Raw genomic sequence first — 144,179 nt, forward strand, 5'->3', positions numbered from 1 at the left:
TGAAGGTAACAGACGTGAACATTGTTATTTGGAATCTCCTTTAAACACAAAGAAACACGTCTTCTTTTGGTGGGGAGAAATCAACGGTGGAGTGAAAAAAGGAGGAGAGATAATTGATTCTGCTGTTCATAATGTACTTATAAAGAGCCTCCGTGGCTCAGGCGACAGCGCACCGGACTCTCACCGCTGAATTTCGTGATTCAAATCCCGGTCACTCCATGTAATATTTGTGCTGGACAATGCGGGGGCGGGAGAGTTTTCTCCGGGTACTCCTGTTTCCCTCTCATAATTGTAGTCCGGCCACAATCTCCAATATCATTTCATTTCATTTCATTTGTCATTCATTAATCATTGCCCCAGAGGAGTGCGACAGGCCGCAGCAGCCGGCAAAATTCCTACCCTCACCGCTAGTTGGGGTCTTTAATCATCCCATTCCTGACCCGGTCGAATGACTGGAAACAGGCTGTGGATTTTCAATGTACTTATTCTGATCATAAACAGATCATTTTTAATCTTTCCTGGGTTTGTTTTCAAGAGCTATCTTTTCCTTTGGAGGACTTAAAGTTAGATTGCAGTAGATTCTCCTGGCATATAAATAAAAATTTAAATACATTCGATATAAACGATAAGAATGAGATTGACCGTGCAGTTGTTCACCTCTATAGTAAGGTCAATAATGCACGGAAGTATGTCATTCGTATCGCCAGAAATCCCGCGCACTTGCCTACGTGCGACAATGGTGGTGGTCACATTGTCAGCGATGACAATGGTAGCAGATGTAATTTACCGCCAAGTAGCGGTCTTGCATCTTGCTTTGAGATCCATAATAATAATAATAATAATAATAATAATAATAATAATAATAATAATAATAATAATAATAATAATAATAATAATAACATTAATAATAATAATAATATTATTATTATTATTAATAATAATAATAATAATGATGATGTTTTGGACCGTCTTCAAAATGTGCGGACCGCGCATGAATCGTGTCCTGGACGGGTAATGACTACGAATGCAGTCCGGCCGCGGGTTCAGCACCGCCAAGGCACCTAAGACGACACAACGCCGGATCTCCTCAAGGATTTGATCCATATTAAAAATTCTTATAGGAAAATATGGCGTAGATTTAGTGACCCAACTAACAGGGCGGATTACCTGGACCAACCCCGGGAAGTACGAAATCGATTGCTGGAAAGAAAGATTGGAAAATGGGAGAAACTTTGCCATAATCTTTCAGAAAACGAGTCAGATCGCGAATTTCGGCGGATTATATATAAAACATTAAGCTTTCAATTATAAATTTCAGTATAATACCGTAGCGAAGCACGGGTATCTTGCTAGTCATAATAATAACCGTACAGTTTAATTTCTATTATACGAAGAATAGGATCGTAATGTTCAGTTAGATGATCTCTCGTTGTATATCTATCCAAATATATCATGGCTTATGAATCTGCTTTTGTTTACTTATTTCTCCCCTAATGAGACTGATGTCGAATTTATTTATTCTCCTCTGTTCATAATCGGAGTGGTTCCTTGTCTCTTGCAAATCCCCTTTGAGCCAGATATAATGGACATTGTAACTATGCTCTTTTAATAAGTGTCCGTATTGGCTTAGTGTCCTTTCCCCTTTACTTCATGTTCAAAACTGCACTTTAAAATTGTGTAATTCTTGTGTATTCCTTTTGGTATTCAGCAACGGCAGTTTTATCCTTTTGGGGTATTGTAGCATAAAAATAGAGTAAAACTAAGTAGGATTTTAGTGTACTAGTATATTAATTACCTTATCTTCGTATGATCTTCATGTACTATCCTAGATAATATATATTTCCCTCCGTTTTTTCACATAATAATTATATTAGTTTTCCTTTCATTTCATTTTTACGTAAAGAATGACTAAGGAGTGCAAGTGTAGGAACTGTGGGTGTGGCCAGGCATTAAGGAGTATGAGAGAGGAGTTATAGACTTTGAGGGATATTGTTACGGATTTTTCCGTGGTAGGTAGAGGTGAAAGAAAGTGCGGGTGTGAATAGGTCTCCAGCTACGAAAGCAAAATTAATTTAAAATTTAACAAGGTTATATTTTCTTTTCAAAACAAAGAAATAACAAGCATGGCAGGTACAAAGTAGCAAATCAAAAAGGGTAGTTACAATATTTACAGGAATTGGGCTTCGCGCCCTGACTTTACACTGCTTGGGCAATCAGCTCAGTTTTACCCCAAACACAAGTTTCAACCGAGGGGCAGAAAACCCCATTCATGCCTAGGAGCCCTTGCTCCAAATTACACTGAAAAGCCTCCACGAGGCGTACAACATTCAATTTTCAAAAGAGCCACTCGCTCTCAAAATTTAAACCAAACTCCACCTTCAAGTTGTCCTCAACGGACATAAACACAGGGGTAAAATACCCAATCTACTGAGGTCTATTAAATGAAAAGCAGGTTAATTAAATGACCTCTAAAATAACAATTTGAGAGGAGGCGAGCTTGCACTCCTAATACACTTTGATTAAGACCTACTTGGCACTAGGCCGTTAATACAAGGGCTAATCCCATACTACCGAGGTAACTTTAGAAAAGAGCAATTTGTTTTACATTAACGAAGAATAGGTTGAGAAAATAAGTTCACCTCAAGACAATGTGAGTGGGAGCTCGAGAGGGATAGCACTCTATATCCCAATATGCAGCTTAAAAGAGAATAGAAGAAAAGATCGTTACATTTTAGGAAAAGGTTACATGGAGGAACGCTTCGCACCCGCCCCGAGAGTTAAACTGCTGAGCTAGCAAAGAAAGAATTTATTAATCGGCCATTACCTTATTGATGACCGCTGCCGAGGAAAGAGGCGCTTCCCGCCTCCTGCTATGTACTTTATACACTGAAAGATGGAACAGAAGTGGCCCCGGAGACCCTAAAATCAGCAGTTTATATCCTCTCGCGGAAGGTTCTAGGCGTTAGGGGAATGAAAACAACCTCCCACAAACTTTTTATTGGCTCGGGTACAGAAACATATCCAAGTTGGGGGAAGATACATCGGATTGGTCGGAAATAACTCAAAGAAATTCAGGATTGGTTAAATGAAAAACAAGGGGAAAGAGAGGGGTATACAGCCAACTTAAACAATAACTGAAAAAAGAATTAGCAAAGACAAACATTTGAAATAAAAATTTCTCCAACAAAATAGTTCTTTGACTCCGCACTAGGTTGCACTATTGTTGATCTTCAGTAGTGTCCTCTAGAAGAGAAAGTTCACACTTCTTACTTCAAGTGAAACAAAACCACATCAAAAATGACACAGTTCAAAAACTCAAAATTTTCCACGTGGTGACATCTTCTGAGAAAGTAGAGAATTAATAGCGTAGATAAAGTTCAGACTTCCTCCAGCAGAGGAGTTTCAACTGGCGCACATTTTAAATTAGCGGAGTGGAGGTGTACCGCCCGGTACAGACCTCCCCCCCCAAAAGTTTCTCCCGGGGTGACACATGAAATTGTTTGAAAACAAGGTCCAAGTTTTGATGCAGATATGGAGATTAATTGCCAAAAAAAATTTATAAGGTTTTCTTAACTTGGTTTGATTTAGTTTCAAAATTTTGTTGTTGCAGATGAAGAATAGTTTTTAAGTTTGCAGAAGTAGAATTCTGAGGATAAACTTTTAATACTTAAAAGTGATGAAAAATTTTGCAATGTCCACAAAATATTGCTGTTGAATTCCCAAGTGTAGTCATTGCTTATCGTAACTGTCCATGTAGTTGATGTTGATGAAGTTGGATGGCCAGACCGGCCGTTGCAGCTTGCGTCCAAAGGAGGCCGCTCGGACCCCTCAAGTACCCTGAGATACCGCTCGCCCGCACTATGAGGGGAGCAGAGGTGTTGAAACACGCCGCGCCCGCGGTGAACATATACAGGCTGCGGGCAAGTAGCTGGTCGTGCGCCGCACATCAGCCTTGGCCGGGAGGAGAGCTCCGGCTCGCCGTGCACATGTCGTCCTTGCTGGGGCCGAGGGGGCCCGTCCTCGAACCCAGCCGCGGCACAGCGCCGCGCGGCTGCGGGGGCACTGAAACATTAAAGCTAGGCGGCAGAATTGTGTTGGACCATCATGTTTCTTTGGAGGGCACAGGCATGTAGAGAGATTGAGGGGCCAACGGCCTGCAGATATCCATGGCATTTCATCTAAGCCAGCCACTGTGTGTAGTGGAGCAGGAGACGGGAGCGTGGTAATGGCCGTGGCAAGGACAGGATGGCAGTTTAACAAATCGGGGGAGGTTTACAAGAAATGCTTAAATATAGAGAAATATAATAGAAGGAGCAGAAAGCCTTAAGAGTGGAACTCACAAAAAAAATATAACCTTCATATTCCTATCAAATTATATGAAGCAAGTTGAAACAAAATTTACACCGGTTTCACCTGGGACAGGTGAACCCTAAATATCCTCTCGGTGGCTGGATTGCTTACTAACAATGTAACCGGAGTAAGAAAATCGAGAATGATGCATGGCCCATGAAATCTGGGGGCAAGCTTGCCCGCGGGAACAAAATTCTTGACCATCACCTGGTCACCTACCTTCAAAGTGGTGGGTCTCCGTCCACGATCATACTTTTCCCTAACCTTTTCATGAGATACCTTAAGATTGGCTTTAGCCTTCTTCCAAAGATCTTTAATATTATCCGGATCTATTGTCTCGGGTAGAATGTCACTCAGAGACCAAAGGTTAGAGAGCGGCGTGTTGGGCACAAACTTGAACATCAAGGAAGCTGGAGTGAACTTATGAGATTCATGAACCGCCGAATTCAAAGCAAAAGCTAACCAATGCAGGGACGTGTCCCACCTGGAATGATCTTCATGATGATAGGCAATAAGTGCGGACCTGAGATTACGATTAACCCGTTCAGCCAGAGATGGTTGAGGGTAATAAGCAGAAGTAGTTACATGAGAGATGGATAAGTCAAAACAGAATTTACGAAATAAATTAGATGTAAAAGCCTTAGCATTATCAGATACAATATATTGGCACGGACCAAAAGAAGCAAAAATAGAATTTAAGCAAGTAATGGTAGACTGAGCGGTAGCCAGCTTAGTCGGAAATAACCAGGAAAATCTGGTAAAACCATCTACACATACAAAGATGAATTTGTTGGCATTTCCCTTCGACTGGGGGAAGGGTCCTACATAATCAATATACAGGCGTTCCATGGGGCGCGATGCTTGATGCGAAGACAAAAGGCCTACTTTGGTGGACATGGTGGGTTTACTGAGCAAACAAGATTTACAAGCCTTTACTAGTTCACGGATTTCACCGTCCATACCTTTCCAGATGAACATTTCACGAATCTTTTCACGAGTTTTAAAGATACCAAGATGCCCTCCTAATGGGGTCTCATGATAATACTTGAAGATCATAGGTACAAGAACCGCTGGAACAACAACCTTCATCATCTTATCATGCCTCGAGGGGCAACATAGAACACCATTCCTCAGAACATAAGGGACAACATGTTCCCCAGAAGAAAGGGTTTCCATTATCGGAGCCAGCGTCGGATCTTCACGTTGGTATTTCTCGATATCCCTAAAGAGCATGGAGGCATCTGTTAGGATGGCATTAACCTTAGATAGTATGGACTCGGAAGGTGATGAACTGTCGACCGGTTCGTGGGTCTCGACGTCGTTAGAAAACATACGGCTGAGTCCATCAGCAACAACATTTTCGGTACCTCTGATATGTCTAACATCAAACTGGAAGGCAGAAATACGGATGGCCCAACGGGCTATACGACCAGTACGACGCGGCCTACCTAAGACCCAGCTTAGGGCTTGATTATCTGTCTCCAGGTCGAATTTAACATGTTCCAGATAGAGATGGAACTTCTCTAAGGCGAATAAGACTGCCAAACCTTCGAGCTCATAGATGGAATACTTGGCTTCTTGAGCCGACAATGTCCTAGACGCATAGGCGATGGGGCGCCTCCCTAGTTCAGTCTCTTGAAGAAGGACTGCAGCTACCGCTGACGACGACGCGTCGGTTTGGACGATGAATTTCTTTGAGAAATCAGGCATAGCAAGTACAGGGGCATTACAAAGTGCTAATTTAAGGTCTTCAAAAGCGGCTTGTTGAGAAGGTCCCCACTCGAATTTGATGCCTTTCCTACGAAGAAGGTTTAAGGGCGCCGCTCTATTAGCGAAGTTAGGAATAAACTTCCTGAAGAAATTCACCATACCAATGAACCTGGCGATACCTTTAATGTCTTTGGGAGGTTTGAAATCACGGATGGCCTGTGTTCTAGAATGATCGACTGCTACACCATCAGGTGACACAATATGCCCTAGGAAAGACATAGAGGGTTAAGCAAAGGCAACCTTGGACAACTTAACAGTTAACCCAGCCTTACGAAGGCGATCGAGAACCTCTCGCAGATGATCTAGATGTTCTTCAAAAGTCTCTGAAAATACGACGACATCATCCAAGTAGTGATATAAGTACTCAAATTTGATGTCGGAGAAGACCCTATCTAGTAGCCTAGTGAGTACAGCTGCTCCGGTGGGGAGCCCGAAAGGCACGCGGTTGTATTCGTATAAATTCCAGTCCGTGGCAAACGCTGTAAGATGTTTAGACTCTTCGGCAAGGGGAATTTGATTATAGGCCTGATTCAAGTCCAAGATAGTAAAGAACTTGGCCTTACGAAACCATGAAAAACAAGAATGAAGGTCGGGAAGGGGCACAGATTGTAACACCACCTTCTGATTGAGAGCCCTGTAATCAATGACAGGCCTGAAGCCTCCTTGGGGTTTCGGGACTAAAAAAATAGGCGAAGAATACGCTGACTTAGAGGGCCTAATAATACCGTCCTTCAACATCTGATCGATGATTTCTTTTAGAGCCTTCATTTTAGGTGGAGATAGCCTATAAGGTGGAAAACGGACAGGAATCGAATCCGTGACCTCAATTTTGTATTCAATAAGGTCAGTAACACCAAGAGTATCAGAGAACACCTCGGGAAACGACTGACACAATTTGCGAATACTATCAGCCTGCTCCTCAGGTAGATGTCTAAGGTCTAACAACATCTCATCCTGGGTAGGCGAAATAGAAGAACATGATGCAGAATTACACTTTAATAGAGGGATATTACAATTAGAGGCAAATTTGAAAGTGCAAGACCTACTCTGAAGATCGAGCACAAGACCAGTGTGAGAAATAAAATCCGCTCCCAATATAATGGGGCAGGACAAATGCTTGGCCACAAACAATTTAACTTTCCATGTGAATTGAAAAATACGAATTTTGACATATAAGGAACCGAGAATTTCTAATGGAGAGGAATTAGCCGCAACGTATTGGATCGCCGACAAACAATAGTTAGGAAGCTTGCAAACAGATTTCAATTTTGAATACCAATCAGCCGAAATAATAGAACAAACACTACCTGAATCTAAGAGAGCTGTTATAGGCTCGTTATTTAACTCAATTTTGAGAAAGGGGACCGGTGCGGGGGAATCCGCCGCAATCCTAAGACACTCTTTGGGACCTTCAAAAGATGAATTTGAAAATTGCTCGTTCCCTGAAGTTACAACCTGTTTACCCGGGGCTGAGTCTCGGGAAGATGGATTAGTCGACTCAGCCGAAGCCACTAGTCACTTTTTGTTATTGGCATAGGTGGAATTTGCACCAGAAGTTGAGCAGGAGGGGGTGCTGTTCGAATTGGGACAATTCTTGGCGATATGTGAGAAAGCCCCACATTTAAAACAGCCTTGTGATGACCCGGCTCCATTCCTTCTCCCACTTGACTTGATCAGTGGACACTTGTTGCGCAGATGGTCAGGCGACCCGCAAGCATAACATTTACGGGGATTGACTGGTCGGCGAGGTGGAGGCCGAGTATTACTAAAGGAAGGCGGGGGTTCTTTCGCGACACGCAAAGAATCGGCGTATCTAACTCCTTCCGCTGAGACGGCCAATGCTTCAAGTTCAGAGAAGGTTTGCGGGCACGCCGCGAAACACAAATATGACCTGTAGGGTGGTGAAATCCCTTCCACAATAGCTTGTACAATCTGATCCTCAGGGAAATGAAGAGCAAACACCCTAGTATAAAACTTAATGTCCTGAATGAAATCAGCCAAGTTTTCATCCAAGCGTTGTACACGGTAATAGTACTTCTGAATAAGGGAGGACCTGGCCCTAGCCGGGATGAAGTTAGCTAGCAAATGGGCATGGAAATCCTCAATAGATGATTGCTCGGCAATGGCTCTTACGATTTTATCTGAGAGAATACCAATAGCATACGGATAGATAATTTGCAAAATTTGACATGGAGAAAGAGAAAACACAAGGGCATGATCCTGAAATTCAACTAGAAATCTTAAAAAAGAAATTACATCACTGGTGGTATTAACGGAAAACTTAGAGATACCTCTGAGCAACATTGCCAATGGATGAGGCAAGCTGCTAAACCCGGGTGACATAGTAGGTAAAGGTTTCAATGGCAAAGAAGTTAATTCAGAACGGATGTTACTCAATGATGCACGACGTTCAGATTCGTTGTCCAATGGGGCAGGGATAGTTTGAGCAGCAACGGTTATCCTATTCACTTCTCCCTTGGGAGGCGCTTCCTCACTACCTGCATTCACTGTGGTGGGTAGATCGCTTCTGGGAGGAACCTCCCCTGTTAACAATTGAGTGACCTTGCTAGATAATTCAGACATATTTTCAAGCAGCGTACTAGCTTCCTTCTTCTGAACGTCATTCAACTTTAGAGACAACAGATCGTTAACCCTATTCGAAAAATGATATAGCCTAGCTTGCACACGCTTAATTTGATTAGGAGAAGGATCATTTTCATCAAAAAAACTAACTACAGAAGCTAGCCCAGTAATATTCTCCGTGATCGTGGAAAGAGAGTCGTCAATTTCTTTCTCTCCCAAATTGGGGATGGAAATAGGCAAATCTAGGGACTCTCTAAGCTTGTTTGTGTCTACTGCAACCGTGCCTCCAGATTGTACATTTCTAATAGTCAATTCATAGATCAACTCCTCCTTGCGCAAATAGTTAAGATGGAGAACATCGCGAGGGCCGGGCATGGTGACAGAACAATTTTGAAAAACTCAAAAATTCCAGCAACTGGGAAAATAGTTAGAGTTCGGAACAAACAATATTTAGCCGTCAAAAGGGGCTAAATTGAGACCCATTCAACCACGCTCTGCTACCACTTGTTACGGATTTTTCCGTGGTAGGTAGAGGTGAAAGAAGGTGCGGGTGTGAATAGGTCTCCAGCTACGAAAGCAAAATTAATTTAAAATTTAACAAGGTTATATTTTCTTTCCAAACAAAGAAATAACAAGCATGGCAGGTACAAAGTAGCAAATTAAAAAGGGTAGTTACAATATTTACAGGAATTGGGCTTCGCGCCCTGACTTTACACTGCTTGGGCAATCAGCTCAGTTTTACCCCAAACACAAGTTTCAACCGAGGGGCAGAAAACCCCATTCATGCCTAGGAGCCCTTGCTCCAAATTACACTGAAAAGCCTCCACGAGGCGTACAACATTCAATTTTCAAAAGAGCCACTCGCTCTCAAAATTTAAACCAAACTCCACCTTCAAGTTGTCCTCAACGAACATAAACACAGGGGTAAAATACCCAATCTACTGAGGTCTATTAAATGAAAAGCAGGTTAATTAAATGACCTCTAAAATAACAATTTGAGAGGAGGCGAGCTTGCACTCCTAATACACTTTGATTAAGACCTACTTGGCACTAGGCCGTTAATACAAGGGCTAATCCCATACTACCGAGGTAACTTTAGAAAAGAGCAATTTGTTTTACATTAACGAAGAATAGGTTGAGAAAATAAGTTCACCTCAAGACAATGTGAGTGGGAGCTCGAGAGGGATAGCACTCTATATCCCAATATGCAGCTTAAAAGAGAATAGAAGAAAAGATCGTTACATTTTAGGAAAAGGTTACATGGAGGAACGCTTCGCACCCGCCCCGAGAGTTAAACTGCTGAGCTAGCAAAGAAAGAATTTATTAATCGGCCATTACCTTATTGATGACCGCTGCCGAGGAAAGAGGCGCTTCCCGCCTCCTGCTATGTACTTTATACACTGAAAGATGGAACAGAAGTGGCCCCGAAGACCCTAAAATCAGCAGTTTATATCCTCTCGCGGAAGGTTCTAGGCGTTAGGGGAATGAAAACAACCTCCCACAAACTTTTTATTGGCTCGGGTACAGAAACATATCCAAGTTGGGGGAAGATACATCGGATTGGTCGGAAATAACTCAAAGAAATTCAGGATTGGTTAAATGCAAAACAAGGGGAAAGAGAGGGGTATACAGCCAACTTAAACAATAACTGAAAAAAAAAATTAGCAAAGACAAACATTTGAAATAAAAATTTCTCCAACAAAATAGTTCTTTGACTCCGCACTAGGTTGCACTATTGTTGATCTTCAGTAGTGTCCTCTAGAAGAGAAAGTTCACACTTCTTACTTCAAGTGAAACAAAACCACATCAAAAATGACACAGTTCAAAAACTCAAAATTTTCCACGTGGTGACATCTTCTGAGAAAGTAGAGAATTAATAGCGTAGATAAAGTTCAGACTTCCTCCAGCAGAGGAGTTTCAACTGGCGCATATTTTAAATTAGCGGAGTGGAGGTGTACCGCCCGGTACAGATATAATTATGATTCTCTCAGAAGACATGAAGGAAGTGTAAAAGGTGGATGAGAAGGAAAGGAGAAATTGCTGAATACAGGTGGTCTCATGTTCTACGGGGAAGGAGATTGCAGGCTAAGGACTCTATTCAGGATCTGAATTCAGGACGGGTGTGTATGAGAAATCCGTGCGAGTCATTGTAGGTAAAACAACAGGATAAGGGTACAGGGATCTGGGAGTCAAGTAGGGATGAAATAAAAAGGTTAGTGTTGAACTGTAGAAGTACTGAAAGGAAAGGAATAAAATTAAATAATTTAATAGATATTTACTTACCAGATATTGTAATAGGAGTTGAATCATGGCTGAGAAATGGTATAATGGGTGCAGAAATTTTATCACAGAACTGGAGTGTTTATCATAGAGATAGGATAGTATGACCGTCCAATGGCAAGTGAGTCAGCTGTTGAGCCATTGAAGGTCATGTTAAAGAAATGATTAACAGGAATTACTCGGAAATACGTCCAGCTGGGTCAAATACTTGGAATAACTCGCCCATTCAGACAGAAAATTGGATGGATATAAGATGAGGAATGAAATTCCTAGGCTCAAAACCCCGTGGTCACCGCACGCTTACAGTTACGAAATATTATCTTATATGTGAGCAGAGATTAGCAGAATGAGTTTACATTCTCAACAGTATTAAGAAGTAAGTCGACTATATGATATTCAGGTCCAGCGATGTCATGGAGGAGGCCATGAATTGATGCCATATGTTAGACGATCAAGACGGCGCTGAAGAGGTTAGGTCGATTATATACGTCATAAATACAATGGTGAAGTGTTCCTTTGTACATCTTTCCAGTCAGATGGGATGACGTTATCTTGGAATTCACATTCGAACTGTCAAGAACAGATGGAAGAGAGGTTACAAGTCAGTGAGTTGAGCCTAACGTATGGAATGCAAACCGATATTATTAGCATAACAATTTTAATGAACTTTTGTTTTATGAATAATGGGGTGTCATAAAAAAACGGAGATTGAAGGTTGAACTGATAGTAATTAGCACGTCTTTAAAGGGAACGTCTACGTTCGTTCGCAGAACCTAAGAGAAATATCAGAGAACGTGATATATAAAATAATATTACTGTGTCGAATAGCGATCTGAGATTTTAATACTGAACAAGGAAAGTTTCGGAAATAACTGTGAGATATTGTAAAATGCCTGTGTCATTGTGTTAATTTTGTTTTTCAAAGTTTCAGGTCCATGGACTCGAAAAATTTATGAAGATTTTTCCAATAATGTAATGATGGAAATGAATATGAAAGCTTAAATATTCCGATATCCTAACATGCCCGGGAGATAATACCGAAGTGAGGACCAAAACTATGACCAATGAAGCAAAGGACTGAGAGCGGTATCACATAATCTTCACTGATAAGTACCAAGATTTCATTTTCTTTACCCTATTTTCTTGTAGTTGCATAGCTGTAGAGTAGAATGTACTTTTCTTTCATAATGAAGTGACGTAAATTTAAACAACTTGAGTGACCTAATGCGACTATCATTTAGTGCCCGGTTCCTTGTGATAACGGTTATGTCCGAGGTTGTAATATTAAGATCATCTATTATACGCAAGATTTAGCTTGTAAATACCTGTCTTACCGCGAGTTACTCGGAATTTTTCTTCACGTTTACGGTGAATGGAGGAATGCGGTGTCTTCATTAGTGAACCATACATGTATTGCACGAATACTTCGTGAGATGACTTTATTTTAATATTTATTTGTAGAAGGTCTTTTGCATGATAATACAATACGTGCTTATTGCGTAGTGGCGAATGTTTCGTGAAATTAGTGTTGCGTTGATTGCGATACATTGGTGATGATAAAAGAGATTGTTCGGGAATGCTTGTGAATTCTCTTGAGTAAGTAAAGTGTGAATATGTATGATGTGCTTGAATATGGTGAATAATAAGGACAGGGTCGTCCATAATGTGTTTTATGATGAATTAATATTGTTATGGTAAGTGTTTCGTTGAAAAATAGATAATGGGAGTGTGATAAATAATTATTTGAGATTTAGAGATGGATTTAAGCGCTCGTCATACAATTAAGAACCCAGAATAGGTAAGCAATTGTGTCGTTGTTATTTTTGGTGGTGTAAGATGTCCGAAGGTCGAGAGTAGGGATTGTTATATGATCATCGAAACACTGTTTCGCGACGGGATACGATGCATATACCATTTAATTTGAGGAAATGGTCACTAATTAGACGTCTTCAACATTTAATGTGTGAAGTAGAAGGTCGTATTTATTGAGTTATTGTCACCTGGTAGTAGATTGTAGTTGCTTATAGTATGTTTCCCGTAGATAGTGTGCCTTCAAGATTTTTCTTTCAGGAGGGTAGTGCCGGTGGAAGCAGTTACTGTTAATCATTCTTTAGGATCATTGATGATTTTGTAGCGGCTAGATATTGTGGTTTATTTAGGTGGCTGATACGGATTCCTGGGACATGCTGTTGTTGACTGAGTTATGTTGTTATGAGATTCAATTATTATGTGGGTTTTCTACACTGTTCTTGCACTTTATGGATACTTATATTGAAACTGGCCACCATTAGAGAACTCAAGTTGGTTAGCAATTAGGCAATTTCTGAGATAATGGATAAAATGTAGGGTATTTTAAGATCAAAGCAAGTGTAGTATTTTGAACATTTTTTGAATGAAATTTTATTCGATCCTATTATTTATTGCGGGCGGACAATTAATGATAAATAATGATGATTTGCCTTCAGCAAGTTTTGTATTCGTTTCCATCAAGTTTGTATTTTTAATCAAGATTTAAATAATGATGGTTTATAAGTATTTAGCCAACAGAGATTTTCGTTCGTCTATCTAGCTATTATCCAATCATCATGCAATGTATTTTTATTGTATTTAGGTTTGATTTCATTAAATTGGAAAAAGGTCCTTCCAAGAAACTAACATTCGTTTTTCTTATTTAAATGAGATATATTTAGCCTTGCGTAGTTTTTTTTGCAAGGGGCTTTACGTCGCACCGAGACAGATAGGTCTTATGGCGACGATGGGATAGGCCTAGGAGTTGGAAGGAAGCGGCCGTGGCCTTAATTAAGGTACAGCCCCAGCATTTGCCTGGTGTGAAAATGGGAAACCACGGAAAACCATCTTCAGGGCTGCCGACAGTGGGATTCGAACCCACTCTCTCCCGGATGCAAGCTCACAGCCGCGCGCCTCTACGCGCACGGCCAACTTGCCCGGTCTTGCGTAGTTTATTGAATACTATTATTACTATGATCATGAACGTCTTGCGTCAAATGCTAGTCAAACTGCATAAACAGTAGTTGAATGTCCATGCCCTGGGTGGAGAATTATGCGTCACGACTGACTTTAGCCGAGGCTTATCACAAAAACCTACGAACATTCTATAACCCCGGGCAATGGACGGGTGTAATGTGAATGGTATGAAAGGGAGTATTATTTCTGGTAAAAGATGAATTAGAAATCTACGAACAAGTTAAAGATGACAAACATGAAATTCTAGGTGTAAGGCTCACTTCTAAAGATAATATGCAACTTTGACGTATACAGATCAAGAAAGGGTAGCACTGACGCCGATTCAGAACTATTTGATAAACCATGTGGGAAGCGACATGGAAAGGAATGTGATTCTAGCGGGAGACCTCAATTTACCGAATGCCAACTGGAAAGGTAATGCAAACGGCAGGAAGCATGACCAACAAATGGCAAATAAGTGTATATGGGACAGGACAGCAGATTCAGGAAGTGATGGAAGTAACTAGAGGGAAGAATAAATGTACTGACGTGGGGCTGAAAAAACCAGATGAGCTCCATAGAGAAACCGCAGTAATAGATGGTATTAGTGATCATGAAGCTGCTTTTGTCGTAGTTGAAAATAAATGTGATAGAAAGGAAGGTCATAAATGTAGGACTATTAGGCAGTACCAAATGGCTGATTAAGCGGGCATGAGGGAGTTTTTGATAAGTAACTTTGATCGGTGGAAAACGGTAATTAAATATGTAAACGGACTCTGGGGTGCGTTTATAGCAATTGTTGAGGAATGTGAAAACATGTTTGCACCTTTAAGGGTGGTAAAGAATGGTAAAAACCCACCTTATTATAATACAGGAACAAAGAGACTAAGAAGGAGTTGCAGATTGAAAGAAATAGAGTTAGAAATGTCTGTGGAAGTAAGGAGAAATTGAAAGAACTTTCAAGGGAACTGAATCTAGCAAAGAAGTCAGCTAACAATAACGTGATGGTGAGTAAAATTGGCAGTCACACAAATTTTAGTGATAAATGGAAATGTATGTATAGGTACTTTAATCCAGCAACAGTTTCCATGAAAAACACTGCAGGAATCATTATTAATGAACAAGGAGGGGGGGGTGTATGTTAGGATTTTCAAAAGGCAGAAGTATTCATTCAGCAGTACCGTATGTAAAGATTGTTGGTTACAGGGATAATGTCCAGATAGAGAAGGTGGCTAATGCTGAAGGAGTATTAAAACCTACATATAATAAACATGATATTTACAATAAGATACAAAGGTTGAAAACCAGAAAAGAAGTTGGAATTGATAAAATTTCTGTGGATATACCGAAGACAATATAGAACCATATCTGAAGTATTTATTTGATTATTGCTTACATGGAGGAGCTATACCAAATGAATGGAGAGATGATAAAGTATCCCATGTGTATAAAGGAAAGGGTGATAGACATATACCTGCAAATTACAGGCCAGTAACTTTGACATGCGTAGCGTGTAAGCATTGGGAAGGCATTCCTTGTGATCATATTAGACATGTGTGCATAATTAATAACTGGTTCGATAGAAGGCAGTTCGAGTTTAGGGAAGGTTAATTCACGGAAACTCAACTTATAGGATTCTACCAAGATATAGCAGATATTTTGGATTCAGGTCAAATGGACTGTATCGCGATTTACCTGTCTAAACCATTTGATAGGATGGATCATGGGAGACTACTGGCAAAAATGAGTGCAATTGGACTAGACAAAAGAGCGACTGAATGGGTGGCTATATGTCTAGAAAATAGATCGCAGACAATTAGGGTAGGTTAAGCTTTATCTGACCCTGTAATACTTAAGAACGGAATTTTTCAAGGCAGTATTTTTGGACTTTTATGTTTTCTTATATATATATATATAAATCACATGTGTAAATAAGTGAAATGAGAGATAAGGCTTTTAGCAGATGATGTTATTCTGTATAGAGTTATAAATAAGTTACAAGGTTGTGAGTAACTGAAAAATGACCCCGATAATGTTGTGATGTGGATGGCAGGCAATGGTATTGTCCCCGTCATATTTGGTCATTATTAGATCATTTACTAGAGGTCTACATTGAAAATTTTATTGTTTTCCAGGAGTTGGATTCATCATTTGGGAGAGCTATGCTAGTGCACCCGAGTGGTTTTTTGTCAACCCAGAGGGACAAAGTACTGATCCGTCTTCGATTGTGCAGGCCTTGATCACGTGACAGACAGGTTTCCGAGGCGAGAAGTGCGCCTGTGCTCAGCGAGCAGCGAGGTGACAAGCTTCCAGAACAGTCAGAACCAATTACGAGAGATCTTGAACCAATGATCGTCTTCAGAAACGGCACGCTCCCCGAGCAAAAGCTATAAAACCTCGTGTTTGCATTAAATCTCTATCTGCTTTCTGCTGCTGCTCTGCATTTTACTCTGCTCTGCGGATTATTCTGCACTGTGGCACGGGACCACGTGGAATTAAATTCAGTCGTGTAGATGGAAGGCTACTCTGATAACTTCCTACAGCGATTTACGATAAATCTCACGAAGTGTACTGCGAAATTAATGGATCTAAGTTAAGTTAATTTCTCCACGAGAATATTTAACATCCGACTGGTTTGTGCAAATGTTAATACTTATTGTCTCAGTTGCGTTACTGGCACGTGGCGAAGACTCAACCCATCAGATCGCCGTGGTGAGCCTCAAGATGGATTCTTCTTTCACAAGATTCAGCGAAATTTCATCGTGGGACGTCTATTGCTGTGTCTCCACGACTTACTAAACATGTAAGGCATTTCTGGCTGGGAAAAGGTGACCGTAGGGAAAATCCCGGAATAACGGACTTCACCCTGGAATCGAACTGTAGCTAACAATTCTCATCTACGTAAATCTAGATGATCATTCTTCTCTAGATCACAGTTCTATTAGTTTTTGCAGTAGTTTGAGTTATTTAAATTTTCATTCTTAAAGTGTCATGGTAGTTGAGTTACATGTGTGTGACTGGAATTTGAGATCTATTAGACTAGTTGTTGTAGTAGTTCTTTGAATGAATTCTCAAATGCAGGACTTAGATATGATAAAATCAACTGACCACGCGATAAATTTCTCTTGCTTACATGTGCTACTTGAATTTTCGTGATATGGAGTTGTACTTAATTTTGTGAAATAGTATCGAATTGAGTGTCATCTAATTTCATGATATTTTAGAAGGACTGATAGTCCTAATAATCGCTACAATAATAATAAATTAAATTAGAAGACCGGGTTAAAAGTGTAATTAATGGTCGTAAGCTATAAATTGACTTAGATTATTCTCACATGATTTTTGAAGTGTTCTGTTCATACTTGCGCCTGGAATATTGGTGATCCTGCGGGATATTATTTGAGTAATATGTTGCTTGTGTCTTTGGGAACACAGTGTGAATTATAATTAAGGTGGATCACGTGCTGAATATATTCATGAGTAGGGAATAATTATAAATGTGCTTAATGCTCACGAACGCTAGACTTGCGATTTGTAACCCATGTGATGGTGATGATTATTGAATTCTATTAGAATCTTCCAGTAAATCTCTGAATTTTAGATGGACCTCCGTTCTTATTTAAAGATAATTTCAATCAAAGTGATTACACTAATTCGATCACTAACCACTGATCGACCGGACCTGAGTTCATCTGCCGAATTTGATTGACGCGACCATGTAAAATAATTGATTAATTCATTGAGGCAGGATTCGTTGTAAATATTGTGTACATAAAATATGTGTTACCCTTGTGTGAATGTGAAGTGTGGCTGTGATGAGGTTAAAAATATTTTCGTGTTTCAAGTATTCATTGTGTTTTAATCTGGCCGTGTGTTCATCGTCACGACACAGAATATCTCAACGTTGATTTGCCGCCTTGATAATTCGCTAACTGAAATGTAAGGAACAATTTGCTGATAATAACGTCAAGTAGGACTAGATTACGATTTAATTTTTGGTTAATAATGATTTAGACGAAATATCGTCCAGTTCATTTTTGGAAGAGTATGTATAGGTACTTTAAGGCAGAAACAGGTTCCAGGAAGGACATTCCAGCAATCATTTATGAATAAGGGGAGTGTGTATGCGAGGATCTTCAAAAGGCAGAAATATTCAGCCAGCAGTATGTAAAGTTTTTTGGTTACAAGGGTAATGACCAGATAGATAAGGTGATTAATACTAAAGAAGTATTAAAATTTACCTATGACAGCGATGACATTTACAGTAAGATACAAAAGTTGAAAACTAGAAAAGCAGCTGGAATTGATACGGTTTCGTCGGATATACTAAAGACAGTGGGTTGGGATATAGTACCATATCTGAAGTACTTGTTGGATTATTGTTTGCATGAAGGAGCTTTACCAAATGAATGGAGAGTTGCTATAGTAAACCCTTTATCTAAAGTAAAGGGTGATAGACATAAAGCTGAAAATTACAGGACAGTCAGTTTGACATGCAATGTATGTAATCTTTAGGAAAACATTCTTCCTGATTATACTAGACATGTTTGCAAAATTAATAACTGTTTTGACAGAAGGCAGTTTGGCTTTAGGAAAGGTTATTCCACTGAAGTCCAACTTGTAGAATTCCAGCAAGATATAGCAGATATCGTGGATTCAGGAGGTCAATTGGACTGTATCGCTATTGACCTGTCTAAGGCATTTGATTGGGTAGATCATGGGAGACTACTGGCAAAAATGAGTGAAATTGGGCTTGACAAAAGAGTGACTGAATGGGTTGCTCTCTTTCTAGAAAATAAACCTCAGAGAATTAGATTAGGTGAAGCTTTATCTGTCCCTGTCAAAATTAAGAGGGGAATTCCTCAAGGCAGTATTATTGGACCTTTATGTTTTCTTATATATATCAATGATACGTGTAAAGAAGTAGCATCGGAGATAAGGCTTTTCGCAGGTGATGTTATTCTGTACAGAGTAATAAATGTTACAAGATTGTGAGCAACTGCCAAATGACCTCGATAATTTTGTGAGATGGACAGTAGGCAATGGTACGATGATAAACGGGGTTAAAAGTCAGGTTGTGAGTTTCACAAATAGGAAAAGTCCTCTCAGTTTTAATTACTGCGTTGAGTGGGTGAACGTGTCCTTTGGGGATCATTGTAAATACCTAGGTATTAATATAAGGAAAGATCTTCATTGGGGTAATCACATAAATGGGATTGTAAATAAAGGGTACAGATCTCTGCACATGGTTATGAGAGTATTTAGGGGTTGTAGTAAGGATGTGAAGGAGAGGGCATATTTGTATCTGGTGAGAACCCAACTAGAGTATGGTTCAAGTGTATGGGACCTTTACCAGGATTACTTGATTCAGGAACTGGAAAAAATCCGAAGAAAAGCAGCTCGATTGGTTCTAGGCGATTTCCGACAAAAGAGTAGCGTTACAAGAATGTTGCAAAGTTTGAGTTGGGAAGACTTGGGAGAAAGGAGACGAGCTGCTCGACTAAGTGGTATGTTTCGAGCTGTCAGTGGAGAGATGGCGTGGGAGGACATCAGAAGACGAATACGTTTGGATGGTGTCTTTAAAAGTAGGAAAGATCACAATATGAAGATAAAGTTGTAATTCAAGGAATTCAAGGGGACGAATTGGGGCAAATATTCGTTTATAGGAAGGGGAGTTAGGGATTGGAATAACTTACCAAGGGGGGATGCTCAATAAATTTCCAATTTCTTTGGAATAATTTAAGAAAAGTCTAGGAAACAACAGATAGGGAATCTGCCACCTGGGCGACTGCCCTAAATGCAAATCAGTAGTGACTGATTGATTTATTTATAAGTCTTCATTTGTTCACATGTGGTTATAATAAAAATTTTCAATGCACTTATAATTAATTTTCCGAAGATTTTCTAATTTCTAAACTTAAAAGTACTGTGCAGTAAAGGCTAAATGTCTACAAACGACATAATAAATTTGAGCTAAGGAGATAACGAGTAAACATGATAACTATTAATTAATTAATTTGACAAGTGTGTCATGGTCAGGGTGAGAGTTATCTGATGGAATATAACAGTTTGTGAGTACGATCCGATGATAATTGAAGTAAATACTACATAGAAAATTTATTGAAAATATTATTAATAATAATTAATTACGACTTAGGAGTTGGATCAGATTTAATAGTAGAATTTCTACATGTCTTTAGCGAGTGTTACTCACCTTAACCAAAGTAATTGATTATTACCAAACAGTTACCACGTGTAGAAGTTCTGATGAATCAAAAGGAAGACTTTAGTTTAATTTTTGTTTATTACTGGAAAGTAGACGACTGCCGGCTGATTTCCTTTTTAAATATATTTGTAAATTTTAGTAGGCTCAAGCTATGCTTTCATTCACAACCTTCAAAGGCAGTAAAGCTCTAATCCTTCTCATGATTTATTTTCAGAGCCTCACCGTTGTGTCTGGAAGGATGAAGATTAATTTTATTTTCAAACTTTAATCCTGGAGGACAAGACAACATGAAGGAAATAATGTATTCAACACCAGCAAGGATATTTTGTTTGTTTGACGAATGCTTATGTTAATAAATGTCAGAATGTTGTTGTAATTTTTTTTGCTTGGTCGTCATCCCCATTCGCTAAAATGCCTCTAAAAAAGAAAGCCATGAACGAACGGTACCCCTTGGGATCTCTCGCTCACTGGCTGGGCTTAGCTTGGCAATAATGGGGCCAGTATGATAATAAACGGGGATGAAGGTCGGATTATGATTTCACAACAAGGAAAAGTCCTCTCATTTTTAATTAGTGTGTTGATGGGGTGAGAGGTTCCTCATGGGGATGACTTTAGAGTACCGCACATAGGTGTTAAAATAACTAAAGTTCTTCATAGGGGTAATCACAAAATAAGATTGTAAATAAAGGGTACAGATCTATGCACATGGTTATGAGGGTATTTAGGGGTTGCAGTAAGGATGTAATGGAGAGGGCATGTTACTCTCTGGTAAGACCCCAACTAGAGTATGGTTCTAGTAAATGGGAAACTCACCAGGATTACTTGATTCAAGAACTGGATAAAATCCATAGGAAAGCAGCTCGATTTGTTCTGGGTGGTTTCCGACAAACGAGTAGCATTACAAATTTAGGGCTGGGAAGACTTGGGAGAAAGGAGACGAGCTGCTCGACTAAGCGGTATGTTCCGAGCTTTCAACGAAGAGATGGCGTGGACTGACATTTGTAGACGAATACATTTTGGTGGTGTTTTTAAAAGTGGGAAAGATCACAATTTGAAGATAAATTTTGACTTCAAGGGGACAAATTGGAGCAAATATTCTTTTATAGGAAGGGGAGTTAGGGACTGAAATAACTTATTAAGCGAGATGTACAATAAATATCCAGTTTCTTTGAAATCATTTCAGAAACGGCTAGGAAAACAACATAAAGGGTATCTGCCATCTGGGCGAGTGTCATAAATGCGGATCATTACTGACTGATTGATTGAATGTCTCTTGCCTATTACAAAGCCCTACTGTTCAATTGGCGGAGTCACTTGCCCATTGCCTTCATTATACTTACAGTATAATTTTTTCTAATATGACTAACACCCTCCTTTCCATGTGATTCGGTCTTGTCCGTTTTGTAGTTAACTGCCGTGAAAAATCACACTGGCGAGAAGAGATAGCACACTGTACCCCTGTGCATTGTGATCCTACATGTTTTATTATCTGACAGTCATCTAGGCCCGACCTTCAGTGGCTGGACGGAGGCTATATTTATGCGGAGTCCAGTTACGATCAAGAAGAATTGCCCATATACTTTGGAGTTGTCAGTTTCTAGACCCTCTTCGAAAACTCTGCTTCGATCTTCACCAACTCGGTAAAAGGATTACCTTACTTTGGATTCCGGGTCATTCAAATATCACAGGTAATGAACAGGCGGATGACTTGGTTCAGGCGGCAACTCAAGGTCAGGGTGTTGCGTTTCATTTGGCGTTACCCTTCATGAAGTACTGGAGCGGTTACCGAGTGATCATTTTATACTGGACGTCATATTACTAATATTATCCGTTTGCGGCTTAATCATATGTGCACGCCCGATCAATTATTTTGTATGAAGTTGGTCGAGTCTAACCTCTGCAAATGTCGTACTTCGGTTGCTACCATTGTTTCAGTGTCCGTTGCTCGAAGTTAGTAGGCGAAAATGGCTACAGCTGTTTTTTCCGGAAACAGATCTTGTTACCCGCCCAATTGTGATGTTGGATACTCGATCCAACGCCCACTACGGTAGTTGCTTTATCGAATTTCCTTTCTGACACCAACACTTTCCTGTAATTTATGTCCCTTTGTGTTGACCAGGTAATGTATGTGTGTGTGTGTGTGTGTGTGTGTGTGTGTGTGTGTATGTATGTGTAGAAAGTCACCAAGTATCGATCGCTCTGGTGTGAAGCTTTGTACCTTGTGTCCTTGTGTTACTCCAGTGTTTTTAGATTTGTAGTTGAACCTCCCTTTTACATTTCATCATTTGTGTTTTATTCACTGCATGCTCGATCTGCATCCGATGGCTGCTTATACTGCCTGCTCTTTACAATATTTTAACATGGCACTAAATGAAATGCTCCGTTTACAAATACCCCCAGCAGGTGGCAGCACCAACCGGAATGAAATAGGGTAGGGTGGTCCTGTACTGCTGCGTGCCTTTCTGCAAATCAAAGAAAGGGAAACCGGAATGCCGTGAAAATACCTTCAAGTACATAATTGCGTCGAAAGAAGTTGAGTATTATATCCAGGGAGGGAAGCAGCAGGGGAAGTAAATGTATTCCTTCTGACTATTCCGTGGTTTGCAGTCCACATTTCGTAAGTGACGATTTCAAAGTGATCAGCAAAAAGCGAAAATTAAAAACAGGATCTGTACCCAGACTTTTCCCTGATTATCCGGCTTATGAACAACCGCAAATTTCAGCGAAGAGGAAGAGAAGGGATTCAAGCACAGATACGTCTAACAAGAGCTCTTCAAACATCATTGCAGAAAATGGTAAGCGTTATAATATGGTTTGAAGTATTAGATACCGGTACTAAGTAATATAATTTGTGGGGACAATTGTATTGTTAATTTAAAGTTACAACATAGAATAATATGCTGTCATAGATTCCATTACGAAACGTTTGTTAGCAGTATAAAATCGTGTCAATATATATATATATATATATATATTATTATTATTATTATTATTATTATTATTATTATTATTATTATTATTATTATTATTATTATTATTATTATTCATTACGCAAGTAGGGAGCCCGCCTGGTGGCCATGATCGTTAAGGCGCTGAAGTCTAAAAACGGTCTAACACCGAGGTTAGCCGGTTCGAGTCCCGTTGGTCGAAAAAATTTTCACCATCAGAATGTTGGCCGGCAGGGTAGGGGAGGTGGTGGTATACAATTTCTAATCACTAGATTGCGTGCCAAAAGCCTGGATTAAATTCCAAACCTCTCCGCAGTACTCATATGGAGTGAGGGCATATGACGCTGTTGATGGTGATTCGTCCGTCGGATGGGGACGTTAAGCCTTGAGCAGACCCCTTGGTGCTATTCGACAGGAGTAGGCTATGTGCCGGCACCGGGTTTCACCCTCTCCCTACTATCATATATCACGTCATTCATTTCATCTCTCATTAACTCCTCTGATGAGGTTGACGTCAGGAAGGGCATCCGGTCATAAAAAAAACGCCACGACAAATTCATCTCACCACATACCCGACCCCGTAGGGAAACGGGACAAGGGTTGGACAAACATTACGCAAGTAGGGCCTCTTTAGTTGATTCGGTTTCACAGTTATATCTAAACTAATGTCAAGTTCACTTTCCATTCCACTATCCGTTTACGGATACAGAGGTAGGCTTAAATACTAGTAACAACGAACCGTGTGGCGTTGATTGTCAAGTTGATACGTTGGATGACAGCAGCATGAAAAATCTAAAGAGAACAAATAAAAGGCTTCGTGTTGCGCTATTCAGAATGAAGAAGAAAATAGTAGATCTGGAAGAAAAAATTACACCGTTCAAGTAATCAGTTTGAATTGTAATACTCAACTCAAACCACTGAACATAATAAAGAAATTGTTAATGGCGAGGGTGTAGAAAAGACCATTTATCTTCAAGATCAAGTGAATAACTTTCAGAAACTGCGCCCAGTACGGTCTGAAAAAAACTATACGGCATTCTATTTGTTGGCGGATTGCTCTCCTTATTAATGTAGGGAACTACCATACAGACAAAGTTTCCAGGTTTTCTTGTTCGTCGAAATCTCTTTCTCGAAAAGTCCTGGAGCTATAACCCTCTAGAGCATCAGAATTTAAATTTTGCTCGTATGCTTATCTAGATGTATTCACGCAATAACTGGGTAAGTCTGGTTCTGCCATCTAGCAGCAGACTGTTTGTAAGTCCTGTTACACGTTTGAATGTGGAATATGCAGGCAGTATAAGCAACCATCGGATGCAGATCGAGCAGGCAGTGGTTTTATTATATGATCTGTCATTGGGTACATCGCTCCCACGCGAAGCCCATCAAATTATCAAGACAAGACAAGACAAGTTTCTAGGCCCAACCTGTTCTATTGGCTGATAGAAATCAAATTTGTTCTCCAAGCGTTTGTTTTAAATGATACGGGGTTTTAGTTTACTACTGATAAACTACACAATATATCTGGTTTAGTTTCGAAGTGACAGGTGTGTTGTTTTATGAGATACGGCACGTATTAGTCAGAAGTACCGTACAACTTATTCCGTTAATTGTGTCACTTCTCTAAGATATTCTTCATTGAGAAATTGTGATTTCTATCATTTTACGCTATTTTTACAAGCTGTAACATATTGTCGGTAATGTTCAAATCTGAAGTGTAGTAGTAGCCTATATTAATTAACTTACTGTCGTGTGATCGTGAACTAACCTAGACAATATACCTTTCCTTTCATTTTTATTTTGCACAGAATAAGTTATCTTACTTTCCTTTTCTTTTCATTATTAAGTAAAAATTGGCTAAGCAGTGCGGGTGTAGAAACTGTGGGTGTGGCCAGGCGTTAAGGGTTATGAGGGAGGAGTTGGAGAGCTTGAGGGAGATAATTAGGATTCTCTCACACGACAGGAAGGAAAGTAGGCCTCCTAACAATGTACAGGTTACAGTAGGTGTACTAGAGGAATGGGAAGGAAATGAGGGGAATTGTGGAAGACAGGTGGTATAATGTTTTAAGGGGAAGGAGATTGCACGCTAAGGGCTCCATTGAGGATCAAAATTCAGGACAGGTGTCGGTGAGAAATTGGTACGAGTCACTGCAGGTAGAACAACCGAGGGAAAATGAGGAACAGGGAAGGAGTGATGGATAGAAAAAGAGAGGTGGAACAGGGTCACGGGATGGAGAAAAGGGAGGAGGAAGTAGCTTCTGCAGCTGTCAAGAAAGATAGGACAGACCAGGAGGGGAGGGGATCAGATGAAGTGGGTAGGGTTAAGGCTCTGGTCATGGGAGATTTTGTCGTTAGACATGTCGGGAAAGTGTGTGGAGGAAAGGGTACCAGGGTGGAGGGTTGTCCAGAAATTAGGTTAAAGCAGATGTTGAGGAAAGTACAAGAGAAGAAGGAGGGAAAGGAGAAGGTGGTAGTATTTCACGTTGGTACTAACAACGTAAGACAAGCAGGTATAAGTACCAACATAGTTGGGGATGTGTGGGATCTGGTAAATGCAGCACGGGTAAAGTTTGTGGAAGCACAGATTGTTATCAGTGCAATCCTGTCTAGGAGGGATACTGACTGGAAGGTGATAGGGGATTAAAATGAGACTACGGAGAGGGTATGTGGGAAACTGGGAGTGAAATTTCTAGATTGTAATGAGTGGGTAGGGGATAGGGATCTGCGCTCAGATGGCCTTCACTTAAACCACAGTGGTATGTATAAGTTAGAAAATTTATTTAGAAGGGTTGTAGGGAGATAATTCAGGGAAACAGGGTGGCCTAGGGAGTGGTGTTAAGGCAACAGGGAACTGGAAATCAAGTAGGGATGACATAAAACTGTTAGTGCTCAACTATAGAAGTATTGTAAAGAAAGTAATAGAATTAAGTAATTTAATAGATATATACTTACCAGATATTGTAATAGGAGTTGAATCATGGCTGAGAAATAATGGTAATGGATGCAGAAATTTTCTCACGGGACTGGAGGGCGTATCGTAGAGATAGGATAGGAATGGTGGGATGGGGAGTATTCATTCTTGTGAAAGAAGAATTTGTAAGCTACGAAAAAGTTAAAGATGACAAACACAAAATTCTAGGGGTAAGGCTCATCTCTAAAGATAATATGTAACTTGATATTTTTGGAGTGTACATACCAGGAAAGGGTAGCGCAGATGCTGATTCAGAATTATTTGATAAGATAATCAGCTATCTGGGAAACGATAAGGAAAGGAACATAATTGTAGCGGGTGATATCAATTTACCAAATGTCAATTAATGCGAACAACAGGAAGCATGACCAACAAATGGCAAGTAAGTTAATATGGGAAGGGCACCTGATTCAGAAAGTGATGGAACCAACTAGAGGGAGGAATATTCTGGATGTGGTGCTGGTAATACAAGATGAGCTCTATAGAGAAGCCGAAGTAATAGATGGTACTAGTGATAACGAAGCGGTTTTCACGGTAATTAAAAATAAATGTGAAAGAAGGGAAGAGATTGAAATTAAGACTGTTAGGCAGTACCATGTGGCTGATAAAACAGGCATGAGAGAGTTTTTAATAAGTAACAATGATCGGTGGAAAACAGTAAATAAAAATGTAAACAGACCCTGGGATGGGTTTAAGGCAATTGTTAAGGAATGTGAAAATAGGTTTGCACCTTTAAAGGTGGTAAGGAATGTTAAAGATCCACTGGACTAAGAAGGAGGTGCAGGTTGGAAGGAAATAGTTTGAAATGGCTGTAGAAGTAAGGAGAAATTGAAGAAACTTACTAGGAAATTGGATGTAGCAAAGAAGTCAGCAAAGGATAACATGATGGCAAGCATAATTGGTGGCCATACTAATTGTAGTGGAAAATGGAAGAGTATGTATAGGTATTTTAAGGCCATTCCAGGAATCATTAATGAACAAGGGGAGTGTGTATGCAAGGATCTTCAAAAGGCAGAAATATTCAGCCAGCAGTATGTAAAGATTGTGGCAAGAGTAATATCCTGATAGATAAAGTGACTAATACTGAAGAAGTATTAAAATTTACGTATGACAGTAATGACATTTACACTAAGATACAAAAGTTGAGAACTAGAAAAGCAGCTGGAATTGATATGGTTTCGGGGGATATACTAAAGACAATGGGTTGGGATATAGTACCATATCTGAAGTACTTCTTTTATTATTGTTTGCATGAAGGAACTTTACCAAATGAATGGAGAGTTGCTGTAGTAGCCCCTGTATATAAAGGAAAGGGTGATAGACATAAAGCTGAAAATTACAGGCCAGTCAGTTTGACATGCATTGTATGTAAGCTTTGGGAAAGCATTCTTTCTGATTATACTAGACATGTTTGCAAAATTAATAACTGGTTTGATAGAAGGCGGTTTGGGTTTAGGGAAGGTTATTCCACTGAAGCCCAACTTGTAGGATTCCAGCAAGATATAGCAGATATCCGGGATTCAGGAGGTCAATTTAACTGTACCACAATTGACCTGTCTAAGGCATTTGATTGGGTAGATCATGGGAGACTACTGGCAAAAATGAGTGAAATTGGACTTGACAAAAGAGTGACTGAATGGGTTGCTGTGTTTCTAGTAAATAGAACTCAGAAAATTAGGATAGGTGAAGCTTTATCTGTCCCTGTAAAAATTAAGAGGGGAATTCCTCAAGGAAGTGTTATTGGGCCTCTATGTTTTCTTATATATATCAGTGATATGTGTAAAGAAGTGGTATCAGAGATACAGCTTTTCGCAGGTGATGTTATTCTGTACAGAGTAATAAATAAGTTACAAGATTGTGAGCAACTGCCAAATGAGCTCGATAATTTTGTGAGATGGACAGTAGGCAATGCTATGATGGTAAACGGGGTTAAAAGTCAGGTTGTGAGTTTCACAAATAGGAAAAGTCCTCTCAGTTTTAAATACTGCATTGATGGGGTGAAAGTTCCGTTTGGGGATCATTATAAATACCTAGGTATTAATATAGGAAAAGATCTTCATTGTGGTAATCACATAAATGGAATTATAAATAAAGGGTACAGATCTCTGCACATGGTTATGAGAGTATTTAGGGGTTATAGTAAGGATGTAAAGGAAAGAGCATATTTGTCTCTGATGAGACCCCAGCTGGAATATTGTTCCAGTGTATGGGACCCTTACCAGGATTACTTGATTCAGGAACTGGAAAAAATGCAAAGAAAAGCAGCTCGATTTGTTCTGGGTGATTTCCGACAAAAGAGTAGCGTTACAAAAATGTTGCAAAGTTTTGGCTGGGAAGACTTGGGAGAAAGGAGATGAGCCGCTCGACTAAGTTGTATGTTCCGAGCTGTCAGTGGAGATATGGCGTGGGAGGACATCAGTAGATGAGTAAATTTGGATGGTGTCTTTAAAAGTAGGAAAGATCACAGTATGAAGTTAAAGTTGGAATTCAAGGGGGCAAATTGGGGCAAACATTCGTTTATAGGAAGGGGAGTTAGGGGGGTGAAGGCTGTTAGAACAGTAGATAAGGAATCTTTCCAGTATTCGGGAGATAGTAGGTTCGAATCCCACTGTCGGCAGCCCTGAAAATGGTTTTCCGTGGTTTCCCATTTTCACACCAGGCAAATGCTGGGGCTATACCTTAATTAAGGCCACGGACGCTTCCTTCCCACTCCTAGCCCTTCCCTGTCCCATCGTCGCCGTAAGACCTATCTGTGTCGGTGTGACGTAAAGCAACTAGCAAAAAAAAAAAAAAAAGGAATCTGCCCCCTGGGCGACTACCCTAAATGCAGATCAGTAGTGATTGATTGAGTGAACAATCATTAACTTTTACCAAACTTATAGTTCTCAATTGAGAACTGTTAGAAATAAACACTAATCTTCCTCAGTTTCAGATTTCTACATGTTTGGAGCTGCCTCTATGTTTTACTTTCAAAAAAATATTATATATACTTAAGCATTAATAATTTATACCTATGTAACTAGTTTTTTGAAAACTCCTAGCCTTGCATTACAATTGCCATAATGTATTTTCCTCATGTGTTGTAGCAGTTTATAATATGTTTCTCAGTTTATCAGAATCAGATATCTGACTTTTTGGAATGGATACATTTTCTGAAATGCAATGCACCTGCAGAATTAAGAATGGTGATTTTAGAATGAAATTATCACATTTAGCATATAATTGCAATTATTGTGTTGATGTGTTATTTAGCTCTCTGTGGGATCTAAAGTTGACGCTCTGAATGTTGAGTTTTTCTTTACACGGTAGGCTGCGAAAGTTTGTAATAAGGCTCGGAGTTTTTCGAGTTGTTCTGTTTAGGTTATTTGTAAGATTATTTGAATGTGTAGAATTCTTGGCATACCAGTGTTGTTATGTATCATATCATTCATTACCCCACAACAGCTATATCCTATTTATTCCCCACGTTCTATCTTAACAGTAGCCTGCCTCTCTTTTGTAAGATATTTCCTGATATTTATCACTGTGTTAAATAACCTCTTCAGGACCGAGCCAGTTGGCTGCGTAGTTAGGGGTGAGCTGGAGTGAGTATGCATTATTCGAATACCACCACCGGCAGTCATGAAGATTGTTTACAGTGGTTTCCCATTTTCTCATTAGCCAAATGCTGGGTCAAGTGAAACCAATAATATATTAACAGAATAACCATTGTTGGCCAGAACGAGTACACTTGGCATACTTAGGAAATGTCCCTTATGTTGAAATATATAAAATACATTTGATCATAATTTCCTGAATAGAGAAATCTGTTCCCTGGCAATCAACGCAATTGACCACAGGAACTAAGCTCATGTTACATGTGTGAGAAATGGTAGTGTTCATTGTCAGTGCAGTTTATACTTGTACAGTAAAATGTCATTGACTGACAAACACTGCTACTGACTGAAATGAACTAGCGGAGGCACCACTTGAAGCATTGAACACTGACGAGTTTCGTACCACGAGGGGAACAATAAAAACGGCTGAACATTTAAAGCAATTGTCTCACATGGAACTCCCTTCAAGGGGCTCTCTGGTAAACACCCCTCAGTTTTGTCATTAGACATGAAATACACAGACAAATAAAGAAAGGTTGGTAGCATTGTTCAATGAAATGAGCTGATAGCAGTGTTGTATAATTTTTTCTCCTTTTCAGCAGATTGTTTTTCTTCATTTCCCATTTCCAGTCTTATGGGTTGATTTGTGAATGAATGACCTCCTCAGTTTTCCATCTCTCCACCACTCCCCACCTTCCTCCAGTATTTCTTCTAATTTTACTCCAAATCTAATCATTCACTACTGATCTGCATTTAGGGCAGTCACCCAGGTGGCAGATTCCCTATCTGTTGTTTTCCTAGCCTTTTCTTAAATGATCGCAAGGAAATTGGAAAATTATTGAACATTTTCCTTGGTAAGTTATTCCAATCCCTAACTCCCCTTCCTATAAACAAATATTTACCCCAATTTGTCCTCTTGAATTCCAACTTCATCTTCATATTGTAATCTTTCCCACTTTTAATGACACCACTCAAACTTATTCGTCTACTGATGTCCTCCCACGCTATCTCTCATCTGACAGCTTGGAACATACCACTTAGTCGAGCAGCTCATCTCCTTTCTCCCAAGTCTTTCCAGCCCAAACTTTGCAAAATTTTTGTAACGCTACTCTTTTGTCGGAAATCACCCAGAAAAAATTGAGCTGCTTTTCTTTGGATTTTTTCGAGTTCTTGAATCAAGTAATCGTGGTGAGGGTCCTGTACACTGGAACCATACTCTAGTTGGGGTCTTACCAGGGTCTTATATGCCCTCTCCTTTACATCCTTACTACAAGCTCTAAATACCCTTATAACCATGTGCAGAGATCTGTACCCTTTATTAACAATCATATTTATGTGATTACCCCAATGAAGGTCTTTTCTTATATTAACACCTAAGTATTTACAATGATCCCCAAAAGGAACTTTCACCCCATCAACGCAGTAATTAATACTCAGAGGACTTTTCCTATTTGTGAAACTCACAACCTGACTTTTAACCCCGTTTATCATCATACCATTGCGTACTGTCCATCTCACAACATTATCAAGGTCACCCTGCAGCCGCTCACAATCGTGTAACTTATTTGTTACTCCTCTCTTCTCTGTATTCTCCTTCGCAGTATCCATCCACCTCTTTCTGGGCATTCCCTGTTGTCTTTCTTGTATTATTTTCTCTCTAAATACTCTCTTTGGAACTCTCTCCTGTCCCTTTCTCATTATGTGTCCATTCCATTTCATCTTACTGGTAGCTACCTTGTCTTGCAGTTTAGGAATTCTACTTCTCTCTCTGAATGTTATGTTCCTGCTTTTATCCCTTAATGTCTTCCCAATTATTCCTGTAAGGCATTTCACCTTGAATGATTGGATTCTGCTTTCATCATATTTCGTTGTTGTCCATGTGGAACACATTGGGTACAGTGTTTTCTTGCATTTCTTTGGGATGTTCCAGTTCCACACTATACCTCTCACACATTGGTAAAACTTGTTCAGTTCTTTTTCCAATTCCTCTGTTTATTTCCCCATCATCACCAGGCTGAGTGACTGACGGTTGAGGCGCTCACCTTCTGTCCCCAACTTAGCAGGTTTGAGCATGGTTCAGCCTCGGGTATTTGAAGGTGAAATTTGCATCAGCCTCACATAGCTAGATTTATTGACACATAGAAGAACTCCTGCGGGACTAAATTCCGGCACATTTGCGACTCCAAAATCCGTGAAAAGCTAGCTAGTGTGATGCAAAGTAAATATTATTAATTTTTTTTTTAATTTTTTCATCTTCTGCAAATATACTGCACAAATACTTGAATCGATCCACAACTTCTATTGGTCTTCCATTTACTTCAATATTCTCTCTTCCTTCTCTGTTACCTCTCATCACCACTACTGCCGTACACTTGTCCACAATTATTTTATTCCATATTCGTCTATCTCGTGATTCAATACAGTAACTTGTTCTTGTACTTCAAAATTACAGTGTTATCTGCAAAGAGTAAGACCTGTGTCTCTTTGCTTCTCGTTTCTTATTCCATAGTCTTGTGGATTTCAACCATGACTGTAATGAAGAGTAGAGGGGACAATACACATCCATGTTGAAGTCCTGTTTCTACATTGGACCAGTTTGTTCATCCCATCATAGTTTTAATAATGCTGCTCATTTTTCATATATGGCTTTGATAATTTATTCTGCTCTTACTGCCTTCATTCTTTAATCAATGCATCCAATTACCATGGTACATTGTCATATGCCTTCTCAATATCTATATATATCATCAGTAAATCCTTCTTATCAATCAATCAAACAATACTGATCTGCATTTAGGGCAGTCGCCCAGGTGGCAGATTCCCTATCTGTTGTTTTCCTAGCTTTTTCCTAAATGATTTCAAAGAAATCGGAAAATTATTGAACATTTCCCTTGGTAAGTTATTCCAATCCCTAACTCCCCTTCCTATAAATGAATATTTCCTCCAGTTTGTCCTCTTGAATTCCAACTTTATCTTCATATTGTGATCTTTCCTACTTTTATAAAAACCACTCAAACTTATTCGCCTACTAATGTCATTCCACACCATCTCTCCGCTGACAGCTCGGAACATACCCTTTATTGAAATAATAACATTAAGTTATTTATTAGACCACCTAATCAATACAAAATCGTCTTGGATGATTTACATAAATTTGTTAACCAATAGTGGTACATGTTTCGCCTTCTCTGAAGGCATCATCAGCCATAGTCTTAACCTTAAATTAAAAATGAGCGTCTAAATAACATCAAATAATGAAATGGTTTTAAAATCTTGAAGAGATTTGAAGTAAAATAACATTAAAAATAACAATGATGGTTTAAAAATACAATGTGATGATATATAATAGTGGAAGTATTAACAAAATTAACATTAGAAGGCTGCTAAAATAAGTGCAATGGATAAAACAACAGATTGTTATACAACAAGTAGTAAGATTGCATAAAAATAAACTTGATAGTCTGGCGGTTATAATTAGACGATGGCGAAAAGTCGTATATAATCAAAGTAAAGAAGAGAGAATAAAAGTCAAAGTTAGTCGAGAGATCCGAAGTTAATCATGATCTTGAAGATAAAAGACGAAAGTCAGAGGCATATGGTGAAGTTGTAGAACACGTTGAGGATATGAAGTTGAAAAACAGTTTCAAATAGGATCTCTATGGACCATCTCAAAATTTGAAGTAATGCTCAAATGTTGTAAATTGTGAGTTTGTAGATTTCTAGTTGAAAAAGCATATAATAGTGGAATCTGTAAAAGGAAGCTAGAAACGTAGAGTTAATTGTGTGAAAAGATATTTGAAAATATTGAAGTAGAATCGTGTGCATTTACCATTTGACGGTGACAAAGATAGCTTGTAACGTTATGAGTTAAAAGTATTTGCAACAGTAGACTTCTTGCTACGTGTGTTATAGCTGAAGGTTTGTGCTGGAGGGGGGATCTGCGTTGACGTAACTATTAGAGGGGGCTGCTATTGTTGGGAGGGAAGGAAGAGAGTGTATTACTGTGCGTGTTGTGTCGGTGTACGGCTATTGGAGGGAGCGATGTTACGGTGGGTGTGGCTATGGGTTTATTGGTTGTATTTGAATTAGAGGTACTAGCGGCGGGGGGAAGGGAGGGTGGTATATTAGCTGTAGGGGAGGTGGGAACGCTAATTGATGTGAGGTTGAAGATTTTTAAGAATATGTTGGTGAGGGTAGTTGATTCTCGTAATAAAATAAGAATCTGTTCATACAAGGGGCTTTTTTTATCAATAGTGTCATTTAGGTTATTATCTTTATTAAAATGTTGGTCGAGGAAAATAAATAAGTTTTCATATTCTGTCATGAGTTTACTTGTATCGACTCTTTAGGATATGGAGGTCTTGTTCTATTGTGGTGAATTTATTCCCTGTGTCCCTCATGTGGTTGGCCATTGCGGAGAATTTGTTGTGTCTTTGGGCATTGTAATGCTCGGCGTATCTGGTGGAGAAGCTGCGGCCAGTTTGGCCAATATAAGAAAACTTACATGTAGAGCATTTCAATCTGTATATTCCTGATCCAGAGTAACTATTGTCTGTGATGTTAATAGACTTGTGATTGAAGAATAAATTACGATTAGTGTTTTTTTGTTGTGTAGGCTATTTTTATTTCGTGCTTCATCAATGAATTGGTTATCGGATAAATGCTATGGTTAGTGAACGTGAATTTAACGTATTTTTGGTTTGACGGGTTTCAATGGAGTTAACTTTGTAGCTAGTTTCAGTTCGGTTTTATTAATGATTTTATCAATCATACTCGTGTTAAATCCATTGAATTTAGCTATTTCCTTAATGAATAGTAATTCTTTCTGTAAATTAATAGAGGACATAGGGATCTTTAATGCTCTATATATTAAACTGTGATAAGTGGCTTTTGTATGCGAGTTGGGATGTAAAGAATCATTTTTATGGTGGTTGGAGATAAGGTGGGTTTTCTATATATATATGGAAGTCGAATTTGTTCAATGCTCGTGTGATTTTGATGTCTAAGAAGTTCAAAGATTTATTGAACTCATCTTCTTTAGTGAATTTAATATTATTATCTAAGTTGTTGAGAAATGATAGTATGTTATTGCTGTTGTTGATTTGTTTGCCAATGGTAGCTATGGTATCATCAACATAGCGATGCAAAAGGCAGAGTCCGTTGATGTTATTAATAATCTTACTATGTTCGAGATTATCTAAGTATATATCGGCTAGTATTCCAGATAACGGGTCTCCCATCGCTAGACCTTCTTGTTTGTAAATTTTCTTATTGAAGGTAAAATAGTTGTTGTCTAAAACGAAATTAAGTCATTTTAACCATTCATCAATTTCGATTTTACTCAATGTACTATGTTTCAACAGATTGTTTTTTATGATGTTAATATTAAGGCCACGGCCGCTTCCTTCCAACTCCTAGGCCTTTCCTATCCCATCGTCGCCATAAGACCTTTCTGTGTCGGTGCGACGTAAAGCCCATAGCAAAAAAAATGATGTTAATAGTATTGTTGATAGGGATATTAGTATACATGTTGGTGATGTCAAAAGAACATAAAACGTGGTTTGGTTGTAGACTGAACTTATTTAGGGAATTACAAAGTTCGATCGAGTTCTGTATGGGGTTGAAGTTGTGAAATTTGAAGTGTTTTTTCAGGAATTTGTGTAGGAATTGAGAGGTTTTATAGGTAGGACTATTAATACTATTAATTATAGGCCGAATGGGGACATCCTTTTTATGAATTTTGGGCAGTGATCTGACTGTAGGTAATTTTGGGTTCATTACAGTTAATTTCTGATAATCTTGATCATTTAAAATGAAGTTAGAATTTTTAAGAAGGTTCTTTAAGTTACGCTGTAGTTTGTTTGTTGGATCTTTGTTAATTAAGGTATAGGTATTGTCTGAAAAAAGTTTCAGTTTTATTGATGTAATCTTGTTTGTTCATTATTACTATGGTGTTGCCCTTATCTGCTTTTGTAATTACTACGTTGTTGTTATGGATTTTGGATTTCAGGTTTAGAATTTGTTTCGAGACGTTGCGGTTATTATTAGATGTTATCTCATTAATCAAAGTTGGGAGTTTCATTTTTACTTCATAACGTACGTCATTCTGTTTATCAATTGGGATTTGTTTATCGATATTAGTTTTGGTTTCAGCGATGGTAGTGATGATGTCTTCTGCTTTTTGTGATTAGGCCAATTATGTTTGATGCCTTTATCTAATAGATTTAATTCTTGGTTAGAGAAGGTTGCATTAGATAGGTTGATTGTAGTGGGAATGTTAGTCAAATGGGAAGGGGACACTTTGTTGTTTGTATTTTGGTCAGGAGTTTTACATTTGTTTTCTTGAAGACAAAGTAATTTATGGTTTAGGGTTTTCTGTTTCTTGTCTAATACGTAAGATAGTTTAAGGTCAGTGTACCTTAAAAATGAGCTCCATTCAAGAGGGGGTAATTTCTGAGAGATGGTCAAATGAGTCCTATATAATTGTAAATTTAGTAGAGATTTCTTCTTCTATAATAGTTTAATTTCGTTTTTCAACCATATGTTGTTTACTTTCTTCTGAGTGGCATTAGATTTTGAATAGGGATGACTTTTTCTTTGTAAAGATTTGAGAAATTTAGGTACCAACTCTAATTTCAAGCAATCTTTAAGAAACTTGATATCTCTAGAAATTTTGCCTATTTTAATTTTTAGGCTCAAGTACTTGTTAGGTCTTACTATTGCCCGGTTGGCATTGACATTACATGTAATAAATATAATTTTTGGTCCGTATTGATGATATTTGATTGAAATAATAACATTAAGTTATTTATTAGACCACCTAATAAATACAAAATCGTCTTGGATGATTTACATAAATTTGTTAACTAATAGTGGTACATGTTTCGCCTTCTCTGAAGGCATCATCAGCCATAGTCTTAACCTTAAATTAAAAATAAGCATCTAAATAACATGTAATAATGAAATGAATTTTAAAATCTTGAAGAGATTTGAAGTAAAATAACATTAAAAATAACAATGATGGTTTAAAAATACAATGTGATGAGATATAATAGTGGAAGTATTAACAAGTATGTTATTATTTCAATCAAATATCATCAATACGGACCAAAAATGATACTTATTACATTTAACATACCCTTTAGTAGAGCAGCTCTTCTTCTTTCTCCCAATTCTTCCCAGCCCAATCTTTGCAATATTTATGTAACGCTACTCTTTAGTGAGAAATCACCCAGAACAAATCGAGCTGCTTTTCTTTAGATTTTTTCCAGTCCTTGAATCAGGTAATCCTGGTGAGGGTCCGATACACTGGAGCCATACTCTAGTTGGGGTCTTACCAAAGACTTATATGCTCTCTCCTTTACATCCTTACTACAACCCCTAAACACCCTCATAACAATGTGCAGAGATCTGTACCCTTTATTTACAATCCCATTTATGTGATTACCCCAATGAAGATCTTTCCTTATATTAACACCTAGATACTTACAATGATCCCCAAAAGGAACTTTCACCCCATCAACGCAGTAATTAATATTCAGAGGACTTTTCCTATTTGTGAAACTCACTACCTGACTTTTAACCACGTTTATCAACAACCATTGCCTGCTGTCCATCTCACAACATTATCAAGGTCACATTGCAGTTGCTCACAATCTTGTAACTTATTTATTACTCTATAGAGAATAACATCATCCGCAAAAAGCCTTACCTCTGATTCCACTTATATTTAGAAGATTGGAAAACTTAAGGATTATGTTTACTTTGAGTGTGGAGATGACACTGTATGGAAGTGAAACATGGATAATAACTGGTACTGAGGAAAACAGAGTTGAAGCCTTTGAAATGTGGTGCTATCAGAAGTTGATCAAGATCAGATGGGTAGAACATGTTTCGAACACAGAGATTGTTAATCAGCTTCATGAGAGGAGAACGGTTTGTGAGAATTCGATTCTAAGAAGGAAAAGTTCGATAGAACAAATCTCAAGGCACTGCGATTTTGTTCAGTTAGTTTTGAAGGGGGGCGCAGAGAATAAGAGTGGTAAGAAGATGCCTGGGTGATCAGAGTGAGAAGGAAATAGCATAGTCACTGAATTTTCAAGACATTTTGTGTAGTCCGTTCACACTCAATTTACCTTGAATTTTAAAATTGAAAAGTCATCTTGCTGTGGTTTCATTTCTATATAAATCTGGACGTCATATAGCTACGATATCAGCTGTTGTGTAAAATTGGAGGTCCTTGGCTATGATCGTAGTATAAGTCATAGAGAACTTGTGGCTCTATAGGTATGATCACAATATGAAGAGTCTTGTAAAATTTGAAGTCTTTTTGCTGTGATCATGGTAATGTCAATCATGTAAAATTACAAGTTTATTGTGTAGTCTGTTGACAAGTAACCTAGATAATAATGACAGCAAAACTATATTTCTCCGGTCTGTTTTTCAGTGTACGGTCATTGGAAGTAATCAACAAACCCAGTACCTTCTACTACTCACTTGCAGTGTGAAATGGACCTGGAAATAAAAATCAAAGAGGAACCAGCCTGGCTTGAAGGAACAGGAAATGCTTCACTTGTAAGTCTCATTCCAGATTACTATATAGAGATCAGAATTTAACCCTTAGTATCTGAATAAGTTTGGCAGGGGAAAATTTACTATATACCTAACCAATATTAACACCAGCAGTCACCACGTGCAGCATGGGCATGTCTCTGTTTTGTTTCTTTATCTGGAAATATGTGACAGTGCACTACTCACAAGGCTGCCAACTCTTTTGAACCACAAACACTATTGATGTACATATTTGGGTCTGGCTTGTGACAAAATCATTGTTCATTTGTAAGCGAAAGGGTTCTGCTGGCATAAGCCCCCAGATTACGGCCACAAAGTGGCCAGTTGGCCTCTAGCATTTACTAGGGAGACAGCAGTGCATTGTATGTTTGATGGTGGTAAATATCTGAATTAATTTTCTGTGCTTGATAGTGAAAGAGCCTTTGTCAGGTCCAGATGGTGATGAAGTCATGATGGGCAGTGTCCCAAGATCAAGGCTTCAGTGCCTTACATGTGCTAAGTACCCATCGATTGACTGTCAATTGTTTATTCATTACCTTTGTTTGCTATTGATACAGCTTTCAAAAGGTTGTGTGGTTATGTTTGTATTCTGCATGATTTGCTAATGGTATCATTGTGCAATTGACATAAATTCCTTTCATGTCAGATAGTTGCAATGCAACTAGCTGCTGAAATGATGGAGAATGGTCGGTGCTATATTTAATGAGGTTAGGACTGGTAGGACCCTGGCTATCATAGTGAACATATTTTTCCTCCAAAAGGAATTCAATTTTCATCATTTCAACTTCTTTGCAATGTTACTAATGTTGGGTGAGCACATAGAAGATTACTGTCACAGTATAGCATGTCTAAAGCAAACATCAAATTGAAGGTGGAGATGCAGTCAAAGATTCTGGATAAGAAATGAGATATTTTAATCAACCTTTATTGCTCTGTCTGTTGCTACTTGAAACACAGTCCATTCTGATCTTCTGAGTGTGTGGCTTTCAGTTCACTGCCCTTTCGTTTGATACCTCAGAGGGTAAAGTGATGACATGCTAATTTCATGTTGGCAATTGTGACTCAGGTTCACTCTAGAGGTATTTGAAGAAGCTGAATTATCCCAGCACATGTCTGTAGTTATACTGAATTCCTGCACTTTATTCTGCCACCTCTTGTACAAATATCAAAATTATGTTACAGAAATGTGTGCCAACTTCGGAAACAATCTTTTTCTTCATATATATGCAGAGTTATTCTAAATGATACATTGAATTTTAAAAGACCTTTCATATAAAAAGAAATGAAGCTCTCCAAATGTTTATTGCATCTACCTTTCATCTCATGCCACACATCTATTTAGGGTATTACATTTTGTAATCTGTCTCTGTTGATGACCATCAGAGCAGCAGTGATGCAATCCTTGAGGTCACTCATTATTTAAGGAAATTGTGGGTAGTTGCTGACTTCCGAACATTGATGTTGTTCCATTTTCCCTGTCAGTCTTTCTTGTTCTCTGCCCAATGTCCTGATCAATCAATTAGTCAGTCAGTCAATGACCTGTGGTCCACACTTAGGGCAATCACCCAGCTTGCAGATTTCCTATTTGTTGATTACCGAGCCTTTTCTTAATCAATCTCAGATAATTCAGAAATGACTGAACATTTTGCTTGCTGAATTACTCTGTTTCCCAAATCCTCTTTTTATAAACCAATATTCGATGCAGTTTGTCCTTGAATTCCAAATTCACCTTCGTATTGTGAACACTACTTAAAGTTATTCGTCTATGAATGTCGCTCCACGCCATCTCTCCACTGACGGCTTTGAACATACTAAAAAATAAATCAAGACAGGATGCGAGCCTGTCAAACTGTGTGGAAAATGTGCATTAAATGTCAAATAACTTCAGCACAATATAGATTTTGCTCCTTCACAAACTGAATCTATATCTGGGGTGAACTGCTGCTTTTCCCCACAGTACCTGCTTTGTCTTGAATGTTTTATCAGCTTTTTTTAAATCTCTATTTTTTAGTTTGGTTAAGTGAAAAACTGAGCTAGATGGCCATGCGGTTTGGGTCGCATTCCTATGAGCTTGCATTCAGGAGATAGTGGGTTTGAATCCCACTGTCAGAAGCCCTGCAGATATTTTCCCATGGTTTCCCATTTTCACATCACTTAAATGATATACAATGGTTTTACATATTTGTAAATATAGTAAATGTGCTGTGCTCTGTGTCCAAACATTACTAGTACTCCTGAGATGTCCATATGTTACAGATGTGATCCCTAATAGTTAGTGTTAGTGTGAGTGTTAAGGTTGGATTGGATTAGTCTGTCATTTTTATTGTCAATATCAATGTTACTTTGCCAGTTCTTTGGTTTTGGGTTTGCACGACTTCTGTTTTTACCCCTCAATTATAAGAGATGATGGTAGGCTGTGTTTCTTAAAACCTATAATCACCATCACTACCACCACACCACCTTTAGCACCACATCTTTAAAGATAAAGAAAATTCTCGTTCCTTAATTAAAGTAGGAAAATTTAAATCAGAAAACTTCCGTCAATGTTTTCCATCAATGTTTTTGAGACTGGATAGTACAGTCTGCTAAACAGAACTTCAATGCCGGTGTTATTATTCTGGGTTACCCTCATGTCTACAGTCTGCAAGGACAGGTTCACCTATGACGGATGAGAGATAAAATAGCTCAAAATGTGGAATTTAAGTTCTCCCAAAAAAAGTATCTTTTTCAGACCTTGAATTCAAGGCAGAATTGTGATAAGCTTATTTTAATCCTTCAATGCAGGTCAATGTCTGTGTTGTATATATACCCATGTATAAAGGCTCTTGAGTGATTTCTGAGAAAATTGTCTATAATCTGCCCCTCTTAATGGGCTCTGTGTCTTTGACGACTGAGGCAAATTTAAGTTCTCCTTTCTGTGCTCTTTGTCATTATTCTGCTCTCCTTTTCATGAATCGCTTTCTTCTTCCTTTCCTTAGTTTGGCTGCTGTTCATTCTGTTCTATATTGAATGCATTAAGTAAGTATCTTCTAGACTTATATACTTTAATTCACTTTTAATAGTAAATTAATTTATATTAGAATGTAAGCTTTTAATCACAGTCCCTTTAGTTTTGACCAGATTTTACGAGTCCAAGTGAGAAAGTTGTAGGTCTCCTAGTAGATCATGGAAGAGCCTCTGAAATGGCAGATGTTCATGCCAACACTCCTGGCTCAGCACTGAGGGTGTTCTCATCCCCATAATTCTTCACTGAACACTGAAGTTGTGAAACATATCATTTGTAGTTGCTTTGAGTGTGGCCCACATCACATATTTCCCTGGAATATGACTGATAAGTCTGCTTCTATGTTTTTTAAAATTCTTATACTTGTAATCATTGAATGATATTGGTTGAAATGGGACTGATCTCAGCAAAACCAGAGGAGAGAATGTGCTTCAGATATTTCAAGTTATTTTAATCTGCCTGTAAACAAACTCTATTCTGAGAATGTAGTATTTATATTTTTCACTATATATCAAAAGATATGGAACAGTTTTAACAATTTTAAGTGGTTCAAGCTACCTCTAATATTATTTTGATATCATTGGATATATAAAAACAGTTCATACAATTTAGTGTTTATGTCTGTGGCTGCTTTCTTTCAAAATTCTGTGCGAGCTGGTTCCAATTCCATCTCTGGTAGGATGCAATATATCATCTGTTATGCCTAGAAAAGTTTTCTCAGTATATATTTGTATAACATTCTTGTCCTTTCCTTGACATTAGTTGTGAGCAAGGGTAGTAACACCATGGTTTTGAGAATCGTCTGCTGGTCTACCTTCTGTAAGCATTAGTAACATTTTGAAGGTATCTCTAAAACTGGCAGGTAATGAGTTACCATGCTCATTTCTTGCTGACTATATCTGTAGAAGTGTGTTTACATCCATACTTAATATATCTTCTTTTCCACAGGAAAATATTGAACATGTAGGCCTATTGGAAATGATAACCCTGAAAAATGAAGCCAAATCGGAGATAACTGAGCCAGGGCCAACACAGGACAACTCATTTGAGGTAATGTGCATACTGTGGTAAGCCTTTGTCAAGTAATGAAAATGGTTAGAAAGTTGACCAACAGATATCACTGGTTGACCCTTCATTTCAATTTGTATGACTGATAATACTATGGAAAATATACTTTTTTGTTGGAACTGATTACTTACCTAATTTTCATATTTTCTTCAAGTTGTTGCAAGATCTAGTCTTAGGTATCACGTAGCTGATTGGATGGTTCCAAAGACCTGTAATGCATACCTTCTGGAACTGGTATTATTGCTACTAATACTTTTGACTAACACAAATTTGCTATAAGTTACATTCTTTTATTACTGTTGAGCAAATGATGCTGTAATGGATATTCTACTAGTTGTTTCCAAATGAACACCTTTGTAATCTTATTGATTATATTGTAGCATGTTGGCAGGGTAAATGAGTAAATAAATGAGTACAGAACCTGGTAGCGTCCTATTTCTAAGATTTATTAACTAAGCACTACAATTACAGATTTACACACACACAGACGATAGCCGAGCCAGAACATACGCAAGTACACTCACACGGTTCATGCTCTCTCTCTTAGTTTCTCATGTCCCATCTACAATGACACACACACAGAGTCATCGATTATTTACAGTACACTCACTCAGCCACACTCGTTAGCGCTGTCACGGTCCACAGCCTACACGTCAGTCTCATAGGTCGGGATAGTATCCGCTGTTTGCTCAATCCGTCGAACCCCGTTTGCAGTCTATACACGTTGTCACACAGTGTTCCCTTCTTCGCCGCTCCAGAACACCGAAGGTTCTTCTCCAGCAGCCAGCCACAAGGGACTCAAACACACGATGTCAGGGGAACAGGAACGAGTCCTCGGCTCCAAGAGGCAGAAAATCCATCAGGCTGCCCTCTCCCAGGCCATCACTGACAGTGCTCCAGCGAACTCAATCTCGCTCTTACTCACTCTTACTCACTAAATCCATCTAACTCTTACTAACTGACTGCGGGCAAGTAACTGCTCTTATATACCTGCGCCGGCCCTTCTGGAATAGTCCGGATGTTCGATGGATGCAGGAACCTCGCGAAATAGAAGACTCCAGATTAATCTTCCAGTCATTTCCATAGTCCTCTGTTGCGGGACAGTGGGCAGAGGCGAGAGCAGCTGGCCTAGCACTAAAGTGCTGCACGTGATTGGTGCGGCTGAAGTAAGGGGGTGGGCCGAATACGGTGACGAGGCGGGCCCGTAGCAAGTTAGCATGGCGGACACTATAACCATTACATTGCCCCCTCCTTAAGGCTGCTCGTCCCGAGCTGCTCCACGATATGCTGCAATACAGTTTGTTCATTTGGCCACCACCTTCCCATGGGGAATCTGCTGGGTCCGGTTGACGGTGTACTCGTTCTGGTTGATAATGATCAGCAAGTCTTCGTGTGGCAGCCGGATCTTCGGTGGTTTTCTTTTTGTCCACACCTGCGTCTACTTTCAGGGCTTGAGCGCCTTCGTAGTCCTCTGGTGCGATGCCCAGGACTCGTTTGCTCGCCCCAGATTTAGCCCTGCCGAATTTCCTTTTCTTCCGGGGTGCGGAATTTGATGTTCTTACAGGCACGCAGCTTTGTGTCGCAACAAGTATCCTGGTCAGGTGGCATCCTCGTTCGTTGGTTATGGGTTCGTCTTCCATTGCTGCTCCGTCTCCTAGTACAGGTCCCTCCAGCCGTGGCGTTGCAGTCGCTGCCTCTGTCTCATGGGCCATCATCAGAGCCTCTTCGCAGTTCTGTTTCCTGCCGGTCGTCTTCCTGGACGGATCTCAGCGCCACGTGGTTTATCACAGCCGTCAGCCGCCTCGAGCTTGGTGTCACCTCGGGATAACTCTTCTAAAATCATGTCTCCTGGTCGCTCGATCTTGGCATCGAAATTCCCCCGGCATTATATTGGTGCGCTGACTCCTCTCCTGTGGCTGGACTCGGTAGGTGGCTCTCGGTTGCTGGACACCGCAGCGCACGTCCAGTACTCCCACAACCTCCTCGTAGGTTTTACATGGCTGGGGGCTGCATTTCGTCTGTACCCGTAGTCCGGTGATTGGATATTCGGCACTTTTCTTGGACGTCGATCCGGTCTCGAATTGGGTCCGGCATGTTCTCTTGGAAGTAATCCCGTCATCCCGTAGGGTTTCCAACTCCACGATGGTGGAGCCGCCGTCGCTGCTAGCAGGATTCATTCGCGTCTCCACAGCCGTCGTTTCCGCACACAGGGCACTTACTTCCACCGCTGGGCCTCGAACTCCAGACTCCACAACTGCGGGCATCTCTTGGGACCACTTCTTGTTGAGTTTGTTGTCGACCCGCACATCGTCATTGTTGATCTCTTTTTCGAGAGAGCGCACTTCATTTTCCGACTTTAAGTGCTCACACTTCCGTTCATTTAAATCTGTTTTTCAGCTGGTCCGGTTTTGACCTCCGCTCAGATCTCAGTTCACTGATGAGTTCGCCATAACCAGATAAAATTTTAGTTTCTAGTTCACTAAATTTGCTTAGAAAAATCTGAAGCTATTCGGAATTCATTTCACTCGAAGAAATTTCTGCCACCTACAAAATAAGCTGCCAGGTCCTCGATTCTGACACCAGTTTTTATGTAAGAGTTTATCCACTAGTTTATCACACTTGTCCATCCAACTTCTGACGCCAGTTGTAATGTGTTGGCGGAGTTAATAAATGAATAAATCAGTACAACACCTAGTAGCGTCCTATTTCTAAGCTTTATTAATTAAGCTTTACAATTAGAGATTTACACGCACACAGATGATAGCCGAGCCAGAACATACGCAAGTACACTCACACGGTTCGTGCTCTCTCTCTTAGTTTCTCATGTCCCATCTACAATGACACACACACAGTCATCGATTGTTTACACTACACTCACTCAGCCACTCAGTCACACTCATTAGCGCTGTCACGGTCCACAGCCTACACGTCAGTCTTGCAGGTTGGGATAGTATCCGCTGTTCGCTCAATCCGTCGAACCCCGTTCGCAGTCTACACACGTCGTCACACAGTGTTCCCTTCTTCGCCGCTCCAGAACACCGAAGGTTCTTCTCCAGCAGCCAGCCACAAGGGACTCACACACACACAATGTCAGTAGAACAGGAACGAGTCCTCGGCTCCAACAGGCAGAAAATCCATCAGGCTGCACTCTCCCAGGCCATCACTGACTGCGCTCCAGCAAACTCAATCTCGCTCTTACTCACTAACTCCATCTAACTCTCACTAACTGACTGCTGGCAAGTAACTGCTCTTATATACCTGTGCCGGCCCTTCTGAAATAGTCCGGATGTTCGATGGATCCAAGAACCTCGCGAAATAGAAGACTCCAGATTAATCATCCAGTCATTTCTGTGGTCCTCTGCTGTGGGATCACAGGCAGAGGCGAGAGCGGCTGGCCTAGCACTAAAGTGCTGCACGTGATTGGCGTGGCTGAAGGAAGGGGGTGGGCCGAATACGGTGATGAGGCGGGCCCGTAGCAAGTTGGCATGGCAGACACTATAACCATTACAATATTAATTATTGATTTGTAGATACAAGTTGTAGTTGATGTGCTTGCTAATGTGAGTGTTCAGTTATATACTACACACATTGTAGCCATCTTGTGGCAAGTGAAAAACATTCTTCTTCTTCCTAATGTGGCCTGTGGTGTTACTAGTTTATTTTGACTTTTAATATTATTTAAGCTCGCAATTAATAAATATTCAAACGTGAAGACCTTCTGTTTCATACTTGGTAAGGGACAGTGTTTGTTACTGTATGTTCAACGTTACTCACCTCAACAATCACTACATAAATGAATCTGCCGCTACCAGGATGTATATTTGATCACTGGCATAAGTTGTCCTCTTTCAGTATGACTCTGGGGTATTTAACTGTCCATTTATTGAGATATTCATTTGACCATCTGTTCCAGGAGTTCTGGGTTAGCTACTGAATATATAGTCACCTGGGTGATGGGGAAGGAAGTGTAATCATGATTCGGGAGTGTAATAATTGGCTCTCCTTTAAGGAGGTGGTTTGTAGTTGGCTAAGAATTTTCAGAAGGGTTATTATTTAACTTTGTTGAGAGGATGTATGTGTTGCAAGAGTGGTCACTTCATTGTAGGTTGAGCAATACGTACCCATCACACTTGTGAGATGATATTTCAGACCCTTGACAGCTGTTTCCCAGATTCCACGAAAGTGTGATTCTGCGGCAGGGATGGAATACCATGTCAGTCCTATGCCTGCAGTTGCAGAGAACTATTGTTTTTTCTGAGGGGTGCCTTGCTGAAATGCCTTGATTTCTTTAGCTCCTTCAATGGAATTCTTACCATTATCGTTGTAAATGTTCAGGGGTTGATTTCTATGGGAGTCGACGAAGAGAAGCCAGAAATGTAGTTGTGTTCAGGTAAGGTATCATGTCTATGTAGACAGCCTCAGTAGCTAGGCAATGTGGTCTTGCTTGACCTCATACCATATTTTATGTGAATTGGCCCACCAGAGTCTATTCCAGTGTTAAGGAGTGTGTGTGTCGGCGTTACATGCACCCTTGGTGAATTTCACATTAATTGTTCAGAAGTATCAGCATTCAACTTGCAACTCTTGTGACGTGCATGAATGTGGCTTCTTTACCATCCCTCTTGCTGATGAGATGCAAAATTTTGTCTCAGAGTTGTGTTTAAAAGTTGAGTGTCAGGATGGCGTAGTCGAAGGTGTTCTGCCATGAACGTTAACTTATATTAGCTCGTTAGATGATGGTATGGATGCAGATAGATGTGGTGTTTTGACTCCACAAGAATTTGGGCATTGTTCAGTCCTCTGCTGACACAAAGATTGCCTTTTTGATCTGTGATTGAGTTTATAGTCTTAATGTAAGTTGATAACTTTCTACACAACATTAATGCAAAATTTTAGTTCGGAGTTCAACATCCGTATGAACAGTGGATTTATATTTCACTCCATGGTTTGTTTACAACAGTGTGAGATAAGTCGCAAGCAATAAGCAACTATTCTTTGTACTTTATTTAATCTTGTAACTTTTGTTATGAATAGATCATTGTGCATGGCTCTAAGAAGCATTAGTGGCATTCTTTATTCTGGAAGGTCAATTTAAACATTGTTTTGTTTTCGGCCAACCCAAGGCATCTTGATTCAAGCATTTAGGATCATGGCGGCAGAGTGTTTTGTTGAAGTTTATGTTCATTCTTAGTTGGCTGTACACTAAGTCAGCGGGTTTGTCCTTGGACGGCATATAGTGCCACTCATTTCATGGTGTACTAAGAATCGAACATCAGGACAGCAAAACAAGTGAGGGCACAACACGGCAAGCATCAGTGTCAATTGCCAGCACAACAAAAAGACAGTTTGGCAGTTATCACAGTGCGAACATCACACCATCTTCTGAGGGATGCTACAAAGCACAAGACAGGTCTTGAAGCGACGGCATATCTGGGCAGGTACCAAGGTCAAATGACTGCAGCAGAGGAGTGGATCTTCCAGTACAAGAAATAGAACGATTATCAGAAATAACAACATATGCCGTAGTTTTAAGACCAAAATTGAATGTAATAATAAGAACGGTGGGTTGATGAATAAAATATATGAAAATAGAAATAAAATTTCTAGAATTCAAAATAAATAGCATGTGGAAAGATTTTAATTTAAGAGGAATACATCTTGAATACCATCCATCTTGAAATGGCATACCGAAGACATAATTCAGATACCAGTCACAATAAGAGAAATTTAGATGTTTTGTAGACCGCAGAAATGACAATACATCTTTACAGTTTTTCTACCTTCCGAGCTTGGAATTAAATGTTGTAGAATGATGAGTAGTCTTCAGAAAGAAAGGAAGTTGAGTGAATACGTAAGGGTATCCACAAGTCAATAAAAATATAAAACATGCACAAGGGGAGAATCGAGGAAAAAGATATTAAAATGCAAATAGTCAAAATTAAAGGTAAACAAGATGAAAATAAGAGTTGCTGCAATGAAATTTAAAATAACAAATGCATACTTAATTTTAACCAAAAAGCAGAAAATTGAAGACTTTGAATCCAAAGAAATCAAGGAATATCATAACCACGAGCAAGTTCATCACATTAACACATTCGCAGCCGATGACGACACTTATGCGTCATGACTCCACTTTCACTCAGTGCCGAATACGACACACGTGCGTCACACTCCGCGCCAAATATTAAAGCTCATATTTCCGCCAATATGTATGTAAACAAACAGACCTCTTATCTGTGCATTGTTATGGTGTTATTAAACATATATGCTGTCCGGGTATCACCTCTGTAGCCATTACAAGTCGGCATACGTTTCTGCGATGTCAAGAGAGAACGGTGAAGTTTCAGAACCTTCTCTCCGGAAGAAACTGCATCTTAGTGGGATAAACAGGCGATTTTCAAATAATGATGACAGTCTGGATGCTCTTCTGAACGCTAGTGACAGTGACAGCATTGATAGTGACGACAGTGATGACAGTGTGAAAAGTGACTGTAGCCACCTGAGTGGGAATCTTTATCAGGGATGTGTGTGTCGAGTGTCTACTCCCAATTCTCCCATTACAGAAGATGAGGAAGACGTAAGTAAAAGCTCATCTCCAAATCTCCCGCCAAATAACATAGGCAATATTTCATGGGTCATATCTTGGAGTTCAGATTCGTCCTCAATGAAACAACTAAACTTTATTGGTCGACCGGGAATGAAGGTTCCACTGCCAAGTGACGCGAAACCCATTGATTATTTTCGTTTTCTTGCAGATGACAACTTGCTGAATAACATTGTAACTGAATGTAACGCATTTGCAGAAGAGTTGTTTTTGCGAGGAAATGTCACTGAAATGTAGCACACTGTTTTGACTAGTTACATTGTACAGCTTATGTGGTAGGCCTAATGTAAGTATACATTGTTCACACAGCATTAATAAGATTCTTCTGCACAGTAACTTTGTGTGAAATGTTCAAAAACTTATTTTTTTGTTTTATAGAAGTTCTACATTTGAACAAAACATTAGTTTCCTCGTTTCACTTCATTACCAGTCATGGCGCACATGCTGCGTCAAACGGCACCGAAGGCGAAAAACTCATCGGTAGTGCCGCTAATGCAGCGTGTGCGTCATGGCTCGTATGCACATAAATAATATTGAAAGAATTAAAATAATAATCTAAAATTCATATGGACACAGGAATGAAGTCCTTTAAGCAAAAAAAGTACTACGGAACAAAACTCACTTCGGTATCCACTTTGGAACAGATTACAATTCTCCAAGTGTTACATCTGCCGACAAGTAGTTGGAACTAGGTGGTCAATCTCATGAATAGATCAGTCAGTTTCAGAAAAATGTATTAAGATTTGAATACCGGTATTACAATCCTGAGAAGTTTAAATGAACAGTATCCAGTTTTTCAAAATAAGTTTTATTCTGCCACATAAGAACAGTCACATGCCAGTATGACAGCATGTCGTGTCATTTATGGAATACTTGGTCTTAAAAAGAAATTTCACATAATTAACACGTTCAGTACCTGCTTCTGAGCGGGACACTTGAATGCCTGGAGCAGCCATTTTCATGCCCGGCCCTCTTGTCGTGCATCATTTAATAAAATTTACAATTACTCCTAAACTATGAGTGTTAGAAAAATGATACTTCGTGCTTATCTCTAGTAAATATTTAGGGTGTGATATCTGGTGTCACAGGTTTCAAAATACATCTAATTTTATACAGCCTATCTGTATTTTTGGCGTAATGATTATTGTCACTGAAGTGAAGAAATGAAAGAATACGAAGGAAGCGTATTCGGAACATTGTTTTAGAAAATATCGCAGTATGAAAAACAGGGTCTTTGGTCCAGTATATTTTAATATCAGGATTTTGGACTAATCCCACGATTGCATGATCGATTTCTTTGTGAAAGGCCGGGGCGCCGCACTTATCACTTGACTCGCGTATAGAATGGTCTGCTCACACACACATACCGATAAAATTCTTCATTCATGAAAATACTCACGTAACTCAAAATATCCTGCTTATTTTCTATTTGAACATTTATAACTGAATTCTCTGTAAATAGTGGAACAGGTGGACAATAACTAGGATGATATGTATCAGGCACTTCACCGTCCTCTATAGGCCTATCGGATTCGGGAATCGGAATTTCCTCGTAACTCTCACTTTTACTATCTGAGTCTATTTGAGGAATAAGTTCATCACCAGAATAATCATTGTGAACAATATGTAATAATTTATCTTCCGTAAAAAACTTTGTTTTATAAGCCATTCTACTCCACTCGGTAAGAACGACACGCACTGCATTGAAATCTCAAGTACCGGTACCGACTTGACGCACGAGGAAGTGCTGAGATATTCCCGCTAAAACAGCTAAGATAACATGAGCCCACTCAACGCCAGGGTTATCTCAAAGAGGTAAACCAACTTCCTGCTACAAACAGTAACGCTGACTAAGGTGTAAGACTGCATAGATGACGAATATAAACAGCATTGCTTCGCGCGGAACATTAAACGTCTTACGCCGTCCGTGGCCCGCAGCATAGGAGCAAGCTTAAATGTCTTACGCCGTCCACGGTCCGCAATGAGTTAAGTTGGAGATGCCTTCAGTGGATACGTTGTATTTAACACTAGCTAATTATTTCTGGCACATTATATTCACATCTTGAAGTTTTGTTTTTTTTTTGCTAGCGGCTTTACGTCGCACCGACACAGATAGGTCTTATGGCGACGATGGGATAGGAAAGACCTAGGAGTTGGAAGGAAGCGGCCATGGCCTTAATTAAGGTACAGCCCCAACATTTGCCTGGTGTGAAAATGGGAAACCACGGAAAACCATCTTCAGGGCTGCCGATAGTGGGATTCGAACCTACTATCTCCCGGATGCAAGCTCACATCTTGAAGTAGGGTAATGGCACTATATATCAAACACCCTTTGAATATGGAACACATCACTCATCTTGTTGCAAAATAAGGATATTGATAATTTTACATAACATCTGAGATTTCTAATTTCACCCCTCCACACTTAGCTTTATGTAAATCAATAGCTTGAAGTCGTTACCATGTTGGCAAAGTATAGATAAGAAGCGTGGAGAAGTTTCAGAACTTTGGTGTTGGTGGGATTTTGATGAGATCATGTTATTGTTACTAAGGTGCTGCTTCCCTGTGATTATCTGTTTTTGCCAGTAGAATAGTGTCTTCAGACTGTATCATTTAAGTCGTAGTTTGTATTAACATACATAAATTTTCATTCATTTCTTTTGTTGTGAGTTTTCACCCATCTTGACGTTTCTTTCTAAAATACTGATGTATATTTGACTTCAGTTTTATAATATCGAAAGTGCGTTCGATAAGTGAGGTTCATTCAATACATAAACTACACTTAATATTGAACGCCACAGGAAATTAATGCACCCTTTAATATTTTAATTTGTAGCACTGTTTTCTTTAGTACTAAAGTCCACATTTCAGTGCTCATGACTGCTTAGCCATCTATCTGTAACTTGAGAGGGCCTGAATTTGAACCCTCATTGGGTATAATTAGATTTCTTTTACAATGTCTTCTGCCTGTTTGATGCGACACATTGTTCTAATAAATTTTTTAACAATCCTGCCGCTTTCCAAGGGGTTCTTACTGTCAGCAAATGAAGTGGTGGCGGCAAGAGGGGATGTGCCACGCATTTGCCCCCACTTTTTTGAAAAAAATAAATTTTTATTGCATTTTAGCCATTTAAAACCACAAAGCAGAAAATGATCATTTTTTTGCAGTTTTTTCTTATTTTCCTTAACTAGTGTTCAGAGCTTGGGAAGTGGTCAAAATTAAGAAGCCCAACAAAGGGATGTCTCAAAAGCCAAAGTGTATACCTGTTGAAGGAATGAAACGGTGTCAGTATTCCTTAACTGCCTTGACTGAAGCTGTTCAGCAGGTTAAGTCCGGTACGATGTCCCAAAGGCAAGCATCTAAAACTTACAGGTCCCTTTAACAGTCTTAAATAACAAACTATCTGGATGTCAAAAGATTCAGACTGCCATTGGCCAGAAGCCATTCATGAGTCCACGAGAAGAAGAGTGAGCCAAAACTACCACCCACCACTAGGTTTTAAGTTAAAAAATAAGGTCAAGAGGCATTTGGTAATCATATTAGAGCGGTTCAAAGATACGCTCGGATCCAATGTAGGCGATCGCAGAAGGCATCTTGTTGGCAACTGGACTTGCAGGGTTTAAAACAGTGGTGATAGAGAGCAGCACACAAACAGTTGATGAATTGCGTGCGGATTCAACTAACTGCAATGTTTATATCCAATGACGTGCCATAAAATATACAATGAGAAAATGACTGGCCAGAGTTGTATTGAAATTTAAATCCAATCACTAATTAAGAGTTTAAGTTAACAAAAATATGGCAAATTTAAATGGAATGGAAACAAAGTTTAAGGAACGTAACAGTAATGTCCTTTAATTATAATGTCACAATTTCATACTCAGAACCTTTAATATCCTCTTGATTAGGGTTCTGCAAATCCCTGACATTCAAGGGAGAGCTTTTAACCACTGCTACATTGCATTTTACACATTGTAGCGTTGTCATCTCTCGGGTTTCATTGCTAAATGATCTGGCATATACACTTTTACCACAGGTTTTCATAGTGGGTCAGTTGGACCTACAAGTCCTAATGAATTGAAGATGGATATGTTTCTTGATAGAATAATGTTTTTGTCAAAGCAGTTGTGTGATATTCATGTTCTTTTCTCACATTATGGTACGTATTTCATTAAATTAATTCTGAAGTTGTGCCCAGATCATTCCTAATGTTTTTAATACATCATTATTGTCATCTCTGACTTAATTTGGTTGCATCTGCCTGTGGTGAGCTGGAATTGAATTCAACTACACTGGGCAGGTATTGCTCCACTTCCATAAGTTGAAGCCTCTGCATTTGAGAAGGTTTAGTAGTTCTTCGCACATTTTGATTGCTTCCTGTAATTCACCCATGTAGGAAATACAGTTGTCTACATAGAAGTCTTGAATTTGTGATGTTTGCTGCAGAAGGGAAGCCCGTACCTCCTTCTTCGTTGAATTTCATTGTGCATCTTATGCCGAGGAATGCTATTCTGTAGGTTACGGTTGGGAGATCATATGTTTTGATTGGCTGTTACAGTCATCTTGCCAGATTATACATTGTATCTAGTAATGGTTATAGCTGCCATGGTGGTAATACACGTGGTATGTGAAACGATGATTGAACTCATATTTTGGATTTCACCAAGGCAAATGACTTGGTTTCATTGATAACATGTTCTTCAAAAAGTGCATCAGATACCTCTTCACCTATACCGGTGTTGACCTTATCCCTGTTCAACACCGTGGTCTGAGACTAGTAAGGGATGTGACCATGTGCCATCTCAACATAAGCTAGTCATGGCGGATTTAAGGACCTCTAAGTTTCACGCAGTGGAGCGATGAATGCCCCCTTAGAAGATCAAGTGTTGGAAGCTTGAAGACCAGAAGGAGACCCTAGCAGAGAGCATAATTTTTCCTCCTATTGACCCGAATGCGATTGACAATACGTGGACCACATTCTGCAGATCCTTCACTGCAACTGTCACAGCAAACTTGGCTACAACTAAACCTAGTTCCTACTGTATTGACAAGCAAACGTTCTTAAGGATGATTTCAGTCCAAGATGAAAAGACAAAGGCATACATAAATTGGGCTTAACAAAATATCCAGAAAACATGTAGATAAGAAGGCTGTCACACTCACTGTAATGACCTGTGTACAGGATGTATCAAATATACCCACCGAAATTCAGGATGCTCTTCATGTCATGATAAGGACAATGGAGCAATCGGATTGGGGGAGATGACATAGTTATTTCCGGGCATGCTGTTCAATCTGACGAACTTGCTGTATTTTCTATGCCATAGTGCGAGCGGCTCTGTGTCTTAGGTGGGGAGGAAGTGGTGAGTGGGAGACAGTGGTAATGCTCGGGCAGTTTGTTCTGTTGCCCCATAGAAAGAGCAGATGTACAGGCAGCTTTCCATGTCGTCTTTGACAAACCACACATCTTGAACAGAATCCAAAAGTCACTACTATGCCATTGTGAACTATGCATCAAAGTAGGAGGGAGGATATTATACTGTAATCAAACCATTGGGGGTATTATTTCCTTCGTTAAGTATTTCATGCCTTTTACAATGTTTTGAGTGAAGGAGTTTGCAATCATGGCACGGCAGCAGTGCACCTTGTAGCGAACATTACTGTGACCTGGGCTGAGTGGCTGGCCTTCTGACCCCAACTGGGCAGGTTCAATCCTGGCTCAGTCCGCTGGTATATGAAGGTGCTCAAATACGACAGCCTCATGTCAGTAGATTTACTGGTACGTAAAAGAACTCTTGCGGGATTAAATTCTGGCACCTCGGCATCTCAAAAACCGTAAAAGTTGTTAGTGGTACATAAAGCAAATAACATTATTATTTTACATTGCTGTGACCAACAAACGATAGAAGAAATGATCTGATGCCGTCCATAACTGAGAAGTGTGCCTCAATTACAGTGTATTCTTGTAATGTAAATGCAGTTATGGCTGTTGAATAAATGAACTCTGCATATTGAGTATAAGAGACAAAGACACTCTTGTGTTGAGTCGAGCAAGGAGACTTGTGCGCCCATGAATCATTATCTCTGTTTCCATCATATACTCCACCACCTCTCACTGCCCTTCTCTTACCTGAAGCACGGAGCTTGTGTTCTGGCTCAGCAAATACGGCAAGTTCGTCAGATTGAATCACGCGCAGATAAGCAACAATGCTACCTCATTTTCTCCAAAAGAAACAGTTCTTTACCAACCTGATTGCAACATTGTTCTTAACATAATACCATCAACACCCCTGAGTTGTGTTAAACGCTGTGCATCACTGAACTGAAGGGAAGAAGCTATCTTGCGGCTGTCCTTGGAGACAGGTGACCAGTGACTACAGGACAAACAGGACATCCTGAATCGTTGGCAGCAACACTTGTAGACATTTCCCGCATTGAGTTCCCACATCATCCTATTCCAGAAGTTAATCCAACATAAGGTCTCCTATCCCATGCATCACACCAGAGGAAATCCCCAGCACCATCAGGATTATGAAGAAACATAGTTGATTGTTGGCTTTGTTCCCAGTCATTGGGCTAGTAACATGTTTGCACCTATCTTTAAGCAATAATGCGTTCCAGCAGAATGTATGAATTACTGTCCAGTTTACCCTCAAAGACACAGAGGGAGACTTTTGAGAGAATCCTTGATTGTTGATGTCATCAAATTGTCAGCATTAGTACCAAATAGTGCTGCTTCGTCAAGGGTGCTGGAAAACTCATGCAATTGTTGCTGCCAGAATTCTAATTGAAAAGCTTCAAGAGGATCAACAACAATGTATATTGCCTTCCTTGATCTTTAAATTGTTTTTGATCGTGTTCCGCACTGTGTGATCTGGTGTGGACATGCGACCATGGTGTGCCAGAAGTGCTTATCATTTGGATCAAATTGCTATAAATGACTGCCACAGATTGTGTATGTAGAGCTGTCAGAATCTTGGAGAACTTCTCAGTGAAGGTTGGTGTACACCAAGGCTCTCCTCTGTCCCCATTGCTCTTTGCCTTCAACATGGACACCACCACATTGGACCTGCTAAGGTGTTTTCCTTGGACTCTCTTCACATCACTCTTCACTTGCTGACAGCAGCATCAGGCTGAAAGTTGGACTAGCAGTTTCTCACAATATGATCCCAGTATGAACAAAAAGAAGACTGGATAACTGGACTCATCCTAACCATCTTACAACTCCAAGTTTATTCCGGTATCTACGATCTCGCCTGCAGACTGATGGTGGATAGTTGTTGAAGTGCGAATTAGGATCAAAGCAGCGTGAATGAGATGACAGGCATACTCTGTGACTGAAGGATGCCAATATACTGCATGGTAGTATGTTCCGTTGCTGTGTACAGTGTTGAATTTCGACAGACTGACAGAGAAGTATGGAGCATCATACTCATTCGATGGGTATCACACTTTTGCATCATGTGAAAGAAAAGACACCGTTCACAAGCAAATGGGTATTGCACCCATCACTGGGAAGGTCATGTCCTTCTGCAGTACCAGACACAGATGACAGTTTCACCCATTTCCACATGGGCCTACAATAAAGAAGACGTTGACAATAAGATGTATGTTCAGTCCTCAGTCTGAAGGCTGGTTGGGTCATTGATAGCACCACCATTACCTTGCTGATGATGATGCTTGTTATTTAAAGGGGCCTAACATCTAAAGTCATTGGCCCTTACCATTAGCTGTCATAGGCACCATTGAAGAGGCATACTGGGGAAATGAGGAGTGAGGTCGCTTCCCGTTGCTTTCCTCACCGAGCCAGAAGTTGCTATTACATATCAGTCTACCAAACCCTCCAAAATGCATGGAACAATGGACCCTATGAGCAACATTTTCACACCATTTACAGCAGGGACTGGCACTACTAGCGTCTCTCATACCATAGCCAGGTCAGCACATACCAGACGATATAATGTATTGTAAACACATGGTCTCGCCGCAGAGCCATGATACAGAACTTTAAAATTAGAAATGCTGGTGTGTTTGATACTATTTCTGGGGATATACTAATGTCAATATATATGCTGTAGTGCTTAATTGATTACTGTTTGTATGATGCAACTGTACTAAGCAAATTAGAGTTGTTATGTAAATAAAAGGTGATAAACATGACGCCAATAATTACAGTATTCATCTTGACTGTTGTTGCATGCATGTTCTTGGAAAGCATTTTTTATGATTATAATATACACATTTACAAAATTACTACAAAGGTCGATCAAATATAAAGGGTATTTTTGCTCCTGAACATCAACAGTTGGTAGGACTGTCCGTGCGCTTCTGGTGTGCTTAGGCGGGACCGTTAGGAGTGGGGAGAGCATGCAGTTAGATATTTCTCACTGTTTCGTCAGTAACGCTCACGATGTTGGAGCAACAGTTGCACCCCTCCACTGCGCACCGCATATTTATAACATTTCTTGCCCGCCATAATATGTTTAAGGCAGGCTGAGAATGTGTGGAAAATCGGCAACACGATCGCTGTCCTTGGACCAGCATTACATACGAAAATATTTGTGCAGTTGATTTGCTGATTGTATTTTTTGCATGAGCGATGCATAATCAATTTTGCTTTCTGCTGAGGGCTGTTGAACAAGGCAAGGGTTGTATGTCGCCGCAAAAACGAGACCAACGGATTCGACAGGTTATCCTCTACGACAGTGCGGGGCCCCTTTCCGCAGCTCTGTCCCCAAGCTACAGGAAGTGCACTGGACTACACTTAATCATCCCCATAGCCCGGACTTAAGACCCTGCGATTTCCATTTGTTCAGACCGCTTAAAAAATCTCTAGGAGGGCAGCGATTAGAAGATGACCAGCGTGTGGAAGCCTTTGTGCCTAACTTCCTGGTGACACAACCCTGTTCTTTTCACAATGAAGGCATCAGAAAGCTGCCCATACACTGGGACAAAAGCATTTCCAATGCAAGAAACCATGTGGAAAAATAAATTGTATTTGCATTATATTTTTCTAGAAATGAACTTAAATAAAAAATAATATCCCGTTTATATTTGATCCCCCCTCTTAACTTGTTCGACAGAAGATAGTTTAGTTTTAGAGGCTGTTATTCTGCTGTAGTTCAACTTATAGGATTCGAGCAAGGTATGTCAGATATTTTAGATTCAGGAGGTGTAATGACCTCTAATCACCTAAGGCTTTTGATGGGGCAGATCATGGGAGAATACTGACATAAATAAGTGCAATTCAGCTGGGTAAAGTAGTCACTAAGGTGCTGGCTATATTTCTACAAAATAGCACGAAGGGCATTAGATTAGGTGAAGTTTTATTTGATCCGGTAATGATTATGTGAGGTTATTTAGGGGTTGTAAAGGAGAGGGCATTTATATCTCCAGCAAGGGCACAATTAGAGTATTGGGTCATCACCAGGATTACTTGATTAGAGAACAGGAAATAGTCCTCAGAAACCAGCTCAGTATTCCTTGAGGGTGATTTCTGACAAAAGAGATGTGTGACAGAGATGTTGCAAAGTTTGGACAGGGAAGACTTGGAGAAAGGAGACAGGCTGCATGACTAAGTGGTATGTCATGTGTTATCATTGAAGATATCACTTGGAATAACGTTAGTAGATGAATAAATTTAAGTCAGTATTCTTTAAAAGTAGGAAAGATTACAACATGAAGAAAAATTCAAGTGGACAAATATTGGCAAATGTTCATTTATAGGCAGGGGAGATAGCAATTGAAATAATTTACTAAGCTAGTTGTTTCATAAATTTCCAAATTCTTTTTCTATGTAAACAATTTATAAACATTCTGCCACCTGTGTGGCAGTCCTAAATGTTGATCAGTGTTGATTGATGGATTTTGTGGTTGATTTAATTATCTATTTAATAATGTATAATTAATGCATTTATTTATGTATAATTAATGTATTTATATATGTGCAATTAATTAAATTTATTTATTTCTGCTTGTTGGTCTTAAAGTGATGTACAGGAAGGGACGACGGATATTTGTGTAGTTATGATTTAAGCATTGTCCACTTGTTGGAAAAGTGGTATGAATAATGTGGGGTTATTTGATATTACAGTGAGGTGGCTTGGGAAAGAATGTGTATAGGAACATAAAAAGGAACAAAGAAGTGACAAGTCAAGTTATGTATAGACATATGGGAACAGAGGAATGTGAATGTAAGAGGATAAAGAAGAAAGCTAGCCACTGTGTGAATAGCGATCAACAGAAAGAGAAAAGGGAGCAAGGAATGGTATTTGTAAGGATTTGGAGACAGTCTTTGTCCTTTCATGTTTCTCCTTTTCTATTGCTACGTCGTTTAGTGCTGTCCTATTGTGTGTTATTTTTCATTTCTCTTATTACATGTCTATTCCTTTCCATTCTTATATTTTTACATTGGGAGGTAAATTACTTATTCTGTTAATGTGCCAATATGAAAATTATTTTCTCATCTGTTACTTGGTTATATTTTTCTCCTTACTTCTTTATTCTACTTTTCTTATTTCTTACTTACAGCATTCTGAAGACATTAAGAAAGAAGTATTCATCGAACAACACACTGTTGGCCAGCTCGTGCCGTACATCAAAGAAGAAACAAAGTACGTACACTACAAACCCTGTACAAAAAAGGAAAATGATGTACCTATTCACTGTTGTGTTCAGTTATGGATAATTTATCTCCAAAAACTGGCCATTTTTATCAGTTTAATCCTTTCTTGGCAAAGTTACGTTTATACTGTAATATATTAAAAATCTCTTGGTTAAATTATCTAAAATATTCCAGAATTTCAAGATCATATAAATTGTCCTTGATGTAGTTTTACTGAATATATGTCTTGAAGGTGCTAGCATAAGGGCCGAGGAAAAGGAACCTACCCAGAGGGGAAGCGACTTGGACAGAGGTTAGGGTGATTTCCATCCATAAATTCATCCGTCATTTATTCAAATGTAACAAAATATTTACAATATCATAATTGAAGCACCCTTCCAAAAATAAACCAGTAAACTTCTATTGGCCTTGTACATTCATCAGAGAACAGAAGATCTATAACCAACAGGTAATATAAAAGAAATACAAGTATTACCAGAATATAACATTCAAAAAATACATATTACAAAATTGAAACGGCCTTCATCTGGCCCATAGGCCCCTGGGCTACGAACCCGGCACATCCACACAGTACAGCATGCACAGAAGCTCAACACTTACCCAATTACACACCCATTTGCTGCAACAAGCATTAATCTTTCACTCAATACACACTCGCAACTTACGCTCCGATGTTTGCAGCCCAGCAGCCTCGGGTTCAAAAGGAACCCCTAGGAAATGCTCAGATCGAGCAACAAATAATTAACGAGAGCCAAACGCTGGATACAACTAGCCACACCAAGACAACACTTGAAAAGGGAAAGGGAACAACCAATGTAGAAACATGCACCCATTCAAGCTAACGGCTCGCAGCTCAAAGTAAACTCAGGGTATACTATACAACAAGAAAAATTCAGAACATTTTTCATACAATTCAGCTTTACGTGAGATCACGAAGAGTAAAGTTTACCCAAAAAAGCCGCAGTATATAAAAATGTTCACCTAAATCCATCGCAAACGTCAAAAATTCATTGCAATATGCAATCATATTTACGCAGTCATCACCTGAATCGCCTTATCAACTAAGATAAGAAAGTAAATAATAACTGTCACTAACAATAAACACTCACATAATTATATAAAAGAAATAAAAATCCAGATTGATTTAATTAGATAAATGCCCTAAGAAATGAGAATTAAGCTTGAAAATGGGCTACACCTATCACCGCATGACATAAAATAATTCAAGGATTGAAAGTTAAAGTCGGCGCTGGCTTAATCAAGAAAAAGAAATAAAGATATAGAATTAATTCACTTGTATCGTTTCTGAAATGAGATCAGTAATCAATGACACTGTTCATAATCATCCTTGGGACATCCTAGGTATCACGGGAGTTTGCTCCACAAATGCAATTATTGAATTGTTTAAAAAAAAATTCTAAATTTCATTTTACATTTCCAACACTGTAAAAACAAATAAAATCTGAACTCGATCAATTTTGATTAGTTTTAAGAAATTATCCAGTAACGATTCGCGTGCTAAGGCTTTACATCCCTATTGCCTGCTATAATCCGGCTCCTACTATGTCATCTTTCTATACTCAAACCTTTAATTAAATTCAACTTCAACCATTCATTGTTTTAAAATAATTACTTTTCCTATTCTACCCACATAATTCCCGATTCATATATCTTTGTCTCAATATGTTTTAATACATTGTATTAAGATCATAATTAACTGTGCAAGTTATCTAATTCGTTTCTGTAGTGTGAATATCTGAATTTTATACCTTGCAACTTCGCTATTGCATGTGTATAATATGTTACTCATCTCGCATTTTGTACGTCTCGAGAACATGTCACAGAACTCGCATATCTCCAAAATAACAGCTGTCTAAACATTAGATCACCATCTAGATCTCAGCTAAATATCAATATTCAGCATCCATACCTTACATCTGGACAATCCCGCGGCGTCTTTCCTCCTATTTAATCACACCGTTCTGTAAACTCAATACTGTAGCTTACACATATGACACTTAACCACTTCCAATATATACCTTGTAATTATCATAAAACGTAATCTAATTCTTCACGACATTTCATATCTCTTCGTCTGACGATGCAATATTATTCTCTCAACTATTCAATATTAACTTTTATTTAACATAATCTTATACTCAAATTATGCAACTTACTGATATATAACTTCCTTAAAAATGTCACCATGTGTTCCGTATACTCAATCCCTTTCAATTGAACCATAAGGCATAACCTTAAATCAATTACTTTTTCCTACAAATAGTAATGTCGTTCTATCAAGGAGTACTTAGTTTCCTTCATTCTTTTCTGACGCGTGATCCATCTGTGACGTAATCTATAAACATATTCTTCACAAGATTAATCGATATCCATCAACTTATGTTAGCTCTTAGCAAACAGCTGTTATATCTAGCCATTACCAAACATGTTCTCGATTACTTCGCTGAATTAATTGTTCAAATACGGTAATATACACATTATTCAACAATACCATAATATAGCATCATAATCTTAATCTTCACACACTTCACTGTGTTGTCACTTGCACACTTAAATATTATCATTTCTAACTTGAAAAGAATTCCACAGCATATGCCAAAAGACTATATAAATTGAGAATTACGACATTAATTGTAAGGACTTAGCTCGTTACTCCGATGTCAGTTGTTCTCCCTTGACCGTCACATGGTTAGTCTTGTGATCTGGACCCGGGGATAGGCTGGACTCCTCCCATTCAGCACTGGTCCTGGTGGGCAATATCCATCTCTCATCTGGCACAGGTCATCCGGCTGCATGACACCTCTCTCCAGGTCGGTCCATCTTAGGCATCTAGCAGATCATCGTCTTCATCATAAGTCTGCCAATAGAGTAGAATATTCCCGACGAGTACATGGTAATTTTTTTAAATGCGAATTTGAAATATATTTCTATAATGACTCTTTTATATCCTTCTTCCGTGTTATATTTGGTTAACTCTTTAAAATTGCGTATCATATATATCTCTTTATCTTTTTCGGAGAAAATCTTCAAGACAGTCTGGATATTCTCCAGATTGTTTCCTTCACGGCTATTGCGTCAATAGAATAATCCTTTCTCAATTCTTCCCTTTCTTATCTGATTCACGCAATTCTTCCTTGCGATAATGTTGGACTTGTTCTTCAGGTTTTCCAATAAGCGTATTTTATTTGAATTTCGCTTATCTGTATGTAATTTAACTATTTACGATCTTCCTTGAATAATTAACTTGTTTCCTTCTTAAATTATTTTGTCCTCGATGTAAATATCCGTCGAAAAATAGTAAAATTTCGTCCTGTTTGTAGTGCGCTCGCAATTGACGTCTTGTCTCTGGAAGTTCATGTTTTTGAGTGGTTTTTTAATAATCCATTCTGTTCTATTTTTTTTCTCTAAAACAATCTACTTCATCTTTAGCTGTTCTGCACTGCCTTCAGTATATATTTGCTCCCAGTTATACATGGCCTTCTGATATATGACTTCAATGTATATTCTTTTTGACTTGAGTGGGCCATACCTTCCTCTGGCGCCATTTTTATGAACGTTTAGAAAATGCGATGGGCACAAACAGCAAATCACATATCAATAACTCAAATCATAGCGCAGGTGCACTTCAAGTGTCTGTAAGTGTCTTTTGAATCTGAGACAGTAATTCGAAGTTTGTCGTTATACATTGCTTTTTAAATAAATGAAAAACATATGTAAGATCCTCCCCACCTGAGACCGGGCCAAGCCAATACAACTCACTTCACACGGTCCATTGGAGATACAATATACACATGTGCATGGCATTGAATAGAGAGCTAACACTTCACACAGTAGCTGTCGATATAACATATAGCTTGGCTTGTAGGAGTGATTTGACGAGGTCAGTCACCCAACCGGTTTTCCAGCACGTGACACACACACAATGCCAGGTATTCCGACTGCTGGTACGAGTTCATAGAAAGATAAAAAGAGCGGGTAGCACACTCTGCACAGAGGAGACTAAATTCTCCAACAGCTGGACAGCAGACTAGATCACAGTGGTGACAAGCAGATCTCAGAACAGCACACAGCATATCCTCGATGACGCAGCGGGTAACAGGTATAGAATAATGATGCCCCAACATCACTTAGCACAGCACCAGGCACCAAAGATGGAGGCTGCAAACATCTCCTAGTGGATCAACTGGCCATCTTGAACCATTACGATGGGATTTCAGGATTCTCGAAAATCTTGTTAACACCACGATTACTCCCAGAGGAATTCCTGCAACATAAATCAAACACAGCAGAAAGGCAGCTCCAAAATGAGGTAAAACGATTGAGGAACAAGGAGTACTTCTCAAACACAGTAAACTAGCCAAAGACTGTACATTACACACACAGTACTGTACCCTTTTCATGGTGTCAGTACATCAGTAGATCATAATAGTCCCAAAACATGACGTTAAAATGGAACACCTTGGATGAGGCCTTCGACCGAGCCCGGCGCCAAGGACCCCTCCTCCCCTACTAGCGTAACAAGACACTAGCTGAGTCGATAGAGACATACGGGTCGCAGTCTTTCCTCACTGAGCAGTAATCTAATAATTTACAGTAGGGGAATCTTTATAATGAGAGGAATGCTCTCAAACAAAGCAATGAGAAGAATGAGTGATTCTTTTTTCATAAGGGCAATTAGTAGTATAATTGGATGGTTCGGCGGCCACCACCTCCTCCGGCTCTCGGGAGGGCCCTCCGCCTCCCGCGGGAAATTTGAATTTTGGCGGGAAATTAGAATTTTGGCTCGAGATTTGAATTTGTAAACAAAGCCACGTGCTTTTTGACAGCTGTCATCGACAACAACGCATCGCTAACCTCACTGCTGCCATCTTGACGGGCCTAAACCTCAATGGTACCAACTGAACCTAACTAGCGCGAGGTAAACAAATCCACGTGTTCTTTGACAGCCACGTGCTTTTTGACAGACAACAACACATCGCTAACCTCACTGCTGCCATCATGACGGGCCTAAACCTCAGTGGTACCAACTTAACCTAACTAGCGTGAGGTAAACAAAGCCACGTGCTTTTTGACAGCCACGTGCTTTTTGACAGACAACGCATCGCTAACCTCACTGCTGCCATCTTGACGGACCTAAACCATAGTGGTACCAACTTAACCTCACAAGCGCGAGATAAACAAATCCACGTGCTTTTTGACAGTCACGTTCCTTTTTGACAGCTGTCATCCGCCATCTTTAAACAACAGAGCACCGTGCTGCCCTCTTTATCGCAGTAGCTGCAAATTCGTCACCTGTCATCGGCAGTGCTGCCATCTTGGCGGGCCTAAACCTTAGTGCTTCCAACTTAACCTCACTAGCCCGAGATAAACAAATCCACGTTCAGCTGTCATCCGCCATCTTTAATCCATAGAGCACCTTGCTGCCCTCTTTAGCTACTTACCTTTGAAATGTGGTGGCGGGTAATTTTTACGTCACAGCTGTCATCCGCCATCTTGCATCGCAAATCTCAGTGCTGCACTCTTTAGCTAGATACCTTTGAAATGTAGTGGCGGCAATTTGAAAAATACTTTATGCTCTTGTTTGGAAACAAACCTATGCGTTTTTTTGACAGCTATCATCCGCCATCTTTAATCCAGAGAGCACTGTGCTGCCCTCTTTAGCTACTTACCTTTGAAATGTGGTAGTGGTAAATTCTACGAGCTCTTGTTTGGAAACAAACCGATGTGCTTTTCTGACAGCTGTCAACCGCCATCTTTAATCTAGAGAGCACCGTGCTGCCCTCTTTGTGCCGGTGGCAAATTCCACGTGCTCTTGTTTGGAAACAAACTCACGTGCTTTTTGACAGCTGTCATCCGCCATCTTGCATCACAAACCACAGTGCTGTACTCTTTAGTTAGATACCTTTGACATGTGGTGGCGGCAATTTGAAAAAATCTATGTGCTCTTGTTTGGAAACAAAGCCACGTGCTTTCTTGACAGCTGTCATCTGCCATCTTTAATCAATAGAGCACTGCGCTGCTATCATGCGGGTAATTTCATCAGCTGTCATCCGCCATCTTTAATCCACAGAGCACCGTGCTGCTCTCTGTAGTAGCGGGCAATTTGAAATGTTCTGTTAGCTGTCATCTGCCATCTTTAATCAAGAGAGCACCGTGCTGCCATCTTTAATCAAGAGAGCACCGTGCTGCCATCTTTAGCTACCTTTGAAATGTGGTGGCGGCAAATTGAAAAATTCCACGTGCTCTTATTTAGTAAACAAACTCACGCACTTTTTGTCAGCTGTCATCCGCCATCTTACATTGCAAACCTCAGTGCTACACTCTTTAGGTACATACCTTTGAAATATGGTGGCGGATAATTTAAAAAGAAAAATTCTACAGTAGCCATCTCTCGACACTAATTGCATAAGATGGTGGTTATACATGGCTCCTTAAAGGTGCTTATGCAAGATGGTCGCTATACATAGGTTCTTATGAGACTCCCTTGGGATGCTTGCGCAAGATGGCGGTTATACAAGGCTCCTTATGAGACACCCTAGGGATGCTTGCGCAAGATAGCGGCTGCTCTTATGGGACGGCTTAAGGGCCCTTGCACAAGATGGCTTGAGACGTCCTAAGGATGCTTGCGCAAGATGGCGGACACAAGATGGCGGCTATACACAACTCCTTATGCGACGCTTTAGGGTGCTTGCGCAAGATGGCTGCCGCTCTTATGAAGAGAGCTAGCTTAGAGGCTAACGTGTCGTGCTAGTTCGATTCATTAAATTTGGGGCTTAAATCCAAAATGTTAAATATCTCGAAAACGGTGCACTGTAGAGCTAAACGGACAAAATTTTTCTGTCTAATACCCAGGTTCGCAGTATGAGGAACAAGAAAAACATAGTCTAATGATGGGATCAACGGTTCGGTTCCTACTTAGGCCCTTTGGCATTCGCTCTGTTTTAGCTTGTATTGAAGCGAGTCTTCGTAACATGATCAGGTCTAGCTATGGTAGAGAGTATAACGTACCGTGCTGATTCGATTCATTAAATTTGGGGCTTAAATGCAAAATGTTAAATATCTCGAAAACGGTGCATCGTAGAGCAAAACGGACAGCATTTTTCCGCCTAATACCCAGGTTCGCAGTATCAGGAACAAGAAAAATATAGTCCAATGATGAGATCGACGGTTCGATTCCTACTTAGGCCCTTTGGCATTGGCAGCTATCTAATTCTACAAGATGGTGGCTATACATAGCTTCTTACGAGACAGCTTAAGAGCGCTTGCACAAGATGGCTGCTGCTCTTATGAGACTCCTTAGGGGTGCTTGCGCAAGGTAGCAGTGACAAGACGTGACTATACACAGCTCCTTATGATACGGCCTAGAGGTGCTCACACAAGATGGTGGCTGCTCTGATGAAGAGAGCTAGCTTTGCATCGTGCAGGTATCTTTACAGCACTAAACCTCATACCTTTGAAATGTGGTGGCGAGTAATTTGAAAAATTCGACGTGCTTTTTCTTAACAGCAGCTATCTTTAAACAATAGCGGCTATACATAAGCTGTTAAGGCCTCCTCTTATGTCAAGGCATAGCTCTAACGAACAAGTTTAAACCTGCATCGGGATAGCTAGAGTAAGCACGTGCTGCAGTGATGACGTCATTAAGCATGTTTAGACTTGCAAATCACAAAAGAAATGTAACAAGACTAGAATCGAACACTGCACTCTATGCCGTGAACTTTATCATGTGATCGGAACATTGATTGAAGTGTTTAGAACACTAAATAAGTAATCAAGACTAAAATAGAACACTGTACTCGATACAACATTTGTTTAGAACATGTCAGTGGATACCTTTGTTCTAAGAAGATTCGATTACCGCACATTCCTTGTAGGGCTAATAGGCTAAAGGGCTAATGGGCAAAAGGGCTAAAGGTCTAAAGGGCTAAAGGAGCAACAACCTCATCGATCGCTATCAGCAAGAACGCTTGTACTTTGTTAAGTGTAGAAAATTAATCCTTATTTGTAAATGGTTTCATGTTCAGAATAAGGAATGGAACCTAGGGGTTACGTCTTACCTAATAAAATCCCCGAGGAGCGATGAGTTACGTTTTTCGAATTAGTGTTTGGAAAACTGAACTTTTCAAGATGATAGCAGAGAGTTTAGCAATGTTCTGTTGTTGGATTATAAATTCCGCGCTACAACATGCATAAGGTGGCAGCCTTGAGGTTTACCGCCGTAAAGATGACAAGAGTGAGGTTAGCAATGTTCCGGTCTTGGATTTTAAATTCCGCACTATAACATGCATAAGGTGGCAGCCTTGAGGTTTACCGCCGTCAAGATGGCAGCAGTGAGGTTAGCGACGCTCTATTGTGCTTCAAAGTGAGGTTAGGGTCCGTCAAGACGACAGCTGTCAAAAAAGCACGTGGCTTTGTTTACTAAACAAGAGCACATGGCTGTGACATCACGGTCACGCGGTATGCTGCGTCAGCATGCAAAGTTCATTGTCTACACCTACTTAGTTAACATTCCGCTATGTTCACAAGATTTTTTACACATAACTATTCTTTACGCTTTAAGTTCATGTACATAGGTTATGTTAAGATAGCAGTAGATACAAGCGATGGTCACGTCCTCTAGTAGAAGATGCATGCATTATCAAAAGGTAGTGTGTACAAGCTTTTAAACCTTACTATTCTTACCGCTGCCATGTTCACAAGATTTTTAAACATCGCTATTCTTTGTACTTTAAGTTCATGCACATAGGCAATGCTAAGATAGCAGCACAAACACATGCGAACTTTGTACATTCTAGTGGAATAAGTTTAGTACTGCGTGCATCATGGATACATGATGTGTACACACATTTAAACATGGCTATACTTAATGCTGCTGCTTTGTTCATAAGATTTTTATACATTACTATTCTTTATGCATCGAGTTCGTGCACACACAAGCGATAGTCGTACGCTCTGGCAGGAGAAGTTTAGTACGATATTCGATACATACATTATCGATAGGTGATGTGTACACGCTTTAGAACATAGCTCTTCTTTATGCTTTAAGTTCGTACACATTGGTCAGGGATAAACAAAAGCAATTGCTATATGCTCTAGCGGAAGAAGCCTAGTACGATAGTCGATGCATGTAAAATCGATAGGTTATGCTAAGATAGCAGCAGACTTACACGATTTTAACACAATCTAGTGGAATATGTTTTGGATGATAGTCGTTTCGTGCAAAATCATTAGGTAATGTGTACACGCTTTGAAACAAGGCTATTCTTTGTATTTTAAGTTCATGCGTACAGGTTATGCTAAGATAGCAGCACAATCTAGCGGAAGAAGTTTAGTACGAGATTCGATGCATGCAAAATCAATAGGTGATGTGTACACGCTTTAAAACATGGTTATTCTTCGTACTTTAAAGTTCATGCGTATAGGATTAGGCTAAGATAGCAGCACAATCTAGCGGAAGAAGATTAGTACGAGAGTCGATGAATGCAAAATCGATAGGTGATGTGTACACGCTTTGAAACATAGCTATTCTTTGTACTTTAAGTTCATGCGTACAGGTTATGCTAAAATAACAGCACAATCTAGCCCAAACAAGAGCACGTGGCAGTGACGTCACGGTCACGTAGTATGCTGCTTCAGCATGCAAAGTTCAATGTCTACACCTACGTAGTTAACATTCCGCTATGTTCACAAGATTTTTTACACATAACTATTCTTTATGCTTTAAGTTCATGTAGATAGGTTATGTTAAGATAGCAGTAGATACAAGCGATGATCACATGCTCTAGTAGAAGCTGCATGCATTATCAAAAGGTAGTGTGTACACACTTTTAAACCTTACTATTCTTACTAGATTTTTAAACATCGCTATTCTTTGCACTTTAAGTTCATGCACATAGGCTATGCTAAGATAGCAGCACAAACACATGCGAACTTTGTACATTCTAGTGAAATAAGTTTAGTACTGCGTGCATCATGGATAAATAATGTGTACACACATTTAAACATGGCTATACTTAATGCTGCTGCTTTGTTCACAAGATTTTTATATATTGCTATTCTTTATGCATCAAGTTCGTGCACACACAAGCGATAGTCGTACGCTCTGGCGGGAGAAGTTTAGTACGATATTCGATACATACATTATCGATAGGTGATGTGTACACGCTTTAGAACATAGCTCTTCTTTATGCTTTAAGTTCGTACACATGGGTTAGGGATACACAAAAGCGATTGCTATATGCTCTAGCGGAAGAAGCCTAGTACGATAGTCGATGCATGTAAAATCGATAGGTTATGCTAAGATAGCAGCACACTTACACGATTTTAGCACAGTCTAGTGGAAAAAGTTTAGTATGATAGTCGTTTCGTGCAAAATTATTAGGTAATGTGTACACGCTTTGAAACAAGGCCATTCTTTGTACTTTATGTTCATGCATACAGGTTATGCTAAGATAGCAGCACAATCTACCTGAAGAAGTTGAGTACGAGAGTCGATGCATGCATCATTGATAGTTGATGTGTACACGCTTTGAAACATAGCTATTTTTTGTACTTTAAGTTCATGCGTACAGGTTAAGCTAAGATAGCAGCACAACCTAGCGCAAGAAGTTAAGTACGATATTTGATGCATGCAAAATCGATAGGTGATATGTACACGCTTTGAAACATGACTATTCTTTGTACTTTAAGTTCATGCGTACAGGTTAGGCTAAGATAGCAGCACAATCTAGCGTAAGAAGTTTAGTACGAGAGTCGATGCATGCAAAATCGATAGGTGATGTGTACACGCTTTGAAACATGGCTATTCATTGTACTTTAATTTTATGGGTATAGGTTATGCTAAGATAACAGCACAATCTACCTGAAGAAGTTTAGTACGAGAGTCGATGCATGCAAAATCGATAGTTGATGTGTACCCGCTTTGAAACATGACTATTCATTGTACTTTAAGTTCATGGGTACAGGTTATGCTAAGATAGCAGCACAATCTAGCGGAAGAAGTTTAGTACGATATTTGTTGCATGCAAAATCGATAGGTGATGTGTACACGCTTTGAAAGATGGCTATTCTTTATACTTTAAGGTCATGCGTATAGGTTATGCTAAGATAGCAGCACAATCTAGCGGAAGAAGTTTAGTACGAGAGTTGTTGCATGCAAAATTGATAGGTGTTGTGTACACGCTTTGAAACATGGCTATTCTTTGTACTTTAAGTTCATGTGTATAAGTTATGCTAAGATACCAGCACAATCTAGCGGAAGAAGTTCAGTACGAGATTCGATGAATTCAAAATCAATAAGTAATGTGTACACGCTTTGAAACATGGCTATTCTTTGTACTTTAAGTTCATGTGTATAAGTTATGCTAAGATAGCAGCACAACCTAGCGCAAGAAGTTTAGTACGATATTTGTTGCATGCAAAGTGGATAGGTAATGTGTACATGCTTTGAAACATGGCTATTCTTTGTATTTTATGGGTATAGGTTATGCTAAGATAGCAGCACGATCTAGCGGAAGAAGTTTAGTACGAGGGTTGATGCGTGTAAAATCGATAGGTGATGTGTACACGCTTTGAAACATGGCAATTCATACTGCTGCTCTGTTCCCAAGACTTTTAAGCATAGCTAATCCTAATGCTGCTCTTAACGACGTCGAGCTAAGGATTGATTACGTGAAAGTGACGTCAAAGCCACGTGCTCGTGTTTAGTAAACAAAGCCACGTGCTTTTTTGACAGCTGTCGTCTTGACGGACCCTAACCTCACATTGAAGGACAATAGAACGTCGCTAACCTCACTGCTGCCATCTTGACGGCGGTAAACCTCAAGGCTGCCACCTTATGCATGTTATAGTGCAGAATTTATAATCCAACAACAGAACATTGCTAAACTCTCTGCTATCTTGAAAAGTTCAGTTTTCCATACACTAGTTCGAAAAACGTAACTCATCGCTCCTCGGGGATTTTATTAGGTAAGACGTAACCCCTAGGTTCCATTCCTTGTTCTGAACATGGAACCATTTACAAATAAAGATTAATTTTCTACACTTAACAAAGTACAAGCGTTCTTGCTGATAGCGATCGATGAGGTTGTTGCTCCTTTAGCCCTTTAGCCCTTTAGCCCATTAGCCCTTTTGCCCATTAGCCCTTTAGCCTATTAGCCCTACAAGGAATGTGCGGTAATCGAATCTTCTTAGAACAAAGGTATCCCCTGACATGTTCTAAACACATGTTGTATGGAGTACAGTGTTCTATTTTAGTCTTGATTACTTATTTAGCGTTCTAAACACTTCAATCAATGTTCCGATCACATGATAAAGTTCACGGCTTAGAGTGCAGTGTTCGATTCGAGTCTTGTTACGTTTCTTTTGTGATTTGCAAGTCTAAACATGCTTAATGACGTCATCACTGCAGCACGTGCTTACTCTAGCTATCCCGATGCAGGTTTAAACTTGTTCGTTAGAGCTATGCCTTGACATAAGAGGAGGCCTTAACAGCTTATGTATAGCCGCTATTGTTTAAAGATAGCTGCTGTTAAGAAAAAGCACGTCGAATTTTTCAAATTACTCGCCACCACATTTCAAAGGTATGAGGTTTAGTGCTGTAAAGATACCTGCACGATGCAAAGCTAGCTTTCTTCATCAGAGCAGCCACCATCTTGTGTGAGCACCTCTAGGCCGTATCATAAGGAGCAGTATATAGTCACCGTCTTGTCGCTGCTACCTTGCGCAAGCACCCCTGGGGCGTCTAATACGAGCAGCAGCCATCTTGTGCAAGCGCTCTTAAGCTGTCTCATAAGAAGCTATGTATAGCCGCCATCTTGTAGAATTAGATAGCTCCCAATGCCAAAGGGCCTAAGTAGGAATCGAAACGTCGATCTCATCATTGGACTATGTTTTTCTTGTTCCTGATACTGCAAACCTAGGTATCAGGTTTTGCTCTACGATGCACCGTTTTCGAGATATTTAACATTTTGCATTTAAGCCCCAAATTTAATGAATCGAATCAGCACGGTACGTTATACTCTCTACCATAGCTAGACCTGATCATGTTACGAAGACTCGCTTCAATACAAGCTAAAGCAGAGCGAATGCCAAAGGGCCTAAGTAGGAACCGAACCGTTGATCCCATCATTAGACTATGTTTTTCTTGTTCCTCATACTGCGAACCTGGGTATTGGACAGAAAGAATTTGTCCGTTTTGCTGTACGGTGCACCATTTTCGAGATATTTAACATTTTGCATTTAAGCCCCAAATTTAATGAATCGAACTAGCACGACACGTTAGCCTCTAAGCTAGCTTTCTTCATAAGAGCGGCAGCCATCTTGCGCAAGCACCTAAAGCGTCGCATAAGGAGTTGTGTATAGCCGCCATCTTGTGTCCGCCATCGTGCGCAAGCATCCTTAGGACGTCTCAAGCCATCTTGTGCACGGGCCCTTAAGCCGTCCCATAATAGCAGCCGCTATCTTGCGCAAGCATCCCTAGGGTGTCTCATAAGGAGCCTTGTATAACCGCCATCTTGCGCAAGCATCCCAAGGTCGTCTCATAAGAACCTATGTATAGCGACCAGCTTGCATAAGCACCTTTAAGGAGTCATGTATAGCCACCATCTTATGCAATTAGCGTCGAGAGATGGCTGCTGTAGAATTTTTCGTTTTAATTATCCGCCACCATATTTCAAAGGTATGTACCTAAAGAGTGTAGCACTGAGGTTTGCGATGTAAGATGGCGGATGACAGCTGACAAAAAGCGCGTGAGTTTGTTTACTAAACAAGAGCACGTGGAATTTTTCAATTTGCCGCCACCACATTTCAAAGGTATCTAGCTAAAGATGGCAGCATGGTGCTCTCTTGATTAAAGATGGCGGATGACAGCTAACAGACCTTTTCAAATTGCCCGCTACTACAGAGAGCAGCACGGTGCTCTGTGGATTAAAGATGGTGGATGACAGCTGATGAAATTACCCGCATGATAGCAGCACAGTGCTCTATTGATTAAAGATGGCGGATGACAGCTGTCAAAAAAGCACGTGGCTTTGTTTCCAAACAAGAGCACATAGAATTTTTCAAATTGCCGCCACCACTTTTCAAAGGTATCTAGCTAAAGAGTACAGCACTGTGGTTTGTGATGCAAGATGGCGGATGACAGCTGTCAAAAAACACGTGAGTTTGTTTCCAAACAAGAGCACGTGGAATTTGCCACCGGCACAAAGAGGGCAGCACGGAGCTCTCTGGATTAAAGATGGCGGTTGACAGCTGTCAGAAAAGCACATCGGTTTGTTTCCAAACAAGAGCTCGTGGAATTTACCACCACCACATTTCAAAGGTAAGTAGCTAAAGAGGGCAGCACGGTGCTCTCTGGATTAAAGATGGCGGATGATAGCTGTCAAAAAAAGCGCATAGGTTTATTTCCAAACAAGAGCATAAAGAATTTTTCAAATTGCCGCTACTACATTTCAAAGGTATCTAGCTAAAGAGTGCAGCACTGAGGTTTGCGATGCAAGATGACGGATGACAGCTGTGACGTACCACATTTCAAAGGTAAGTAGCTAAAGAGGGCAGCACGGTGCTCTCTGGATTAAAGATGGCGGATGATAGCTTTCAAAAAAGCGCATAGGTTTGTTTCCAAACAAGAGCATAAGAATTTTTCAAATTGCCGCTACTACATTTCAAAGGTATCTAGCTAAAGAGTGCAGCACTGAGGTTTGCGATGCAAGATGGCGGATGACAGCTGTGACGTAAAAATTTCCCGCCACCACATTTCAAAGGTAAGTAGCTAAAGATGGCAGCACGGTGCTCTATGGATTAAAGATGGCGGATGACAACTGCACGTGAATTTGTTTATCTCGCGCTAGTAAGGTTAAGTTGGAAGCACTAAGGTTTAGGCCCACCAAGATGGCAGCACTGCCGATGACAGGTGACGAATTTGCAGCTACTGCGATAAAGAGGGCAGCACGGTGCTCTGTAGTTTAAAGATGGCGGATGACAGGTGTCAAAAAAGCACGTGGCTGTCAAAAAGCACGTGGATTTGTTTATCTCGCGCTTGTGAGGTTAAGTTGGTACCACTAAGGTTTAGGTCCGTCAAGATGGCAGCAGTGAGGTTAGCGATGCGTTGTTGTCTGTCAAAAAGCACGTGGCTATCAAAAAGCACGTGGCTTTGTTTACCTCGCGCTAGTTATTTTAAGTTGGTACCACTGAGGTTTAGGCCCGTCATGATGGCAGCAGTGAGGTTAGCGATGCGTTGTTGTCTGTCAAAAAGCACGTGGCTGTCAAAAAACACGTGGATTTGTTTACCTCGCGCTAGTTAGGTTAAGTTGGTACCACTGAGGTTTAGGCCCGTCAAGATGGCAGCAGTGAGGTTAGCGATGCGTTATTGTCGATGACAGCTGTCAAAAAGCACGTGGCTTTGTTTACAAATTCAAATCTCGCGCCAAAATTCAAATTTCCCGCGGGAGACGGAGGGGCCTCCCTAGAGCCGGAGGAGGTGGTGGCCGCCGAACCATCCAATTATACTACTGCAATTTAATTGCTAATAAAGCACCTATTTAAATCTTTGCACAGATATGCCACCGCATCGACACACAAATAACAAACACTAATATTTCTTGATGTTAGGAAGTCTATATAGTCTTATTTCTATAACCGCATCTGCTCAGAGGTATACAAAAACTTGAGATGGCGTCCCTTCTCGGACCAATTAATTACCTAAATACTTATCACTTCACATGCACCCTATATACACAAATCATTTGGCGGAGGCATATCGTGTGTGTCTTGTATAACTCAAGATATTAATTTACATGACCAAATGACAAGCAGCATCATTACGCTGTCAAGTTAAGTGAGGTTTTAGTCAAGTTATTTATGAGTACACTCTGAAGTACGGGAAAGTCGCCTCGTCCTATTCGTTAAAAAAACTATACAACTGTCTCAAAAGTAAATAAATATGTGCATGATGCAAATTCCATTGGGATGTTACTTTACACTACTGTACAATTGGCATCCAACGACGTTGTTTCCCTGTAACGATGCATATTAATGAACTGAGGGCCTTTAGATTACGTGATAAATCTCCTGAAAGTAATGACAAATAAATAGACACTTCACATTCATATGACAGTAGATGGACACTGTGGTCTGTCCACAGTAAGTAGCAATGTGTATGACTTTCACTGCAACTGATTAGCAGCGATCCATGTTCATCAGACAGTGTAGGTGTGAACATCTCAGCTGAAAACCCTGAGCGGTAAGACTCATGCAAAGAGTGGGTGGAATTCGCTCATCTAAGATATCTGCAGGTCTACCCCCAACGTTGATATTCTACAAGTTATTACAAGTAAAGCTGTCTTGGAGACAGAATACGAACTTAAACAAGCCCTTTAAAGCCCAACAGCTGTAGTTTTTCTCTCTCTCTCTCTCTATCTCCTTCGGCCCATGAATGGCCTTCCAATTCGACGACCTGTCAGCCAAAAATATAAACACTCCCTCCAAGTTAACGGGACCTTCCCGGTCAGTCTTGCGATCAATACTTCTGCCGACCATTCACTTTCATTTGTTCTTCACTGTGTCACTGATATCATTAATGCGAATCAGCTCTAATCTAGCCCTCTTTATATTCATCACACGGAATTACTCATCGTGGTACTATTGAACTTGTTGGGCAATATTCTCACTTCGTTCAAACATAGGCTCATCACAGCCTTCTACACAAAGTTCGGCCATACATGCAAATTACAAAGAAGCAGTTCTATTGACTGGGGACAAATATACATCGACACTCGTGATTTTAGTGTAACTCATTTATAGTCACACCCACTGTCACACCTTCTTCTTGATGCTTATATATATATCCTTAATTTACATAGGTGGGTATCTGTCTGATGTGGAGCAGAAATAGAAAATTCAGAATGTTTCTGAAGACTCATACAGAATATAGCTGATTTTAAACTGGAGTGAATTTTTACATGGATTTCAAATTCCCTTACTCAATTACACTGCTCCACATTTTCTTTAACTAAGGGGTCTTAATTATAACGTGCAATTATATCCCGTGCAAATGGATTAAAAGACGGCCATACAGCCGTGAAGAAATCTATATACTCCTTCTAGGTAACTATTTCATCCCTCTGAAATTGCAAATCCTAATCTACTGTCTGCATCATTTTCATGCAGTTTACATATTTACATTGAATTGAAATTGCAACTCTCTAATACTTCAAAATGGTACTTAACACTTGTCTGGTACAGTCCAACATCTCTCCTCTGGCAGGCACGGGACATCACGGCAGCGCCAACATCAGCATAGAGTTCGTAGCTCGATCGTAGATAGTTTGCTCTCATGATGACTTGGGTCACGTTCGTACTGAGACGGTCTCGAAGTCTACGATGCGTCGAATAGATGACCACCTGTGCACCTGGATATGCTCCTAAGGATGACGACGCGCTGGTACATAAAACACAAATAAGGGGATTTTACTTAGTATAACTGTATTAATTTGTGACACGTTATACTGCTATACGATCAGATCAAACTCATGGGCTCGAGTTCTCTGATCAAACAATGGTAATGTCCCTGTAGCCCATTGCTCTCCCCCATTCATCTCTCGAATCCACTATCAGCAATTAGGCCCCACGTGATATACGACCTGAATTTCACTTCACTGGTTACTTGGCAATGTCATGAGATGTATGGTTTCAACTCATTCTATTTCACACTAGTTTCTATGGGATACAGAACTAACTATTGAATTGGGGTTTTATTAGCTGGTACTGCCCTTTCGAATTCACTATCAGTGAGCCGCTTGTAGGTCTCTCACTTTACCATTTAGTGTCATACAGCTAGCAAAGCTTCTCCACGATTTTTCCGAGTAGAGCCTGCAGCGTCTTTCAGTTTAATGAAGCTCGCTTCAATTGTGGTGATTGGTGGCACTGTAATTTCTGCAACAACGTCTGCGTCCTTCTTAAGTGTCCACCGTTTCATTATTTTTGGTCCATTTCTGGCATAATTTTGGACTCTTGGTGACTTTATCCGTAGCTTACAGATGACTAGTCGATATTGCATTGGAATGGTTTGGTGAGGAACAACTCTTGTATCTAGTACTTCCCTGAGATATCATCATCTCATAAGGAGGTATTCAGTGTGTTTTTGCATGGGAGTGTATTCGGTTTGATTTAACGCCAAATTTCTTAAGACACAACAAAGTCATTCCTCCACCATCCCATCCTTCTAGATCCTCTCTCATTTCTCCACACTATTTTACTTTATTTTATCACTATGTCTTTTACTGTTGTAATTTGGCTAGGCTGATGATGGTCCACCGTGGACCGAAACAAGTACCTATTAATATCATTGTAATGTTTTTGTAAAAACATCAAATGATTTTTTACTATTGAGAAGGTGGAATATTAAAATTTTTGTATTTACTTTAAGCATAGTCTCAACTCAATACAGAACATAACAATGAAGTTTATTACTTTGAATGGAGCCATTATAGTCGGTGACCAGATGAGTATCACGCTTTTTGAACCATGTGTTTGCGATGATAATTTCTGCATAATCGGGAATTCATTTTCCATCCTCGTTCTTCTGCCCATACCCACGTGCGCCATGGGCTGTATGGTCTTCTTTCCTCCGTCCTACGTGTCCATTCAGATCTCTGCCAGTGATAAGATAGTGAACGGTCTTCTCGTCAAGCAATGCCCAAATTGTACCTTCGGTTTGTGGAGCGTTGGCACAGAAAAATTGTATTTTCTTTCTATCCGCAACATGGACGATTTTCATCAGGAGATCATTGTACCGTTGTGCATCGGAGACCGAAATGTAATTTATTTCTGATATAGTAATGCCAGTATCATTAGTTGTTTTTTGTATTCCGTTGTGCATAATTTTGTTACCACACCCAATGTCGCATGACATTTCTTCACTCCATCTTGTTTCTTGCACCGCACAGATGTCTATATCCCTTCTCTAAAGTGCTGTGGCTAATCCGCCACTTAAGCCAGACGCCGTTCAGTGATATGATACAGAATGTGATGAACCGATTGTTGAACCCTCGCCGCCCGAGCGACGGTAACCATTGCATCCTTTTCGCTTTGACTGGCCCTGCCAACAAGTGTTCCTTCCAGGGGACGCTCAAACCTTGGTTTCAATTCCACGAGACATATTTCCATAAAGATATGGCGGTGTAATTTTACGGCCGAATCATCACGGAGCCTGTCACCAAGCAAGTAGCTAGGCCGCTCCTGACATGGAGAAAAGACGCCTATTGCAGCCGCTCCTCTGGAGAATGAACGCTACGTTCCTTGCCGCATTAACTCCTGAAAAGGTAGAGTACCTCTCTTTGTATATAAATGGCATATCTTCCGGATTAAAACACTGTAAATACCACTTATACGCTGATGACCCGAAAACCTACACTCAGAAACACGTCACCTGAATGAAGACTTGATGACCATAGATATATGGGCCAGAAATCACAGATTCAAATTAAACCCATCAAAATCCCAGGCAATAATTATTGGTTGCCCTAAATTACTTTGCAAGCACAATCGAACAGCGTTACCACAGTTGTCCATAAGTGGTACTCCCATACAGTGTAGCCAAAATGTAAGAAATCTTGGTATAATATTTGACGAACATCTGTCCTGGTCTGCCCAAACTATATCTGTGTGTAGGAAAATATACGGAACGCTACGCTGTCTCAGTAAATTCAAATGCACTTTCCCTTTTAAATTAAAGAAAATTCTTGTTGAATCACTCGCATTACCTCATTTTGATTATTGCGACATAGTTTACAACAACCTAGGAGTAGACTGGGGATGGAAATTACAGTGCGCTCAGAATGCCTGTGTAAGATTTATCTGTGGACTTCATTACGCTGACCATGTCACACCGTCTTACACGCGCCTCAGGTGGCTTCCCCTGCAAGAACGACGCACACTTCATACTCTTTGCTTCTTGCATACTATTCTTAAAAGTTCTCAACCAGCCTATCCCCGTGATCGAATGAAGCTCCTCTCCACAGACCATAACAAAAATACCCGATCCTGCAGCACCATGTGTTTATCCCTTCCTGTACACAGAACAGCAATCTACACAAAATCATTCACCATTACCGCAGCCCGACAATGGAATCTCTTGCCAGTGGACATCAGAAGCATGTCCAGCAGCTTAGCTTTTAAACATGCCTGTGTCGAAATACTAGGTAAACATGCATGAATCATCAAATTATGACCTGAAAACACCTACTCCTACCGCCTCTTCATCATCATTTCCCTCTTCCTTTCACAGATATTCTTCTTCCTCTTCTTCTACTTCTTCCTAATCCTTCTCTTCACCTCTCAACTGAAGGCGATATTTCGGTGCACTGTAGAAATGTATATATTTTCTAAACTTTTTCTTAAGTAGTTGTTATAGTACTCATTATTCATAATGATATTCTTAGTACTCATTATTCATAATTATACTCTTAGTACTCATTATTCATAATTATATTCTGCACTTTACGTATGATTTATATTATATAGATGATATGATCTTTTTTTAAAGTGTGGTTACTTTTGTTAATGCTATTACTATTACTATTGTCCATATTATCATATTATTGTCATCAGTAGTTATTATTAAGTGTTCTAGGTTAAGACTGGTTAAGTTTAAGAAAGGGAGTACATCCCTAACTTTGCCAGGATAAAGAAAACATATTACTATCACTATTACTATTACTAACTGTGCCGTACCGAAGGTTTCCATCTCCGCCAAAGTTGCCACTAAGGAATTTGTGTGTGTATGGTCCGCAAGAGCTATTATATTTCGCTCAAGTCCGCCTGCAGGCCGGTGAGGAATGCGTGTCCGTCACCTGGGACGCGCCGTGTGTTGCGGCAGCGTAATTGGTTCGTGCTGAATATTCATCAATACAACATGAAATACTATTTTACTGACAAACTAATTGAGGACCTGATAAATCACTTGTCACAAAAAACATAATTAGTAAAGAAGAATTGCCGCAGAGAACTGCACCTTTTCCTTGGTGTGATATGCCGCAAAACGTGTGGCATACGAACCTGAGGTTATCTGAGAAATTCTCTCTGCACCAAGACAGGTTGTGCACAAAACTCATGAGGAAGTAGATCCATCCAGTGTAGGTAAACATGTGCTTGGCATTGCTGTATCATTTGATAGAACATTTCACTAGCATGGCCACACATCTCTCTATGGCATTGGCATAGTGATTGACATTCTGAGTGGATTAGTTATAGATTACCATGTGTTATCTAAATATAGTCACATGTATGTTGTAACTGGTCATGAACTGGGTGATGATTCTCCAGAACATAATATATGGCTGGAAGGTCATAAACCATGTGGGGAATGCTCCAGGAATGATCTGTAGCAATGGAAGTATTTGCAGCTGATATTTTATGCAAAAGATCAGTGGAAGAACGTGGCATGCGCTACACAACTGTGCTTTCTGATGGGGATGCCAAAACATTTCTCCACGTTTGAAATGAAGCAGAATATGGACCAGATGTACAATTGAAGAAGGAGTGCATTGACCATGTTGCAAAAAGGATGGGGACTGGTTTGAGGAATTTGGTGAAAGACTAGGAAGTAAAAGGAACCACCTTTGGTGGAAGGGAGGCTGAAAATTTGAAAGAAGCAATTATTGTGAATCTCACAAATAATTACGGGCAGGCAAAATGCGCAAATATTCCCTCAGAGATAATATGAAATCTTGCAATATATGCCACACTATACCATTACTCCTCCTTACTCCTGCACAGATAAAGATTCTAAGCATAAGAAATGCCCCCAAGGACCTGAATCATGGTGCTTTACAACAAGAGTATCTCAAGTGGACAAACCCCTCTAAGCCACAAAAATATGTCAGTTCGGTTCACAACTGCAATGTTGCTGAAAATTGTGCCTGTATACCAAAGGATGGCATCAACAGAACTTCTGTCTAGATGTTTTAGAGGGGCTACTCAGAATCGCAATGAAAGTCTTCATGCATGTATATGGAAATAGCGCCCAAAAGAGACCTTTATGTCCTCAAAAAGACTTGGAATAGCTGTTTCTAATGCACTTGCAGAATGCAACATGGGATGTAGTGCAGCTCAAGAAATGAAAATGCTGTAATGAATTATAAACTTTCACCAGTATCCTCCAGACTTGCCACGCAAAGAGATGAAAGAAGAAAATTTGACAGTCAGCGACCAGTCACCCAACAAAAGAAAACCGCAGGAAATAACTGAAAATCATCAAGTTACACAGGGAGGAAGCCAAGAAGAAGCAGGATGGTACGGATTATAGTGCTGGTGAATTTTAAGAGATTTGGAAAGGCCATTGTGAAAATTCTCGATGGTTTTAGAACTAAAATATAATTCACTCAAAACACCATTTTTTTGTAACCTGCAGTGTTCCATGTGGGTCAAATCTAAACCTATATTTACCAAAGTTGGTATGTAGCTTCTATGTGACCTAGCAAAGAAATACTAGGATGGATTTTGCATTCTTCTTCAATATACTCATTTTATGAGACGAAATGTACAGAAAATTAGTGGAAAATTACATGAAATAAAATTTAAAAATTGAAACAGGAGTTAATTGAACAACATAGGGTGAATCAAAAATTCCATCCTTGAGTTTTTTATGTTATAAGGAAGAAGTTTTCAAACACTCAGGTAAGAATCCATCCCACAGGGAACTTTTTTGAAACTTGCCTGTTTCGCGAGTGTCATAAACATCATATCTCATAAATTAATAAGGATATTAAGCTGAAATTAAGATATGTTCTTTCCATAATAGTCCTACATATTCCGTAACAATTTCATTGTGCTTGCTCAAATATTGTGGAAAATTAAAGAAATGTGTCCCAGGTTCCCTTAAACGGATTCCACCTTTAACCAAGTAATTGTACTTCCGTCTCTTCAAACCACTGTGCAGTGGGGACATTGATGCTGCACTAACGATGTTACCGTTTTACTAACATACATACCAATTATTTCAGAATTTTCGTAAAATGTACCGATTCTGATTGTGTACGGATGAACAAGGTTATTGTACGGATTTTGAATATCGGCGCTTGTTTTCGCTTTCTGCAGTCAAATCGGAATTATTTGTCTTTCGATAGTAGCCAGTAATACGAGATGTATTGTTTGAAATTCGATCGGTAAATGTATCGATAATCACATTATCTATTATCACCGTGCTTTTGTCAGCTGTTCAAATTCAACTGCTACTTCATTCCCTGAAATGTTCCCAAACAAGTGGCAGGCTGTGATTTTGAAGAAAAGAAATCAGTGAGATGTAGCAGGCTATGAATAACTTTAGTAACTGCGTCGAGCTTAGTAGGAGCTGAAAGGCTGTGTCTGTGGGATGGTGTGAGTAACGTTAGCGGTAGTTCTGAAACTCGTGGACTTGTGTAAGCGATTTAGTATTTGTAGTGGTGTTCGTAATGATTTCAACTAAGGAAAGTTATTATCAATCTTTTAGGGGGGCATATTCTGCTGAATTTTCTTGTTTTGTACGATAATGGAAAGGCGAAACATTCGCTTTCTGTGCTCGCGTGATATAAATGTGCCTTAAGGAGGAAGCACAGAATTATTAAATCACGTCTCCAGTACAAAATTTAAGGTTGGCAGTCAGAAAATTAATTCGTTTTCTCTCTTCTGGAGCCGACCTTGATAGAGTAAGGGCGAAATGCTTGTTCACTTCAGTTTTAGTTGAACATAATATCCAGTAAGCTGCTGCTGATCATGCTGGTGCTCTGTTTAGGAAATGTTTTTAGGTTCAGAAATTGCAAACAAATATGGCTGTGATTGTACGAAAACCACACACTTTTCGAAAGAAATTACTGCGGAGTAAAGAAGTGAACTCGGTGGTTACATGCAGCGTGATGCATTTTCCTTAGCTACAGATAAGAGCAATAATAGTAATGCTAAGCTATACCCTATTTTCATCACCTGTTTTGTGGCAAAGCAGGAAGAGGTAGTTAGATCACTGTTGTCTGTCCCAGCCTGTGGTAGGTGATTCAGGGGGATGTAGTATTGGTATTTTGGTAATTTCACAGTTAGAGTGTTACAAAATACCTGTTCAAAATTGTGCAGTTTTAAGAGAAACACAGTCAACTGTCTTCGTACTACGTTGCTCATGCCATCTGATTAACATGGCTGCTGGGGGAGGTGCAAGCCTGTTAAAGCTGATGATCTATTAGTCGACATCTTCTATTATTTAGGAAAGAGTTGTAAGAGGAAAGAACGCCTTAATAAATTCCAAGAGCTTCACAGCAAGGAACCGAATATTATACTGAAATATATTTGCACAAGATGGCTATCGTTAGGAAGGTGTCTGCTGGGGCTGTTAGATCAGTGAGTTTTTTTAAAGGTGAGGTGCTTGTTAATGCTCAGTGTGCACGAACTACTAGCTTAACTTCAACATTATTCAAAATCGTCGAGTAATTTTTTATGGTTCTGTCATCAGGCTTAAATAATTCATACTGTGCCTTCCTGTATGCTTTCATTCCTTTGTTTGAGAATCTCAATTCTACTCTTCAGATTGCTTCCCCTCACATTCATAAAATACTAGAACTAATGACGAACCAGTTAAAGCAGCTGCTTTCCAGATTTGTTAAACTTAAAGTTAGCAAAAGTTCCCTTTTATTACAAGTTCCTTACCATTCTCTTGGGAATCAGGGAGGCAGTGATGAGCTAGTTATTGGCGTTGAGAGAATGAACTTGGTGACGAAACTTAATGATAGAGATAAATCAACATTCTTTTCAACTGCCAGGGTTACTTCTGCACAGCGTGTGAGTGTATGAAAATTTATTAATATGTTCCCTCTCGATGTTGAAGTACTGAAATATGCAAAGGTTGCAGATGTTTCAAAAATTGAAGATGCCCAGTTTTCTTCCGTACAATTCTTTATGGAAAGATTTCTATCATTGCTGCCGAGGAAGGACACTAATTCTGTTGAGGATTCATTTGTAGCTCTTCAGATTGATGACAGTTGCTGTTGAGAGTGAGAATCTGACAGATGGCACCAAATGGGCTTGCTATTGAATATTCATTGAGCTGATGGTGTTCCTAGGTATGATAGGATATCCACGCTAATGCATTCTGTTCTGAGTACTGCACAGCAGTGCTCAGCGTGAACGTGTGTTCATCTTGGTAAAAAAAAATTAAAATCAATTTAGGTCATCAATGTCAAATGAAAATCTGGATATTGTTTCTGTTTTGAAAACCAGAAGTATTGGTCCATGTTACTCGAGTAGTTTTCCTGCAGAATTTCTGAAGAAAGCAAAGAAAGCACCTCATCTCCATCTGTCCTCACCAACTTCTGATGGAATCTGTGAACTTGAGAGAGAATTTTGTAAATAGGAGTATATGTTTAATTTAATTTTGACGGTGACATTCATATTGTGACCCGCAAGTTTAATGCGCAGAAAAACACTGTTTGTTCTGTTCCCAGTGTTAAGTGAAAACACATGAGCTTTCATCAAGATGTAACTTTATTAATTTAATTTCAGGGGTGATCATAACATGTACTTGACTTGTATTAGTATTGCTTGTTATCTCCCCCTTTGCCGTCCTTTTCACTATGTCTCAATACTTTGCGACGCATGCGCGTGTTGTTAAAATGTTTCCTCTATAGGATCTTCCCGATTTCTCTTTTTGAAAGTTGGCAAGTATGCACTGAAAATAATCACTTAGTCCTTGGAGTTTTGAAATAAAAAGGGACCTCTTTCCTTCCTTTGCATAGCAGCAGTATCCACTGCGGTGCATTTCAATGCCCTGTTGCTTCGAATTGTGGTTTAAGCTTTCATTTCCATGCCCTTTTTAGCTTTAGTTTCAAAGAAACACTTGTCAGAATATTCAAGGATGTGATAGCTTGCATTGGGGTTCAAATATTCTGGGATATCAAAACATTTTAATAAAACTCTACAACTTAAGCCATATTCTTCGTTGTCATTGTAACGTCTCGGGCAGCATTATCTTGAGGTGAAATGAAAGCGTCAAAATTTAGGGAAAGAGCCGTCATTTGCTTGTTATCTTTCAGCTTCTCCAGTATTTCATCAAGATGAGTGGTTTCCACGATGCGTATGGCCTCTATTAAAGAAAGCAATTAAGGCATAGACTGATGTAATACATCGTAGTGTTTATGAACTTCTTTGTATAATCCTACTTTCCTATATTTGATGCGGCTCTCTTTGATTGCACATGAAAGCTATGTAATTAGATATGACCAGATTGTGACATAATAGAATGCTACACTGGTGTGATAACAATGTACAGGCACAAAACGTATTGTTACATTGATGAATACCGGTAACGTACGTCGAAAGGAAATTTCCTTTCCGTAGGAATCTATATGGCATCATATCTTGTAAATCTCATTACCAACTTACAAGGTAAACTGTACACACACATTCACGCTAATCGTAATAATTTTAATCAAAATAACATAGAACAATTTCCAAGTTTCTTTCATTCACGAGTGCATACATTACCTTGTCCTGGCTTACAGCATGACATTCAACAACAACAGAGGAAAGGTTATTCTCTATTCCGCCGCACATTCTGCTCTTTGTGCTTTTTCGCTTAGCGATCGTCACTTGTCTCCTATTCCAGGTGAGGGAAATATTACTACTCCCTGACTCGTAATATTGCCCCTCCTTAAGACTGTTCCGTTCCGGATCAGTTCGCAACCAGCCTTCGATTACCCGTTAGTCATGGAATTTGCTCCTTAGTATGGGGCTAACCGATTGAAATGCACCATCTTTGGCATTCCTCAAGGAAGTCTACGAAAACGATATACACAGTCTTTAACACCTCGTACGGTCCATCCAATGAACATTGGAGTTTAGGTGGCAGACCTTGCCGCCTCTGGATTAAAGAGCCACACGAGATCCTTGGCTTCGAATCTACCTTCTTCAGCCCGTGCGTCGTAAGCATGTTTCATTCGGCCACTAGCAGCTTCTGTGTTTCTTCGATCGAGGGCGTGAATCTGATCAATTTTTTTCTCCAACGCTCGCATAGTCATCCCCAACCATCTGGTAATCGCAGCTCCTCCCCGAAGAGAACGCAAGCCGGAGTCTATCCTGTCGTTTCATGGACCGACGACCGATATGCCATTAAAAATAATGGGAAGGGTTCATCCCAGTCAGGTTGGTTGTCGGCTACAACTTTACAAAAGTGTTTTCAAATAGTCCTGTTCATCCCTTCAGCTTTGTTGGCAAATCTTGGCACGAAATATCGGTATTTGGAGCATAATCCTAAGAAACTCGGGAGTTCACGTGTATCTCTGGTGACAGGCCATTCTTTTACTGTACGTAATTTCTCTGGATCTACGTTTACACCGTCTTTGGAAACGATATCTCCGAAACAACTGACCTTTTTCCGGAAGAGCTGGCATTTCTTTGGTTTCAGCTTCAGGTTGCTCCGTGCAGTCGCTTAAAGACTTCCTCCAGGTTCGATCGAAAGCCTTACCTATTGCTATGACTCATCCAAGTAAAGAAGGCAGGTTCCCTACGACAGACCTCGTAGTACTATGTCCATCAGTCTTCCAAACGTCGCTGGTGCATTGCACAGTCCAAACCGTGAAGTGTCAAAGTCCCGTACCAATTGAGAACGCTGACTTCTCTCTATCTTCGGCATCCACTTCTACTTGCCAATATCCACTTTTCAAATCCAGAGTGGAGAACACCTGAGTTCTAGAAAATGTGTCTAGAATGTCATCTATCCTGGATAATGTAACTGTCATGGTGTTCAACTGTCGCTAGTAAACATAAAATCTGGTCGATCCGTCCTTTCTCTTCACTAAAACCACGGGTGACGTCCAGGAACTACTAGACGGTTTAGTAACAACCTTATAATACATGTCACAAACAATTCTCTCAGCCTCCTCTCTTCTTGATAGTGGCGAGCGTCGTGGGCGCTACCTATTCGGTTGTATATTTCTGGTGTTAATATTTCATGGTACTCGTCCTGCCGTACGGGCAATTCTCGATTGCGAATACTTGATATTTGAACATATCTTCGACTTTGTCCTTTTGATCCTGCGTCAGCTTAGTATGTCCGAGGTCTCAGTTAATCTTGAAAGGTGGGTGACATCCTGGGTATCCTTCGCAATCTCCCTACGAATAATGGATTGGAGCGGATTACAACAGGCCACCTGAGTGCCTCTCTTCAATGATACTGGGAAATCACTTAGGTGCATCATTGTGATAGGAGTAGGCTCCTTACCATTCACAACACCTCTTCCTTCCAATACTCCTGGGCAGACTCCCTTTTCGGCAACGGGCTCGACAATTTCCGTCACTTCTCTGTCTATGTTATCAATTTTACCCACGATCACATTGCTTCTGGGATGAACTACCTCGCTTGCCCTTCAAACAATTCGAATGGTAGGACTGCTTCATCCGCGATGAATGTTTTTTTCGTTTGCGAATTTCAAGCATCGTCGTTTCAGATCCAAAATGAGCTCATATTTAGTCATTGCATCCATCCCAAGAATAACATCCTTGCTTCTCGGGACGATGTTTAAATATTTCTCGACGTACGTGTTCACTGAGTCTTCGGTTGTGGTTTTCAATAAAACTATCGTAGGTTTCAGGTTCTCTTTTACGGTGTCCATCGTTCAACGTTGGTTTGGGTGCGGTGTCCAGAAGCGAAGTACGAGCAAAACCATTCACTTATCCATCTAACCAATTCACGAATGAAATAACATATGCCACCTTTCTTGGGGCAGCAGGGCTGATACGCGGTGCTCGCCCCCTAGCACCGGCCCATTTTAGTTTTCTTTATGGCAGCGGCTTCCAACATGTACAAGCTCAACACAACTCCAACAGCAAATCTCCTGCCTTCGAGATTGTCCATACTCATTGGACTGGGTTTTCAAAACAATCCTCTCTACCTTTCCGTCTAGAGGCTGCTCTTCATCCAGCCGTCTAAGTTGCTGTAGATTTGAGGTTTGTGTACCAGCTTCGAATTAAAATTCACGAGCCAAGGCATCATCTAACGTACTTGGGTGCGCGGGACGGAGAGCTCGTTGCAATTCTGGGTCGGATATATGCTTCACAAGAGACTCTACATAATTATAGCTGTTCCATGAAATCGTTTGTAGCTGAAGGAAAAGCCGCAAGCAAGACGCGCGACGCCTGCCTCAAATTCTTGTAGTGTCTCGCAACGTTCTTGGTGTCTGCTGCGAAGTTGACTGGTAAATTTGTTGAAGGCCTTTATCGTCGTACCTCATCTGTAATCGGGCCACCAGAGAAGTGAAATTAGTTTGCTCACTGTCTGCAATCACTTGCTCTGACGTACAGCATGACATTCAAGCAATAACAGACAGAAGATTATTCTCATCTCCACCGCACATTGTGTCTCTTCGTACTTTCTGCGTAATGATCGTCACTTCTGTCCTGGTCCAGCTGAGGGTGTTATAGGACGATTGTGTCACAGTAAATAACTTACTATTTATAAAGTATTAGCCACTGTTGAGCAGATCCTGCTGACGGCCGCCAAGGAATATTCTCAACTTTATTAGTATCTACAACACTGGGATTTTCTCAAACGACGACAAGGGATTTGGCAGAAATTAATTACACACCTGGCACGAACCGACGGGTGGTGGAACAATGTCAAAACTCCTAAGCATATGCCGTCCCTTATGTAGGAGGGTAGTTTTTTCAGATATCAGTGGATATATGGTTGCCGGTTATTAGAGCTGGTACTTTTCCTTTCAGCTAGACCACTTCTTGTCGTTCATTCTTTAAGTGTGGTAGCCCATGAGCTCGTACAAAACTAAATTGTCAGAAAATTATTGTGCGTGATTTTGTGACGTTGGGCGTTCGAGAGATAGGATGCAACACTTCCTCATAACAAGCAAGAGCTTTTGAAATTCCCTACTACACTCTGAATTTGATTGAGATGATGTTCACTCTCAGAAATATGACGGTCGTTAGTAACGAGCACTCTGCATGAGATATCAGTGAGGGATATGTTCAGTAGCAGTTCCCCTTTGTGAAACCTGTTCTGTGGTTAACTTTTGAACTATTGGTCGGATGGTTTTAATTTGTCAATGTAGATCGAGCCCAGAGGTGAGCTACGGAGATCACCCTCATCCGGATGGCGAAGGACATCTCGAGAGACACGATGAGGATCGTCCGTTCATCTGCGATCACTGCGGAATGCTATTTAATAGCGGAAGCAGCCTCTCTGTCCACGCCCTGATCCACATGGACCAGGCACACGTTTTGCGGAATTTGCCAGAAATGCTTTACGAAGAAGAGCAAGTTGATAGAGCACATGCGGGTGCACGTGGGTGAGAAGAGATTTCAGTGTTCAGTATGCCAGAAGAAATTGAAATGTGCTTCGAGTTTGAACATCCATATGATGACGCACAATGGTCATAAGCAGTTCTCATGCCATATATGTACGAAAGCCTTTATAGTGAAATCCAATATGACCAATCACATGCAATCCATACAGGCGAGAAGTCATATACTTGCGATCTCTGTAGGAAAACCTTTAGATATAAGGGTGGTCTAACCAAACACATGCGGACGCATACAGACGTGAGGTTAAGCACTGGCGAGAAGCCATACTCGTGCAATTTTTGTGGCAAGGCTTTAAGCTCCAAATGCGGTGTAACTATACACCTACGGACGCATACAGGTGAAAAGCCGTTCTGCTGCCATTTGTGTGGCAAAGCCTTTGGCGATGTATCCCGTCTAACGAGGCACAAACGTACGCATACAGAGGTGAAACCTTACTGCTGTGATATATGTGGCAAGGCGTCCAGTTGTAAATCTGGTCTGACGAAACACCTGCGAACGCACGGAAGCTCTAGCTCGTACTGATGCATTATCTGTGGCAAGGCTTATAATCATAAAGACAGTTTAACACAGCACTTGGGATTGCATACAGGGAATGCTAAAGTTTTTGCGCAGTCTGTTGCAAGTCTTTCACCTGGAACGCACACCGGTGAAATTTATTCTGACGCATACGGGCTAGAAGGTAAACGAGTTGTGTGTAATGCAATAAGATTTGAAGTCGTGGAACAGAGAAATACCCATGTGGATTCACGCTGGCTATAATGCTTACTCCTGTATAACTTGTGGCAGGTCGTTCGATCGCAACACTATGCTCTCCATCATATTAATAATATTCATTAATATAATAACAGTAATAATCCAACCATACCTCTGGCTGCGGAATTCATCACATAAAAACTGATAGTAACGTACCAAGAATTCGCAAATATTTTTTAATTATCCAACCTACCTTCATGGTGAATACACACGTACACAGGAAAATAACAGTTATATATCTAAGAATAGTCTCAATTTCAGATAAAAATCTAAGATTTAGCTACATATTTCACTTGGATAACATTCCATGTATACGAGCTGAATATGACATTTTATGAGCTTTAAGTGGCTTGTATCTAAATTGGACAGAACAAATGTATTGTAATTTAAAATATGTTAGAATTTCAAATTTAAATTTTAGTTGAATTTATGTTGGATTCCATTACATTTCACCTAATAGCAATGACATTTATGAAGTACCGAGTTAAATTCTTCGCTTGTGATATTGATTCCGCCCTTAGTATGGACATCAGAGAGTCAACTTGCCAAGGGATAGAAATTTTAACGTCGACGCCAATTTAACGCTTCGGAAGTCGCTCTCCTTTTTATGGTAATAATGTTCACATTTGCTTCATCGTGCTTTTATTATAAACAAGGACACTTTATGGATATTGTACGCTCTTTATTTTGTGTTGCTGGTAAAGTGGCTGGCAGCTGCCCGGGAGGTAAACTACCTGGGGGTGTAAATCGGCTGGTACTTTGCCTTGCGTGCAACCACCTCCGCGCAAGCCCTGGGTAGCTACCAGGAGCTGGACACCGATATACGGAGTTGGCTAGACTGATTTTCAACGACTTCTCGCTTTCGAGTGCGGTGCTATCTATCGTCAGATGTATGAAGCTCATTTCGATTCTCTTATTTTCCTGTGCTTGCATCTGTTGATTATCATCTAAAAGCCTAATAAGGGGCTCTTAAGTGTTATGGACAACGATTTATGTCAAGCTTTCGTGATTTTAATCTATGAGCTAAAAATCAATACCTAATTGGGATTAAAATCTCGAGATAACATTTTCTTTCGCCAGTTATAACCTGTCATGTAAGGCAGCGTTTTTGTAAAGTATTCTCGTAGTAGATTGGTAAAGTGACTCGCTCCGTGATTGAAGGTACGCAGGTTTCCATCGACTTTCTAATTTACATTAAACAATTAGTTTCGTTCCCTGTCGTTGTTCTTAACTCTTTTTCACGCGCTTCTATGTCCATATATATACCCAAATCTTCCTTACGGACTTATTGCCTTTAAACATTTTATCTGCAGGCTTCTGTGAATTGATTACGTATCTCCACGATGCTCCATTAGCAACTAGCTCTGTGACCTCGTTTAGTTCCACATGCTTCCATTTATTTATAATGCATTTCATTCTAATGTTTAACTTTATGAAGATAAAGTTGGAGGGTACCGTACTGTTAAAGAACTAATCGGGGTAAATATCCATCATAGGAAGAGGAATTCTGGAATGGAATAGTTTCCAATTTCTTCGAAATCATTTACAAGAAGACTATGTAAACAACTGATACGGAATCTGCTACCTGGGCTACCTGCTAATCGTAACATCACTTTCTATAAGTAGCACACATATAAAGCATTTTCCTAGTAGACATGATATTGTGATTAAAACATTTCAATGAAATATATTATTAACAAAAGAACGTATGTAAAGAGGCATGCAGATTAATACAACGCTAATAATGAAAATAAAAAAGATTCGTCATAAAGAAGACTCGAACCTGCAAACTCATATTACGATCTACGTGCATTAGCCATTACGCTACGAGAGAGCTCGAAGTGTTTGGGATACATATACTAAGTTATACTTAGTGTCTGAAAACTGAAAAAGTAGAAAATTAAATCTCATTTGGAATTATTTCCAAATAGGTTTTGATTGTATATCCTTTTAGAGTTTCTTTGTGAAAGCTTGACGTATAAAATGTGTTCCCTACGCTATCAATGCGAGAGGCTGGTGTGACCGTTGCAACTCAAAGGAAGCATTAATGTTCAAAATCCTGCAATACAATATCGATCACTGTTACAGTATAATGGTTTTTTTCAGTATGCTAAGCTAATTTGAGTTGTATGTCACCAGAAATACAGCTAATAATGTTCAGCTCTCAAAACTTGCCCGGCAGGTAAAGTCTTATCGGGCCCTCGAAGTGGCCGATAAATTACGCGCCGGGTAACGACGATTTATGATGCCGATAGCGCTACCTGGGAGTGGTCGAACGGAAACGTCCTTTTACGCGGAGGGCAAATTACGCGCTACTTTACCAGTAGGTGGTAGAACCGGCCCTAAGCTGGGTGTAGTTTCCATCACTTCCTAAAGCAATCAGAGAAAAGGTGTCATCGTCTGCGAGGGACGTCATACTAATGTTACTGTCTGTTTTCAAAGTGTAATTATTACCTCTTCAACAGGTATAGCACGATATCTCGCAGCTGGTTTACAAGACCCGGCCAGTCTCCGCCGCCAACTCTGCGGCTGCGATCATGCTACAATGTCAGGTTTTGGGATGATAGTGAAGAAGGCAAGTTTTTAACGTGAGGCGATATATAATAAAGAATGTGGATTTGTTATCCAGCACGAGCTCTTCAGGGATACGAAATCAAGTAAAATGGAATTTGGAATTTGTTCGCACATATTTGATTTGAAGACAAGTGTGCCAGGCTATTGGTGTGTTTATTGGTGGGGAAGTAAAAATGCATTAGTGGTTAGGAGGAGGGACTTCGAGAAAATGCGGAATAGTAAGAAACATAAGAAACACATCTTCACATAAATAAGATGAAAACACAAGCTTTTACGTAACACTCAGCTTGAAGAACACCCCTTCCAAAATATATCATGTCAAGCGATACCCATTCTGCAGGGTATAGAGAAGAGGGCGGTATTCTTCTCAAAACTACCTTAAAACACTTTTTAAATCGAGAAATGTTAATTGAAAATCTATATTTGATAAAGAATTATAAAATAAAAACTGGGCCTTCTTAATAATATGTTAAAAAATCAGGTATTACAGGAAATATTAGAATAGGAAGTGAAGTGTTAAAGAAAGAGAAAGGGAAGAAACGGACTTACCTCTTGCAACAGGTATATCACGATAGCTCGCACCTGGTTTACCAGACCCGGCCACTCTCCGCCACCAACTCTGCGGCTGAGGTTATATTACAATGTCAGGTTGTTTCGGGATGATACTGAAGAAGGCACGATTTTAACATGGGGCGATATATAGTAAATAATGTGGATTTGATACCCAGCACGAACTCTCCAGGGATACGAAATTAAGTAAAATTTAATTTGGAATTTGTTGGCACATATTTGATTTGAATACAGGTGTACTGGTCTACTGGTGAGGTTACTGGTGGGGAAGTAAGAATACATTAGTAGTTGGGAGGAGGGGCGGGAAGAAAATGCGGAATTATAACAAACACAGCTTCACGTATATAAAATAAAGACACAAGCAATTACAGAACACTTAGCTTGAAGAACGCCACTTCCAAAATATCTCATGTGAAGCGATACCCATTCCGCAATGAATGCAGAGGGAGGTGTTCTTCTCAATACTACATAAAAACCATTTTTAAACTGAGAAATGCATGTAATGGAAGATCTATATTTAAGGCAGGATTATAAAATAAAATAAAAAAGTGGGCCTTATAATTAATATGTTAATAAATCAGTTATTGCAGGAAATATTAGGTTAGGCAGTGAAGTCTTAAAGAAACTAGATGGATATTGACATTTGAGTAGTTAAATAACTGATGGTAGAAGTAAGGAGAACATAATATGCTGAAGGAAGTTCCGCATATCGAACATTTATATAGGAATCAGAAAGATGTTTTGAAGTCTTTCGGCTGGGAGTGAAACATCGCCAATAACGATAAGAGAGAATGTCGTCTTAATGAAGGGTGCGGAAGGTGAGATCGATAGATCGAATCACGACAGAAAATTGGATTTGCGAGATGAGATCGATTTAGCTAAATTTGACAAAACAAAGAGATAAACTGGTAGGTCACATCCTAAGACCCAGGACTTGTCCATTTAGGTTTTGAGAGAAGGGTATGTGGTAGGGACGTTAGGGATAGAGCAAGATATGTATGCGCCAAGCGGATTGGAGCATATGTAGGATGCAGTAATTACGTAGAAATGAAAAGGTTAACACAGGATAGGGTGGTATGGACAGCTGCATCAAACCAGCCTGTGGACTGACGATTCAAGTAACAACACGTTAATATGAAACGTACATCTGCCTTAAATTGCATGATTAGAACTTCTATCACAATTTAAAATGTGATACCCTGCTTATCGTTAAAGCCAAACTTGCTGATGAAAGTACATCGTCCAAACTCCGGACACCCTTAAGTGAAATCAGCGTACATACTTGACACTTGTAAACTGTGAGGGTGCACGACCATCACAGTCAAAGCAACAACAACAAGAGACAAGGAGGCCATGACTATGACGTAAGGTTCACAACCGACTAAGCTTTTCTTCGAATTCATTAACTTAACCTTTGAATGATTAACCCCAATTAAAATAATAATAGTAACAATGTTCTTAATAAATAGAATCCTGAGCAATTCACTCGACGAAAATAAGGGAAAAGGCACCCGATGAACAATGTAGAGTATGGGGATATGGAAACGTGAGCCCGAGGTTACGGACTGCCTCCTAGTCCCAGCTGCACTACGGGAAACCCAACAGGCAGGTGATACTACACGGAAATATAGAATTAAATTAATACTTCATTGACTCAGATACTTTAGGGTCATGCTACAAACACTTAGTGCAGTACATTTAAGCGTGTAGTACTCCCTCACTAAAACCCTTTTCAGGTTTGCGTCACCCCACTCGATTTTCCTTTCTTTTGAGACCTTCGCCTCGGTGCAGAGTGACCCGGGTTTGATTCCGGACTGGGTTGGGGATTTTAATTGCGTCTGATTAATTCTTCTGTCTCGGGGACTGGGTATTTACCCCAACACTTTCGTCCTGACATTCACTCAACACACTAAACTATCACAGAAACACGTAGTAATGATTATATCCCTCCATATAGGTTTGACGTCAGGAAGGGCATCCGGCCGTGAAACAGCGCCAAATACACTTGCGCTACACAGTTCGCACCCACGGCCTTAAAGACGTGGGAATAGCGGTAGAAGTAGAATACGAAGAATTCCCTTGCATATAAACTATACAACGAACAATGTACACATAACTCACCGAGTAAACTGGCTACACGGTTCGGGCAGCCCTCAACTACCCACTCTCTATTCTTCACGACACACTCAGACCCGTTCTTCGCTCTGAACATGTAAGATAAAGGAACCGATTGTCCTCCACTTAAATTTGGTCGCAAGGGCGCATTAGAAATACAAACATAAGTAACGCGAGCAATTAAGCAACTAATTAAAGAAAGAAACAGGCTACGTAAACTATCTCAGTTCTAACATGGTAGTACTACTCTCGATATAATTTAAAGTGATTGTCAACTTTAGGGAATTGTCAATATCGTAACAGGCTTCACCTGCAAACAAGGGGCATTCCTTGGCAGTTTCCGGCCAATGGTAGCCCATTTACAAAATACTACTCAATTTATCGCATTCTGTTTAGACCAGTGAGTGAATTAACAGTGCGATCGAAAATGTTTACCACGCTAAGTCAGAGAGGTTCCAAGTTAGTAGTTTTAGATGGTTTTAAGGTCACAAAGAACAGAAAACACAATGCGGTCAGAAACGGCCCTGCACTAAAAGAACTGGTTCTGTGCATTTTTTAACGGATGATGATTCCGAAGTTTTGTTTAAAACCGTTGTTGAGCATAATCATGGGCAGTGTTCGAACATACATAGAGGAACATCACGAATAACACCCGCGAAAGAAAACAGGACAGCGCCTGAATCTATTGCCAGCAGTGTATCCCGGGATGACATCGAACCTCAATCATGCAAACAAGTCGTCTTCTTCCACCTCTACCGAAATGCATAAGCAACGTACACGAGTTCTGAAAGTAAGGAAATGTTTTTGTTGAAATTAAGACATGAAAATGTTGTTTTCTGCCAAGTGGGAATTTAGAATGTCTTCTATATATTGATAACATCGTCATGCATGATACATTTTCGTACTCAACAAAGTGTATTCACCATCCACAGCGTAGATAACGGGAACTATATACTGCTTGTTTTCTGTTTGTTGCCTGACAAGAAAGAGGAAACGTATAACTGTCTCTTCGAACTTCTGATTCAAAAATGTCAAGATCAAGTTATATCTGAGTCATAAGCGCGTCAGAGTTGATTCTGAAATAGCCCTACAGAAGGCAGTCCGATGTGCTACGCCTTTATTTGAGGTGCTAGGCTGTAGGTTCCATCGTTTGCAAGCTTGGTGTAGAAAAATTCAGCAACTTGGATTGAGTTAGGAGTGCGTAAGTAAGATATTTGTTATTGGAAAATGGTTGCACTGGAATTTTGGTCTTCCTATTTTGAACGCTGACGTGGTAGAAGACAAATTCGTAAAACATACAACATACAATCTCTAGGTATTGAAAGGTTTTCCGATTATCTGATGGATAATTACACCGAACATAGCTCCCCATTCCCTCCAAAGCTACGGGCCTCAACGTCAATGCCTCCTGAATGAGAGGAAATCCATGTGAGTCCTTTCTTACAAAATTTGGAAGAAATTTTACTCATACATACTCAAATATCTACAACCTTGTTGATGCACTAAAGAATATTCAAGTCAATACGTATATTGACATACAAAGTTCAATAAACCCGCAAAAATTCATTAACGGACGCTACAAGAAAGGATGAGTTGTTGAAGACACTACAAGGTCTGTGCCCTTCAGGAGAAATATCTAGATTGCACTTCTTAGCGGTATAAGAAAGACTTATGGTCAATATAGTATAAACTAGGAGAAATAAATTTTCCAGCTAAGAATAAAAAGTAAATACAAAATTAAGAACAAGGATATGATTATTTATTTATTTATTTATTTATTTATCGTATGATGTGCACAGAAGTATACAATATATACACAATATATACAAGCAGAAGCCTATAGTTCCAAATCAAGTCCATTGATCCATTTCAAGGCCTCCTCAGTTGCGTTATGAATGTCCTCCAAAGGACCTTGAAATGCTCTCCGTGGACACTCGGCAATTACGTGGTGGATGGTCTGTGAGGTAGCTCCACAATCACACCCAGAAGACTTCTGTCAGCCCCATTTATAAAGCGTATAGCCGCATCTTCCTTGATTGACTCTTATCCTGTTTAGAGTCCTCCATTGACGTCTGGGTAGATGGAATCCAGGAGGTTGAACATGAGGTAGAGTCACAAGATGTTGGTTGGGAACAGAAGACTGCTGCCATTGGTGTAACCAGGCGTTCGTGATGGAGAACCCAGATTCTTCCAGTGTAAGTGCAGTGCGCCAGGGTGGAGATCTAGACTTAAGTCGAGGAGGGGCAGGTTGAGTAATATCCTGGTGAACGGGGAGGTTGGAGTCCTGGCTGGTCTTCTTCCACAGTTTTAGAAGAGCTTCAGACCTTCTTAAGCAAGGCGGAGGAATATTACTGAGTGTAGGCCATCTGTATATTAGCCGTACTGTCATGTGGTGTTTGGTTGGTTTATACAGGGCGCCAGAAAATCTTCTCCGCAGCACCCACCTACTGCTGCGGGAGGTGGCATCAGCAGTTAAGTTGGCAGCACGGCATCAAAATAAAACAAACAACTTTGTACTCACCACAACAATTCATAACAGATGCTGGAAGTGTTGTCCTTCAACCCGTCTACACATATTGTCGAAGACTTTCGCTAAAGTTGTAACATCCAAAAAATAATAAAAAATATATAAATAACAAAATAAGTGTAAATAACAAGACAGTGGGCGCCACCTGTAAAACAATTACAGGAATATATAACTATGTAGAGCAATGAGTAACTCCCTCTCCCAAGGCGCCGGTCATCAGGCTGACGAAGCTCCAGACTTACTTTATAACCTTACCTGTTTACCCCTGAAATTAGATGTAGGTAGCATGCCAGGTTCAACCTCACTCCACTGATAAAAAGATTTACTGCAAGTTTGATACTAGAACTTTACTCCCAAAATAATAAACAAAATATAAAGAATACCACAATAATCATCACTTAAAGAGACCCCCTCCTGATTGCCGTCCACAAAGGCAACGTACAAACAACTACGACCAACATTAATCATTGCTTCACGAGACCTACTCGTTTGTCGTTTACAAAGGCATATATACACACCACTAACAACAACCAAATCATTACTTCACGAGACCTACTCGTTTGTCGTTTACAAAGGCAAATATACACACTACTAACAACAACCAAATCATTACTTGACGAGACCTACTCGTTTGTCATTTACAAAGGCAAATATACACACTACAAACCATCAATAAAATTATTGATACTATATATACATTTCTTAACATACCTCCAGGTAAGAGTCGCACTGCACTCTACTTTTGCAGATCATAAATCCTATTCTGGTAGAGAAAAGTACGACGACTTTCTCTACGTACGGATGCTGTTGACCCTGACCACGATGTCACTCAATTCTTCATAAAACTTGCCAACTTCATCTTCATCTGCACCCTCACATGATGAATACACTGAAACAATTCCCGTCCTAATTCCTGCAACTGACAAATCTTCGCACATCATTCGCTCATTTACGTGCCTAATGGAAACTATGTTGCGTGCAATGGTATTCCTGATAAACAGCCCTACCCCAGACCCTGCCCTTCCCTTTCTAACACTCTTCAAGTACACTTTATAATCTCCTATCTCTTCCTCGTTATCTCCTCTCACCCGAATATCACTTACTCCTAGCACATCGAGATGCATCCCCTTAGCTCACTCAGCCAGTTCTACTTTCTTTCTTCCATAAGCCCCTTTAATACTGATAGCTCCCCATCGAATTCCATTTTGTTCGCCAAGTTGTTTCGAAGGAGTCCCTTGCCTGTCACATGGGAGTGGGACTCCGTTACTGCCATAGGTTCGAGGCTTGCTTAAAATGTTCTGAGCTCGGTAAGTTCATGAAGCAGGATGCTACCCTACTTACACATAGTCCAAGTGGGGATCTCTCCTCTGACGCGTTATGGACCACATCATTCGCTCAGGACCACATACTAGGCCACTCAGCCGTTACCCATGGTTCACGAACTAGGACGTGACTACAGTAACCCACACCATGAACCATTGTATTTTTCTCAATCCAAAATAATTCTTAGTATACCAGACTTTATTTTTGAATTCTTTATAAAAATTTCCTTTAGGTAACAAATCTTTATTTTTATGATCTATATCAGTCTTTCTATGAATATTATCATATATATAATTTTCATTGAATATGATAATTTTTTGATTCTTCAGTTAATTTATTTTCAGATAAAAAAGGTTTAATTTTATCATCTACATCTTGCGTTTTACAAAAATTCGTTATTGAATTTGGTATTCCTCACATTCTCTATTAATTTAGATATCAAATGTTTTATTTTATTGTGACGTGGCAAACTATAGAAGTATAAATAAGACAGTGTCAGTAAGAATATAGTACAGAGTAACTTAAGGGGTGAGAGAAAATATGAAAACCATAACAGAACGTAACCAAGTACCAAGGTCCGTTTTGGTAAAGATTCACACACACTGAACACTGAGCCGCATACATACATTGACGTCGACGAGGATCAGAAGAGGGAACTACACGTGGACCGCGATCAGGAAGGGCGAATAACACTGCCCTGAACTGAAAACGTTATTCACCTAAATCAATACAAGTGTAAACTAACACTAGTTTGAGTCAAAACCCAAATAGATGATAAATGAAAATTTATTGAAACGCAAGGTTAATTAAAGGATTAATTGGAAAAAAGAATAAATAAGATCATAATTGGATAATACATACGTATATGGGTCAGCCTGAATGACAATCATGGTATCCTGAACTCATCATTACACACATGCACAGGAGCATAATTATGCAAGGGATCTTAGCATTTTTACACTTGGTGACTTCGCTTACAACATTTGCGAAGAGAATAGTTTTAGGCTAGGCCTTTACCCAATTGCTTCCATTTGTCGAGGGTCAATACTTAATTTCAAGTCGGGAGTGCTTTATCAATTTCACTCTTTCCTTTCTTTTCTTTTATTATTCCCTTATTTACACACATGCACAGGAGCATAATTATGCAAGGGATCTTAGCATTTTTACACTTGGTGACTTCGCTTACAACATTTGCGAAGAGAATAGTTTTAGGCTAGGCCTTTACCCAATTGCTTCCATTTGTCGAGGGTCAATACTTAATTTCAAGTCGGGAGTGCTTTATTAATTTCACTCCTTTCCTTTCTTTTCTTTTATTATTCCCTTATTTCCAAACAATACCTCGATCTCCTTTTTATAGGTTCCCGCATACCAAGGAGCACACAAAAAGGGTCATTCGACCAAAGAAAAGCCGGTTAAGGAAAATAAAACCACGACGGCAAAGAGAAAAATACAATGGGGCAAAGAACGGAAGATAAATCAATTAGATTAATACGAACTAGCGCGCGGCCGCGAAGGAATTAAATCAACATGGCGACGTCGAAAACGACCAGGACGCGCACTAAACAAGGAACAGACATCGCACCCGAAGGAAAAGGGGCGATAATGAACAGATAAACACAAATTCGATATACTGATACTTCATCTTAACACACAGCTCATTCGTTCAACCATACGAACAAATCGCCTTAAAGGTGAACTGGTGTGAATAGACAAATGTGGGCAACTCGTAGAATGCAATATAACCAAACATCAATAAGGTCAAACGTCAATAGTGGTTTAATAGCTTTACCCACCGCAAATGTCAGCGGCACATGTCATGGCCGCGCGTAGATCAGCCATAAACATCGCTGTGTACGGCCAGAATAAATCTTCCGGTCGACACACAGACCATAGTTCCAAACGAGGGCAAAGACGTTACATTGAGAAGTTCAATATAATAGACAGAGACTCAGATATAGATGCACCACAATCATATCAACAACTCGCTCACACACACACACACACGCCTTTCTCTCCCCGCGTATTAAGACGGGTTTCGGTCGGCCATAATAAAAAAGAAAAGGGAAAAAGGATGATCGTACGCAAGAGATACAAATTCAAAATGGTACATTGCCGTCAATATCAATCTTCAGAACACGTTAATCGTGCAGTGATTTAGCACGGTTTTAAATCTATTATACATACATTTGAAAAGTAATAACATCGCTCCTGTGTGTGAGGGCTCCGTATTATTAAAAGTCCCCATCATCGGAACAGAATAAATACCAAGGAGAAGATAGTTAAAAGACCAAGTCGAGAAAAGATCATCAATGCTCTCGACAGAGGGGGCTGCCCTCTATCGATAAAAGTTGGAAACACATAAGATATAGGAACAGTTTGATACCTATTCAGTGAAACATTGGTATGACATTTTATAAACCATGTTGCGCCAACATGTTTCAACACTTACACAGACAATCTAAAAACCTCTACAGTGTCATAACACACTAAGGCAAAATAAGAAAAGGAAAATATAAAAACATGCAAGAACGAACTATGACAATGACAACTTGCCTCAAAGTGGGGTAAATCTTGTGAACATAGCAGCACATAGCATAACGATGTTTAAAAATCTCGAATATAGCAGCAGTAATAGTAGCGATGTTTGAAAGCGTGTACATATTACCTATCGATGAATGCGTGCATGCATGGATTTTGAATTTCGCGTGCGGACGTAGCATACCACGTGACCGTGATGTCACGACCACGTGCTCTTGTTTGTAAACAAAGCTACGTGCATTTTTAGACAGCTGCAACCTCATCAGTTTTCCGCGTATAAGAATAATACAAATGTTAAGCAGTTTAGGTTGTAACTACTCATAGCAGGACTATAACAAACCCATATGTCTGGTAGATCATTCAATGGATATACATAACACGAATCGCCTGTCCAAATGTAGGACGGTTGCGCATGAAAATTCTTATCTCATGCAAGCCCTTAGGACAATAAATCAGCTGGGTCACTCGACATTTTTCACCACCCTTCCACTGCAATTCGTAGTTCTTCTCAAGGATGGAACATGATAATTTGTAAATTATGTGAATAATCTGTATAAAACATGTGAAGATTTATATCTGCTTGTATATATATGTATATTTGTATGTATATTATTTAATGTATTTTTTATTTAATTTAATTATTTAATTGTATGTGTTATTTAATTTTATATTACATCATCTGTAATTTGGACATCCTGTAGGTGATAAATAAATATACTCTATTCTATTCTAAATAGTCATTGATCATGAACAATAGAAGTTACACATCGTCGCGAGTATAAAGTTAGAAGAGATAAACTACCAATAGACATTAATTTGCTACATCTAACAAAGTAGAAGCGTCCTTGCACATTACAATCGATGAGCGTGTTGCTGCTGTCAAAAATGTACCAACTTCAGCTAACTCCTTCTGGGAGGAGGAGTTCGCGGTAAGGTAGAGGAGGAGCAGCCCTTTTACCCTTTAGCCGTTTAGCCCACTAGCCCTTTACCTACTTAGCCCTAGGTGGAGGAGGAGGGCGTAGTAAGAAGAGGAGGAGCCTTTTAGCTAATTAGCCCTTTTGCCCTATAGGTTATTAGCCCTTTAGCCTATTAGCCCTTTTGCCCTATAGGTTATTAGCCCTTTAGCTTATTAGCCCTCTAGACTTTTATCCGTAGGAGGAGGAGTCCTTTCATCCTTTTTCCCTTCTGATAAAACGTGAACATTGGGTTCCTTTCCCTATTATGTGTGTGGCACAATTATTCTTCGGTTCAGCATTTTGCAATCATCTTGCATAGTAGCCCTGTCCTGCACAAGCTACATGCTTGTAACCCATGCCAACAGATTGAAACAATATGTTTCCGAACCGACATGTCATATTACATGTTTATGCGTTAACGTGTTCGACTGCTAAGGTGTACTATAGTACTCCCGATTATGCCCCTACCGGGCGAGTTGGCCGTGCGCGTAGAGGCGCGCGGCTGTGAGCTTGCATCTGGGAGACAGTAGGTTCGAATCCCACTATCGGCAGCCCTGAAAATGGTTTCCGTGATTTCCCATTTTCACACCAGGCAAATGCTAGGCCTGTACCTTAATTAAGGCCACGGCCGCTTCCTTCCAACTCTTAGGCCTTCCCTATCCCCTCGTCGCCATAAGAAATATCTGTGTCGGCGCGACGTAAAGCCCCTAGCCAAAAAAAAATTATGCTCCTAATTCCAAAACCCTATGTTTTCATGGGAAAACGCTATAGCCATAGATTATTGTATATTTTTTCCTCCAGGGAGACAGAATGCACACGACTTATAATTATTTTTCTAGTAGAGGAAGGAAAAAATAGTTGAAAAAATATTTAATAAATGGCAAGTTTGCACAGGTTGAAAACGAGTGAGTCGAGAAGAATAGCCAAAGAGCGGCAATTAAAAGGATATACTGTAAAATTCATAAAATAAAAGTGTGTGGGGTAATAAGCTTACTTTTTACAACATACCATATAAGTTCTGGGAAAAGGAGGTTGGCGTTCGGTTTCCCCGTTAAATTTAAGGTTATATGACTCTACTCTGGAAATGAAACGTTAAATTAATTTGATAAAACAAAATATATTCCTGAAATAATTTAAAGAAAAATAGTGAGGACTGCTGCGACTAAAACAGATGATAATATAAAATGATGACATTGCAACTGAAAGAAACTCGGCATTAAATTTGAATTCTTCTTGACAGGACACTTAACAGTTATACACGAAATTTATCCCTCACTGGTTCACTTGACTGTACCTTCAACACTTTGAGTGTAATTACGACGTATTCCTTTGATCTGGTGTTTACTGCAGGTGTTTCAAGTCTAATTTGGTAAACTATCCTTTTTGTTTCGCTGACGAGTAAGTATCTATCTGACTGCTTGCTCTCCATCCAGACGACTTCTTGGTAAGCCCGTTCTATATGACTTCATGGCAAGTGTATCCTTCTATGACTTCATGGTAAGCCTTTCCGTCCGTATCCTCAAGTAAGTGACCGACCAACTGTGGCCTCACTCTCTCAATGACTAATGACCGACTGAGGCCTCTCCTTCTCGTTGACTGAAGCTATAAGACGCTGGTCCTAGTATTTATAACCATTGGTTAACACACCTACGGAATCTCCAGAAATAACTATGATCTACTCCCACCTCGCGACGAATGTTACACACTATGGCGAAATCGCCCGCGGCACCCTGGGTTTCACAAACAAAGTGAGCTCACCGCTAAATACGCACGATGACGTAGCAATGACTCGGCAGTAACTCCAGCAGTATTTCGCAATATTACAATGTCACAAGTTATTGCACACATCTGATATACAGCAACTCTTACTGCACATGTTTTACTGTTAATCAACACACGCGTATATATACATACATTTAACTACAATCACGCAAGCGACAAGCACTTCAGAATTGAATTGAACAATAATAATAATTGCAATAATAGTAATCTTACAGATAAAATAATAATAATACGGTCATCATAATTATAATAATAAATAATAATAATCATATTAAAAGTACAGATATCATCTTGTAACGGGATATTAACCGTTACAATACCAACCTGCATTAATAAATCTCATCTATTCTAGTTTTCCTTTCCATTTCGCTAACGAAATATTTGGTGAACCGTAAGAAGAATATGAATTTTGCGAGACTTGTACGACTTGGAGTAAACTTGACTACCGTTGTTATTTTTGTTCTCCAGATGTGAAAAATCCACATGATAACTTTGCACAATATTTTAGTTGACTTATTTCACGCAAAGAGGATTCCGAGCCTCGAGAGTATAAATAAAATTGAAGAGGTGTTGGAGGTCTTCAATATCTTGCTCGTAATCGCTATCATATTGCACTTGCTTTCTTCTGACATCTGAACTCGGCAGTGAATGATTGATGGCTGACCTAGAAATGTTATCTTGCAGTGTCCCGGAGTTGGCCTTGCGCGCTCCACATGTTGTATTTCAAAAACAATTAGGCTCATTATCTGGCAAGAAACTTAGCTGCAATGTGTGGGCGAGCAAACTGGGAACGCTTTGATGTATAAAATGCAGAAAACCGTACGACCGTACCAGCCAACCATCCCGTCCTAGCGTTCCGTTCCGAGTTCGGTGCTGCCTCTATCTCTTGGCCACTAAAAGAACTACATCCGCTGCACTTGTAGCGTAGATGTATTTTTCTCGCTCAGCGCTGACCCCGAGGTTATTCGGTGCCACGAGCAAGCAATTAGTGATTGAGAACCGCGCTGCAGCCGTGAGCGTGTTATTATTAATTTCTCGCAGAAGCCGGCAAATACATAATTGCTTATATCTCAGCCAAATATGAACCGATTTTAAAAATTCTAAATTATTGGAACTTAATTTATCAGCCGCTACTAAACACACTCTATGAGATGATCTTCTGATTTGTCTTTTCCCTCTGTAGATCATATTCAAACTAGTAAGGCAGTGCAGTTTATTTTAATTTTCAAGAAATACCTTCGAATACCGGTCGGGGAGAATACCTTTGTGTTTATAGTCTAAAGTCACTACTAGTTTGGATCCGTAGACTGTTTCGAGAATTTCTGTAGAGGAAATGCTGTAAGGTATGTTCTTCTTCAAATCAACTAATTTTGTAAACGTTGTAGAACTATTCCACACATTCAAACTATTTAACTCGTCTTTAACTTGTTCAATGAGTTCGACTTGCTGTTCCATTTATTTAGACAAAAATTGTATATTCAATTTAGACTATAGTGACCCCACGGAAGCGTATCTATTTTATTTTCTAGAATTTTCCTCTTGTTGTCATATGGACTCAGGGCAATCTTATTTACTTCGACGGTATAAATTTCATGTTTCTCGGTTCTAAATAAATTCATTGTCCGATATTCTTCTACGTTATTGAATAAACCATTTTTGTAATCTTCTAATGCAATACTTTTCTTAACTACGCATTTCTTTATTCCCTTAGATTTATTTTCTTTCCCAGATACTTTGAAGGCATACATCTTTGATCTCAAACCAACAATTTTCTCAGTGATTCATTGAGAACAAAGTACATATTATTTTATTCAATAAATAAGAGTTAAAATGGAGACAGAATTAGTATAAAAATTGAAGAAATAAACGCCATCGAGATGAAACCATAAACTACTTAAAATCAAAAATAGTGATGTATAAATTTGAAGTGTTCGGCCGAACGAAAAGAAAAAAGAAATAACAGGTTTACTATATATTGAAACAACCCCAGGAAGCTGATGAACTTAGTAACCTATTTTACAATCCACCTGAAACCATTTCTTTGCTCAACTTATTCTCTTCCATAGTTTCAACCAATTTAATTTTCTCTCATTATTATTATTATACTTGAACAGTACCAGCAACCATCACAGAGATTCCACCAGAATTCATTTTGTATCTCACAGCCGGAAAACACAATTAATCATACAACCAACGGGAGGGCAGAATTAAACCAACCCCAACCAAATTAAGGAGAACAAGTTAATACACCACCGAGATGTAGGGACCACCAAACCCATATAATTAAGATCCAACGCAAAGACCGTGAGCAACCCCATAATAATAATCATCAACCCAGCCGCTTGCCATGGTAACGTCAACACGCTATGCGTCCATAGCAACCACAGATATCAAAACAAGTACAACAATGGTACATAGACAGGGGGAAGAAACCCCAAAAACATAATAAAAATGAACACTACAAGATAAAATTAATTACCCGGAATTAGAATGTGGCAGAAAAACATTTCACTGAAATTCAGGTGAAACGTATTGTGCTCTATAATTTATAAACAGAGCAGTTACCTTTCCAGTTACGCATACCGAAAACGTTAGATAAGTATAAACCAATTTGCGTTTTCAAAACAAGAAGAAATGCGAAATCATAATACTTATTTGGAAGTAACCTTCTTAAAATGCACTACCCTCACTTTTCAGAAACAGTTAGGCGATATTATCAAGATACAATAAAGGAATCCGATTTAATGAATACCCTAACTAAAATTAAAAGCATGCGAAAATGAACACATACCCGAAGTTTTGTACATCGTGATACATAGAATCCAGAGGCCAAAAGAAGAGACTTACATGTTGGTTCAAGCTGCAAAAGTACGAGTACTCATATAGAAGCACTAGTAGTGAAGGAAAGAGGACGTTCTATTTGAAAAGGTTAAGAAGATTTCCGTGGGCAAGCCCTCACACAAATTCCAACTATCCAGGTTCCATATCGTATATGGGAACCAAATCCCGGAGCGGAGCAAACACACGCCCTTCCTTCATCTTACACACGCCACAACTCATGGCGTCGCACACCAATAATCAGCATAGCCCCACCGAGCGGAAAGAGAAAGTCAGAGACTCGCTCTCAAGGAGACACTACAACTTAGGGCACTGTGTTCATATCCCCATTCGGGACTGTGGCAATTCAAATCTCCCACTACAAAGTTCACGCTCTGATTTCTAAAGTTCACTGATTATTTGAAGGAGAAGCTGGAGTCTGGAGTCTTGTAGATCGATGTAACTGTACAGTTGGAAAGTTCAATTGTTACGATTTCAATCTCATTCTCTATTGTAAATGCCGATGACAGAATCAAGGTTTCAGGTTTTGTAAATATGGTACTTCCATATTTGCTATGTGGCATATCAGCAATAAGTCGCATGCCATGGATTCTTGGTCGCCCCTGGTTAATATCGTTGTGGGATTCTTGGATGCACGCAACGTCAAAGTTTTGCTCACTACAAACTCGTCTCAGCAACTCATCTTTACAAGATGGCATGCCTTCAGTGTTAAAAGACATGCTTGTAATTTTGGGTCCTGAAAACAACTTAGTTTTATATTTCTTGCTGTCCCGTTACAAGCTAGGTGGTCACCTGAATGGTGTCAGAGAATCAGGCGTCTAGGAAATGTCCCAGTCCGCTGCCCAGGGAGCGCCCGGATGACTTTAGTCAATATTCTTAACACATCCCGCGGGGAGGCTTCTTTCTTGTTCCCCATATTGATAGTAATAATAAATATCCTACATATGCACTGTATATAACGTCATACAACTATATTATTCCCAATTATTCCATAATGTATGATTTTTTCTCTTTTTTCTCCAGTATTGCATCAAGATTGTCCGTCTGGCTTAATTTATTTCGAAGATAGTAATACTCTCTGCTTTTGTACACGATTATTCGCTTCGCCTCAGGAATTTTTGTATTGTGCGGGATTCTTTTGAGCATGGAGCACGCAGGAGGTGAGCATATTTACAGCTAAATTTCTATTTTAGTGTAATTTCCACTCGTATATTTGAAATGATTATACGCAGTGGTATAGGCAGAGAATGTTCTAGAACAATTGGAACTTAATCAGCACTTTTCCATGCGTTTGGCGGGAACTTGAATTTGTTAATCGGGGATTTTTGGTGCAGGCAGGGTTTTTGATCTCTAACACAGGTTAGGAGGTTATAACATCTTCAAATCCTTACCACGAGAACAATCATAACCTAAGAGGCTCCTACTTGAGGAGCGCTACCTGCTGGTGACTCGTAGGTAAGGTTAAGACGTCATCATAACGTCTTAACCTAAATTTTCCCACGAATGATTAACTAACCTCACACAGGCTCCTTATGTAGGAGCCATACCGGTCAAGTTAGCGACCGAGGTTTTTCGGAGAGAGTGGGATATCCCCTCTAGGGTCATCTCCCAACCCATCAGAGAAATGGGAAGGGAGAGGGGTTCTCTCTCTCCTGTGTCAATTCCCGACCGGACTAAAACTTGCTGGCTTCCTTGGAGTGGCCGCTCTTCCCCGCAGGGAAGATTTGGGGCAAACTGTGATTGATTGAGAGGTTTACATTCCCCTAGGAGTGGAAGGGCCACTTAGAAGATGACGCCTTCTCTCAGGCCAGGATATTCGGCGCGGATTGGGGGGTTGCAGGAGTACGAGGGCAATGCTAACCTCATTGGCCAACCAGGAGTGATTTTGACAGCTAGGTCAGGTTATGATGTCATACATTAATGCACGATGGCAAGTTAACCTCACGGGCCACTTTGGAGGTGCCGAATCGATAGGCGCACATGGAAGAGCCGACGTCATAGCCTTACGTACAATGGTAATGTTAACCTCACGGGCAACTTTGGAGGAGTCGAATGGGATGCCGAAGAGCCAAGTTGGGAAACGTCACGAACCCCTTTGGAAGAGCCGAATCGATCGGGCGCCCATGGAGGAGCCACACATCTGTAAGGTGACCTGCAGATGAGGTTAAGACTTCATTATGATGTGTTAACCTAAACTTGCACACGAACACTAACCTAACCTCACACACAGACTCCCCTGGAGTATTCCAATCGGTAGTAGAGGTTATGACGTTTTAAACTAACCTCGCTACAGGAACGCCAGCCTAAATTCATACCTGTTCCCTTTGGAGGAACCGAACTACTGAGGTGACTTGTAGGTGTGGTAAACACGTGTGTTAACCTAACCTTGGCCACGAACTGTAATTTAACCGTACACACGCTCTTTGTTGTCTCCCCATTATAGTATTGACGTAGCTGTGACGTAATAAGCGCGGGCGAATTAAAAATGCATGCTTTTCTTTACATAACCGAACGCTCAGGCCTTCTCCTGACAGACCTGTGACGTCACAGCCCGACAAATGACTATCAGATCCCGCTACAGACATATCAGTGCGCTCTCTTGGCGACTTTGTGAGTTACCGGGCGATTTAAAAATGCATGCTTATCTTCACTCAATCGAACGTGCAGCCCTTCTCTTGACAGCTGTGACGTTACAGCGTGGCTAATGGTGCATGACGTTATAACCTAACGTGTCCATTCCTTGTCCCGTTTTCTACGGTGTTGGATTTGTGGTGCGATGAATCTGTTAAGATGGGGTTTTTATAACCACATGCCCTTTCTGACGTTAACCATATCAGGGAAGATAATAAGATGAAACGAATGACATGAAGTATGATAGTAGGAAGGGAGAGGGTAGAACCCGGTAGTGGCACACACCCTTCTCCTATCGAATAGCATCGAGAGCTCTGCTCAAGCCTTTACGTCTCCATCCGACGGACAAATAACTATGAACACTCCTCCTACTAAATAGCATCTCTATTCAGTTGAGCAAAATATTTGATAGCAATGAGGAGGCAAAGGGAATGCAATAAGAAGAACATTTTAATGAATGTTAATGAATTATTTATTGTGTAATTATTTAACAAATTAAAGAAACTACTTCCGGTTATACTACAATTTTAATTGTGCTCCCCACAAGGTTGCTGTACTCGTCAACATCTCCCTGTGAAGATGCTTCCAAAATTGCAATGCGCCCTGCAACATTCAAATTGCACAAAATATTTATGGTTTATAAAATTATCATTTCAAAATATATTATGTTATGCTTCACAAAGGAGTTGATGCAGTTCTTACCTTGATGTTTAGTTCCTTTCAGAATCTTTATCGGGTACTGTAAAGAAGGGGAAAAGTTCATCAATACACTGTCTACAGTTTTCAATCTTCGGATTACGTCAATCCCAATAGATGTGATTTACACTTCGATGCCTGGAATGTCGTCCAGAGCGTCTAACATCTTCCTGTGGAGGGTTAGGATGTCCCAAAACGCATCTTCGAAAGGAGCAGCGTACGTAGATAAAAAATCTGGTGGTAATGACTAAATTGGTTGTTTAGGCATCTGATATAACGTTCTATTTTTGTAGAACATCTTAATAGCCTCACTTACTTGAGTGAGGTAAATAAGATGCAGCGTAATAGTTTCAATGGTAGGCGAACAGAATGGACATCCACAGTTTTGTTTGTTATCAAGACGATTGTCTGTAACCGTGTAGTGTTTTTGTTCTTTCCGTTCCATAGCGAACAGTGTAGAAGCACACACCAATGATCATGATGAAGGGCTATCCTTATTTATAATCTTGTAACAATATTCGTATAAGTGACATCACTCACATGAATAATAAGACAATAGGCTGTTGTGTTGGCAGGAATATTTTCAGATGTTTCAAATTCTAAACGAATATCGACAGGAGATTCTGTTATAGATTCTTAATGATAAGAAATGGCTGTAACTACAATCGGTGCTTTATTTCTAAATTCTCCCACTATCGGCAGCCCTGAAGATGGTTGTACCTTAATTAAGGCCACGGCCGCTTCCTTCCAACTCCTAGGCCTTTCCTATCCCATCGTCGCCATAAGACCTATCTGTGTCGGTGCGACGTAAAACCCCTAGCAAAAAAAATAAAATTCTAAATTCTTCAGGCGGAAATAGCGGGCGATCTTCTTTCTGATAATAATATGATTGGAATTTACAAAACATATCATAGAACAACCAAAATTTACTTTCCTCAAAATTAATGTGCATGTTTTCGTAGGGATAAGTAATTCTGTTGACATATAGTCTAATATTTCTTATTTTACAGTAATCGGTCTGTGAGGTACCCTTTTCATTGTTGAATTTGAGATAGGTTTTAAATACACAAATAATATACAATTGCTTCACAGCAAAACGTGTCGTTTTAACAGCCCAGCTATGCTTGTTTGTAGGTGGCAACACACGATACAGCTCCGAACTCAATCAATACTGATCTACATTTAGGGCAGTCGCCCAGGTGGCAGATTCCCTATCTGTTGCTTTCCTAGCCTTTTCCGAAATGATTTCAAAGAAATTGGAAATTTATTGAACATCTCCCTTGGTAAGTTACTCCAATCCCTAACTCCCCTTCCTATAAATGAATATTTGCCCCAGTTTGTCCTCTTGAATTCCAACTTTATCTTCATATTGTGATCTTTCCTACTTTTATAAACACCATTCAAACTTATTCGTCTACTAATGTCATTCCACGCTATCTCTCCGCTGACAGCTCGGAACATACCACTTATTCGAGCAGCTCTTCTTCTTTCTCTCAATTCTTCCCAACCCAAACATTGCAACATTTTTGTAACACTACTCTTTTGTCGGAATCACTCATAACAAATCGAGCTGCTTTTCTTTGGATTTTTTCCAGTTCTTGAATCAGGTAATCCTGGTGAGGGTCCCATACACTGGAACAATACTCTAGTTGGGGTCTTACCAGAGACTTATATGCCCTCTCCTTTACATCCTTACTACAACCCCTAAACACCCTCATAACCATGTGCAGAGATCGCTACCCTTTATTTACAATCCCATTTATGTAATTACCCCATTAAGATCTTTCCTTATATTAACACCTAGATACTTACAATGATCCCCAAAAGGAACTTTCACCCCATCAACGCAGTAATTAAAACTGAGAGGACTTTTCCTATTTGTGAAACTCACAACCTGACTTTTAGCCCCGTTTATCAACATACCATTGCATGCTGTCCATCTCACAACATTTTCGAGGTCACGTTGCAGTTGCTCACAATCTTGTAACTTATTTATCACTCTATAGAGAATAACATCATCCGCAAAAAGCCTTACCTCCGATTCCACTCCTTTACTCATATCATTTATATATATAAGAAAACATAAAGGTCCTACAGGGTGGCGCACGAATAGTTGACACATTTGAAAAGAAAATATAAAATGCAACTTATGTACTATGTTGTTCAAATTTCGTGCACATCTTCCTTGTTTCATGGAAATAACTGTAGAGGTGACACTGCTGCCTTGTCTCCGAATGCTTGAATTCCAGCGAGCTTTCTGCCATGGGCAACCGCGACCGACTATCCGTTCAACAGCGCGCCCAAAAATCTTTTATTGGGAATCGAGAAGTGTTACGGCGTCACAAATAAAATTTCGAACTGAATTTCAGGTGGACACCAGCAAGGAACACCATCCTTCGCTTATACAGAAACTTTGAAGAACAATGCAGCGTGAAGCAAGAAAAGCGACCACGTGCACCAGCAGTTCGGTTTCCTGAAAACATCGCTGCACTGAGGGTCGTCATGCAGCCCACACCAGTTAACACGGCGAACTTCAGGAGAAAGTGGAATATCGCGCTCTTCAGTTCAAAGAACGTTACACGGTGACCTTCAATTGCACACGAACAAAATGACTGTACTACACAATCTAACAGATCTTCACAGGCAGAAGAGATTGCAGTACGCATTGTGGACTCAAGATAAAGATCAAGTACTGTTTAACACTTGGCTCTCTGATGAAGCCTATTTTCTACTCAACAGGGCACTTAATAAAGAAAATGTGCGATTTTGGGCTACAGGAAAACCAGACAAGATCTCAAAGCCGTATGGGAATGCGTGCTCAGATTGTGCTGCTCTGTAGTGAAATTCATGAAGACCTGTGCCGCAAAGTCGTCAGAAACATGCGTACTCGTCTCGAAGAGGTTGTTGGCAGCAGTGGAGGCCACACTGAACTTTTGATATAGTGAAGAGTATTTCCAGGGTCCAAGCTACCTGTGTCTAAAATTTTATTAGTGTTCGGTGAAAAATAAAGTTGATATTCTAAAAGTGAATGTGTCAACTATTCGTGCGCCATCCTGTATAACACTTCCCTGAGGAACTCCCCTCTCAACTATTACAGGGTCAGACAAAGCTTCACCTACTCTAACTCTCTGAGATCTATTTTCTAGAAATATAGCAACCCATTCAGTCACTCTTTTGTCTAGTCCAATTGCACTCATTTTTGCCAGTAGTCTCCCATGATCCACCCTATCGAATGCTTTAGACAGGTCAATCGCGATACAGTCCATTTGACCTCCAGAATCCAAGATATCTGCTATATCTTGCTGGAATCCTACAAGTTGAGCTTCAGTGGAATAACCTTTCCTAAAACCGAATTGCCTTCTATCGAACCAGTTATTTATTTCACAAACATGTCTAATATAATCAGAAAGAATGCCTTCCCAAAGCTTACATACAATGCATGTCAAACTGACTGGCCTGTAATTTTCAGCTTTATGTCTATCACCCTTTCCTTTATATACAGGGGCTACTATAGCGACTCTCCATTCATCTGGTATAGCTCCTTCGACCAAACTTCGAAAACGTGTAGGTAATTTTGTACCACTTTCTACAATCTTGAGCAATCGAAGTTTTTTCGTCAGATACTGTTACTGTGGAATCCTCCAAAATATACGATGAAGAGTAATTTTCGAGTCTACTGGTGATTCTGCTGTTTTAAGAGAATTGTAATCACTTCGATCGCGGATCAGAATTAGCTCTTGTTTTGCGTTGATTATAATAAGTCTCAAATAATCAGCAAAGCAGAGAATATGTTTTAATGGTAACATGCCAGAAAAAGTACCGTCCTGATTAAACATCCAGTTGTTATTAGGTTTCGGACACCATCCCGCCATCCGTAAAATACTACTTTCTTCATCTCTCTGAGAAGGGTAGAGTTTCATTGCACTTGTAATGCCAACATTCTTCGATCTACCTATCTCCACATTATTTACTTCATAGCGCGCTTCAGAAAAGAGTAAAGCAGGACAATAGTTGGGTAGTTGAAATGTGCCTGGTCCACTTCCATCTGCCTTATCTGGACGTCCTTCAGTATAGAGGAAGCGTTCGTGCTGTAGGGTGTATACATCTTGCTGATTAATGATAAAGCAAATGTCATCATTGTTATGGAGTTCAAACTTAGAAGCTTGATAAGAATGAAGCCCACTCCATACTATACCTTCATGAGTTTCTGCTCTGAACATAACGTCTAGCATTTCTTCCATTTATCTGTAGTAGCGTATAACATAAATCTGAGAGACCATAAGTAGTTATGGTCACCTGTTAACTCGTTAAGTCTTCGCACACTTGTTGTATGTCTCCGGAATGTACACCGTGTTTTATAGACTTTCTCACACTGGTTTAAGATAAAGTTTTTAAGCTACGTACGTATGTAGATCTAAATTAATGAGCTGATTATGTTTATACACAAGCCTAATAATTATGCTACTAATGTGTTTTACAGACATAGGATGATAAAGAACTACTGACGGTTCCTCACGAATAGTATATCCACCTTTCTCTGTAAATATGAAGTCGTGCAGGACGTGGGAAGGTTGTCGACTACTATACAAGTGATGTTTACATGATGATCATCGAAGAGTGTTATAGGTTGAACAAACTCAGAACGTACGTTCGGTAGGAGCTCTCTTGTTGAAAATCCAAGCAATGGTCCAATTGAATCAGGTTGTGATTTGAAGTCAGTCTTGAATGATGACTCAATAAACATGTAGCTCACAGTAATTGAGAACTTGTAATTATTATTACTGATATTCTCATCACTAAACTGTTCAATTAACGAACTTTCAATGTAGTCATGAATATCATCTACTGAATAAAACTTGTTTACACCATCACGCACATTATAGATTTTATTGTAGCTTTCAAATGACACAAGATCAAGAATATGTGGCTGATAACCGAGTTCGATCGGTGGATTAAAGTAGACGGTTGTTTCAGGTCCTTCTTCGCGTACAGCGAACTTTCTTACACCGCTGGCCATCACATGCACATTGATCCTCTTTGTCTACTGTCTGCGTTTGATATAAGAACATAAGATGTAATCGCCCACACATGCGTGTAATGAATATTTGCACACGGTTTTTATTGTAAACAATGTCTGCACTGATTTCGAAATAACGTATGAGCTCAAATGGAGGAGGTAAGTCACCATACCTATCGAAATATCATACTTTAACTTTACGTTTTACTAGGCCTATAGTAGGGGTATTCGTAGAAACTCTCTTACTAGAATTCTGTTATTGTGATTAGGACAGGCTGAACTGCAATTTAGAATTGTACCGTCCCCAGGGGTATGCAACCTCCAGGACGATGCCTCCATTTCCTGATTAAACATCCGGCTAACTCAAGTGGGGTAGAGAAGTGGGTTAAGTTGTCGCGGGGAAGTTGAGGTTTAAAACTTATCTCTAAGTATCGTGACAGAAGTAATGGAGGTTTATCTCGAATGAGAAAAACATATACGGGGTAAGATAGGTTTTAACCGAACCATACTACAACTCAGAGGAATAAAAATCAAATTAACAAAACGGCCTGAAACTGGCGTTGAAATAAATGAAATTCAACCAAGGAAATGTAGAAAACAAACATTAATAACGCAAAGCAAATCAAATGGGAAATTACAATTCCATATGCAAGTTAATTATTGATAAGTTTCAATGAATCAACATTATAGTCCAATGTTTCTGTTCACATGGAGTAGCACCATCGTAAGGATTACAATTAACGTATTTATTTTCGGGAAATTTGACGCGATAATCGCATTTAAACGTGATTTTAATTTGGACGAATTGGGACACGACGATATGAAATACGAAAAATACTAGTGGCATTTCTCTACGCTATACTTACAAAAATCAAAACTAACTAAAATAACCAACGTATTTACATTGGATCAGGTGGGAGGAAAACTTACACACCACACTGACTCGAGGTGAAGCGCGGTTCACCGAAAAATCTAGTAAGAACTAGATAAACCTTAACCATCTACTCAGCACTCGCGCTGTTCCCCACGAATCAACAAGACAACAAACCAAAATCACAACAAAATCACATAAATACACAATCCTGTAAGAGAAAACAAATAATATAATTCTATAAACAGCAGGAAAGTAACGGGCAACCTATCCCGTTCATATTGCTGCATGGGCGCGTAGCGTAACGCCCTTCGTCAATTACAATCTTCCTGCTTGGCAGTCAGCTGAAATGAATGTTAAAACTCAAGATTACTCTTGAAAATTTGTCACTCTTTTAACAAGATTATATCGCGGAAATTGCCCTTCACTTCACAACTACAGTAAAACCTTGGCTGATAAACGGGCCTTCATAGCGAGCCAATATTTCAACAACTGCTCGGAGATTCACATAATAAACGTACATATTGCCAGCATGCTCTTATATTTCTCAACACAATGTAATAATCACCGGGCATGACATTTACTTCACGGCAACTTTGATTCTCAATAACATTTCATAATACATACACAGGCCTGTTCCTGCTTCACATATATCTCATTAACATTTCCAGGCATGCACACTGCCTGCATCATTAACTTCATATATATTTCCGCATGCACTAAATTATCATTATATCCTGTAGTTCCATCAGCCTTTATCATTACAACTCAGGGTTCGATTCTCTGTCTAATCATTGTTCAAAGCAGTTTCCAATCCATACTAAAAGAACCTATGGTGATCAACAATGCGCATACAGCTTCACACGTCTCACAGTACCTGTAATGCATTCAGCAAGCGTCCAAACTGTCACTAATCTCTGAGTGTAAATTAATAAAATTTAGTCTCGACGCTGCGAGTGTGTAACTCGGGATGTTGATGATTTCAGCTATATAATCTCTCTATCTCTATCAAACAAAAACATGGGAATAACCTTAAGCTAAATAACATGCATAAATCACACAAATAAAATTAAAATAAAACCTAACACTTCCCTCGAGATCCCAGCTAGCTAATTATAAAGTAAAAGAAAGAAAAAGGAAGCATGCAAACCCGACCTGTCCATATTTAAAATATCAGAAATATAAAATGAATACATGCCGTCAGGCTGAAATTATACTAAAGAGAAACCTTAATCTAAGCCTCACTAGTATTAATCGTAATTCATAAATCATACCTTTTACATAGAATACATGTGTTTTATCTTGGCAACTCCCAGGGCATCTGTAGCGGCTCACATCCCCGCTTCTATGAGGATGTACTCCATGATCATCAGCGTTTTAACACGTGGATCCAATCTTCTTTCTTCTATAAGCGATGCCTTCTTCTTGAAGTCAGTTCCTGTATAACAGCAAGACACAAGTTTCTAGTCAGTATTTCTTCACCGCTCTCTGTGCACGTTGCACCGAACAAACCCTCTGTCAGCTGTAACTACAAGCCAACGTGAACGAAATCACACCAACCACACGCTCAGCATATACAGTAAATATTAAGTGTATAAACACTGTCAATAAGAGCGGCTCGCGGATCGAGTCGAATAGTCTCTCGCGAAACGCGACGGGCCCGAAAGTACAACACGGATAAGCGCTCTCCAATTGGCTTAACCACACCTCATGGCCTAACGATTTCTACACGTGCTAGGTAAAACTGAACGTTTCCCACGGTCACAGGTAAACTTCGCGAAGTATCCAGCGACATTATGTCTCCAGGACTTCCGGTCTCAACTCTACTGTAATTTGCTACTCTTCTAATGCCTGACTGCAGTCCACGTTTATTATACTGTTTGATATCCCAAATATATGACTTAATATCTCACATGATCCGTCGGGGTACGGCGCAATACTAATATTACCTACTATCTGGTTAAAATACTGTGGGGTCAAGACTTCTCTACAACCCAAGGGAAGGGGGCGAAATATAATTATCACTAAAAGCGACCTATATTTGCGTTGAATCCATACTTTTCAGGACTACAGGTGTGATTTCAACCAAACTTGGTACACTTATGACTTACTAGCAGGCGACAAATTCCGAGGAGGTATGACGGCCGAGCACCCCTACCAGGGGATGAGATGTAGATGTAAGTGAAAATAGTGTCGAACGGAATAATGATGGTCTGGAATTTTTTGAAGTCCAAGTTCAGCCTCCTTTCGCACAGCGGTGAGAAAAAGTGAAAAGAAAAATATCCAAAATTACCGAGATAATGGACGTATGTTCGTATGTTCCAGCATAGGTCTCAACCAAAATTGGACTTACTGTCTGGAAAAAAGTACTTTAGGTGTAAGAGACCCCTAGCCCCCAAAATGACTGATATTTCGGTCTAACCCATAGTTTTGGGGTCGCTGAGGTGAATAATGACACTCCGGATGTCATCCCCCATGGGCATGGAGATGAGAAGGGTTGGAAAAGAAAATGTTGAAAATGACCGAAATTACGGATGTATGCATCAATCAATACTGATCTGCATTTAGGGCAGACGCCCAGGTGGCAGATTTCCTATCTGTTGCTTTCCTAGCCTTTTCCGAAATGATTTCAAAGAATTGGAAATTTATTGAACATCTCCCTTGGTAAGTTATTCCAATCCCTAACTCCCTTTCCTATAAATGAATATTTGCCCCAGTTTGTCCTCTTGAATTCCAACTTTAAATTCATATTGTGATCTTTCCTACTTTTATAGACGCCATTCAAACCTATTCGTCTACTAATGTCATTCCACGCCATCTCTCCGCTGACAGCTCGGAACATACCACTTAGCCGAGCAGCTCTTCTTCTTTCTCTCAATTCATCCCAACCCAAACATTGCAACATTTTTGTAACGCTACTCTTTTGTCGGAAATCACCCAGAACAAATCGAGCTGCTTTTCTTTGGATTTTTTCCAGTTCTTGAATCAGGTAATCCTGGTGAGGGTCCCATACACTGGAACCATACTCTAGTTGGGGTCTTACCAGAGACTTATATGCTCTCTCCTTTACATCCTTACTACAACCCCTAAACACCCTCATAACCATGTGCAGAGATCGCTACCCTTTATTTACAATCCCATTTATGTGATTACCCCAGAGAAGATCTTTCCTTATATTAACACCTAGATACTTACAATGATCCCCAAAAGGAACTTTCACCCCATCAACGCAGTAATTAAAACTGAGAGGACTTTTCCTATTTGTGAAACTCACAACCTGACTTTTAGCCCCGTTTATCAACATACCATTGCCTACTGTCCATCTCACAATATTTTCGAGGTCACTTTGCAATTGCTCACAATCTTGTAACTTATTTATCACTCTATAGAGAATAACATCATCCGCAAAAGGCCTTACCTCCGATTCCACTCCTTTACTCATATCATTTATATATATAATAAAACATAAAGGTCCGATAACATTGCCCTGAGGAACTCCCCTCTCAACTATTACAGGGTCAGACAAAGCTTCACCAACTCTAACTCTCTGAGATCTATGTTCTAGAAATATAGCAACCCATTCAGTCACTCTTTTGTCTAGTCCAATTGCACTCATTTTTGCCAGTAGTCTCCCATGATCCACCCTATCAAATGCTTTAGACATGTCAATCGCGATACAGTCCATTTGACCTCCAGAATCCAAGATATCTGCTATATCTTGCTGGAATCCTACAAGTTGAGCTTCAGTGGAATAACCTTTCCTAAAACCGAATTGCCTTCTATCGAACCAGTTATTAATTTCACAAACATGTCTAATATAATCAGAAAGAATGCCTTCCCAAAGCTTACATACAATGCATGTCAAACTTACTGGCCTGTAATTTTCAACTTTATGTCTATCACCCTTTCCTTTATACACAGGGGCTACTATAGCAACTCTCCATTCATCTGGTATAGCTCCTTCGGCCAAACAATACTCAAATAAGTACTTCAGATATGGTACTATATCCCAACCCATTGTTTTGAGTATATCCCCAGAAATCTGATCAATTCCAGCCGCTTTTCTAGTTTTCAACTTTCGTATCTTATTGTAAAAGTCATTGTTATCATATGTAAATTTTATTACTTCTTTGGCCTTAGTCTCTTCCTCTATCTCGACATTATCCTTGTAACCAACAATCTTTACATACTGCTGACTAAATACTTCTGCCTTTTGAAGATCCTCACATACACACTCCCCTTGTTCATTAATTATTCCTGGAATGTCCTTTTTGGAACCTGTTTCTGCCTTAAAATACCTATACATACCCTTCCATTTTTCACTAAAATTTGTATGACTGCCAGTTATGCTTGCCATCATGTTATCCTTAGCTGCCTTCTTTGCTAGATTCAATTTTCTAGTAAGTTCCTTCAATTTCTCCTTACTTCCACAGCCATTTCTAACTCTATTTCTTTCCAGTCTGCACCTCCTTCTTAGTCTCTTTATTTCTCTATTATAATAAGGTGGGTCTTTACCGTTCCTTACCACCCTTAAATGTACAAACCTGTTTTCGCATTCCTCAACAATTTCTTTAAACCCATCCCAGAGTCTGTTTACATTTTTATTTACCGTTTTCCACCGATCATAGTTACTTTTTAGAAACTGCCTCATGCCTGCTTTATCAGCCATATGGTACTGCCTAACAGTCCTACTTTTAAGACCTTCCCTTCTATCACATTCATTTTTAACTTCCACAAAGACAGCTTCATGATCACTAATACCATCTATTACTTCAGTTTCCCTATAGAGCTCATCCGGTTTTATCAGCACCACATCCAAAATATTTTCCCTCTGGTTGGTTCCATCACTTTCTGAATCAGCTGTCCTTCCCATATTAACTTATTTCCCATTTGTTGGTCATGCTTCCTGTCGTTCGCATTTCCTTCCCAACTGACATCTGGCAAATTCAGATCTCCCGCTACAATCACATTTCTTGACATGTCGTTTCCCACATAGCTGACTATCCTATCAAATAATTCCGAATCCGCATCAGTGCTACCCTTTCCCGATCTGTACACTCCAAATATATCAAGTTGCCTATTATCTTTAGAAATGAGCCTTACACCTAGAATTTCATGTGTCTCATCTTTAACTTTTTCGTAGCTTACAAATTCTTCTTTCACCAGAATGAAAACTCCCCCTCCCACCTTTCCTATCCTATCTCTACGATACACACTCCAGTGTCGTGAGAAAATTTCTGCATCCATTATATCATTTCTCAGCCATGATTCAACTCCTATTACAATATCTGGTAAATATATATCTATTAAATTACTTAATTCTATTCCTTTCTTTACAATACTTCTACAGTTCAACACTAACAATTTTATGTCATCCCTGCTTGATTTCCAGTTCCCTGTTCCCTTATCACCGCTCCCTAGGCCATACCGTTTCCCTGAATGTACCTCCCTATTACCCTTCCAAACAAATTTCCTAACTTATACGTACCACTGCGGTTTAAATGAAGGCCATCCGAGCGCAGATCCCTATCTCCTACCCACCCATTCGGATCTAGAAATTTCACTCCCAGTTTCCCACATACCCACTCCATAGTCTCATTTAAATCCCCAATCACCCTCCAGTCAGTATCCCTCCTACACAGTATTCCACTAATAACAATCTCAGCTTTCTTAAACTTCACCCGTGCTGCATTTACCAGATCCAACACATCTCCAACTATGTTGGTACTTATATCAGCTTGCCTTACGTTGTTGGTACCAACGTGAAACACTACCACCTTCTCCTTCCCCTCCTCCCTCTCTTCTACTTTCCTCAACATCTGCCTCAACCTAATTCCTGGATAACATTCTACCCTGGTTCCCTTTCCTCCACACAGTTTCCCCACGTGTCTGACGATGGAATCCCCCATGACCAGAGCCTCAACCCTACCCACCTCATTTGATCCCCTCCACTCCAGGTCAGCCCTATCTTTCCTGATAGCTGCAGAAGCTGCTTCCTCCTCCCTTTTCTCCTTCCCATGACCCTGTTCAACCTGTCTATTCCTATCCTCTACTCTACATTTCCCTTTCCTACCGTGTCCCCTTCCTCCTACTTCCATGCATCTCAGCAACAGTTTCCTGTCCCTCATCTTCCCTCTGTTGTTCTACCTGGAGTGACTCGTACCGATTTCGCACAGACACCTGTCCTGAATTCTGATCCTGAATAGAGCCCTTGGCCTGCAATCTCCTTCCCCTTAGAACATTAGACCACCTGTCTTCTACAACTCCTCCCTTTCCTTCCCCTCCCTCTTGTACACCTACTGTAACCTGTACATTTTTTGAGGGAGTCCTATCTTCCTTCCTGTCTTCTGTGAGAATCCTAATTATCTCCCTCAAACTTTCCAACTCCTCCCTCATACTCCTCAATGCCTCACCACACCCACAATAAGTACACTCGCGCTCATTAGCCATTCTTTACGGGGGGAAATTTTAAATTAAAAAATAAAATTACTTATTTGCAATAAAATAATTGAACGGAGGGATATATTGTCTGGGATAGTACACAACAATAAGGTAATTAATATACGACTACACTACAATACTACTTAGTCGTGCTCTATTTTTTTATCCTACAACCCCTAACAGGATAAAACTGCTGTTAATTACTGAATATCGAAAGTAATACACAAGAACTACAGAATTCCAAACTGCAATTAAGCCTATCATAATTTCAACAATATTTTAGTTAAGAGTTTCTACGGATACCTCTACTACACCAGTACTACACAAATATTTTACAATAATAAAATAAGCATACTAAATTCTAATAGGATATTACTCGTATACTACTGTACAGTACACAACAGTAATTTTTAAACTACTTTCAGACGTATCCTAATTACGATACCGGTACCGTACCGTATGTCACTACTAAGCACAACAGAAATGAAATTTGCAAGAACTACTGTACTCAAAGATGTTTATTGTTTATTGTAGCACAGCTCTCATACAAAGTAGGTACACATATAACTTATAATATACAAAAATACTGTGGGGCTAAAACAACCCCAGCACTCGTGGGGGAGGTGGTGAAATATAAAAATAAACGAAAATGACTGATATTAACGTCGAATACATTGCTTACAAGATCGCTGAGTTGAACTGTCACACTCTGCATTGTTAGGTCATACTTAAGCCTCAGTAAGTATGGAGGTTGAGAAGGGGTGAAAATGAATGTAAAAATAACCAGGATTATGGATGAATGTGGGTACGTTCCAGAATAGCTCTCAACGATACTTGGTTGGCCTACACATAATGACTTACCATTTGAAAAATAGTACTATGGGGATGAAACATGACAGCGCCCGCTGGGAGTGGGAAATGGGAGGAGATGACGTGTAAAAATAATGGAACATAACCAATATTTACGTCGACTCCATTGTTTATGTGACGCTGATACGGATTTCGACGCTCTGGATACCATTTAGATCCAAGTTTAGCCTCCATTGAGAGGGGTTTGAAAGTAAATGGTCTAAAATGACCAAGATTAGTGTTGAATCCTCTGCTTTTGGAATCGCAAAGCTGACTGATGACAGTTTATATCGTGTACGTAGCGCGACAGGTAAATGCATAGTTATCACTATTTTCTTTTTGAAAGGATCAAATACTTCCCGATCAATTCGAGCTTCCACGAGGACAAAATTAAATAATCTAAATCTAGAAATAAAACTCTACAACTACGTAATAGATCGTAAAATATCAATCAACATTTCAAAGGAATGCTTCACTTCACACATAATTAATTGGTAGTACAATTCTAAGGTAAACATTCCAAAAAATATCCGAGCAACGCTGGGTACTACAGCTACATCCTGAAATCTGGTCAGGAACAAAGGGTCAGTGAAATAGGGATAGAAAATTTTGAGTGTCGACTGCTGGTAAATAACAGTCAGAACAGGACTGCAAAAATGTTCCATTACTTGTTTCGAGAAAGTTCTGACTTTTGGTACCATTCAGCGGTGGGATGATCCTAATATGTTGGTCTTGCAAGTGAACTTGTTTTTAAGTGCCAAGTGTGTAAACAAATGCACGAATTTACAAATACTGAGACTATGATTTGTCTACGGCCTGTGAGCAACTGGTAGAGGGTGCGCAGCAGGTGCTACATAATGGATCTTCCCACACTGCCTGCACCTGTTAGGCTCGTCTGTGGAAAATGTATGCCATAAATCTGTGCATGAGGCGGTACACGAAAGTGCAGATTTGAACGATGGGAAACGTGATCTAACAGTTGCTCTGGATGGGACATGGCAGAGACCTCCCTCTCTGGTGTAGTGTCAGCAACCAGTGGAGACACGGGGAAAGTTGTTGATGTAGAAATACTTTATAAACATTGTAGATGTCCGAAAAACAGTGGAAAACATGCTGATGACTGTATCGCCAACTATCAAGGTGTGAGTGGAGGGATGGAAATTCAGGGGGTAAAGAAATTTTTAGAAGGTCAGTTGATAGATACGATGTGAGATACGTGCAGTATTTAGGTGATGGGGATTCGAAGGCGTACAAATCTGTTGTGGATGAGGCTCCTTATGGTAATACTCGGATAGAAAAGCTGGAATGTTCGGAGCATATTCAGAAACGAAGGACTTCGAGGGCCCTAGGACCGCTACGGTAGCTGTGAAGGCCCTTCAGGAACTCTGAAAAGTGGTGGTAAAAGGGGCTCTGGTTAAGACGCAGCAGGTCGTTATGCTACTTAGGTTCCAGAATGGGTAAAGAAAAAAAAAGTAAATAAATGTAATGTAAATTTTAATCTTATACCAGTTGTACAGTATCATTTGAAGTAATTCCACGTACTGTATATCAGATGACTGTATTTGTAAGTAGTACAGGAGATATAAGTAGAATTTTGTAAACAAGGTAAATTTATTAAGGATGAGCTGTGTGTTTAAGAGAAAAAATTGTTAGCGTAAATTATATAATATTGTATTATAGGAAAATTTTATTCTCTTGTTAATTTAATATTTAGTGCTTGACAATAATGTATTTTAGTGTACCATTTGCCACCGAGGTAAACACCTCATTTGCAAATAAAGAGATTTTGATTTGATTTGATTTTAAATGGGGACTTGAGAAATAAACTTGGAGGGAAAGAATTAAGTGAAGGGAAGACATTTTCTGGTGTGAACCGGGTAATTTTGTAAAAAAAATGGTGATATTCAGACTTTCTATGGCTTGGCAATAAGAAGAAACCAAGGGAATTTGCAAGGAATCAGACGAGCTATATGGGCGATTTATTTTCGTCTGCTATCGACAGATGAAAATCCTCAGGATTTACTTTGCTCATTAGACTGGTGAAAATATCTACGAGCAAAAGAAGAAGGAATTCCCTACGACCATTCCAAGCACACACACCGTTCTCTTGACTGTATGGAAGAAATGAAGCCCATTCTTAGAGATCTGTCCAGCCCCAAGCTGTTGGAGGAGTGTCCTCATGGGAAAAGTCAAAATCCTCATGAATTGGTAAACATTATGTGGCCTCGCACCACTAAAGTCACTTTTGTGGGCATGAAAACACTGCGATTTGGACTTCTTGATGCAGTGGCCAATTATAATAAAGGAAACATTGTTAAATGTCTGGTATTATAGGAGTTAGGTCTGAAAATAGGAAGGAACTGTGTGAATTTGTCACATTGGTTAACATTTTAACGGAGGATTTCCCTGATTTATATAAAACTGTTTGAGATTTGGCTGTTTCTTAGGAAAACATTTCAATTTATTGACTGTTTAGAAAATATGTATCTGAGTCCCCTTACGTCCAATTATAAAAACGCTCCGTCAGTATGTCAAGTAAGGTTTGAGTAAAATGTGACATGAATTTTATTTTCATAACTCTATTAGATCCTGAGAAAAAAGGAACATGAATTAAACAAATTTAACATTGGTAAGATAGGCGGCTCCGTGTCCCCTTAAGATGTAACAGTAAAATAATGAATATGTACAACATTTTCAGAAAATTACTTTATTTCTATATAGTTTTAATAAAAATCACAAATAGTGATAATTATTGTTTTTACAACGTTCGATATTCACAAATATTAATGATGATAATGAATAATATAAAAATGTAACATTGTTTCTTTCGGTAATGGATTAACTTGTAATATTCAAATCACGGATAATGACGACAATAATGATGATGATGATGATGATGAATAATATAAAAGCAAAAAATGGTATATCGTTTTATTTTTCTCTAACGGATTATCATTACACGCCCATTCCTCCTTCCTTGTCTATCTATTTACGATTTTTAGGAAAACCTACTGTAAATCAGTGAAACTTTAAAGGTAAAAAGTGATACCTTCTCCTACCACACTTCCTTTTTCATCTACCGCTCCTTCCTCTTCATTTATCAAACGAAAAGGGTAAATAGGTAAAGACGATAAGTAAAACTTATGCGACACATCTTAACAGGAGGTGAAAAGAACAAGAGGACAACACTACAACAGGCTTTCCAGTTTAATAACATAACGTAAGTATATCTGCATCAAAAAGGTAATGATAACGATAAATATTACTCTAGTCCTTTTATCCGTTTTGCATTGCAAGTTAGACTGGGAGATCGACGTTAGTTAGCTCCTTAATTATATAAATAACAAAATTATGATTTGTAGCAAGATAGCGTCGGGAATGGTGCAAGGTCCACTAAGGTCAGACCCCCTCAAAGATTGTGTCAGGGAAGGGCAGCTAGCATTAAAACTTTAATCCTCTGAAATTTGATCCCCTCCAATATGGTGTCGGGAAGGGCAACTAGATAGCTTGTTCAGATTCCGCGCTACGTAGTTAAGATGGTAGCGGTGAAGTTAGGCTCTGTCAAGAGGTTGGCCATGTTCACATGTTCAACAAGTGCACGTGGTTACGAGCTGTTAAGGTAGCAGCTGTTATCTTGACAGCTGTTTAAATACCGGGCCCATGTAGTTAAGATGGCAGCAGTGAAGTTAGGGACGTTCATTTGTTTAACAAGTTCACGTGTTTGGACCTTTCAAGGTGGCAGCTGTCATCTCAACAGCTGTCAAAAAGCACGCGGATTTCAACTTCCGCGGCCATGTGGTTAAGATAGCAGAATGAGGTTACGATCTCTTAAAATGGAAGCAGTGTAGTTAGCGACGTTTACTTGTTCAAAATTCTGCGCCCGCCTGGTTAGTACCCGTCAAGATGGCAGCTGTAATTTTGACAGCTGTTAAAAGCACGTGGCCTTGTTCGTAAACAATGTAACGTCACGGTCACGTGGTCATGGGGTCAATGACCTCGGGTGCTGACTCATCAGAAAAATGCTGACGAGTGGCTCTGAACCCGCCAAGCCTCGTTCTTGAAGAGAGCGATAAAATATGTGCTACTGATGTGCTTTCCATTCCTCCACCGGATCCTGTACATTTAGGTTCACTTTGGCCTATGCCGTGCCTTCTTGTCTGCATCTCACTTAGCAATATTATATCCATGGCAATGTTTGCATCAAATTTCTACATTTAGAACCTTACCTCTGTCAATACTGGCGGCAGCAGCACAGGAGTTCAATGACTGAGGGCGCCTCTTCTGCCAAGTAGCATAAAAAGCAATTACACTGTCTGTAATTGTCTTACTGTCTCTATTTTCCTCAAAAGCCTTCTGTGATGCAGTTTTTTAACTCTTCTGCTACTTTTTTAGTTTGTGCGGTAAAATAGCTCTGTGTTTCGATATGATATTAGTGGGGCGTGGCAGATTCATTATACCACGTAAGATTTTCCCATCATCGTGCCCTTTCCTTATCCACCTCAGTCCATAAAAGAACCTCAAGTTTGACTGAAATAATTCATTATCTTTGCACTTTTCTGAAGTAAAATTTTTTTTCAGGCTTTCAAATTTTCACATAAACCTGCCAAGCTGAAAAATCACAGTTCTGCTTGGACCAGCGTGCGTGCAAGTCAGGGCAGCTAGTGAGCTCTCGAACTGAGTGTACGGTCTAACGAGTCTGTTTTTACTTGTGTGTAAGTGACTACGTGATAAACTCTTGACAGTAGTGGCAGATAGGGTTGTTCAAGATATCTATGTGTTCATAATTAAAAGATCATCATGATAGTGGAAAGGAATAATACGATTGTGATCAACTTCACCGACAGAGACACGCCCCGACCAGCCCCATACGAAGTGCATGACCGGATTTTTGAAACCTTGCACTTAGGAGAAAGTGACATCCAGATGATCCAGCTGAATGGTGTATCGCGGCAAGTGTACATAAAATGCAAGAAGCAGGAAACAACTGAAAACTGCTACAGGATTATGCAAGTGAGCACTCCTTCTTTCACAGTAATGGGTTCTGTAGCAAAGTGACTATTGATTCTGCGGGTCTTGGTACAAAGTTGGTGAGAATTTTTAATCTTCCGATGGAGGTACCTCATAGATTAATTGTGGAACAAATTAGTAAATATGGGACAATGTTTTCGATTCAGGATGAAACGTGGAGCTAAGGTTTCCGGTACAAGGTTCATAATGGTGTACGAGCAATTCGACTAATGTTAAAGCAACATATACCGTCTTACTTAGATATTGGTGGGCATAAAGCCCTGATCAGTTACGAAAAGCAGCCTACTACGTGCTCGTCTTGTAATGCAGTGGGACACTTACGGGGTCAATGCCCACGACGTAAACAACCTGTCCAGCTAAGCGAACAGCCTGCTAGTCCCACCTGGGCGACCTTGGCCAGTGGGAAACTTCCGACACAGCGCAGTCCGCTGCAAGCTGCGCAGTTGACTCCTGAAGACAACTTACACAGTTCGTCACCTAGTGACTTACATGAAGCTACACAGGAAACACAACATGATCACCAGAACACTATGCCGGACACTTCTGTGACGCACAGGGAGACAGAGTTATTAGATCAACAGGTGGAGGATCAGATAACTCAGAACGACAATTCTGATAATAGTCATCAAATACTGCAACCGGAAAGGCTACCTATGATCGAGTCAGATGCCGTACTGACAGCACAGCTACCCCAAGAAACAAATCATAACCAGTTACAGCCTCCAATAACTCAGGATATGGAAACAGAGGGCGGAGATGTATTGACACCACGAACATCGGTCAAAGACAGTAAGTTGCAAAGTAGGGACGAGCATAATATATCACCGACCTTCGAAAATGAGAGACCCCGTCGGTAGAAGACATGGAGGAAACAAAACTACCTCAAGTTAGCCAAAGGGATCCTAGGTTAAAGCGGCCGGTAGATGACACTGGCAAAAAGAAAGGCACTAAAATTATCAAACATGTTCCGAATAAATAACTTCAGCACTCGTCTCCATCTCGAAACTCATCATTATGATTGACGCTGTGTTCTTTTCCTTTACCATTCTACTTCTTCATACCGTAGCATCACTTAATGTAAATTGCCTGAGAAGTCGCAGCAAACAGGTACTATTACAAGAATTTATTAGAGATTATGACATCGATATCCTCTTCCTACAGAAGTTAACGTCATTACCTTCCCTTACCTTGGGAATAATTACCAATATATTGCCAAACCTGGGGAAGACTCGAGAGGTACTGCAATGATATACAGATCTGGATTACACATTAAACTTTGTGAAACACACCCTAGTGGGAGGATCAGAAGATAACACACTGTACATAAACATCTACACATCGTCGTCAAGAGCGAGAGGACACACCTACCATTCTATTTACGACATAACTATAAAGACTTAATTTTCGGTGGGGATTTTAATTGTGTCTTACACGCCAAAGACCAGAGAGGAGAATTCTCCTGCGCTTGAAAGGCTATGTCAGGCCTTAGAGCTTCGTGATGGATGGGAAAGTAAACATGGCAATTTCGTACAATTTACATTTTTTCCGAGGAACAGCGGCTTCTAGAGTTGATAGATTTTACGTACACAGAGACCTAGCACCGCATGTACATGACATCAGTGTTAAAATAGTACCCTTCAGTGATCATCACGCTGTCCTACTGAAGATTCGTACCACTAGGAGAATACCTGTTATCGGGAAGGGATATTGGAAACTAAATAATGCGTTGCTTGATGACGAGCAAGTGACAGAGAGCTTTCAACAGATGTGGTCAAATATGCTCAGTCGTCTCACCCAACAGGGACCTTTAACTGTACACAAGTGGTTGCATAAGGTTAAACCGGCGATTCAATCCTTCTTTAAGAAACATGGAGCAGAAAAAGCACGTAACAGACGGAACAAACTGAACTCTTACTACACAATACTAACTGACCTTCTGGCGCGTCAACAGGCAGGTTACAACGTAAACAGTCACATAGCCGCAGTTAAACGAAGAATAACAACTATTCAGGAGAATATCCTACAGGGTTGCTTAGTTCGTTCGTGTTCTAATTCACCCTTAGCAGAAGAAAAAGCTCAGCTTTATCATGTAGCCCATGAAAAAAGGAACGGGAAGAGCAAAGTAATATCTACTCTTCATACAGATGACAACAGACGACTCTTATCTACTAAAGACTGTCTAAATGAAACTGAGAAATACTTCAGAGAAACGTTCCGGGAGTGTGAGAATTCCCCGCTAGATCAAACGAACATTCTCTCTTTCGTCGATCAACAACTCACTGATAATGACAGGCAACAGCTCCTCCGTCCACTTGAAGAAAGTGAACTATTCGAGGCCCTACGATCGGCCAGTAAGAAATCAGCTCCCGGCCCTGATGGTCTGACTTACCTTTTCTACAAAAAGTATTGAAACATCCTGAAAACAACCCTTTTAACACTAATGCAACTATTGTTCGCCAATCTACAAGACTGCACAGGCGTTAATGAAGGCATTACAATCCTTATACCGAAAGTCGCCGCACCACAAACTGTATCGGATTTCCGTCCGATAACACTCCTCAACACCAATTACAAACTCTTCATGAAAATACTGGCGAAAAGAATACGACCCCACCTTAATAATATAATCAAAGTAGGGCAAACATGTGCTATTCCCGAAAGGAAAATTACCCACACCCTACAGGCAGTAAGAAATGCAGTGTTACAATTTGAAGCAGATCGACCTAAAATGGGCGCGATTCTAAACTTGGACTTCGGTAAAGCTTTCGACAGAGTGCATCATGGGTACTTGTTAGCAGTGCTGCAACGCTTCGGTCTCCCAACCGCAATATGCAATCTTATTCGAACCCTGTATAGTTCGGCACATTCTCGAATACTTCTTAATGGACACTTTTCCAGACCAATTCCAATTAAAACATCGATACGACAAGGACGTCCCCCATCGATGACTCTTTTTGCTTTAAGTATTGAGCCCTTTATTCGGGCAGTCCACTTTGTACTGTGCACGATTCCCAACCCCCAGAGCCTGTTCACGGTTGCAGCCTATGCTGATGACGTCACCATATTACTGCAGACACAAACCGTTGCCCCACAGTTGAAGAGCATAATAACAACTTACGATAAAGCCTCTAATGCCCAAGTCAGTTATCAAAATTCCGAGATACTACCGCTTGGTAGCTGGTCACAAGATATGACAATTGCGTCCGTAACAATTAAAGATAGAATTAAGATTTTGGGATTAGTGTTTACCCCTAATATGTCCCAAAATATTGAGATAAACTGGACAACCATAGTTTCAAGGGTCCGTGCCACATTGTCAATCAGTTTGAGTCGAAACCTGAACATCATCCAAAAGGTGTGGCATATAAACTTGTTTGCCTTATCTAAATTGTGGTATGTGGCACAAATCCTACCCATGCCAGTAAAAATAAGCCAGCGAGTTGAACTCTGTATTAGTTATTATTTGTGGCGCGGATATTTGTTACGTGTAGCAAGGTCACAAGTGAGAAAATCCGTAGCGCAAGGAGGACTGGGTCTCATAGCAGTCGGCGAAAAATGCCAAGCGCTTTTAATGCGAGAGATAATGATTGCGAAGACAGGAGTAGGAGCTGCTCATAATACTTATTTTTGGAATACACATCAGCAAAACCCGAAGTATTTAGTGCCGACTCGATGTTTTAGAAGAGCGCTGCAGCGATAGATACGGTACGAGTGACAGGAAACAACGTTCCTCCTACACGAGTAATATACAATCATCTATTACAGAAGAACGAAACACAACCCCAGATCACGGAGAAGTACCCAAATCGGAAATGGAATGAAATCTGGAGAAATTTCAAAGATCCTCATATACCAACTGACTGGAAATTAGCCGCATATAAAGCTATAAACGAAATTATCCCCACAGAAGGTAAACAATTCCGTCACAACATCACCCAATCCCCACTCTGAAAAAATGTCTGGACGTGGAAATGTCAAAGTAGTCTGGAAATGGTTCTGTTCTGTGCTAAGACAGATGACAGGATCGGCTAATCCTAATGATGCTTACAGAGCAGCCTTAGAGCTCGATTTCGGTACGCAGCACTTGAAATTTGCGCAAACCTGGCTTGTCATGGGGTATCTTTATTATGGCCAGACAAACGAACAGTGCTCCCTTAACACGTTCATTCGTCTTCTAAAAGATGCCAAACAACAATTACTGAAACGTGTGCCATCGAGAGAGAAACATCAAGTTAAGGAACTGGAGAGTGTTTCATTATAACAGTCGATTGGTGCAGTGGATAGTGCAGCGTTTTTCACGCAACGTGTTTTGTGCCAATGGCTTTTTTTCTTTTTTCTCAGTTGAAATGACTATTCTCTAGAACAAACAAGACAGAAGGACTTGTGACTAGTGAACATTATACTGTAATACGAGGTTGAATGCTTTGCTTGTTGTGTTACTTTTGTATGTTGATACTTTATCTTGTTATTTGAGAGAAATAAATGATTTAAAAAAACTGTGGTGCGTGAGATTTGAGGTTGCATGATGTCCACGGGAGGATTGCTGTAGTCTTCAAGTTACATTTGTATTTTGACAGCTGTCATTCAGATATTGCTTTGAAAACGTAAATAAATGGACTTATGAAGCAAACCTATGGAGTGAGGTGTGTAGGAAGATAGCAACTTGTTTTGTGGAATTATGAACATGCCACCCCCAACAGCAAGGTACTCATACAGAGCACTCTTGGGTTCCCTTGAGAAAGAATTTGAGGACAATCTGATATCACCATTGAGCTTAAACAGTGATCTGGAAACAACTGAATCTGATCTTCCAGTTACTGACTTGTGTGTTTCTTGCGATGGTACATGGATGAAGGATTGACACATATCACCTTATGGTGTTTCAACACTCGTCAATATTGACACTGGCAAAATACTTGATCTGCGAGTGATGAACAAGTTATGTTGTGTTTGTGCAAACGTGACGGTGTAGAAGAAGAGAGAAAATGGCAAGGTGAACATAAAAATATTTGCTGTGAAAATTACTCAGGTTCCAGTGGTGGGATGAAACCAGCAGGGAAAAAAAATTTCAAAGAAGTGTTGAAAAATAATGGGTCAGGTATGTGAAATACCATGGTGATGGTGACTAGTTCATTCAAAACTCTCTATGAATGTCAACGTTATGGCCCAGATTGTATGATTGAAAAGTTAGAATGTGTTGGGCATATTCAAAAGAGAATGGGAGTAAGACTGAAATAGAGGAAGGGGCTCAAGGATAAAAAATAAAGATAGTAAGCCTCTGCGGGGGGTGCTAATAGTTTTACTGCTAATGAAATACATACTTTGAAGAAATATTATAGGAGGGCTATAAAAGAAAACTTTGGAAATGAGAAGGACATACAAAGAGCTGTTTGGGACATTTATTTTTACCAACTATCAACTGAAGAAAATCCAATTCATAACATGTGTAAATTCAGTCAAGCTGAGCAAGCTGGCACTAGTTATTTTCACAAGCATGGTCTACCTGAAGCTGTCATGAATGTAGTAAAACATACCTATAGTGATCTGGAAAATCCGATTTGTTACAGAAGTGTTTGCATGGCGGAACCCAGAATCTTAACAAGTTTCAACTCCCTTATGTGGAAGAGAGGTCTCAAAACTGTATTTTTCTCTTCAAATGTGGTGAAAATAGCAGCTTATGACGCTTGCTTAACAATGGAAATATAAAGAAGGATAAAGAATTTGAAGGGACCAGGAACATTCACGTGTTAATATTGAAGGACAAAGATGCAGACGAACTCCTACAGCTGAATCAATGATGAAATTGGAAGGCGCATGAAAGGAGAAACTCAGAAAGGAAACAGCTGGAGGAGGAAGAGGAAACTGAGATATATGGATATGGTCTGCACTAATTCGTTAATTAAAGGTAAAAAAATATAAACAATCTCAAATATTTGATTTAAGTTTTGCATAACGGACATTTTTGTAAGTTCAATGAATCTTTCCTACTACATTTTTCAAGATACAGTAATGGAACTTGCTATGCTTCTATAAACTATTAATCCTGCTATAATTGAAATAATCAGACGGTTTCTTGCAATCGTATTCTAAATTAGTTTTGTAAACATTAGTACCGTATATCATTTGTTTCAATGAAGGTCATACGCTCCTGCTTTCATTAGTAATTTGTTTATGTGCATTTATTGGGAGGACTCCGAATACATGCTTTACTGCGTGTGTGGAGGGAGTGCTTAATAATTCAGAATGTCAGCAACATTATAAGAGAAATTATTTTTGGGTGATAATATTATAGGCATGAGTTTTGTGAGATTTTATAAGTACCGTGTTCTGTCGTGAATGTGAGATAAAGTTTCGCGAACAACTTTAGTAAACATCATAAGATATAGTTAATAGTGTCATAAAGTGTTTCATTCTTAAGTATTGGAACTGAATACCCCGTCGTGTTATAGTGTTCAGTGTTGTATATAGTCTGTTAATTATAATGTGGGGATATAATTGTGCAAGAGCAGTGTAAAATTTGTGACTGGTGTCTGTGATAGAGACGTACTCAATTTTCTAGAAACATAGGGCCTATATCAATAAATTTAATGTGACTTGTGATTATCCATCGATCTGAGTGTGTGGGTTTCAACTGATAAAGTGAACATTTGGAAACCACAAGAGAATTACACCTTATTCAAGTGTTTCAGTTTTGTAGATATGGGGATAAACTAATTTAAGGCATTCTTTTATTTATTCGTGATAAGTGTGTACGATGATAGGAAAACTTAAAACGGTCCACCTTTTCAATACAAAAATGTTATATTTATTTATAACATGTATTTGCACTTGGAACTAGTTTCGACGCTGTGTTTGCGTCATCATCAGCCAAAATGTGGGAAATAGGCAAGATGTAGGCATTTATATTACACAAGGCGTTACATTAAACAATACACATCTTACAAGGAGGTAAAAACAGGGACGAATATGGAAACAAATGAATCGTTGAGAAAACAAAAGTTATACATATTTAAAAAAAACCTTAACCACACATCTTGCAGTGCGAAAGTGTTCTTCTTGAATGATTCCTGAATATAAAAAACACACGCGCACACATTTCTGAAGAGCCAGCAGGCAGGACAAAGTAAAGTGAAACCTTAAGAGTTCTTCTGAGAAGAGTTCATCAGATATGCAGAACATGTCAATGCCATAAAACACAACCGTTTTTCCGCGGTCGGCCTACATATAAAAGAATTTAAGCACAACTTCACTGAAATAAATCAAGATCTTGAGGTATTAGATATTCTAAACAAAGGTTCTTTCCTAGACGTCACTGAAAACCTCTATATTCATTTAGACCAATATTTCATTCCCAACCTAAACTTAAATGATATCTCAGAGAAACCAAAGATCCTATTCGACTTTCTCATTGAATTTTTCAAAAACATGAATATCCCGAAAAACAGATCTGTCTTTCAGATTATGCATAATACTTTGTCACGCCACACACTTTCACCACATCACCCTCCATACTTCCCCCCCTTCCACTCCTCCACCCCTACCGCTCCTCTCCTCCCCCCCTCCTAATCCAACAACGGCCGCTGCCCAGACCTAAACTATCCAACACGCTCTGTTCCTCTTCATCTCGCGCCATAGCTTTACCGCCTCATGCCCCGCAATAAACATCATAGAAACCTGCCCCCACCCTACACGTAACACTGCAACAATACACCACAAATACTGGCACAGTCAACCTCCAAACTCTCAACAAAGTATTCCTTAATACCTATTTTATATTCTTGTCGAGCTGAATACCGGACCTGTGAAGATTACAAGATTATTTTGTGCATCTACAGAATGGTGTGTTAATGAAGCTATGTAATATAGAGAGAAACTTTCAAAGGTGGTTAAATGAAGAAGTTATATCATGTTCAAGATCATGCTTCCACATCTCTGCACAGTATTTAAAATACAATTTACCGTTGGTCTTTTATAGCTATTGTTGAGAGTTAAGGAGAATTTCCTGTTGTGTATGTTTATCAGGAACTCAAGGGAGACTTCATTAATTAGTCGGAACATAGAAAGAATGATGAACTCTTCTCAGAAGAAATCTTAAGGTTTCACCTTACTTTTTCCTACCTGCTGGCTCTTTAGAAATGTGTGCGCGTGCGTCTTGTATTCAGGTATCATTCAAGGCAAATATTTTCGCACTGCAAGTTGTGTGGTTAAACTTATTTTTAATATGTATAATTTTGGCTTTCTCAACGATGCATTTGTTTCTACATTCGTCCCTGCTTTTATCTCCTCGTAAGATGTGTATTGTTTAATGTAACACCTTGTGTATAAAATTGGGTTAAATGAAGGAATTATATTATATTCAAGATCATGCTTTCACGTCTCTGCACAATATTTAAAATGAAATTTACCGTGGTCTTTATAGCTATTGTTGAGAGTGAAGGAGGATTTCCTGTAGTGTATGCTTATCAGGAACTCAAGGGAGACTTCATTAGTTAGTCGGAACATAGAAAAAATGATGAGCTCTCCTCAGAAGAACTCTTAAGGTTTCACCTGCTGGCTCTTTAGAAGTGTGTGCGCGCGCGTTTTGTATTCATGAATCATTCAAGATGAATATTTTCGCACTACAAGATGTGTGGTTAAGGTTATTTTTTAATATGTATAACTTTCCCTGTTTTTATCTCCTTGTAAGATGTGTATTGTTTAATTTCCTGTTGTGTATGTTTATCAGGAACTCAAGGGAGACTTCATTAGTTAGTCAGATCATAGAAAGAATGATGAACTCTTCTCAGAAGAACTCTTAAGGTTTCACCTGCTGGCTCTTTAGAAGTGTGTGCGCGCGCGTTTTGTATTCAGGAATCATTCAAGGCAAATATTTTCGCACTGCAAGTTATGTGGTTAAGCTTATTTTTAATATGTATAACTTTGCTTTCTCAACGATGCATGTGTTTCTAAATTCGTCCCTGTTTTTACCGCCTCGTAAGATGTGTATTATTTAATGCAACACCTTGTGTAAAAAACTGGGTTATATGAAGGAGTTATATCATGTTCAAAATCATGCTTTCACGTCTCTGCACAATATTTAAATTAAAATTTTACCGTTGGTCTTTAGAGCTATTGTTGAGAGTGAAGGAGAATTTCCTGTTGTGTATGTTTATCAGGAACTCAAGGGAGGCTTCATTAGTTAGCCGGAACATAGAAAAAATGATGAACTCTTCTCAGAAGAACTCTTAAGCTTTCACTTTACTTTGTCCTGCCTGCTGGCTCTTCAGAAATGTGTGCGCGTGTGTTTTCTATATTCAGGAATCATTCAAGAAGAACACTTTCGCACTGCAAGATGTGTGGTTAAGGTTTTTTTTTTAAATATGTATAACTTTTGTTTTCTCAACGATTCATTTGTTTCCATATTCGTCCCTGTTTTTACCTCCTTGTAAGATGTGTATTGTTTAATGTAACGCCTTGTGTAATATAAATGCCTACATCTTGCCTATTTCCCACATTTTGGCTGATGATGACGCAAACACAGCGTCGAAACTAGTTCCAAGTGCAAATACATGTTATAAATAAATATAACATTTTTGTATTGAAAAGGTGGACCGTTTTAAGTTTTCCTATTATCCTTTCTCAGTTCAATACGGACAAAAATGAAATTCCTAGGTTTAAGTGTGTACGACTTAGTGCGAATATCCTTGCATTAAAGACTGCGTGAGCGAGCGCGATTGTTGATTTAAACAAGTATATCGATAGTGACGGTTTACTATTTGAAATCACGGCCTACCAGATATCAAAACTGATCCAGTGTATCCAGATACGGTAAAGTTTATTTTCTATAGTAAACTTCTATCTGAATAAGTGTTATCTTCGAGTCTATTTGTGTCGTGGAGTAAATATCAGCCAAACGAGCACTTCAAAATTCTTTTAGTGTTGTAGCCATATTGCTCTGCTCTGCAACGTCTTTGAGGGTGTGTTCCTAATGCCAGGGAAGGACGATACCGAGAGCACAGGAGACAACACTCCGTGCGAAGAATGTGGAAAACAGATAACAGAGACCAGTGCTGCCGTGGGCTGTGATGGAAACTGTCGTAAGGGGTTTCACAAGGAGTGTTCCGGAGTTAATGCGGGTGACTTCGCGACTCTCAAAAAGCCTAGCACTACATTGCTATGGATGTTCAAGATATGCAAAGATGATTTAATTATGTCATGGAAAAGAAGAATTAAAAGCAATATGGGAAGAAGTAAGAAGTCTTATGGAAAGTATCAAACAAACGGTTGCGGAGGAGATAAATAAAGCGATTCCTAGACAAAATGAAGAACATAACAACAGTTCTAAAGGAACCAGTACTTCTGTTATAGTTCAGCATCCTCGAATTACTGCCAAGAAAGGATTGGCCCCGAAACCACAACAAGTGGAGTCAAATAGCCACGAACAGAACATTCCAGTAATTGAAGACAAAGAAACGTCATCTGATAACACCGAAGAGGGGACTTGGACGGAGTTGTGAAGCGAAAACAGCACCGTAGACAGGTAATCATAGGTTCGAGAAAGGCTGATGAAACCAGCAACCTAAGAGCGGCTAATATACAGCCTGGTTGTACATAGGCAAACTTCATCAGAACACGGAGAGGGAGGATATTATTAAATTCCTTCGAGATAACAATATATCTGATGATATTATTTGTGACCAATTAGACACAAAAGGTACAAAGAAGGCGTTCCGAATTGGTATTGGATTTGACCACCTAGAAAAAGTAAATAACCCAGAATTCTGGCCAGGGCGGATTTTGCTGAGGAGGTATAATTTTCGACCCCATAACGGCTCGGGTACAATGCCCCCAACCAAATCCTGATAAGGACGACAACGTTTTGCCTACATCAAAGATTAAGCTACTATTATGAAATATTGAAGGACTGCTGAGCATGACAAACACACTAGAAGAGATGATACAGGAATTTGATGTAATAATCCTAGTGGAAACATTTTTAACGCATGCGTGGCAAACTAGTAGACATTATTCAACATTCGTCATGGCAGAAAAACCTCCAATAGGGAGGCCCAAAGGAGGCATTGCATGTCTGTTCACTGATCAATTCTCACCATGTAGTGTACAATACAGATCTACGAACGTTTTAGTAGTTCGAACCAAGCCGTGTGTATGTGTCTGTGTATATTTCCAGCCAGATTTCTCATCAACTGAGATTATTGAGGAAGTTAGTAAAGCTTTAACTGTGACTACCAGGGATGATGCCATTATCCTTGCCGGAGACCTAAATTGTCGCATCGATACAGAACATCGAAAATCAACAGAAGTTTTGGACTTCTTAGAAGAGGAAGGTCTTCGGTTGGTGGATGCCTCTGACATGAATACCTACATGTCTCATAATGGTGCTAGCACAATAGATCTGGTGTTTATAAACTCTAAGTTTGTGCCGATCAAGCAGGAGGTTATTCTCGAGGCGCAACGGAAACACCTACCAGTTGCAACTTCCTTACAGTTGGAGAATAGGCCTAGTACGCTTGATACAGTTAGAGACCGTACAAAAATAAGTAGAAAAAGTAATCCGTCTCTTATCTGTGGTGAAGATAATCAAACGATACTTAACCTATTACAAGACGGTAATCTTAATGAGGCTGCATTATATCTAGAAGTGCTGCTCCAGAATGCTACTCTACCAACAATACCTGTGGTCAGGAAATCTCAGCCCTGGTTCACCAAGGAATGCTATAAATGTCGAAGAGATGTGCTGGAAGCATTACATACAGCCCGAAGAGAGAAAACAAAAGAATTCCTTGAAATATATGCCAGTAAAAGGAGAGCATACAAACTACTACTAAAAGAAGCCAAAGATCATTATAGAGAGGAAGAAGAAAAGAAACTTATAGAACGTGCCAGTCTAGATCCTTACCTGGCTCTGAAGCCTAGACAACCGAAGTTCTCTAGGAACTTACCAATGGAAGTTTTGGAAAAGCACTTGAGTGCAGTGCTTCAAGAGAGAGACACACGACCTACTAATTATTTCGTGCCAGTTTTTCAAATAATCCCTGAAATTGACGAATTTTCAATTAATGAGGTTGTATCAACTATTACAGCATCTAAAGATAACAAGGCATGTGGCCCAGATCACATTTTTAATGAACATCTTAAAGCTGCTCTCCCAAAATTGGGTGAATCCATCACTCACCTAATGAATGAATGCTTGCGGCAAGGTAGGATACAAGACAACTGGAGAAAATCTACTATTAAAATGCTATATAAAGGCAAAGGTGATACCGCAGATCCCAACTCATATACTGTAGAGGAATAGCGCTAGAATGTACTCTACTAAAGACTTTAACTTCATTAGTAGGTAAACGTCTCATTAAACTGGTAGAAAATAAACTACCGGAGTCGCAATTCGGATTTAGAAAAGGAAAATCAACGAATTTAGCTATCCGCTGTCTCCAGAATGACATAGAAGTAGCCTTAAAGAAACCAGGGGGTAAATTGCATGCCATCTTTATAGATTATTCGAAAGCTTTTGACACCATAAGCAGAACCATACTGTTAGAAAAATTGGAGAGTATCATTGGTAGTACGAACTACCTTATACCGCTGATTAGGAACTTACTGCTCAGCAATTCAATAGAAGTAGATGATGGCATTACCAAATCTATTATTTTGGAACAAACAACCGGGGTATTACAGGGAGACCCGTTAAGTCAATTATTACTCATCATTGCGACAGCAGACATAGTAGATTTGGTATACCAGGAAAGCGTCAAAATATTAATGTACGCTGATGATATAGTCTTAACATCAACGTCAGAGAAGGAACTCCAGGAATCATTCAACCAAATAGTAGGCTGGATAAATAAAAATGAGCTCAAACTGAATGTAGAAAAAACAGTTTCCATGACGTTTAGAAGAGGGGGGCCTCATGGAATCTTCTATTATGAAGACCAAGAACTTAAGTCCGTAAAGCATTTTTAATACTTGGGTGTAATTTTTCAAAAACAAGGTAATGTTTTCACCCTCCATATCATGGACCGTCTAAATGCATCTATGAAAGCAATATCTGACATTAAGCATCTGAGAAACTTGTCTTTAGAAACGGCCATAAAACTCTTTCATCTAAAAATCAGCTCTATAGCAACATATGGCTTGGAAAACATTTGAGTATGAAACAGTTAGATAAAATCGAGAAGTTGAAGGCAATCTACTTGAAACGGGCTCTGTTCCTCTCCAAATATTCTCCTTCCCGGCTCGTGTATGAGCTATCCAGAGAGGGATTTTATGTGGAAGAGCTAAGGTTACAGTTGTTACTTCCAGCAACAACACCCTATATACATCTGCTTCGAGACCTACAATCGAAGAAGGCTGACATCTCGGAAGATTTCTACTCTACCGATGCCATGCTAAATCGCGAGTGGGTTCAAGGTGGATACGAACTGCGACACCTGCTAACAAGGTTCTCCGTTCATGGGTTCCATTATAAACTGTGTAATATAAAGCATTATCATGAACCAGGTTTGAACTGTGTATGTTTAAGATGTGGTGCACACTGTACTAGGTACCATGTTTTAAATTGTAAACAGCGATCAGAATCACTGGTGAAATTTTGCAACGAAGATTAATGTTTTATATAGTAATTCTTTGCACATTGTGCGCGTTAAATAAATTATTATAAACTACTATTATAACTTCCCATTAAAAAAGACATTTTTTAAGAAATTATTTCGCATTTTTTGGGGTAACAAGTCACTATATTTTTTCCAAAATTAGTCCGTCAAAGTAGAATTGCTCTAAAAAAGGAATCGAGATATCACACCTTCCTTCAACATATATCTTCAAATTATTCTTTAGACATTATATGTGAAATTTTGTATGTTAGAAACAGATGGTTTTTAAGCAGGGTATATGTTAAAGGTATATATTTCAGAAATTTCATGTAATAATAGCATGGGAAAAATTTATGTGATCACCACAAAATGGACATACATATGCCCAGAACACAGATGGCCATGCATATAAAATTCTAGTGTTTTCATACAATTCGGTGTAACAGTAATAATTTTAATGAAGTGCAGTTTATCCTACGTCCCATTTTAACCACAGGAATGTGCACGCAGTCAAGTATGGATGAGCATATATTGTCGAATATTAGATTTAGTAGAAAACTCATTGCCGAATTGTCACAAGATGTGGACGTGGACTTCCTAAGTATGTGTAGGCTAAAGTCGAAGTATATCCTACAGAGAAATGTCCTTACTTCAATGATAACATTAAGATGGACGCTCAACATTATGTGACAGCAGGTGTTTTCGAAGCCTAGATATTCGGTCGAACGTCTTACCACATTGACTACATGATTTTGGACGCACACCAATATGGGTGAGCACATGTTGTCTTAGGTTAGGCTTTTTAGAAAAGTTCTTTCCACATTCATCACAAGAATAAATACGCTCGTCGGTATGGGTCAGCAGGTGGCGTTTAGGGGAGGTCTTTTGAGAGAACTCCCCACCGCGTTGACCGGAGAGGTCTGAGTGCTCCTCACTATGATTAACCATGTGTCTGTTGAGGTGAGACTTCGTTACAAACTTCTTATCACACTGAAGACAGGCATATGGCCGCTCACCGGTATGATTACTACGCATGTGTTGCACCAAGGTCGATTTATGAGAAAATCTCTTACAGCATAGATCACAGGACAGGGGACGCTCACCAGTATGGGTGCGCATGTGTGATCGAAGATGGTCCTTTGTTCTAAACATACAACCGCATTCAGCACAGGA

The 144,179-nt window shown here is 39.7% G+C and overlaps 1 protein-coding gene across 1 annotated transcript; it reads left to right on the forward strand.

Annotated features, from left to right (window-relative positions):
- The first annotated feature begins 24,687 nt into the window (after positions 1-24,687).
- Positions 24,688-90,970, forward strand: LOC136874628 (uncharacterized). The gene is made up of 5 exons (XM_068227983.1): positions 24,688-24,815; positions 38,132-38,259; positions 42,209-42,310; positions 59,464-59,546; positions 89,653-90,970. The coding sequence occupies exons 2-5, from the start codon at positions 38,194-38,196 to the stop codon at positions 89,891-89,893; spliced, it is 492 nt and encodes a 163-aa protein (XP_068084084.1). The 5' UTR covers positions 24,688-24,815; positions 38,132-38,193; the 3' UTR covers positions 89,894-90,970.
- Positions 90,971-144,179: the final 53,209 nt, after the last annotated feature.

Source organism: Anabrus simplex, chromosome 5, assembly GCF_040414725.1.
Source record: "Anabrus simplex isolate iqAnaSimp1 chromosome 5, ASM4041472v1, whole genome shotgun sequence".
In the NCBI taxonomy this organism is placed as follows: domain Eukaryota; kingdom Metazoa; phylum Arthropoda; class Insecta; order Orthoptera; family Tettigoniidae; genus Anabrus; species Anabrus simplex.

Bases quoted from the DNA above. Each gene is read 5' to 3' on its own strand.
- LOC136874628 (XM_068227983.1), top strand. From the start codon at position 38,194: ATGGACCTGGAAATAAAAATCAAAGAGGAACCAGCCTGGCTTGAAGGA. The intron at 42,311-59,463 runs GTAATGTGCATA...TCTTACTTACAG, and splicing joins CACAGGACAACTCATTTGAG to CATTCTGAAGACATTAAGAA. The intron at 59,547-89,652 runs GTACGTACACTA...TTGTCAATGTAG, and splicing joins TACATCAAAGAAGAAACAAA to ATCGAGCCCAGAGGTGAGCT.